Source organism: Archocentrus centrarchus, chromosome 11 (assembly GCF_007364275.1).
Source record: "Archocentrus centrarchus isolate MPI-CPG fArcCen1 chromosome 11, fArcCen1, whole genome shotgun sequence".
Classification (NCBI taxonomy): Eukaryota; Metazoa; Chordata; class Actinopteri; order Cichliformes; family Cichlidae; genus Archocentrus; species Archocentrus centrarchus.
In genome coordinates this window covers 31,812,249-31,956,427 of record NC_044356.1, presented here as the reverse complement: position 1 = coordinate 31,956,427, position 144,179 = coordinate 31,812,249, and the positions used below count along the sequence as shown (strand labels likewise).

Sequence of the window (144,179 nt, the reverse complement as noted above, 5' to 3'; positions counted from 1 at the left end):
CAGCTGGCTGAGCTGGAAATCCCAGCTTTTTGCTATTAAATCTCAGGTGGAATTGCTGGGCTGGCTCCTCTGGGTCCACCCCTGGGCAAAGTTTCTCCATTGGAGCAGTCCTTCCTACACCTGCCTTGCATCTGGTAATCAAGTGTAGAATCAAAACTGGAGGTTGCAGCAGTTCTCTGCTGGATTATGGTGAACATTAGCCATCTCTGTTACCTTTAGCTTGTAGTCGCCTGCTTGTTCTAACTCAGTCTTGGACTCCAGCTAATTCCTTTTCTCCACTCTGACAGAGTGGAGATAAGACTCTGACAAAAATAACCTTGCCTGATGCCCATGCACCCACACCTGCTCCTTGGGCAGGGGCTGTGCCTATCCCTGCACCTGTTCTGGTTCCTAGGGTGATGATGGTCAGCACTCAAGCGCATCTATGCACCCATGCCTGTGCGCAAGGTGGGGTCAGGCCTCAGCATCAGTTCCTGGACTCAGTAATGGGTCCTGCTGAGCAGCTCTCATCACCTGAGTAGTCCAAGTCATTAAAGGAGGTGGCTGAGCAGTCTTCAGAGTAACCAGACCTGGAGATGCAGAAGCTCCTGTCACCAGAGAAGACAGTCGTTAGCTTGGCCACAGCCGCAGTCATCAGTGGGGACAGCTGCGTGCCCTGCCGAGCAGCCCCACTCGTCTGAGTCTTCAGACCAACCTGCATGTCACGAGTCTTCTGAGGTGCCGTTTACACGAAGCCGTTTTCACTGGAAACTGTGTCGTTTTGATGCGTTTCAGCCTTTCGTTTACACGATGGCGTTTCAGAAACGATCCGCGTTTACACGAGGACATGTGAAACGATGAAAACGATGTAGTTCTCATGCCAGGCCACAAGTTGGCGTTGGTTTTCTCTTTGCAAAGTTTGTTTATGCAAGACGCGCATGCGTGGAGTGACACAGTAGGTAGTGCGGCAAATTGTTCATTACTTACAAAACGGCCAATGTGAGAGGTTTTGTGTGGACCGATGATGAGGTTGGATCGCTGCTGCACACAACGCTGAATTACAAAACGGTAAAAACACAGGAAAAGCATAAGAAGCACTCGTGAATCCGCGAGTACTGTTTATCAGTTTGCGCGTGCGCGAAAAACTGTGGCCGTCGCAACCATAGTGCGCATGTGCGAGTCGAGTGTTTTCAAATCATCCCGGTTTCAAGTGTTTACACGAAAACGCAAGCCGGTGCATTTCTGAAACGCTCCACTCTGGACCCCGTTTCTGAAACACATCGTTTTCACTCTGTTGTCGTGTAAACAGAAGGGCGAAACGCATCAAAACGACACCGTTGTTGTGTAAACGCAAGGCCGAAACGCATCAAAACGACACCGTTTCAAAATGAAAACGGTCTCGTGTAAACGGCACCTGAGTCACCCAAAAACCTAGAGCTGCTAAGCAGCCCCAGCCACCTAAGCATCCTGGGCTGCCAGTGCAACCTGAGCCTGAGTATGAACCTCCAGAGGGTCCCGTCATCACTGCTGAAACCGGCCCCCAGCCAAGGCACGACGGTAACCAGTCGCCTCCTCTGACGCCTGCCTCTGGAGGGTCTCCTTCATTGCCAAACCCCAGAGGGTCTTTGCTGCCATCGTTGGCCTCCAGCCATGCACCAGAGGGTCTTCGTCAGCTATCTGCCAAGCCTCCAGAGAGTCTCTTTCTGAAAATCTTGTGAACACAATAATCAAGAAAAATCTCTCCTAGGATTTTTAAATTGTTACCATAGATGTTTCTACCAAAAGTCTAGCATGAGACTGGTTCTGAGGATGCTGAACCATGAGGAGTTTAGAGCTATTTATGACTTCTTCAGTAAAGTCAGCTCATCTATACTCCACAAAATTCAGATCCTACTAAGTGGGGCATAATTTTGGGCAATGCTGAGAGATAAGTCTTTTAAAGTACACCCAATCACCGTATATATACTAAAACATTCCTGTGACACAGTGCTATATACTCAAGGTCGCCACGTGTAGATCCAGATATCTAGGAAAGCATCTCAAAAATAGATTTTGAACATTACACATATTTGAATGTTTTGACACTGTGATAAGGGGTATGGGGCACTGACTTTAAACAAAGCTGCTGAAAGGCTGATTTGCACAGCTGGGGAAACTGTCACCTTCTTCACAAGCAAAAGAGGCTTTTAGAATGTGCAGAGGGTAATTAGAGTTGACTGGCACCATCAAAATAAAGTTGTTTGCTCTCATCAGTTTTAACTCTCAACAGAGTTTGGAAAGAAGTTTAACAATCTCTCGCAAAAGGGGTCTGCGAGCAGAGCCCTTTTAACCTAACCTGTGTTTGGTCTGTTGCTGTAAGTGTAATGAAAGAATCATGACTCCTGGCTGAATCTTTATAAAACAGTCTGGTGCTGAACTGACTTTTCAGGTTATCTTCAAAATAGTTCAATTTGATGATCACCCAATTGATGTGGGAGGCACTGGCTTGAGAGCTGATCCCAAGGTGACGTCACATTGTGAAAAATTTGCATTAAGAGAGCAATTGATAACAGCTACTGGCATCTGGGGTTAAATTAGACCCGTCACGTTGGTAATTTTTCATCTTAAATTCAAAATTAATGAATTCCATTTTGAGGAATAAAAAATTCAATAGGACCTCTCCTTGTAATCTCTGACGTGGGTAAGACCTCGGTGTAATGTTTTTCTTTTATAGTGAATTGGGACTTCGGGGCAGTGAAAAAGGTTCAATTCACTCTGGGTACAGGGGGCAGATTTTTCATGTAAAAGAGACAAAAAAAATCTAAAATATATCTCTTGACCTCTTAGCAGACTTCCTCTTTTCATGCTTGCTGATTTGAACTGATGTCCTCATTTTTGTTCTCACTGTTAGTCTTTGTCCAAGTGGAGAATGCACAGAATTACACATTTGCCCCCACTTCAGAGGGTCGGTGGATGTGGATGAGTTTGTCTTTGAGCATTTGTCTCTGTCTATTTGTGTGTGTGTGTGTGTGTGTGTGTGTGTGTGTGTGTGTGTGTGTGTGTGTGTGTGTGTGTGTGTGTGTGTGTGTGTGTGTGTGGCTGGACCTGGGTCTAGGGCTTGTTGTGCCTTGGACCCTGTGCGAGGAGGGCCAGGGTTATCCCTCCTGTGGCTTCGGAGTCCCAGAGCATGGCCTGATGTTCTGGCGTGGCCACTCCCTTGGGGGTTGTGTTTTGGGGTGGCCTCTTCAGTCTTCAGTGTGTGTGTGTGTGTGGGGGGGGGAGCATGATCAATTGTGGTTTTCTCCTTATGCTCTGTCCTCTCAGCTTTTTCTATTTTCTCCCCTTTTTCGTTTTTCTTTCTTGCTTTTTTCCCCACCTGTCAGGTCAGGCATTGCTACAATACATATTCATGTATGTGAAAAATAACACATTGCACATTGGTGCACGTTTCATGAATCCAATAGTAAATTTGTGAATACACTTATTTTATGTGCAAAGGAAGACCTTTTGTGTTCACATATTAGTGAGTCCCATTGTCTTGTTGCAAAGAACTAAGGTCCAACCAATGAAAATGGAGGCCTTGCTTTGGACACGACCAGACAGAATGTGCATGTAGGCTCCTGAATTCATTCTACTGCTGCCATCACTTCTTCCATCCTCACTGAAGAGCGACTGGAGAGGAATTTTATAGTTTCATATTTTCAAATTAGTTTTTATTTGAAAATCTAAAAAAAAATAAATAAATAAAATTATATATATATATATATATATATATATATATATATAATTTTTTTTTTTTCTTTTTAGGCCCGAGCCAACCAAAGGATTGGCGAGGAGCCTATTGGAATTGTAAGAGGCGCAGGTGCAAAAATGGGCGCGGTTGCATGGGACGCGGTCGCAAGTGACCCCGGACCTCATGGGGACATGCGTTAGGTTGAGACGTTTCCGAAAATGTATATATGAGTGTGACTGGAAAAGCGCCTAATTGGAATTCTTCATTCTTTTTTTTTTTCTTTATTCTTCTTCTTCTTTTTCTTTCTTCCGCCGTCATCGCTAATTTGACCCCTTGAACATATATGAAAACTCACCAATTTCTCCACAGAGGTCAGGTCTGGCGAAAATTTTTTTTTTTTTAATGTCGCCAAGAGCAAACTCTAAAATGGGGCTCCACGGCGCCCCAAAGAAAATTCAATTTTTCGGCTTCCTATGGGAGAGGCCATGATTAGCTTTGTCGTAGAACAACGAAATTCGCATCACCCATAGATCTTGTCAAGACAAGCAAAAATATCCTCTTGAAGGGAGCCTGGGTGGTACATATGCCGCGGTGCGGGTGGTGTGGGGTCGCGTCCCGGCCTGTCGCCAATTTGCCTGTGTGTCTTCCCCTGTATCTTTCCCTTGTTTCCTGTCTCTCTCTCCACTGCACAACAAACAGGAAGTCAGCCAACTTTGCTCTTTGGCAAGTCTGCAATTTTCCACACCTCGTACTTGAAACATCTCCTAGGGCGTTACACCTACAGACACCAAAATTGCTCAGCATAATCTACACAAGTAGGACATCAAAAGATATTTGTGGTTTTATAGAATATTAAACGGTCTTCTCACAAGGGAGCACTTAACTTGGCCTTCGTTTTGGCCTAATTTACCCTCACCTTTTCTGTCATCACTCGTGCATGCCTGGTCTGATTTGTCCCTAACTTTAATAACTTATGTAGAGTCCCAGCCTGTATCCATAAATGAAGACTCAATGGCAATTCCTGCAATAGCGCCCCCTACATAATCAAAATAAATTTACATGGAGGTCAAATCATTTAGTTACTCCTACAATTATGAAATTTGGGTTCCACATTCTGTATATCACCCTGATCAAAAAAATCAATCAGACCCATGCCTCATTTTGCACCCCGCCCCCGTAACCACGCCCCCAATTCCCCATTGGTTTTCAATGGAAAACCTAACATTTCTGCATGACACTTTATTCAGCTCTTTTGAGCTGTACATTGACCACAAACATTCCCACTAAGGCCCATGATGATGTTACACTGCAGAGGGGCGTGGCCCTGGTGCCATGGCGAGCTTCGATCCTTCAGCATGACATTTTGATTGCATCTCTTTCTCATATACTTTGTCCAATTGCCCTCAAACTTCACAAGTGTGATAAGGACCCAACCCTCAACACATCCACATGACATTATTGAATGCAGGTATAGCGTCCCTAGTGGAACAAAGAAGTTGCTCTAATTCAAACACTCATTGTCCAAACTGCACCAAACTTCACAAGTGTAATAAGGACACACCCCTGCACACATCCATATGACACTGGATGACAGTGACAGCGCCACCTAGTGGAAACAGGAGGTTTCTCAAATCCAAACACTCATTGTCCAGTCTGCACCAAACTTAACAAGTGTGATGAGGACCCACTCCTGAACACATGCACATGAGATTATTCAATGGCAGCCGCAGCGCCACCTATTGGAAACAGGATCCCAATGACACATCCAATCTGCATCAAACTTCACAATTGTGATAAGGACTCACCCCCAATACATCCATATGACATTTAATGCCGGTTGCAGCGCCACCTACTGGAAACATGTACAATAACAGCTCTAACTCGGGTTTTACATTCGGCTGAAGAAGCGGCTCGCTGGGGGTTTGCGAGGCTTGCATGCGGCTCGCTGGAGATTTGCAGGGCTCGCAGGTGGCTCGCTGGAGGTTTGTGGGGTTTGTGGGACTCGCAGGCGGCTCCATGGGGGTTCGCGGGGGCTCACAGGCGGCGTCGCTTGCGGCTTTAATTTTTTTTAGTTTTGACTTTTTGTTACTTTATATTTTAAAAAAATGTTAAATTTTAGTTTAGTTTTCATTAATTTTTGAGACAGTTTTAATTTTCTTTATTATAATATGGAGGACATTTGTCAGGGGCAAAATATAAGAAGATTAGAATAGGCGTTATAATACTATAGTACTGCAATGCTAATCAAACACAACACTTTGTGAAGGCAGTTAATCCACAGTCATGGATCCTGAGTTCAAGCAAACATGTCAGAGCCTCGTCAGGCAGGTTTCTTTTATCAAATATGACAAAACTGAACAAGCTTAAATCCAGGAAAATTTCATTCATCTTTTATTGTATTTTATTTAGCTATGTAAGTTCAAAATATTCTAAGTTAGTTTTCTTTTTTTTAATCATCTAATTATGTCAGGTAACTAAAATGTTTTTCTTGTGCCTAGTTTTAGTTTTTAGTTAAGTTTAAGATAATTACAATAAACCTGAGTTCCATAAATGGACATATATGCATAGGCCATGTTGGCTGTAATTGCTCAGGTCATGACTATTCCCTGTCTTTCTTCACAGTTTGCATCCCTGTGATTAAGGTTCATTCTTGTACTATTTTTGCTGTATTTCTGGGCAGATTTCAATCTGCCAATGTGACACTTGTGTCCTCTAGAGTAACTTTTTACTAATAAGCTCTTATTGTCATAGTCAGGTCCAAACAACTGAGAAAAGACAAACTGGGACAATGAACAGACACTCTTAAAAGTCAGTACTGTATTTATTGTTTTGTACCATAGTGATGAAACAGTAAAAACAGTTGACTGCAGAATATGCTTCTCTTATGTACAGCACAGGTCTCTAAACACTGACTAATTAACCCCAAAAAAAGCTTTTTATTCTGGCAGATCAGGAAACCTTATATCAGCTAATTATTTCTGCCAAGAAATGGCTTCCACATCTTCTCTCTGGGATATTTGACTAACAGATTATAGGGAATAGCCGGAGTGATGAGAAGCCGTTACCATCTGCTTCATCTTATGTTGAAAACAAGGGCCTCATGAGATCATGTAAAATTGTTAACTATATGTCAGCCATCTCAGACTGTCTTCTCTGGCAGGTTTTTATCAAAAGAGCTAAATGTTTTCATTAGAAATGCGACAACACAGAAAATACACTAATTAGGATGGAAATGGCTTTTTAAAAAGTGTTGATATTCATAAGGCTGCGTTCTGTTGGAACAGCACCATTGTAGTGTTTAGACAGCCTCCACAAGCTGTGAGAAATTCAGCAGACGCTTCTCACATAGCACAGATGGAATTATTTCTCAAAGCACAGTGCCACAAGCCAGGATCACCAACACATGTGCAGTGTGCTGAGCACTGTCTCTTAGTGTTTCATTAGCATTTTGCAAGCACTGCTAGCTTTCATAATGTCTCATGTAGACAAAAGTAGTATTAATAAATATCCTAAATTACATATACAAGAAGTCATCTTACATTAATTAACTTCATTATCTTAAAGATTAGTGTATCGTGTCTCAGAACTGATAAATCTAGAATATTTGGAACTTGTTACAATCATGAGAAATAATAATGAGACCTTTAGGCTTTTTTCAGACTGCAGGAAAAATAGATTTGTTTTTAAGAAGTGATCAGATTGTATTTAGTTGAGTTGGTGTACTCATGGGCCATCATCTGATGACTTCAGGATACACGGATACAATGGACAACTGATATCAGAGCTGAGACTTCCCGTTCTGTGTATGAAGACAAGTTCAAAAAGCTAACAAAAGGCATGATTGTTGTCAGAGGATAACCAGTGCTTTTCAAGCTTGCATGGTACAAGCGCTAGTTGAGAAACTTCAGTATTGTCTGCTTGATGTTGTGTCCTATTTATCTCAAAAAGGTCTGAATTATTATTGGAGGGTGAAGACAAGTGCGCAAATCCCACCGTGGATTTATGCACGATTTCTAGACACAATGTTGACATCAGAGTCTTAGCATTGTTAATACCTGCAAAGACATCCGTATCATAAAAAAGTCAGAAGCAGTTTATTACCACTGAAACTGACTCACACAATCAATATTCAGTTCAATTCAACTTTATTTATATGGCACCAAATCACAACAGGTGCTTTATATAAGGTAAGGATAACTAAATTGTCTTACCTGCTGAATAGCTACTGCGCTATTCAAACCTCTTATTAAAAAAAAGGGGCATGGAAAAAAAAATCAAAAGGTCACTTAACTCACCAGTTGTCATTCATATCACAGCTGAAACTGTCACAGAATTATAACATCACCTCAAAGGTCTGAATCAGAGGCTTCATTTTTTTTTTTTTTAACACAAACTGTGCAGCTTTTAGTTGTCACATTCTTAGAGTGTACAAAGGTGTTGAGGTCAGTAAGAGGGTCCTGTGTTCATTTATGCTTCTATTCTGCTGAGATTTGACTTGGCTCAAATTGCTCTCTTAAATTGTGGTTTAAAAAGCAAATTGACTGCATTCAGTCATTGTTATTATATGCGCATACCTGGGAAAACCAGGAGGATTTATTTTGCTAGTGAAAAACCTTTCATCCGATAATTTAATCTTAATGCTCACAAAGTAGAAAATAACAGAAAAATTTAATCTCATATTTTCTTTTTTATCTTTTATTTTCCTCCAGCCTGGCAGCTCAATCTTCAACATCCTTTGTCCAATAGCAGGTCTCACTACCATGTTCATCTTGTAAACCTTTCCTTTCATGTTTGCTATCCTTCTCCTTATCCACCCTGCCTGCATGCTCTTCTTCGCCTCTATTGTACACTGTCTGTTGCTTTGGATTGTTGACTCCATCAACCAGACAGGTATTTAAAATAATCTACCTTCACTACCTCTGCTCCTGCAGGTTCACTATCTGTCTCCCCCTCATTAACATACATGCATTCTGTCTCGCTTCTGCTGACTTTCATTCCTCTTCTCTGGAGTCCATACCTCCACTATCCAGGCTCGCTTCCACCTGCTGCCCCACTCTCACTACAGATTACATTGTCTGCAAACATCATGGCCCACGGAGACTCCTGCTTGATCTGTCGGGTTGTCCATCACCATTACAAACAAAAAGGGGCTCAGCCAATCCCTGATGCAGTCCCACCCTCACCTTGAACCCATCTGTCACTCTTACCGCTCACTTCATTGACGTCTTACTGTCCTCATACATGTCCTGTGCCACCCTTATATACACAATATTGCCAAAAGTATTTACTCGTCTGCCTTCACACGCATATAAACTTGAGTGACATCCGATTCTTAATCTACAAGGTTTAATATGATGTGGGTCCACCCTTTGCAGCTATAACAGCTTCAATTCTTCTGGGAAGGCTTTCTGCAAGGTTTAGAAGTGTTTATGGGAATTTTTGATAATTCCTCCAGAAGGATTTTGTGAGGTCAGACACCAATGTTGGACGAGAAGGCCTGGCTCACAGTCACAGTGCTTCGTGCACTGGTGCGCAGTCATGTTGGAACAGGAAGGGTCCATCCCCAAACTGTTCCCACAAAGTTGGGAGCATGAAATTGTTCAGAATGTCTTGGTATGATGAAGCATTAAGAGTTCCTTTCACTAGAACTAAGGGGCTGAGACAAACTCCTGAAAAAAACCCCACACCATAATCCCCCCTCCACCAAACTTTACACTTGGCACAATGCAATCAGACAAGTTCTCCTCGCAACCACCAAACCCAGATGTACAAGTGTGATTTGTCACTCCAGAAAACATGTCTCCACTGCTCTAGAGTTCAGCGGAAGCGTGCTTTACACCACTGCATCCAACGCATTGCATTGACTTCCTTAGTTTCCAGCCTCACATATAACTCACTATATGCATTTGCCTTTGCCTTTGCCACTATCCAGAGGACACACCAAACACCTACCTGGCAGTTTCCCTCAGCACTACAGCTGTACTTTCCCAGTCATCTGGTAACTCTTCCCTATTGTCCATAGCTTGTCTCAACTCCTCCTTGAACTCATTCTTCCTTCTTCCACCATTTAATCTTTGCCTCTGCCTTCATTTGCTTCCTCTTCTTAATGTCCAAAGTCATCCTACAGACTACCACCTGATGCTGTCTAGCTATATTCTCCCCTGCCACCACCCTGCAGTCTTCTATCTCTTTTAGCTGGCTCACAGTCTCTGCTTTCTGCTTTCTATACAAGATGTAACCCACCCGCATGCACCTTCCTCCACTCTTATACTTCACGCTCCCTCTTCTTAAAGTATGTGTTCATCACAGCCATTTCCATCCTTTTGGCAAAATCCACTACCATCTGTCCTTCTGCATTTTCACTCTTTAACACCATACCTACCCAACACCTTCTTATCACCTCTGTTCCTTCCACCTGCATGTCCACTTAAGTCTACTCCAATCACCACTCTCTCCCCCCTGGAGACACTCTCTGCCTACCACTTACTCCAGACTTCCATTTTCTCTTCTAACTGACATCCAACCTGTGGGGCATACGCACTGACAACATTCAACATCAGCCCTTCAGTTTTCAGCTTCAAACTCATGATCCTGTCTGACATTCTCTTCACCCCCACAGCACTATTCATATAATCTTCTGTCAAGATTATTCCTACGCCATTTCTCTTCCTATCTGCACCATGGTAGAACAGCTTGAATACATTCATAATGTTAAATGAGACCATGTTTTTTTTTCTTTTTTTTTAGAGATCACAATCAGCAAACTTGGATATTGAGTGATATCCTTAAAATTGGTAGCATAAGCTCACCATACATGACAAGGTATCCAAGAGATAAGAAATACTTATCTTTTTTACATAGTATTTATCCTAGAGGTTGGGAAATTACTGTTACAGCAGCTACTTAAATAGAAAATACAAAAAGGTCAGGAGCTCAATAAGTCAGAACCTAATATGATATAATAATGAGCTTAAATATAAAATGAATGCAGGCATCATGGTATGAGTTTTTGTATCTCTTCCTGTGTCAGTGGAGCTGAAACAGACATTAGAGGAGCTGTTCAGCTGCATCTCCAGTAAGTGGTACATAGAACGGTCAGGAGCCATCAATTGTTCACAGCCGTTCATCACTTTGGATAACTTATGCATCAGCAGATGGAGGAATGAGGTGGTCGTGTACTCATAAAACATATTTAAGAGGAATTTTGATCGTTCTTTTTAAAGAAGCAGCAGTGCTGTCAAGACCTTTCTGTCACTAATGGAGTCAGTGTAAAGACATACGTGTTTGGGGTAATGCTACACTTTGGTCAATGCACTGACAGTGTATGTATAGGAAACCGCAGTATTGTTGTTAGGTGACACAGTAAATGTAATGCATTTGAATGCATTAGTTTTAGCTAACTTTTGCAGCTTAGTCTTTGCTTCATAAATGTCAGTGTTAAATAGGTGCTGCTAACGGTGCTCCACTGTTAAATTACACATCTACAGCAGTGTCATATAAAGGTCCATGGATATTGGTAAATTTATTGCTTATGTACTTTGAATTCAGGGACTGGCAACAGACACAATGTTTAATTTTCAGTCATTAAACTTTCTTTTAGTGTTGATGTTAGCATTATGCTTTTGGGGGCTTATTAAAAAAATCTATAAACCCCACAAATAAATGAAGGATGGAGGCTGATAATATAGTTAATGATATGTAATATTAATCTTGTCAGTGTTGCTAATTTACAGCTTCTTCATATAAAACCAGCAGCTAAGCACCTGCCTAACTCCATATCTTGCTTTTCCTTTCAGCAGGCTGCTGGAGCTGAGGGTAAACAGGCAGCCATCATTTGACTCTGTACCTGCTTTGTTTCAGCAAAATGTGTTAATAAAACACTAGTTGGAAATTGATGTGCCATCTGTTCGCACTGAAAATGATATATAACTAGCACTAATATGAGTACTTCTTGCATGGTTAATAGTTCAGGAGCTGGTTATCAGGTCATATGTGATTTTGTCTGTCTTCTAATATGCTTTGATCCAGAAAGTAAAATATCATAAATCTGAATACAGCAGTCTTGTTCAATGGTGTGATTGTTTCTAGTAAGTTAACTTTAAGATTACTGTTGAAATGAAATCATCTCATTCTCAAAAAAAAACAGCAAGCAGGCTTTTTGTAAACTTCATTATCAGGTGAAATCAACATCATGTGATCCTGATCATTAGACTAAAAACAGATCATTTAGATGAATTTGTTTTCACTGTTGAAACTTTGGATGAAAACAAAGGTTTGCACATAATGTAGACAAAAAATTGCCTCGCTCGGTTTTCAGAGTCAATGTATTTGGTGACTCAGTGCAACCTCTGCCTTTGTTCTGCTGCATGATTTTCCAGCAACTGCCACCCGTAATGTGCAATGATTCTTTAAACACGACTGTTAAGACACTTCTAAATATAGAGCTAGCGATGAGAAAGGTGAGGAACTTCCCACAGGAATCAAAAGAGAAGATCTGAGGGTGAAATGGTTGGATAATTATGTCCTCTTCATATTTTATTAATATATGAAAAAATCCATTTTTAGCCTCTTTACTAGTATGGCAGGTTTTGCTGCAGTACAGTGATTAATATGTGTCCAGTCATTTTCCATGCAACCATAGTCTGGACTTTGTAAAATACATGTACTGTATAGGATTACCTACAGTATAGCACAGACATCCTGTTTGTACTTGTTCCAACAGTGAAGAAAGAACCATGTTAACGAGATGAGATGAATCTTGTTTTGATTGCCCACTTAATATATCAATATTTCATTCATCCAGTTTCTTATGGAGGTCAGGGTTGGGAGGCTGCACTACATCCCACTTGTCATAGGGAAAGACATGGGGTAGACCCTCGACAGGTCGTGAGTATATGCAACATGTCTCATTCGCCCTTTCAGACACACATTCATGCAAACATTTTTTTTTCTACATCTCAGTCCTTTCTATCTAACATTCACCCTCTGACGGATGCATCGAGAGCAACTCGAGGTTCAGTATCTTGCCCAAGGATACTTTGGCATGCAGACCAGAGCAGTCAGGGATTGAACCACCAACCTTCTGATTAGCAGATGACCTGCACCACTGCCTGAGCCACAGTCACCCACAACTTTGCATGTTACATGCATCCCAACTTTTTTGTTGGGGTCTTCTTAATTTAAGCTGTGTATATCATCAGCTGGAATTAAAGCCATCTTTATGGCATCCTCCAGTAACACTGTGAGGAGTCTTGGAGTCATTTACGACCATTATATGTCCGTCAATGTACATATTAAGCAAATATGCAGGACTGCTTTCTTGCGTTTGCTCAATATAGCTCTAAAATTAGAAACATTCTTTCTCAGACTGATGCTGAAAAGCTAATTTGTGCATTTATTACTTCTAGACTGGACTATTGTAATTCATTATTATCAGGCTGTCCTAAAAGCTCCCTAAAAAGCCTTCAGCTGATCCAAAATGATGCAGCTAGAGTACTGACAGGGACTAGAAAGAGAGAGCAGATTTCTCCCATATTGACTCTTTATTCTCTTTATTGACTCCCTGTTAAACCCCAAAATCCTTCTTCTCACATACAAGGCCTTGAATAAACAGGCCCCATCTTATGTTAAAGACCTCAGAGTACCACATCTGTCCAATAGAGCACTTCGCTCTGAGACTGCTGGCTTACTTGTGGTTCCATCTTGGAGAGTGAGATGATGCCTGAGGAATGGAGAAGAAGTTACTAGTTTTTGAGAACAAGGATGATGTGCAGAGCTGTAGTAACTACAGATGGATAAAGCTGATGAGCCATACCATGAAGCTAAAGAGTCGTTGAAGCTAGGTTAAGGAGAGAGGTGACTATCAGTGAGCAGCAGTATGGCTTCAAGCTGAGAAAGAGCACTACAGATGCAATGTTTGCTTTGAGAGTGTTGATGGAGAAGTATAGAGAAGGTCAGACGGCAGTGCACTGTCTTTGCAGATCTAGAGAAAGCATGTGATAGGGTGCTGAGAGAGGAACTATGGTACAGTGTGTGGAAGTCAGGAGTGGCAGAGAAGTATATGAGGGCGCATGACATGTATGAGGACAGTGAGACAGTGGTCAGGTGTACAGTTGGAGTGACAGATGGGTTTAAGGTGGAGGTGAGATAAACCCGGGGATGGCTCTGAGCCCCTTTTTGTTTACAGTGGTGATGGACAGAAGTCAGGACGGGGTCTCCGTGGACTGTGATGCTTTCAGACAACACTGCGATCTGTGGTGAGAGCAGGCAGCAGGTGGAGAGCCTGGAGGGGTGGAGGTATGACAGAATACATGTGTGCAGGTGAGTGCCAGGGGTGAGAGAAGGATAGCAGCAAGAGTGAAAGTGAAGGTCTGTAAGATGTTAGATCTGCTATAATGTGTTTTTGAAGATGATGACAGTGACAAAAAGACAGGAGGAAGAGCGAGAGGTGGCAAAGCTGAAGCTAAGATCTTCGTTGGGAGTGACCAGAATGGACTGATTAGAAATGAGTATATCACAGTGACAGTGCAGGTCAAGTGTTAAAAAACACAAGGTTAGAGAAACAAGGTTGAGATGGTTTGGACATGTGCAGAGGAGGGATGATGAATATTGGAGAAAGGATGTTGAATATGGAACTGCCAGGCAGGAGGAACAGAGGAAGACCACGGAAAGGTTTCATGGATGTAGTGAAGGAGGACATGCAGAGAGTGGGTGTGGACATTAGGGATAGGGTGAGATGATCTATTTTGATTTTGTAAATTATATCAAACACTATCTCACTGATTGCCATTAAACATGGCACAGATACCCATGGTCCCCAAAAGATAAATCTTAATGACTTTGAAAAGGCTCCTCCTTTTCATTTATTCATCTCCAAACATTTATGATTACCAGTGAATGAATCTTAAAGACTTTCATATTGCTATGACATTCTCTCAAATATTAATGGCTTTGAATAAACATTGTACCAAGTTATTTGATAAATGGGCCTGAAAACTTTTAAAGACATTCATGTTTAAAAGTGACTGCAGCAGCATGACTGACCTTGCCATCAGAGCCTCATAGACCATTGAAATGTTATTTGATGATCACAATATTTCAACAGAAATGTAAGGAAACTTTGTATCATCGTCCTTCAATATAGAAAACATTCATTAATGATTTATGAGTAGGATGCTAACATATTTTATTCACAGTTATGTATTTGTTGTGTATTTTTGACAATTGAGCAGGAAGCACTGTTCACACAAGGTGAATAGTATGATGAGTATGATGAGTATGATGAGATGCCTCATACGCATTCATTAGGCATCTACTTATTCTGGCTCTATATACAGAATGTACACAAAATCAAATCATCCAGTGAATTAAACATTTTGTCCCTGTGAACATCAGTGGAAACACTCAGAGGGAACCTTGGGAGTGCATTGGAAACGGGTGCTGGCCCTCATGATCTGGGATAATGACTCATTTTAAGCTAATGGAGCTTTTGGAGAAGCACATGTTGTAATAAATTAGAATTTGGTTCCACATGACAACAGAGATGCCAAGAAATTTAGATGTCACTCATAGAAAAGAGTGTGATATGAATATGAATTTCATAATTGTAAAAAGAACAAGAATAAGTAAGGAAGAGTGCAGTCCTAAATGCCATCTGAGATTATAACACACAACAGTAGACTCTATCAAAAGAGTGGACAGACAATACAACTGTGCCACATGTCTAAAGTTTGACTGACATTAATTTCAAATGATGGCTCCAAGACAAGGATGTCTGATTTTGTTCAGTGTCTGTTAACTCGATTTCCATCTGCTTGTGTCTTTTCTTCATCATCTCCCTTCTCATGTCAATAATAATCAATAATCAATAATCAATAATAATCCCCCCCCCCCCACCAAAAAAAAAAATCACCAAAGAAAATGTGATTTGTTTCCCCCACTGATTTTTTTTTCTAACTCTCCAGTGGGGTCCATGGGTGTAGTGCTCCACTGGAGCACTACAGAAAGGAGGTGCAACAAGATGACATGATCAATAGAATTTCCATCTAGAATTTAAAAGAATTGAGTAAAATAGACAGAAAATAGTCAGATTACCATTTTATTCTGCCATCTGACACTACCAGAGTTGAGTCCACTTGCATGTAAAACTGGCAGTGGTAAAACGATATATAAATGAATCTGATGATCTGATGATTGGACCTAACGGAGATGACCTAGAGTCCTATAAATGTGTGTATGTTGGTTGACTGTTGAATTAGAAACATCTCAGTGTGATGCTGAAAAGCTAATTCATGCATTTATTACTTCTAGGCTGGACTATTGTAATTCATTATTATCAGGCTGTCCTAAAAGCTCCCTGAAAAGCCTTCAGCTGATCCAAAATGCTGCAGCTAGAGTACTGACAGGGACTAGAAAGAGAGAGCAGATTTCTCCCATATTGGCTTCTCTTCATTGGCTCCCTGTTAAATCTAGAATAGAATTTAAAATCCTTCTCCTCACATACAAGGTCTTGAATAATCAGGCCCCATCTTATCTCAAAGACCTCAGAGTACCACATCTCTCCAACAGAGCACTTCTCTCTGAGACTGCTGGCTTCCTTGTGGTTCCTAGGATACTTAAGAGTAGAATGGGAGGCAGAGCCTTCAGCTTTCAGGCGCCTCTTCTGTGGAACCAGCTTCCAGCTTGGATTCGGGAGACAGACACCCTCTCTATTTTTAAGATTAGGCTTCAAACTTTCCTTTTTGATCAAGCTTATAGTTAGGGCTGGATCAGGTGACCCTTAGCCCTCCCTTAGTTATACTGCTATAGGCCTAGGCTGCTGGGGGGTTCCTATGATGCACTGAGTGTTTCTTTTCATTCACCTCTTTTTACTCTGTTTATACTCCACTTTGAATTTAATCATTAGTTATTATTAATCTTTTGTCCCGTCCCTCTTCCCTCAACCCCAACCAGTCGCGGCAGATGACCCCCCCCTCCCTGAGCCTGGTTCTGCTGGAGGTTTCTACCTGTTAAAAGGGAGTTTGTCCTTCCCACTGTTGCCAAGTGCTGCTCATAGGGGGTCGTTTTGATGGTTTTCTCTGTATTATTGTAGGGTCTTTACCCACAATATAAATCACCTTGAGGCGACTGTTGGTTGTGATTTGGTGCTATATAAATAAAATTGAATGTGAATTGAATTGAATTGAGTGTGACCTGCAGGACAATTTCACTCATAAACAGTACTAAATGTAATATTTCACAGCACAGTTTTACATATAGCTGCATAAACAAAGATGAGATAATATATTCCATTAATCAAAATGAAGTCTGTCCCTGGTGTTGATACAGGCTATGGTTTGACTGCATAGATGTAGAAATAGAAAAATTGTCAGTGGTCTCTGTTAACTTGTCTCATAAAAATAAATAATGTTAATAATAATTACATAATTCAGCTTTGAAAATTCATCGCCATTTAATGACACATGCAAGATCCATTACCTGTCTGCCAAATCATGACTTTCCATTCATTTCATTTGGCCTCTACGTGGTGAACATTTCAGCTGCATCAAACTGCTGTACTGAGCCACAACAATGGCAGGAAACCAGCTGATTCTGCCATCAAAATAATAGCAGATCACCAGGCGTCGAAAGTATGCGGCCAAGTGAGCCCAAACCTCCCAAGTTTAAGGAAAATATTTAATCTCTTTAAACTTGTCTTTCCCCTCATTTATTTGCAAACCTTTTGTTACATCTAGTCAAACAAGTCAAACATCCATCCATTTTCTTTCTTCCACATATCCAAGTCAGGGTTGTGTAGGGCATGAGGGATAGGGTTGTCTTACTATTGACTTCCTGACTTTCCCCATTTCCCCACTGGCTTCACCTGACAGAGCCTGTCCAAGTTTTATACACAGACTTTTGTGACTTCCTCATGGTGCTGTTGTCTCACTGCTACTGTGAAGAAGTCACAGAAAAATTATGCACAGCACCTGGGATTGCTTTACTCAGAGGATTGCTAATCTTGTGAAATATCCGGGCATTTTTCAACGCTGCTGCTCATGAGTTTGTTTTAGTGCCATTCAAGAATCAGGTAACATAAAAGTGGTACTGGAGCATAAAAAAAGCAAAGAAAAACTCAGAGGACATAAACTCTAAATGTCACACGGTCAAGATTTGAACAATTGGCAGTCCTAGGAGAAGTTAGAATGCTCAGAAAACCTCATGAAAGTCTCATTACAGTGGACCGTGTGCACGATGACTAGACAGTAGAAACATGGAATATATCAGTCTGCACTAATAAATATGAGTTTTGGAGGATAAAATAGTAAATAAAATATGCTAATGAAAAAACAAAAAATCTGTCTCATATGGTGTAAGTGCCTGGTCATCACCATTTTACACTGAAAGGTGAGACCGGTAGTGGGGTTGCCTTTGTTACCCTGTAACTTCACACAGCGAGCCCCTCCCTTTTACCCCATTCATTCCTGTGCAGTGTTTTACACTGAAAGGTAAAAGATGCGAATTCACACTGCGACTTGTACACGAGTGAGCGGATAGCACAGCAGGCAGGCTGCGCTCTCAGCCTCCGACCAGCTTCGTGCCATTAGAAGCTTTCCACTTCAGCAGTATTTAGATGACTGACTGCAGGTGAGGAGACTTGTGTCGCCTGTTGCTCCTGTGTCCATCTTTGCTGTGTTGTGTTTGGACTACCCGTCCTTAGCCAAGGCCGCTGCTTTCGGGAATGTTTGTTTGAAGAAGAAATGTTTTTGACACATTTCATTTATGATTACTGATATAATATTATTTGAAAATTGCCCGTGTACTTGTGCTTGTTATTTTGCACGTAGTCTCATCTTACAATTCGGTTATAAAAGCTTTCATTTGGTGTCGGCAGTTCAGGTAGGGTGATGCGTGATATTTTCACGGGGAACGTCGTGCCAGACGCCATTTTAAAAAATAGAATTTCAAGTTTATTATTATGATTATCGAGATGACGTAGCGCACTGGAGTTAATTCTCAGCTCATTCAGGAGCAGCGAAGCCGCTCATTAGTTCGGCTGTCAAGTTATTAGAGAGAAGGTGTTCATTTATTGCATAATTTTAACTTTATTTCTGCCAAACCCGCAATTTCGTGCGATCGTTTCTGGGAACACGCACCTCGGAAGGCGGTAGCTGGCAGTGGGAACTATGAATATTAAAGTTGAAATAATTAGTAAATAACACCTGCTCAGTGCATTTTTGTGCGTCGAATTGTAATATCTGGCATATAGGTTTATAACCCGTTTCTTGATTCGCAGTGAGCAGTTGAGGTAATGATGGAGTAAAGGCGGGTATATTAAATAAAATCGGCTTTTTCTTGACGTTCTTTCAGCACTTTGGACTCCATGCCACAGAAACGACGAGCTGTCTTTGCAAACCTGTCACACGACAGCGGAGCTTTCAGTGCATGTTGCAGTTCAGTGGTTTTTACACGCATGGCAACAGCTGGATTCTCCGGGGATTGTGTGTCTCAGACTGCAGGTGCGTCCCGGGCAGCTGGTGCTGTTTTTACTCACAGCTGCTTATTATTAGTCCTTTAAGAATATCTCATTCTCACAATGGGCGATCAGATCCCTTACAAGAGTCAACCGCACAACTGTTAATCAGTCTCTCATTAAGAGACACACAGACTCAGTCTTAATGTCTCCTGCATGCTTTAGGTATGTTACTATCATTCAGTCGCCAAATCGGGAACTTTTTAAAAAAAAATTTTTGAAATAGCGTGTTTTCTTATGACACTGATTTTTTTTCCAGTGTTGTGCCAAAAAGTGATTTCCAACGTGTGTTTTTTTTATGTATGTTTGCTTATTTTGATAAATACACTGTAGTCAACAGGATTTCCAAAGCAGTCATATAAAATAAAGAAATCACCTTTTTTTCCCCCAAGTATCTTTATGACTCTGCATTGTACCTACATCATAATCAACCCAGTGCATTTTGGCCACTAAAAATATCCTTATAGTACTATTTTATTTGTTGCAATTTCTGCTGCCCTCTCAGCCAGTTCGCTCTTGAAAAAGACATTTTAATGTCAGTAAGACTTTTTACCTGGATAAATAAAGGATGTATAAAAGGCACTTTACCAGAAACTGATTTCAGCTTCTATCTTGTGAGAGGATTTTTTATTTTTTTTTATATATAAATGACTTGATATCATTCATGAGAGATATGTTTGACAGATTATAGGCTAGTAAGTCATTTACAAAGCAGCATGGTGGTGAGGTGGTTAGCACTGCTGCCTCACAGCAGTCCTGGGCTTAAATCCACCATCTGTCCAGGGCTTTTCTATGTGGAGTTTGCACGTTCTCTCTGTGTTTGCATGGGTTCTCTCTGGGGACTCCTTCCAAAGTTCCAAAACATGCAGTTGATGGAGTTAGGTTAATTAGTGATTCTAAATTGACCATAGGTGTGAATGTGCACGTGACTGGTTGTCTGTCATTAGCCCTGCGACAGGCTGGCGACCTGCGACAGGCTGGGTGTACCCTGCCTCTTGCCCTATGGTAGCGGGAATAGGCTTCAGGCCCCCGTGATCCTGAATTGGATAAGCAGAAGAAAATGAATGGATGGAAGTCATTTACAACAGTTTAAATACTGGCAGTCGTTTTTTGGCAAATGCCAGGAATCACTTTTTGGCACAATTCTAAAAGCCTGTAAAGAGTAGTTGCTTTTGCATTGCTTATCCCAAGGACCGTACTTTAGAATTACACTACTGTATTTATCACATTCTTCTTACGTGATCATTAATTTGCACTTTAAAATGTCAGAAAATAGTTACATCTTCATCTTCAGACATCTGGCTTTTCTTTTTTGTGAGAATAATGACTTTTCTGTCTGTAGACAAAATATTTATCTGTTGTTAGAGTTGTTAAACCTATTTCTAAAGTGATTGCTTGAGAGGAGACTGATGGTCTTTTCCAGTTTAAGCTATTCATATGCAATACTTACCACATTAATATACAGTATGTGCAGTAAAGATTATTTTCCAGATTTAATTTCAAGTTTTCAGTTAACTTTCTTCGTCATATTTTCTGGTGTCAGAAGCATTGAGTATTGTTTCAATGTGCTGAGAAAGTTTATTTTTTTACTGACTTGATGGTTTCTAAAGCCACATATAGAGTGCACCTAAATGCAGTCTAAGAACAAGATGTAGTTACACTGTCACTTTATGCAAGTGTTTCCTCCTGCATGTACAGTAATGTGAAAGCATCTCAGTACTGGATGTGAACTTGATTTAATATGGGGCTTCATGCTGGTATCATGATTGGGTTAAGTTCACATTGTTAAAGAATTCCTCATAAAAATGTGAAGTAACTGTATGTAATATATCACCATTTTTTGGAAGCATATATTGGAGTGTTTATACACTAACACATGACACTAAGTTGAAATGGAGATGTTACCACCCCTGGTATGGGTGTGTTCCTCAAGTTCTGGTCCTTGAGGGTTCTGCGCAGTATCTTAGCTGTTACTATGACTGCACTTTTCTGGACAGAGACCTCTGATGATAAGTCTGGAATCTGCTGGAGCCAGTCTCCTGTATGGGGGATACAGTTCCTAACCACTGGGACCATTTTGGACTTTACCTTCCAAATCTGCTATAGTTGTTCCTTCAGCCCCTAGTACTTCCCTATTTTTCTTGTGCTCCTTCTTCCTGATGTTGCTGTTCACTGGGATTGCCACACCTATCACAACTACTGTCTTCTGCTCCTTATCAACTACCATTATGTCTGATTGGTTGGCCAGCAGATGCTTGACTATTTGGAACTCAAAAGTCCCACAAGACCTTAGCCCTGTTGTTTTCAACCACCTGTGTGGTGTCTCCCCTTGGGACTTGGGGCCTTCTAATCCATATTTGGCACAGCCACACGGCCACTTGGTTGTGCCTCTCAGTGTACTCTGTCCAAGCTTGCATCTTTCATCCTGCTACTATCTGCTGGATAGTCTGCAGGGCACCTTTGCACAGTCTTACTCCTACCTTTAAGCTGGCTCCTCAGCACCTGTCTGGCTGACCTTTGTACATCGTCATCATGGTTCCTGTTGGGCTGTGGGATACCCAGGTACTTGTAGCTGTCCAGTATGTCTGCTACTCTGCCTTCTGGCAACTCCACCCCTTCAGTCTGGATCAATCATTCACACTGATTCTGGTGAGGTGACTGATGGTCACTCCAGTCATAAATCTATATCTGTATCTGTGTTTTGGAATGAGCAGGCTTAGGGGGTTGAGGCCTATGCAGAACAGCAGTGGGGACAATGCATCACCTTGGTATACTCTGCACTTGATGGTAATTTATATGATTGCCTTGGAGTTGGCCTCTAATGTTGTCCTCCACAGTCCCATTGAGTTCCTGATGAAATTCATTAGCAAGCCATTAGCCTTGTCCAGTGTCAAACACTCCAGTATCCATGTGTTTTTGTAGTTAGTCCAGGCAGTGCTCAGGCTGGTCACCTGGTCTTAGAGGCAGGCTGTACCGTTCTATCAACCAGTAATTGGGGCTTTGAGCTTCTGCTGTTGTTTCCAGTTCCCTTCTGAGTTGTGCTCATGTATTGACTCATATGCCTACACAGTTTGGTTGCTATGCTGCCTGAGAGGAGAGGCAGGTATTTGGCTGGTAGTGTCATGGTCCTGGGCCGGTGGCCCAGTGTTTTGAGTTCCTTTGTGAAGTTCTGTATTGTTGTATTTTTTGGGTTGTGTTTCTTGGCTTTTCTCACAGTTTAGATCCTCAGTTTCTTATTAGGTGGTTTGTTATTAGTCATTTATATATTTTTCTGCTTTCCCTTTGTTCTGTTCTTCCCTGTGTTCCTGTGTATTTAGGCCCTCAGGTTTTCTCTGTTCTTTGTTGCATCGTCGTCTGTGTTTCCCCCTAGCTGTGTGTTCCCTGTCTAGTGTTTTGTCCCCCTTAGTTTCTCTCAGGCTTCCTTGTGTTCTTTGTTCTTGCCCTGGTTGAGATTTTGTTATTTGTTTTTGACTTGTGAGCCTCCAGTAAATAAATAAAGTTTAGCTCTATTGTATCACATCCTGCATTTGGGCCCTCCCTTTCCCACCACACAGCCCTAACCATGACAGGTAGTTTGATGGTGTCATTTGGGATGTTCCTCCCAAAGTGCAAGACAATATGTCTGTGTAGGTTCTCAGTCACCCAGGTCATAGTATTGTCTGGAGCTTGAAAAAGGCAACTGGACTTTTCTTGAAGATGTTTCATCTCTCATCCAAGAGGTTTCTTCAGTTCTGAGAACTTTGGAATGAGAAATAGGAAAATCTATAGGTTTATTGTCATCGCCAGCAATGAACCACACTGTGATAAAATACTGTTCCAACACTTTAGAATAGCAACTTAAGTTATACAGAGGTTATGATTTGTACTTTGTAGTGCGTTTAGATAAATTGTTTCATCTGTGCAAGATAAGTATAATAATGAGGAAACAACCTAAAAATAATAACTTCATTTGTATAGCACTTTTCAAAACACAGAGTTACAAAGTGCTTCACAGTTTGAATAAAAGCCACAAATATACATTACAAACACACAGACACTTAAACAGACACATAATCAACCTTGTGTTCAAACATTCATTCCAACACACACTTCTATACACACAAATAACTGCAAAATATGTCCCAATTTGAAGGAGAAAAGATTAAGGGAAAGCTAACATATAAAAATTTATTTTCAGCAGTTGTTTAAAACAAATACAGACTCAGCCGGCTTGATAGGCTGAGTAAAGCTGTTCCAAAGTTTGGGCGCCACCAACTCAAACGCACAAAAGATTCAAAATTCAAAAATGACACCAATGTTCTTATCAGATGATTTGTTATTGCAATGGGGCGGTGTACTGACTAATCTTCTTAGAGAAATTGTAAGGGCCAAACACAAGAACCTCTTTTTCACTAGAACTGAGATGGAGGAAATTTGAATACGTTTAATCACTAATGGCAGAGAAACATTTACTGAGGCAAGAGAAGCTGTTGAGGTTGTTGGGCCTATCAGAGAAATACAGCTGTGTATTATCTGCATAGCAATGATAGGAGATTCCATTAAAACTATTAAGCAGATGGCCAATGTGTAACATATATAAAGAAAACAGAATTGGTCCTGGAGTCCTGAGGGTGCAGATGAGGTCTGCAGATGAGGACATACACATGAATTCTGAAGTATATGTCAGATAAATATGACAAAAACCATTTTAGAGCTGTACCAGTGATGCCAACCCAGTTTTGTAATCTGCTGATAAGAGTGGTATGATCAAATCTATCAAACACAGCTGATAAGTCTACGAGGACTAAAATGGAACGTTCACCTTTGTCTGAGTGCATACAAATATCTTTAGTAATTCTAAAGCAGTTTCAGTGCTGTGGTTTTGTTGGTAACCCCACTGGACTTTATCAAAGATGTTGTTTCTTTCAATTAGCTGAAATGGCAGTATGGAAACTGGCCTGGAATTATCTAAAACAGTTGGGTCTGTGGAGGGTTTTTTAAGCAGAGGAAAGATGTTGGCCGTTTTAAAGTAATCTGGGATGCAGCCCTATGAAAAGGACTTACACAGAGAAGTCTGCCACCTATAGAAACAGCCATGTTTCTATACAAATTATATTTAAAAATCAGAATTCAAACCTTAAAGTCAGATTAACCATACAGTGTGGATTTAAAAAAACTTCATTTAGAGTTGACTCTGCAGCTAACACAGTCAGTGCTCTCATTATTTGCATGGAATTTACCTGATTTAAACACCTGAGGGGTATATTACAAACCAAGTCCAACACAGCCAGTTCTTTCTTTGCGATTGCTGGCTCAACAAAACCTAAAACCCCAGCTGTAGATAATGGTTATCACAACAGTGGTTATTAAGTTTCTCTGTTAAGCCAGGCTTTCTTCTTCGGGCTCTGTACGCACTCACATAAAAAGGGGTTTGTCTACACAAAATGATCCTGTCACAGACATTATCAGGGATTTAGTGCACAGAGCCATAAAATGAAAAGTTTTATTTCTAAGGTGACAGCTACACATTAGAGTGCTGAAAATTAAATTTGGATACATCTAAAAATTAAATGTTACTGTCCCTTTATTGTTTTGTTTTTGTTTTTTCCTCCTGTCCTGTCCAGCAGCTTTAGCAAACAGAATTATGATCCAAATGCTCTGCTATGCCAAACACATTCACTTTGGAAAGAACACCTTGAGGTGACTGTTGTGATTTGGCGCAATATAAATAAAATTGAATTGAACTGAATTCTCTACGGGCTCCTCTTGTTATTCTTTTTCTTTTATTTATTTTTTTATTATTCATATTAGTATCTGAGAAGGGATAAAGAAGAAGGAGGAGAGGAAATGAAAAAAAAGGTGGGGGGGGGGGGGGTAAAGGACAAAGCACAAAAGCACAAGACACAATGGGTCACCAACTCCTGCATCTATAAAGACACACATTATATAAAAACAAACTGCACCTGAAAGAGAGAAAAACAAAAATGGATGCACAAACAAACATACAAACAATATTGCTGTGTTGTTTGAGTGCATGTGTTTGAGCGTAAGTGTCTGTGTATGTGTGTTTTTCATGTAACACATTTGGCAATGAGGGTGAGAAGCTGCACCTGCCAGAGGCAGACAGAGAAATATTCAGGAGACCAAGGTTGTCTGAGTACTGAAGACCCGAGGCCACACATTCCAATGGCAACTGCATTCCCAGTCCTGAAGAGGGAGGCCCCAGATGTAGCCCCCACAGCCAAAGGGCAAGAGCCCCACCTCAGCACAGGCCAGGGACAGGGCCCCAGGTGCCCAGGATTCGCCTGGCACCCAGCATAGCCCACCCCCTGATAAACCCGAGCCAACCTGGTCCTCAACCCCCAAGCGAGCAGGCGACATCCAGCCATGCGCCCTGAAACCAACAATCACAATCCTGGATTTCTGTTTATGTGTTATTGTTCCCTCCATTTAGGCTTAAATCGGTTTGATGTTTGAAGGTATGCAGTGTTATGAAATAAATACTTCCCTCAAATGTCTTAAACTTAAAGTAATGAGCCTGTTTTGAACATGTCAGGAGTAGAAAGTACAGATATTTGTGCTTCATTACTTCTCTTGCTATGAGGCAGCAGTGGTTAGCACTGCTGCCTCATAGCAAGAAGGTCCTAGGTTTGATTCCACCTTGGCCCAGGTCTTTCTGTGTGGAGTTTGGATGTTCTCCCCATGTTTGCTTGGGTTTTCTTCGGGTACTCTGGTTTCCTCCCATAGTCCAAAGACATGTAGTTCCTGGGGTTAGGTTAATTGGTGATTCTAAATTGCCCATAGGTGTGAATGTGAGTGCGAATGGTTATCTGTCTCTTGTTAGCCCTGCGACAGACTGGCGGCCTGTACAGGGTGTACCCCGCCTCTTGCCCTATGACAGCTGGGATAGGCTCCAATGTCGCATACCTCCATTTTACCAAAGCTCTTTTTCTGACTACACCTACCTAGGAGGCATTAGGTACATAGCTGGACATCGTTTTTCCCATACCGTGCATGAATTTTTAGATTGCTATTAATTGTCTGTTGATAACTGGAGCCAGCAATTTGAAAACAGAAGATTCAGAAGATGGAGAGTCAGCTACAAAAGGTAAAGTGAATTTTGTGTCATGTTAAAGTGGCTGTCGGAGAAAAAGCACTCAGGGTCTTTGTTGTCTTCAAACTACTTCTCTTTAAGTTGACTGCAAGTTAACTAATGCCAGTTTAACCTTTTATAGGGCAGGTTACAATTTTTGGCAATTTCCACACACGCATGCTTATCAAGAATGTCAAGGATGTGGTAATAAAGAAATGGCATAATACTGTATAAAGTCACAATGTGTATTTTAATGTTCTAAAAAGTGATGTAATGACTCTGTTATAATGTTCTAAAATACATGTTCCTTTCACCATGTATGTATTCTTCTTGTGTTTTTTTATGTATATATTTCTTGGACTTTTTTTTAACCACTTAGGGCAAGAAACTAAATATGACCTGTGTCACTGACCTTGATTTTCTACACGAAAATGAAATATTTAGCAAAATTTCACAAAAGTAATTAAGTGTTGTTATGTCCTTCGATAACACTCTGAGATTTAAATTTTGAATTTCAAAGTATTTCAATGAATGGGGTTAAGGTAATCAATAACTGATGCCATTCTGTTAGCAAGCTATCCTCAGCTGCTAAGTGACAGTAATGGGCCGATAAAGTATTTCATACCAGTGTTCCTCAATCAGAAAAGACAAAGTAAAGTCAAAGAAATTATTTTCCAGCAAAGTCCTTCATCTGTTCAGTTTTACCATCTCTCCCTGTTAGCTAAACACTTCTTCTTCTGAGGTCATCAGAGGGAATAATATAAAGCAAAAGTCTAATATGACAGTGAAGAAAGGGTTTTACTTACAAACTTGTCAGTATTACTGTGTACAAGGATAATTTAGAGTTGCCAAATGTAAAAGCCCTTTCTTCTTTCTGAAAGCCAAGCTTGAATGAAAACGTGAAGTTCAAACAAGCTGTTAAACTCTCAACAGACCACTTCTTAGTAATACTGCTGATGATAAAGTTAACTTTGAAATAGACTTAACTAAATGCCTTTTGGAGGAAAATTCATGTAGGATCTATCTATCTAGCCAGCCTAAACAGAGAAGCCCAGAGTGCTCTCTACCCAGGCACCTCCTCCAGTTCATCCGGGGAGACACTGAGGCATTCCCAGGTCAACCGAGATATAATCTCTCCAGTGTGTTCTGGGGCTACCCTGGGGCCTCCTGCCAGTTGGACATGCCTACATCGCCTCATCCAAGAGGCTTCCAGGAGGCATCCTAGTCAAATGCCTGAACCACCTCAACTGGCTCCTTTCGATGTGGAGGAGCAGCAGCTCTACTTTGAGCCACTCCTGAATAACTCACTCTAAGGGAGAGTCTAATCTCTGCTTTTTGTGGATGATGGGGTCCTGTTGGCTTCATCAGGTGGTGGCCTCCAGCTCGCAGAGAAACAGTTCACAGCGGAGTGTGAAGGGGCTGGCATGAGAATTAGCACCTCTAAATCTGAGGCTGTGGTTCTCAGCTGGAAAACGGTGGAGTGCCCACTCCGGCTCAGGGACGAGTTCCTGCCCCAGGTGGAGGAGTTTAAGTATCTTGGGTCTTGTTGGTCTTGTTGTCTTGAGTTATGGGAGAAGGGAGCGGGAGATTGATAGATGGATTGGGGCTGCACCAGTATGTCGTGGTAAAGAGGGAGCAGAGCTTGAAAGTGAAGCTGTTGATTTATTGACTTTTCCCACAAAGATGGTATGCTGAAGCAATAAGAGTTCCTTTCATTGGAACTAAGAGTCCAAAGCCAACTCCAGAAAAACAACCCCACACCATAAACCCCCCCTCCACCAAACTTTTCACTTGGCACAGTGCAGTCAGACGAGTACTGTTCTCCTGGCAACTTCCAAACCTGGACTTCCATCAGATTGCCAGACGGAGAAGCGTGATTCATCACTCCAGAGAACACGTCTCTATTGCTTTAGAGTCCAGTGGAGGTGTGTTTCACACCACTGCATCCAGCGCTTGGAACCCATACAATGTTCTTTACATACTATTGTTGAGCTAATCTGAAGGCCATATAAAGTTTGGAGATCTGTAGCGACTGACTGCAGACAGATGGTGACGTCTGTTTACTATGTCCCTCAGCCACAAAGTGGCCTACCACTTTGTGGCTGAGTTGCTGTCTTTCCCAGTCACATCCACTTTGTTATAATAAAACTAACAGCTGACTGTGGAATATTTAGTAGCGAGGAAATTTCATGACTGGACTTGTTGCACAGGTGGCATCCTATCACAGTGCCATGCTGGAATTTACTCAGCTTCTGAGAACACGGATACACCTGAGATACACCTGTGGCCATGGAAGTGACTGGAACACTTGAATTCAATGATTTGGATGGGTGAGTACTTTCGGCAATATAGTGTCTTTTATTTTGCAAAAACACCCACCAAGAGGGTAGTGGGGCGTCTCCCAGTTAGGCTGCAGCTGTGGTAGAGTTAACATAGGTGTTACTGAGGGAAGCAGACAGTTTTCAACTGTGCTCAGATGGTTTGTATTTTGTTATTGGAAGTACTCTTGGAAAAACTGCATGCAGTCTGTAATTATAGCTATGGGCTGTACACAACAAATCAGCTTTTTTATTAGAGTCAGCACTTATTTTTGAAAATGTGTAAAGCCATCAAGCAGTGATTGTTTTGGGCTTTTGGATAATCAAATGGGTCATTATGTACCCTAAAAGTATCATTAAAGATTTGGTCCAGTTTTTCTTAATGTGTCCTGTAGCTCATTCTGTTGTAGGCACTCAGCATTACATTAACTGTATTTTTCTTATTGCTGTAACTTCAATATCCTCTGACTCTGTCTCTCTGAAGGTTCTCCAAATAATCAAGAAATGAGCTAAATGCACACAAGATGGCCAGACCCAGCTCAACAATGTTTACAAGTGCCAGCAGGTGAATTTTTGAGATAACAGAAATTTTTTTTCCCCGCAGTTTACTGTTGTGATATTAGAAGTGATGAGTATAATTTTAATAGTGCTATTGGAGTAATCTCTAACAGGGCTGAATCACAATTCTGGCTTTTAAAAATTAATTAAACAAGATATTTGTGATGAAAATTCATTTCAGTTATTCATCATTCCTTGCATTCCTTGAGCTCTAATTTCTTCTTTTTTTTGTGTGTTATGAATCAACCAATCCCCTTTCCTTTACAGTGGCCTGCTTTCACCCTTCCCTAAAAGTCCAAATTCACTCAGTTTAATATAGGTTGAGCAAGTGAGCCTGTTTACAGAGCAGTTACTTGCTGCTGCTTATCTCATTTAGTCAGTTGGTTTGGTCTGCTTCAGCTCTCATTGCTTTCATTGTTGCTGCAGTACAAGTGTCCCATTACATCCATCAGTGGAGACTGTGGGCCAGGTAAGGACCAGCAGATGCATTTGCAAGATGTGTGTGACCTTCAAAACAAACATCCTCTTCCATCTCTATCTTTCTTTTTAACATTTACTTAATTATTTAAATTATATTATATTTAAAAGTTAAGGTGGGAAAAAATGTAAGTGGCCTCCACCTGTAAAACCATTCCTGTTTTGGGGGTAGTCTCCCTGTGTATTTGAACAGTTCTGAAAGACACCCAAACATTCAGCTGCACTCAATATTAGTCCAACTGAGGATCACAATTTCATATAGTAACTTCTCTTCCCTCACTCCTCTCCACAGACACGTGCAGGGAGGTTCAACAAGGCACAGACCATGATCAGACAGATGATGAGAGACTGCAAGAAGAGTGTGACTTTTAAAGAACTTTATTCATTCACTTCAAAATATTCATTTCAAACTTTGTATTCTTGTCTGATAACAACAGCAGACTATGCTCAGCAGGTAATCTGCAGGACAGCTGACTCTTCTGAATTTTTGTTTTTTTAACGTGCTGCATTGTCCCCATCAGTCACAATCTTGCTGTGAAGCATTAATGCATAAATTAATGCGCATTTTTAAATAAAGCAAAATACAGAACTATAACAGTCTCCTTTATTAAAGTTTTAGCTTAACTGTTTTGCTATGCACATATATGGATTTTATATATACATAGGTTATACATTTGCCTAGATTATTTTTTTACTGAGCAGATGTTTGTAGTTGCCTACACATTGAATTAAAAATGTGACATTTTAGCATGCAACTGTAAAAGTATGTAGGTATTATATTTTTTTATTTGTTTACTTGTTTGTTCTTGTAAAGCGCTATAGAAATAAACTTTATTTACTTACTTAACGTTTGAAGATTATTACCATGTAAATGATACAGTATAAGATACATTCTGCATTTTAAAGTATACCATAGACCACAGTTTGGATGAGATGAGAGGAAGATCAGTGTGTGGCTAAAGCAGTGGTAAGCAACATCAATGCTGCATCTTTTTCAGTGGGAAAATTATGTCCACAGTAATTAATGCCTCCCTAGAGGGATCGTGCAGGCAGAGAAAAAGCACGGGAGAAACATATTAGCAACGTCACTCTGACGTGTTGCTGATGAACAGGATACATCAACACTACCAAATCCATCTCTGTGTGGATTGCGCGGAGAGAGGCAGAACATAGACAAAGCAGCACTAAGTACTGTTCGCCCTCATTATCAAATACGTTTCATGATAAATGAACATACATCATGGGGAGGAAGTTATTTTAATGTTCTGTGTGTTCTATTAGTTTGTTTTTATAGTTGCATGTTTTGATATTGTATCTTTTGCCTGCTTTTATTTTGTAAAGATATTACTTCCTACCACATCTTCCTAATCAAGGGAATGATCATCACCTGCTTAGTCACCCTGTGTATAAGATGGAAGGTCAGCATAGTCAAGGTCAGACACACAACAGAACAGACACACAGTGGAGCAAAGGGGAAAGCAACAAAACCAGTACCCAGTAAAAGATGATTTCCAGTGGAACACAGCTGGTGAAAAACTGTTTGCTGCAATGGTCCTAGAGCATTTGTGTGAGACTGTTGTACACATGCACATAATATACAGTTGGACTGCAAGCTTGCTGTGCTTTTAGTTTTTGTTTTGTTTTGCCTTGGGCTACTTTTTATTGTAAATAAATGGAATGTTTTTTATTTTGCTACCCCGGGTTTGATGTACTCTCTCTCTCTCTCTCTCTCTCTCTCACTCACTCACTCACTCACTCACACACACACACACACACACACACACACACACACACACTCACACACACACACATCATAACAAGATTGTTTCTTTATGAGTGTATCCACTTCTGTTTTTCTCTCTTTCAGCTGCTGTTTGTTTTTTGTGTTTTATTACAGATGCAGCAGCTGGTGATCCCCTGTGTTCATGTGTTCTGTCTTTTTTCCCCATTCACTCCCCCATTTTTACTTTTTTTTCCCCCGTTTCTCATTTCTCTGATCACGTTTTTTATATTTCACATCTGCCTTTCTTTCAAGTTGATCCCAAAATGTAAACAAAGTATTGTCAATAGAAAGAGAATGAGCTGCCTAGCTAGTTAGAAATATACTGTAGTATACTGTAGACTCTGTGCAGGCCAGTCAGGTTCTTTCACACTAATACCGTTCTCCTGGCAACCGACAAACCCAGACTCATCCATTGGATTGTCAGGCGGAGAAGCGTGATTCGTCACTCCAGAGAACACGTCTCCACTGCTCTAGAGTACAGCGGCAGCGTGCTTTACACCACTGCATCCAACGCTTTATGTTGTGCCATCAAATTCAAAATGACCCCTTTTTTTTTCTTAAAATGCTACAAACTCTCACTTCAAACACTGGATATGTTTTCTATCACTTATTGTAAATAAAATATGGGTTTATGAGATTTCCAAGTCATTACATTTGCATTTTACACAGTGTCACAACTTTTTTTGGAATTGGGATTGCTGGAGGTTCTTTGCTCCAAACAGTGTGCTTCAAGGGGTAAACGATGCAGATGGAGGTATTTTAATGATACGTGCCAGATCGTTGCCATGCCGTGCATATTCAAATGTTATTTGAGAGTGTCCTTCACATTTTCTGTCTGTTTCTGATATCCTTGTTCTGCAATTTCCCTATATGTTTTAAACAATAGGATGAATTTGATACGTTGTCTTCCATGATCATGACCCACTTAAGTCACTAACAGAGATATCGCATATTTTTGCTTATCTGTATGCTGCAGTACATGAGTCCCAGTGTTCCCAGTGGGGTGTCTGCTGTGTCCACCTGGATGGGTGGTGTCTTGTTTCATTTTTGAATTGTTTGGCCTACTAGAACACCCTGTAAACATACTGGCTTCATCGGTTCCTAAAGATGTTACGACAAATGGGCTAGCTAACAGTTGCACATCTGGCAGATAGTAAGGAATATAGCATTATTTATATGCATTTATATGCAGCCAATTATGATACCAAATAGGTTTAGAGGTTTAGTATTGACCTGTTAGCACTGTTTTCATGAGATTAATAGCTAGATATTGCTGCTGGGTAGTTAGTGAATTCTAGGTTTATTCATAGCTTTGTCACTGAACAGCTGTGAAACGATATTATGGAGAGTAATGACACTGAACCAAAACAGTAAAATAGCAAGCCCTACTCTTGGTTTGAACGGTAAGCTCAAAGATTAATAGCTTCTTGTTAAGAACTGGGGGGGGTTATTTTCAGGTTGTCATTGTAACAGCTTTCACATTGCATGGTTTATCCCTGTAACACCTGTGACCTGCCCTTACCTGCCACGAACAGCTGGTTAACACCGAGCGTATCACATCTGAGAATTATGTGACCGTTTCTCCCATTGGAAAAATTTCTAAAAGCTGAGAAATTGTTATTACGGTAATTGCCGGAAGTCTGCGAACAGTGGGGTATTTGAAGTATGTTGTCATCGGGGACAAAACATAGGGTTAATTTGATTCAGTGTTGATATGGTGTAGTGGTCAACACATTTGCTTGGCAAGTGAAATGTTGCTGGTTTGATTCCACCCAAAACCACAAATCCCCATCAGGAAGGGCTTCTGGTGTAAAACTCTGCCAAAACATGTTCAGCTACCTGCTGTGGTGACCCCTTGTGACAAGATAACAGCTGAACGTAGCTTTTATTGATATAGAACATTAATGACTGGAGTTTTAAAAGAATAAAGTAGCTTGGTGTTCTCCACAAATGAGAACCTTGTCGTTCATTAATAAACTTTAGTCTCTTTAAAAACAACAAAAGAACCATCTGTGCAATATATTTGATGTTGCGCAACATCAAATGTGTGGCACAATACATTTTATATCAAGTGTTTCTGTTTCCATAAATGCTACAAGAGCTGTCTCTGTGTACTGCCTCAGCAGAGTGAAAGATTTCTCCTAATATTAACCTAAGATATTATGTGTTAGCAAGTAGTCTCTCACCAACAGAGAAAAGGTGGTCTGACCTTTCCTGGTCTAATTTGTAACTTCAGTGAAAGAGCTTCACTGAAATGTTGTAAGTGTCAGACCTGTCTGCCTTGCTCTGTAATCCATACTGCTTATGAAAATGGGGGTAAGCAGCACTGTAGTGCTTCTCAACAGCAGGCGAATGATTTGCTGATTGCGCCCTCCCTACAAAGGAAAAGCACACATTCTGATTGCAAGCAATTTGAGGCGGGTAGTTGCAGCTTTCTTGTCATCAGATTTGCCTCCTTTAAAACTTGAGCTTTCTTAGTTAGCTATTATGCAGTGGTAGAATGAATGGGTGAATACTGTGTATGAAACTGACCTGTATACTGGTTTCAGCGTGTATCTTGGACTAAATTTATTCTTTACAATTCAATTGAATTCAATTTTTTTTAAAATATAGCACTAAATCACAACAAATTGTCAAAAGTAAAGACCCTACAATAATAACAGTCAAAATGACCCCCATGAGCAGAACTTGGCGACAGTGGGAAAGAAAAACTCCCTTTTAACAAGAAGAAACCTCCAGCAGAACCAGGCTCAGGGAGGGGCAGTCATCTGCTGTGACCTGTTGGGGCTGAAGGGAGAGAGACAGGACAAAAGACACACTGTGGAAGAGAGCCAGAGATTAATAATAACTAATGATTAAATGTGGAGTGGTGTATAAGCAGAGTGAAAAGATGTGAATGAAAAGAAACACTCAGTGCATCATGGGAACCCCCAGGAGCCTAGGCCTATAGCAGAATAACTAAACCAACCAACCAACCAACCAAGAAGGTTGTGCTTTTGGTAGCCTTTGCTTGTCATTCTGTCTTTAGTCATGTTAGTTTTACAGGCAGAGGTTTGCACTCTTGGAGCAATTCTTCTTTTGTTATTATATCAACCATATCTTCTTCTTTCAGCTGCTCCCTTTAGGAGCGGCCATATTGGGTCATCTCCATCTCATCCTGTGTCTAGCATCCTCCTCTCTCACACTAACACTCTGCATGTTCTCCTTCGTTACATCTATGAATCAAACTATATAGAATCAGATCAACTATCATATAATTAATTTGAATGTATGTGACTTTATTCAAATATGTTCACTTGACAATAAAATTTTGTTGTCTCATATCTATCTTATACTGGGCCTTGATGCAACCCCTGTTTTTATGCTCTCTAAAATTAGCTATTTTTAAGCAACTTTTTGGCTTGGTTTTGGTTTCCCTTGCAAAGTAGATTAGAGTTGACCATCAGCTGTGTGCCTGAGAAAACCAAATCAAAGACATTCACTGGCACAGAGAGAGAAGGAAGACTCACCTTCACATTAGGCTTTTTTTTTTTTTTAAACTGCAGATTCTGGGATTATCCGTTTAAACAATTGTACATAAGTACAAGTTTTTCTCATTTGTCACCACTTTGAAGCATGTGGTCTGGAACGAGACACAAACTGTCTCCCTGAGATGAGAGGAAATTAGTTAAGATGTTCAGGAACAACCCAGGGACCACCAGGGCTTTTTTTTGTTGTTTAAAGACTTTAAAGATGTATGCTGTACAATCATTCCACCCTGAAAAAAGAACCCTTCAAAGAAATCATTAAAGGCTCAAACTGACATGCATGCCCATAATGAGTGTATGTAAAGATTATACAACTGTATAAATAGATATAGAAAAATATTTTATCATGCCTGGCAACTTCATATTTAACATTCTTTGTCCAGTATATCCCCCATCTCTGTTCTGCACATGTCCAAACCACCTCAGCCTTGCAAATCAAAAATCAATGTCAGCACCACCACCTCCAGCAATGTCTTCTCTTGTAAATCTTCTCTTTTACTTTTGCTGCTATCCTTCTGTCACAAATCACCCCTGACACTCATCTCCACCCACCCCACTCTATTTAAACTCAAACTACCTTCACAATTCCAACAACCCTTATGGTAGAGACACCAAGGCAACAGTTAATCCTGCCCGGGATGGGGTTACCAGGGCCCCACCATAGAGCCAGGTTTTGGGAGGGTGCTCAAGGGAGAGCCCGAAGAGCCTGCTCTCCTATTGGCACACCACCTGAAGGAGTCACTGTAGGGGTAAGGTGCAGTGTCTGTCGGGTAGCAGCCAAGGGTGGAAGACTGATCCTCGGCTATCAAGCCTTACTACTGGGACATGGAATATCACCTCTCTGGTGGGGAAGGAGCCTGAGCTAGTGCATGAGGTCGAGAGATATCACGTGGATGTAATCAGACTCACCTCAAAACAAGGCCTGGAAATAGTCTCCTGGAGAGGAGCTGGACTCTGTTCCTGTCTGGAGTTGCCCTCGGTGCGAGGCAGCGGCCTGGGGTGGGTATCCTTGTATCCCCTTGGCTTTCTGCTGGTACATTGGAGTTTTCACTGGTGGATGAGAGGGTCGTGCCCCTGTGCCTTTAGACCAGTCAAAGGGTCCTAGTGTTTGTACTTATGCAACCAAATGACAGTTCAGAGTACCATGCCTTCTTGGAGTCACTGGGCTACATTATCTGTACCTGAGCAGTGTTCTGTTATTGAACTTCTGTACTAACCACAGTTTGTCCATAACGAACACCATGTTCAAACCTAAGGATGTTCATAAGTGCCATGACATTCATGCCCATAGGATGCCTCCTTGGTGCCTCTTGGGAGAGGTGCTCCAGGGATGTCCTACCAGGAGGTGGCCTCGGGGCAGTCCCAGGACACGTTGGAAAGATTATATCTCTTGGCAGGTTTGGGAACACCTCTGTGTTCCCCTGGATAAGCTTGAGGACGTGGCTGGGGAGATGGAGGTCTGGGTTTCTTTTCACTATATTACTTCATCCAGCTTACTCCAGAATTCCCCTTTATCTTCTAACTGACTTCCAGCCTGTGGGTCATGCACACTGGAAACATTCAACATCTTCCCTTTGATTTCCAGCTTCAAACTCATGATCCTGTCTGACACCCTCTTCACCTCCACAACACCATTCACACACTCTTTCTTCAAGATTACCCCTGTTCCCATCAAATGCTCCTGGCCTTGCTTATCTTCCACTTGTTCTCCTGTACACATATCAAGTCACGTGACATCAGCTAGATCTCTCCCTTTACCAGTCTCTTTATTTGAAGTCCCTGCTCTCAACTCCACACTCCTGCTTTTCCTTCTTTCTCTCACTGTCTCTTAACATGCCTTTCCCCTTTCCCATACCCTTGACTTTGGCATACAGTAGCACAGTTTTCACCAGGCAACAGCACTGGAGGCAGCTGTTAAGCTGGGCCCTGACCGATCCAATATGGAAATCTCAGTGATCTGCTAGTTTGATTTGGCAAAGAGTTTACTCTGGATACTCTTCCTGACTCTACCCTCCCCATTTATCTGGGCTTGGTACTGGCACTAGTTGTACATGGTGTGTGCCTCCCTGTGGCCAGGTTTTCAACCAGCATGAATCCAATCCACAATCCAGCTGTCTTCCTCCCCCGTTTGCTGCTATCTTTTCATAGACACCCCTGTTGGCCATGTTTTATGAAAACACCTTGGTTAATGCCAGCTTCCTTCTAAATGTAACTGTTCCTAGTTGCAGAATATTTTTTTAGTACTTAGTGATTTTTAATTTCACAGTGATCAAACAACAAGGGGCTTTGTTTAAGACCTGATTTAGTCACACACGTCGCTGAAGAGAGGCTGCTAAAACTTTAATGACATCCTCAACTCAAACACAATTAGTCCAAGAAAGCTTTCCTTTAAATGCCTCCCTTTTAATTGCTGTAAAATGTAGAGTCATCAGTTTAATCACCTCTAAATGATCCGTTCTCACTCTGTTTTGAACACAGTCTCTTAAGATCCTATGAGGTACCCCTGAATGGCAAATGAAGCCAAAAATCTCTCTCAAAAATATCATATATGCCTGTGTCTCATGAAGTCAGGAAGAAACAGCTGCTGTTGCAGTGCCATTACAGGGGCCTCCTGGCTTCCATCAGTTCTGAAAGTGTTTTTTCTTTGTTGCAGACTCAAACTGAGATGTCCATCACTATTTTTGGTCAAAATAATAAATTATCCACATGCACACCCACCTTTTTTATAGCTTTTTATACCATTTTCTCCTGCATCCTGCATCATATTATACTTACCAAATGGTATGATCAAGCTCAGGATTATTCATCATCTTTTTAGCTCTACTTGCACTAAATTTTGATTATATTCATGAGAGCAAAATAATCCTTACACAACCATTTCATCATATTAGTGTTAAACATTTAAATCATACATTTTATGAATAAACACTGATTTGGTGTAACAGAAGTGTTACTTTTAGCTTTTCAAAATTACTTTTAGATTTAACCTCCTCTTTATTTTGGTAATGCTGTTTATAAGGTTTGAATCTCTGAGTCTTCTCACATACAAGGTCTTGAATAATCATCCCCATTTTATCTTAAAGACCTCATAATACCGTATCACCCCAATAGAGCCCTTTGCGTTCAGACTGCTGGCTTACTTGTGGTTCCTTGGATACTTAAAAGTAAAATGGGAGCAGAGCCTTCAGCTTTCTGGCCCCTCTTCTGTGGAACCAGCTCCCAGTTTGGATTCGGGAGACAGATACCCTCTCTATTTTTAAGATTAGGCTTAAAACTTTCCTTTATGATCAAGCTTATAGTTAGGGCTGGATCAGGTGACCCTCAACTCTCCCCAGGCTGGTGGGCGCTTTCTATGATACGCTGAGTGTTTCTTCTTCATTCATCTCTTTCGTGTTTACACACCACTCTGCATTTAATCAATAGTTATTATTAATCTCTGGTTTCTTCCACAGCATGTCTTTTGTCCCATCTCCCTCCCCTCACCCACAACTGGTTGTGGCAGATGGATGCCCTTCCATGAGCCTGATTCTGCTTCAGGTTTCTTCCTGTTAAACGGGAGTTTTTTCATCCACTGTCGCCAAGTGCTTGCTCATAGAGGGTCATCTAATTGTTGGGTTTTCTCTGTATTATTATAAAGTCTTCACCTTAAAATATAAGCACCTGTTGCTGTGATTCCTATATAAATGCAGTTGAATTGAATTGAATCTAAAGAAGGATATTTATTCCATTTAGCAGCCTTCATTTGTAGCCTTTCTTTTCCCGATTGCCTTTTGGGAGATTTATTGCTTATTTATTGTTTATAAAATTACTTTGATTACAATTCATGATTTTTTATTATCACTAAATTTCAGCTACTAAATTTGTGATCAATTTAATGACGTACCCCTAACCTTTGGTAATACTATATTTTTAGCAGATATGATTACTATTGTTGAAAATAAGTAAATGAGCCACTACAATCGTTATAATACATCCTGGAATAAGTTCAGTTGAATTCTAAAAATTATTAATGTTAATGTTATTATAAGGTTAAGGTTTTGAAGCCTTAAAGGATGTTGATGAACACCTTGACTTTTTGTTGTGTGAGTACAAAGCACACTTTAAAAGTGAGCTTGAAGACTTCTAATATTTAAAGCAACTTTAAAGTGTATATCTTTGAAATTTAAAGCAAAATCTCAAAGATATATGCTGTAAAATTATAAAGAGTGACTTGTACAGGGTGAATGATGGTGTTGGAAAAGCAGAACAACAGATAAAGTGAACCTCTCTTTTATCTCATTCCAGGCCACAACGCAGTATGATGACATCTTTTCACACTCCGGTAACTTCAGTGGGTAAACTGTGAAAACCAGTTGCCACAATGCAATGTGTGTAAGGGTCCAGTGGTGGTGTTGTGGCCCGAGGCGGGATGCTGCTGGCGGTCGGTCAGTATGACTCTGCTGGACTTGTGGCTGTCACGCTCCATCCCCATGTGCCTGCTCCTTCAGAGCCTTGTCCTAATGGCCTTGTGCTTTCCCTCGGCCAGCATGTGTCCAAAAGGCTGCATATGCCAACGCGACCCCCACCTCCATGGCTTCAATGTTACCTGCAGTCAGTCCCGCCTCAAAGAGATTCCTCCCAGTCTGCCAGTGGACACTGTCCTGCTGAGGCTGGACCACAACCAGATAGGCGGTGTGCCCGATCTGGCCTTCCACGGACTTAGGCTTTTGAGGGAGCTCAACCTTTCTTACAATGCAGTGGAGACTTTAGGGGAAGGTGCCTTCAGTGGCATAGAGGCAACTTTACAGGTGCTGGACCTTTCTCACAACCGCATCACTAGCGTACACAAGGATGCCTTTGCTCGACTGAAGGCCCGGATCATTGTAGATGATAACCCTTGGCATTGTGACTGCGCCCTTCAGCAGGCCATTGGAGGAATGGCCCATAACCACGAGGCCGCTGCCCGGGTTCTCTGTAGGAGCTCGGAACTCCATGATCAGGAAGGACAACCCTTCTTGGCAGTTGACACAGACCTCTGTAACTTGGCAAAAAGGACCACAGATTATGCTATGCTTGTAACCATGTTTGGTTGGTTTGCTATGGTCATTTCTTATGTGGTGTATTATGTTCGTCAGAACCAGGAGGCCGCCCGACGACATTTGGAGTACCTCAAGTCTCTCCCCAGTAAGCCGAAGAAAGCAGACGAGACTGATGACATAAGCACTGTTGTCTGACAGCAGTGTTCCCATGACTACGTCCGCCAAAAACCCAATGAACACCAAAATGTTTATGTAACAGGACCTACGTTTCTAGTGTTTACTATACCAAACTTTTACGTAATGTGAGCATCAAAATATTTGTATTTTGGAGGTTTTGTTGTATGTCTTTATCAGGGTTTGTTCACGACTGAGATGAAAGGGGAGGCCACACCAAGATTTTTTTTCTACAGTGCAAAGAAAATACAGAATCTTGAAAATTAGAATCTCAGGTTTAAATATTTAAATGGTAATAACTTTTGTAGAGGAAAATTTGGAATATGTAGTGCTCTGTCTAATATGGACAAATAAAATTAAGAGAATTCATTTTTATGGGAAAGATTTCACTGGAAACCCCATCCAACACTGAATATAGACAGTACTGGATTCTTTGGAAGCCCCTTTCTGCCAGGAAAAGAAATAAAATAGAGAGATTTAAATATATTTTAATTATTTCTAAAGTTCTTGAAGTATATGTGGACATTTCGGCTTAGTAAATCACAGTTTTGGCATACCATGAATATTATTATGGTTTTTCTTTCCTTGGAAGTAATGGGGGTTTTTTCTTTCAGAAAATTGAATTATGAATTATGAATTATTGGTCACTGCCTATCTAATCTTTTGCTAGGCTACAGATGTTCCCATTTTGGTGTAGTAGAAACATTTATTTCTTAACCATTGTGACAACTGAAGTCACTAATTAAATATTCTAGTGGTCCAGACTTGGCTCATTTAACCTACATATTCGGTCCAATTGCCACAGCAGTTTTTAGCCACCCTTATTTATACAGTACCTAACAATTCTTAAAATGATAAATAAAACATTGTTGATTGAGTTTAAAGTCTCATTGCTGACAATCTTAAGTGGAAGTTTTCTTAAGTTATTATACAACAAGATCTTTTAAAATGTAGGGTGATTATTGGGATATTCCATTAAATGTAGCAAATTAATGTGGCTTTTTTTTTTTTTGGAAAACATAGTAACCTTTTTAACCCATCACTAATGAAACCACACCCCCTTCTGTTTAAGAAGAAAACTGAGTGTATAGTAATTTCATTAATAAGTTATTATATCATGAAAGTATCTTGTTATAATAAGCTATTTTCATTATGGTTTTAACAATGTACTGCCATACCAAGCTTCAAAATTCTGTAAGGTTAGACACCAAACATTACAGCTTCAAAATTCTGTAAGGTTATACGTGCTACCATGCAAACATGAAAAAAAAAATGCCAAAACAAAGTAATCTAAAAAATAGATATTTAAATGCCAGAAATTCTTATTAAATTATGTGAATTATATTGAAAAACTTGCACACCTATTGAATGTTTCTTGATAGTAAATTTGTCTGCATTCCAATGAGAAACTTGTTAACAGTTGAAATGAAGTTCACTGAATACCTCACAATATGTAATTATAACACGTACCCATATCGCTAATCCTGTGAAAGACGTATGCGCAGAGAGGCATAATTAAAATCTATGCCTGTGCTTCATCTTAAAAGTCAGGACTGTGACATCTAGGAAAGAGCATGCAAAAGTGTGTAGGGGAAGCAATGGCTGCTGTTAAAAATGTGAAGTCCGTTGGTTTGTTTGTGATATCTACCACAGATACTGTACATGGAAGCGCAACAGAAAATAATTTGGGATAATCATTTCTGCAAGTAGATGCACCTCAAAGTCTTTGCATAGGATGGCATATGTTATGCTATCATATCACTACAGCATTTTGAGATTCCATGTTCTGTGTATATGGTAACACCAAAAGATTTGTTGACTTATATCAAACCTCCTAAACCTCCTCAGCTGAACTGCATAAACTCTGTGCTCCATCCTGCACAGGAGCTGTCTTCGGTATGTTAAGATGAGTTTATTTTTGAAAAGAAAAAAAAAAAATCGGCTTTAGTTTTATTGATTAAAGAGTAAAACCCTTGAAAACTGTAAATATTCAAATCTGTAAATCATTGATTTATAATGATGTCACTTTTTATCTAAATATTTAGACACTTGAAAGTCAAATGCTAAAAACATTACTAATCTGCTTCATCAAGGCTATATGGATATGGTCTGATTAGATTTGAGTGATCAGACAACTCAAGAGATTAGATTGTGATATTGCTAAATCGTGGTAGATATTTTGCCATCGCCTTTTCCTAACTAACTTCTGAACTTTTTAAATCAGTGACTGATTGGGAGAATACGTTTTCAGGGGTTTTGAAAGCTGCAGAGTGCGGTTGTATCCAGCCATTTATTGTACTTCCCAAAATGGACAAGCTGACCATCACAACCACCTCATGTTATGGTTGGCATGAATATATGTTTGAATGTCTTCCTGGAGAGGCTGTCTGAAAATGTGAATACTATGTCTCACTGAGCTTTTAAGAACCTTATTTTTAAGTGTGGCTTTTGAAAACAACTGTTTTGGTCAGGCGCCACATTGCACAAACTGTCCAAGAGCTTTTTTGTCTTTTATAGAATTTGGAGGACATAATCAGTGTGCTGTAAGTCTCGTTAAGAATGTGATCCACAATATATCTGTCAGTTTGGGTTCTTCATCATGAATATATACAATCCTTTTTTTGATTGGAAACAAATGTTTCAATAACTGTTGTTTGACTTTTAATATCTTAATGCTTAGAAGTAGACCATATAAAACATTAACAAACTTGGCATAGTTGGTTGCAAGTAATAGCAGCCAATGTAACATTTTGTTTCCAACCTGAACTCTCGCTGTCTGAACTACTACAGCAGGAATCTACAGAATATGCTTGATAATGGAGTTTAATTGGAGTTTGAACCTCTTAATGGTAAGGATAATAGATATTAGAAAGATATTTTTAACAAAAAGACATTTTAACCTAGAATTGCTGAGTTCTCTATACCTTGGAAAAATTAATTGGACAAAACAAAAACTCACATTCACAATTCAGTTTATAGCTTTGGAAGCTCCACAGTTTTCCACAGTATTCCACAGTTTTCATCTGTGGGTGGAGCCTCTTTGTCTTAGATTTGGTTAAGTATGGAACACCAGCAAGTACTGGACTTTGGTCATGTGACCCTGTTTGTATTAACATACAGTGGGAGAAATAATTATTTTATCCCCTGCTGAATTTGGAAGTTTGCTCACTGCCTTCACAGATTTTCTATAGGATTGAGGTTTAGCCACTCCATGACCTTAGTGTGCTTCCTCTTTAGTCACTCCTTTGTTGCCTTGGTGGTATGTTATGGGTCATTGTCATGCTGGAAGTCCCATTCACCACCCATCTTCAGTGTTCTGACTGAGGGGAAGGAGCTTCTCGTCCACGATTTTATGGTACATGGCCCTGTCCTTTGGCCTCTCAGTGTGGTAAAGTCGTCCTGTACTCTTAGCAGAAAAACAGCCCGAAAGCATAATGTTTCCACCTCTGTGCTCGACTCTGGAGAAGGTGTTCTTTGGGTCAGACTTAGCATTTCTCTTCCTCCAAACATGGCAGGTCGAGTTGATGCCAAAGAGCTTAATTTTGGTTTCATCTGACCACAACACTTCCTCTTAAGCCTTCTATGAATCATTTAGATGTTCACTGGCAAACTAAGGCAGGCCTGTACATGTGCCTTCTTGAGCAGGGGGACCTTGCAGGTGCTGCAAGTATACTGTGCTACCAGTGGTGTTCTTGGAGACTGTGGTGCCAACTGTATTCAGATCATTAACAAGCTCCTCCTGTGTAGTTTTGCAGTGATTCACCACTTTTTGTGATCATTCTCACCCTATGAAGCAAGATCTTGCATAGAGCTCCAGACCGAGGGCAGTTTATTTCATTTGATAGTTTTCCGTTTCTTAATACTTAAAACTTAATACAGTTGTCACCTTCTCACCAAGCTTCTTGCTGATGGTCTTGTAGTGCATTCCAGCCTTGTGCGGGTCTACAGTCTTGTCCCTGACATCCTTTGACAGCTCTTTGGTCTTGCTCATGATGATGGAGAGGTTGGAATGGAAGAAACTGATTCTGTAGACAGGTGTGCTTTATACACATAAAGAATTGAAATCAGCAGTATCTATAATTTATTGATTGATTGATTGATTGATTGTGTACCACATGGGCACACAGTCAACCTGTGGGAGCCAGAATTCTGGTTGGGTTATAGGCGATCAAATACTTATTTAATCAATTACATGCAAATCGTTTTAGAACTTTTATGTAATGCCTTTTTTTCTGGATTTTTGGTTGATATTCTGTCTCTCTCAATTAAAATGAAACCACCATAAAAATTAGACGCTTTTCAATTCTTTATAAATGAGCACACTTACAAATTCAGCAGGGGATCAAATAATTATTTCCCCTACTGTAAGTGCCCATTTAAGAAGTTACAGGTAGTCAAGAAGTTAACCAAATTAACAGCTTAGGATCTTTTCTGGAACACCTTGATGAAAGGATCACCTCAGCATATTACATTCATGCAGGAAGTGTAAGGAACACTAAATCTGTCCAATAGCAAGATCTCTAAATACTAAACTGAATGAAGAAGTGGAAAACATCAGTAAGCATACAGAGTCAGCAAACAGCCAGAAAAAGATTACAGATCGGATGCAACAGACAGTCTCTGAAATAGCCCATAGTCCTAGGAAATGACATCTAAAATTTAACACAAAAAGTGCATACATGCATTGCAAGGTGTGGATATAGACTTAACACAGCATTGGCATCAGCAGAGAAGATTTGGCAGGTTTTTCATGGGTGCAACCCACATACCGAACTCTGCTGCTCAACCCGCCATTTAAGGGGAAACAAACAAGCTTTCCAGCTGTATTAGATTTATTGCCAAAAAGTATTGTTACAACAAAGAAATACTTGACCAAACACAAATTTAATACTTGTGTGCTAAGTTCACATCCACACCTTGCAATATATGTTCAGTGCTAGCATTCAGTTTGACTGTAGAAACTTATTGGGTTGGTGGGAAGGATGTCTCACTAAAGTGCAGTAAATGGACGTTTGCATCCCTAACTCTACTCTTCACTCCTATTCTGAGCCCTTTATTTATTTATTTTATTACTCTACTCATGAGCTGTAACCTCTGAGCAACAAAGAAGACTGGCACTGGCCTTTGCTGAGAATGCAGTCTCCAAGTGCTGTTCAAGTTTTTACATTTTCATGATTACAACCATGCCAATGTTGCCATGCATCAAATGATGACAACTAGACTTTCTCCATGTAAACTGGGCAAATTCCTGCTCCTGCTTTCACTAGAAGGTCAAAAATATGCTACTATTAGATCTTAGCTTTCTGGTTCTTCATGGACAGGTTGCTATATTGTACTGGGTATTTGTTCCTTCAGTTTGTGACATCTTTGTTTATTCCTACTGTTATAGCTAGCTGTTGTCAATCAGAGTAAATCTTTGTATGTCTGTACTGAGCAAAAGGAAGCACAATACTAAATGTCAGTTGCAGTCGATTCTGTTTGTTTGTGTTGTTACTCATTCCTTCAGTGTCAGTATTGTTATCATATCCCTTCATTGTATTCACTGTTAATAGACCCTTTCAAGAGATGGATAGATTCTTCAAGAAAGAAGATAGCAGTTAATATGATTATCTCACTCATTGCAAATCCCCACCACCACCACCCTCCTGAGGTCATGGTACTAATGACCTCAATCATTGTTCTTTTATAACAGTGTGTTCCCAACCATTGGCTGAGGAGAAAAATTATTGGTTTTTCCTCAAATTACTTTCTTCTCATTACAGTCACCGAAGCCCATGAGCACAGACAGTCAGTAGAAACCAGGTGGAACCAGCCTTACACTGATATATATTATATTGCCAAAAGTATTCACTCACCCATCCAAATCATTGAATTAGGTGTTCCAATCACTTCCGTGGCCACAGGTGTATAAAACCAAGCACCTAGGCACGCAGACTGCTTCTTCAAATATTTCTGAAGGAATGGGTTGTTCTCAGAAGCTCAGTGAATTCCAGGATGGTACCGTGATAGGAGGCCACCTGTGAAACAAGTCCAGTGATAAAATTTCCTCACTTTTAAATATTCCACAGTCAACTGTTAGTGGGATTATAACAAAGTGGAAGTGACTGGGAACAACAGCAACTCAACCATGAACTGTTAGGCCACGTAAAATGACAGTGGGGTCAGCAGATGCTGAGAGGTCAATAAACTTCCTTCAGAGTCAGTCACTACAGACCTCCAAACTTCATGTGGCCTTCAGATTAGCTCACGCACAGAGAGCTTCATGGAATGGGTTTCTATGGCCAAGCAGCTGCATACAACCTTACATCACCAAGTGCAATGCAAAGCATCGGATGTGTAAAGCATGCTGCCACTGGACTCTAAAGCAGTGTGTTCTCTGGAGTGACAAATCCCCCTTAACTGGCAATCCAGTGAACGACTCTGGGTTTGGTGGTTACCAGGACAACAGTACTTGTCTGACTGCATTGTGCCAAGTGTAAAGTTTGGTGGAGGGGGGATTATGGTGTGGGGTTGTTTTTCAGGAGTTGGGCTCGGCCCCTTAGTTCCAGTGAAAGGAACTCTTAATGCTTCAACATGCCAAGACATTTTGGACAATTTCATGCTCCCAACTTTGTGGGAGCAGTTTGGGGATGGCCCCTTCCTGTTCCAATATGACTGCAGTCCTGACCTCAACCCGATAGAACACCTTTGGGATGAATTAGAGTGGAGACTGTGAGCCAGGCCTTCTCATCCAACATCAGTGTCTGACCTCACAAATGTGCTTCTTGTGGAAAGCCTTCCCAGAAGGGTTGAAGCTGTTATAGCTGCAAATGGTGGGCCGACATCATATTAAACCCTATGGATTAAGAATGGGAGGTCACTCAAGCTCATATGTGTGTGAAGGCAGATGAGCAAATAGTTTTGGCAATATAGTGTATAAAAGGTAAAGGAAATTACATTTTTACCACAAAATAATAAGCTTAAGAAATCCTGGAAGTACTTGATGGACTTTGGGTATTACAAATTTTTCATTTTCAATTCATGGCTTGTTAGTGAGCGTAAATTGACTTCTGGATTATGAAGTAAGAATATGAAGATAGTGAGTGCTAGGATCACATGTAAATAGCAATGTGGATGTTTTGTGAAATATTTGAAATCCCTTTAAATAGCTGGTCTTGTCTTTAATAGGCAATGTCCTACTCCACAAGACTGGATCAGGATCGTCTGTAAAATGCATGCACAATGTCATGGAGCAAAGTGTAGCCAAGGACTTGAGAGTATTTCTAAGTGCCTGAATAGTTCTCTTGCAATTTATCTTTTTTCTTTTATGTCTTCTTTTTCCATCTCTTTGCCTGAACTTTCATAATTTAGGATTCTTACTGTTTAGTGGATTTGTCCATTTATGCTTTTGCTAGTTAGAAAAGAAAAAAGCAGAATCAACCATGTTGATGTAAAGAGTGGTTACAATATATTAATAATTATACTGTACCGTAGTGCAGATCTTGCACAAAAAGAGCAGTGTGTAATAGACTAACACATCATGTTAGCATTGATTTTCATAGATGTGGCATGAAATACAGAAAATAAAATAAAGGAGGTACTTAATGGTTCATGTTATTTTTAAAAAAAAAAAACAAATTCACTGTAAATGAGTAATGGATTACCATAATCCCAAGAGTTTCCTCAAGATTAATAGCGCTGTTGTTGAGTAAAATGTCAGTGTGTGGTAATAATTATTCATCCATCCATACATCCATTTTCTTCTGCATATCCATTTCAGGGTTGCAGGAGGGTGAGGTGGTGTGGGGGCAGGAGCCTATCCCAGCTGCCATGTCACAGGACATGGACAGACCGCCAGCCTGTCACAGGGCCAACATAGAGAGAAAGACAACCACTCACATTCACACTGATGGGCAATTTAGAAACAGCAATGATAATGATTATCAGAAAGACAGTGTTTCTCAAATCTTCTTCTATCCCAAACTGAAAGAAGCATCTCAACTCCTCCCCCCTTTCTCTCTTTCTCCCTGTGTGTCGAGACAAAGTACTTTGGCATAGTACAATGCATTTCATGATTCTGTTTACTCTTGGATGCCAGCGCTACAATTCTGAAACAACACCACCTACGTAGCTTTTACATTAGTTGAAGCTGTCATTCTGTGAGAAATAAACAAGCTTGGTGCTCATTACATGGTGGAAGAGATTCTCGTTACATCAATAATAAATGTAAAGTCAGTACAGCTGCACGTTAGAGGTTTGAAAATGTAAATTTAAGGCATTTAAACATTACAGGGTACTCTTTGCTGTCAGGGCTTCCCTTAACCTTGGGAAAGAGATGTGGAAATTGCTTTTTTTTTTTTTTTTTTTTTTTTTTTTTTTTTTGGTCAGATCAAAGTGAAATTAATTGAATATTGTTGGTGATGAAGAGCTTGTATATAAACAAATCAGTTTTCTAATCTATGTCATACTTGCGGAAGTTACAGTGTAAGTCAGACTTGACAGCAAATTAGGACCAAGTAGTTTGTGTTGCATTAACTTGAATGCTTTGCTCACATTAAGCTAAAATAATGCAATCTAGTCTTACTAAATACTCAAAAGTGCTTTAGACTACAAGCTACATTTAACCTTATACAGCACGTTATTCTATACACTTCCATGGCCACTGATGTACACCACGTCACATCCATACATGTAACCAATTTAGAATCACCAATTAATCATGTGTGTCTTTGGACTGTGAGAGGAAGATGGAGTACCCAGAGGAACCACACAGGCACAGCAAACTCAAAAAAAAAAAGAAAAATGCCCAAGCCAGCCACAAGATTCAAACAAGGAACCTTGTTATTGTGAGGTAACAGTGTTAACCACTGCACCACCATGCTGCCGCCTTAGTAATACTGCAGCAATATTACTAAGGTAGGCCAATATTTCAGCATGTTTAAAACTGCAGAGAGTCTATATTGCACTTCATGTGAAATGAATCAGTAAAAATATTGCATTTTTCGTGGCACCAATTTTAAACAGAAAGTCTGAAGATGACCTGACCAGGTGTTCAGCATGAGTTCCATTATTGATCTAGTCAAATAATAAGAAAGTCACCTTTGGGACAATTAACCTTGCTGTGTGTAAACCCCTCTGTACTGGAACCAGGCTGGATCTGTTGTTCAAATGAAGCCCAGCTTTTTACAAAAGGCTCCTGAGCACGGTACATAAATAAGAGCACCCAGTGTTTTAAAATAGACATTGTAATTCACTTCTATTGCTTGTAGTCAAATTTTAGGATGGCATGTTACGAAATCAGTGTTTACTGGCTCGTTGTTATAAGGCTGTTATTAAAATGTCTTTAAGTTCTCTCTCGCTGATGAGCCTTTGAATTGAACTTTATCTCCATTACCTTTCCTCACTGTTAATTTTCCATTTATCACTTATTGTTAAATTTGTTTACTTTTATATTTTTTTCCTGTATTTTTTTATGATTTCCCCTCTGCATTTCCCCCTTTTTATTCCCCCAGACCTATTGTTTCATCTTGCTCCATTTTTCCCTTTTCATTATGCAAACAAGTTCATGCTCATGCTACAGTCCCTAAATACAGTAAACCTAGCTTCATAAATAATAATCCTATTGTGATTATCACAATTTGAAAATGTTGTTGTGAAATGAAGCTGATACAATGCTTTTATAAGGTATTTAGGTGCATAAACACTACAGATGGGTCATTTTATCCTGTTGTTCAGTGGTTGCTAGACAACATAATGATGTTATAATATGTGATATACACTAAAGTGCCAAAAGTATTCACTCACCCATCCAAATCTTTGACTTCAGATGTTTTAATCACTTCCATGGCCACTGGTGTATAAACCAAGCACCTAAGCGTGCAGACTGCTTCTACAAACATTTCTGAAAGAATGGGTCACTCTCAAGAGCTCAGTAATTCCAGTGTGGTGCTGTGATAGGATGCCACCTATGCAACAAGTCCAGATAAATATTCCACAGTCAACTGTTAGTGGTATTATAACAAAGTGGAAGCAATTGGGAATGCCAGCAGCAGGGTCATCAGATGCTGAGGCGCATAGTGTGCAGAGATCAGGACTTTTTGTATAGTCAGTCGCTACAGACCGCCAAACTTCATGTGGCCTACAGACCAGTGAGTAGAGAGCTTCATGGAATGAGTTTCCATAGCAAAGCAGCTACATCCAAGCCTTACATCACCAAGCACAAAGCAAAACATCAGATGCAGTGATTGTAAAGCACACTGCCACTGGACTCTAGAGCAGTTCTCTGGAATGATGCATCACACTCTCCATCTGGCAATCCGATGCGTTTGGCGGTTGCCAGGGGAACGGTACTTGTCTGCCTGCACTGTGTAAAGTTTGGCGGAGGGGGGGTTATGGTGAGCAGTTGCTTTCAGGAGTTGAACTTGGCTCTTTAGTTCCAGTGAAAGGAACTTAATGCTCAACATGCCAAGACATTTTGGACATTTGATGCTCCCAACTTGTGTGGAACAGTTTGGGGATGGTCCCTTCCTGTTCCAATATGACTGCACACCAGTGCACAAAGCAGGTCCATAAAGACATGGATGAGTGAGTTTGGTGTGGAAGAGCTTGACTGGCCCGCACAGAGTCCTGACCTCAACCGACAGAACATCTTTGGGATGATGAATTAGAGTGGAGACTGTGAGCCAGGCCTTCTCATCCAACATCAGTGTCTGACCTCACAAAATCCTTCTGGAAGAATTATCAAAAATTCCCATAAACACCCCTAAACCTTTTGAAAAGTCTCCAGAAGAGTGAAGCTGTTATACAGTAGCTGTAAAGGGTGGGCCAACATCATATTAAACCCTGGATAAGAATAGGAGGTCACTCAAGCTCATATGTGGTGTGAAGGCAGATAAGCGAATATTTTGGCAGTGTACTGTAGATACAGAACATTCAGGTTTCAAATGTATATCACATGAGATGTACCTGTGTGCCAGATTTGGTTGCTCGATTCCTGACCTTGTATCCAGAGCTCATGGACGGGCAGAGGACATATAGACAGAACAGGTCAACTATGCGTACTTGCACACTGTGAACAGGGTATGAAGGAGAAATGTTCTGAAAAGGAGTGGGAAGAGGACATTTTCACTACTAAACAGCTTACTCAGCAACAACAATTCTCAAGAGGAATGCTGACAAGAAAAAGCAGCTAAAACGATTTAGAACAGTTTATGAACATCGGAGCAGGTTTTCCAAGCAGGGCTACAAGGACCTAAAGGGGGAAACTGATCCCCATTCCACTGATGCACATTCCTCCTGTCCAGGTAATCACATCTGCTTAGTTTCTTTTTGTGTCGGAGAGTATCTCCCAGCAGTCCTGGTCAGTTTGATCATTGTAGCACAATTATTGACCAAAGTTTCTGTTGTAAAAAATAAAGCAATGCAGCAAATTTATGCTAGGTTTCTTACCAAGCAGAATGAGTGGCAAATTATTTTTCATGGCTATAAGAATTGAAAGAAGCCAGTTAAGGTGGTTCAGGCATCTTGACTAGGATGTCTCCTAGGTGAGGTGTTCCATGCACATCCTATTGGAAGAAGCTCTACATCAGACCGAGGACACACTGGCGAGGTACTATATCTCTGTTGGCCTGGGAATGCTTCAGTGATACCTCAGCAGGTTGGAAATAGACCTCCTTTTGTTTGTTTGATTATAACAGCCAGGTGGTGGGATGTCTATGTTTCAGTTTTTTCTTTTCCTCTGTTTAGTAATATTGGCTAAGCACTCTTAGATAACAAAAGATCTGTGTATACTGTCATGCCAGAGTATATAAAAATGTCATTTAAAATCCCCTTGAACTGTCCCAACTTTTCTGAAATGCATTGCTGCCATCATATTCAAAATGAGGTAATATTTTTCTTAAAATGGTAATTTTCTTAATTTTCCCACCCACCCAAGTATGTGGGATGTTAAACCCTGCTCTGTGGGGGTGAGCATTGTCATCTTGGAGGATAGAGTTTGGTCACAGACTGTGGAGATTATGGGACTGCCACTGTTTGCAGAATCTCATCTTGATATCTCTGCATTGAGATCACCTCTAATGATAACAAGCCTGATTGTGAGCACCTGGAGTACCAGAAGCTCAAAACAAGAGTCAATAGCAGGATAAGCTATTTGGTATTGACAGAGAAGATTTGGAAGGTTTTTCATAGGTGCAACCCACATGCTCAACCCACAAAAACATTTTCCTTACAAATGTGACGCAATTTAAGGGAAAATAAACAGGTTTTCCAGTGGTATAAGATTTATTGCCAAAAAGCATTGGGTCCACTGTCTTCCAGTGTGCCTCACACTGTCAAGTCTATTCAGTATTTGCTGTAGAATACCAGAATTAGCAGGTCCAACACTGACCCACTGTCAGACTGTACACTGGTGCAGTGGGTCCTGGATTTCTCCTGGTGCATGACAATACCAAGCCTCACACGGCAAAACTTTGCACACAGTTCCTGGAAGATGAACTCATCTTTTGGTCCAGGCTACCAGGACACACATCAGGCTGTCCAGGAGCTCAGTGATGCCCAGACATTGTCAGGCATGCATACAAGCACGTGTGAGCAATACAAACTGCTGAGTACCATTTTGAGTTAATTGAATTAAATTTTTGGCAGAATTGACTAGCCTACTGCATAATTTTTTCACTTTGATTTTTGATGTGTCTTTGAATTTGGCCCTATTTTTAGATAGGATTTCTCCAAGTGTAGCCCCTGGGGTTCTCGTAGCACCATTGTGACAGTTCATGTTACAGTATATATAAAGAACCAAAGAAGAACAGAATTTCTCTTCAGTTTTAACACGTCTTTTCTAGCCACCTTACCAAAATACCTAAATATTCCAGTCATTTACAAATATACAGCTGGTGTCAATAAATGCCAACTCCCTAACTGTTTAAAAATGTTGAATGCTATATAATATTCAACATAAACCACCATTATCTTAGTAAAAACATTAAAACCCCTAATTAAATGTTTTATTTTAAGCATTTTTTTCCTGTGAGCACCCCATTCATATGTGGGCACGCAGTTAGACGTGTCTCCCCTCACCCCCCAACAGGTCACAGCAGATGACTGCCCCTCCCTGAGCCTGGTTCTGCCAGAGGTTTCTTCCTGCCAAAAGTTTTTCCTTCCCACTGCCACCTAGTGTTTCCTCACAGGGGGTCGTATGATTTCTCTGTATTATTGGGTCTTTACCTTACAACAAGATAAAATAAATAAAACTGAACAAATAAAACCATGTAAAGCGCTTGAGGCAACTGATGTTGTGATTTGGTGCTACATAAATAAAATGAAATAAAATTGAATTGAATTGAATGTTGTTAATGCTTTCAACCAAGACTGCCAGGTCAGAGTATGCTTTGCGACAAGTGTGTCCTCTGGTGTCTCTCACTCATATGAAAACCGCATCTACTGCCAAGCATCGATTTATTCTTTATAGTTTAGGCCAGGCTCAAAATAAAGATCTATGAATTACTCTAAAGATGTGTATCCTCCATCATTCCGGTTGTTTCCAAGGTCTCAGGACTGACCCAGAAGTGCATGGACATAAATTAAAAACTTTTGCAGGATTGCACAGCAGTCCATCATATTTTTTTCTCCAGTGTCCCTTGTTGGGCTCTGTGGTGAACCCGTAAACTCAGACTCATCTTACTCAGTGTTGGTGCTCAGAGATTCAGTGTCTAAGAAGTGTATCAAAACTTTGTCAGTCTTTTGAAAAGTGAAAAGAGTATATCTGTGTTAGTTGTGTACAATGAATAAATGCAATGAGCAATCCATTGCAGGGTCTTTGTGGGATCTTTCATACTATGTCTAATTTAACTGCAGAGGCATTTTTACTAAACTGCTTTTCAACACACTGAAAAGCTAGCATTCCACCTTTACTATTTAACCATGTTATTTATTGAAAAATCATGTTTTCAGTGTCTTTTTTTTTCCTGAGTAGGTAGTAGTATTCACCTAAGAAGCATGAAGGCAGTCTGTTTTCCAGAAAGTAACAGTTATCCTCCTGTGATGTATGTTTAAAGCCACATAAAATACTGACAGCAGAATGCTGCGGACACCATTACTCATTTATTAAAACACCAGTGCAGCAGATCTCTGCTGTAGTGTGATTTTAAAGAAAGAGATCCAGATTTGCAACAAAATGTGATGGTTTTATTCTATTGCCTGTGCTCCACTTCTCCACCAAGTTCGATTACATTCAGCCCATTTTCAAATAGTTTTGCTGACAAATAAACATCACTGAACACACACACCTCCACCAGAGAAATTTATATGCTAGAGACAAACAGATCAGTCCTCCAATGAGATTTTTTTTTTTTACTAACAAAATGGAAGCTCTACAATTATAGTTCTACATTCACAAATTAGGAAAATATATCAGTATATGGTGTTTTTCCCCAAATGTTCTAGATGTTTTTATCCAGATGTGCTTTTCATTGCATCTATACACATAAACCCCCATTAATTCCTGAGATAAGAAAATACTGAAAGCATTCATTAGGGACTGAATGCTGTATAACTTCCATCAAAATTGCAAGAAAAATATTAAAAACTTTAACAAAATGCACCATAGATACAAATGAAGCAACTTGGTGATTTCTTCTCTGCTTTGTTTAACAGAGCTTCACCACAGACTCGATACAGAAGCACAACAAAGAGCAAAGCAAGACAACATCCAGAAACATAAACAATTAACAATGGATAATTAAATCAAAAAAGGCCAATTGTACAGGAACAAATTCGGCAGATATAGTGGGACTCGGGGGGGGGGGTCGGACTCAGAGTTCAGAATCAGGTTCAGCAGGAAAAAGGCCACAAGCTGGGAGGATGGTGGAGCTTCTGAACATTTAGCTGAAAACAACACAAGCAAGAGACAGCATGTAAGTGCATGTGTATGTTAATGGAAACAGAGCATTTCATGATTTAATAATTAATTGTGCAATAAAATGTGCATTAGAAAATTCATTTACAAATAGTTTTTTTTTTAATTTATTGCATAATTTAGACATTAATAAAATGTCTAAATAATACACGTCTAAGTGTGTGACGCTCCTCCATACATCACAACTTACATCGAGGTCATGTCATTAAGGGCGTGGTCCAGTTCTTCACTGATAGCTTTGTACTTGAGTTTCTGTGCATAAAGTTCATCTGTATGTGCAAACACGGACAAAGGCAAGAGGTGTTACAAAAGAAAACAGACAAACAGGCTGAAAAGTTTTGGTGAGCATGCGCAGCGAAATGTGGCGTTAAATGTGAAATAGTGAGCTAAAGTGAGCTGTGGAATTAAGAAAGAAACAGTTCAGACTTTGACATCAGAAACACTGGAATAAAGCTCAATGTCCACAGTTTTTTCTGCCAACTTCTGCCTCACAAACTCAACATCAAATGGCTGTGCACCATCGGAAAATCCTCCTTAAAGGTGCCGCGCCTTTACCAGGGTCATGTGTTTCTAGGCGCTTATAAATAATTTCTCTAATTTATCTGAAAGTTTAGTTATCTGTGTTTGCTTGAATGCAGAGGGCAAAGATCCCTGAATAGGTCAAATAATTCTAGTCTGTATAAAAGCATTATGAACAATATTTCAAATTAGACAAATGTTGACGGGATGTTTTGAGGCCTCTCTATACCAGCTCAAAAATCCCCACATTTATGGTTCATGTAAATGTGAAAAAGGAACATTGTATAAAATGTACAATATACCAAAACTTCTGAATCTTTGCTTCTTTTTGGACAATTCCTGAATTTCATGTGTAATAAAAGAGTTCCAGAGTGTTTATAAATCACTGTTTTACCTTCCAGATCATCGATTGTCTTCTCCAGCTTGGCCACAGATCTCTCAGCAAACTCAGCTCGAGTCTCAGCCTGTTAAAAGCAGCAACCTCTGATCAGGCAATGTCAACAAGTTACAATAGAAATGTGACAGTAGGTTAACCTCTCAAAAATCTTATTGACAACATTTAAAGTGTAGCACTGATTGAAATTTTTAAAAATATTATTAATACAAACATACATAATGCTTTAAAAGGTTATTGCTCCTTCTTACTCACCTCCTTCAGTTTGTCAGTTAGGATCTTGATTTCTTCCTCATACTTGTCCTCTTTTTGAGAGTACTGTGGTGAAGAAGAACAGTATTGAGAGCGATATGTGTGCCATTCCCTTTGCACGATGGTAAAGTGTTGCAGTGGTTAGCAAGGAGACTCTTAATGTGAACCTAACCTCTTCTATGTAGTGGGCCAGCCTCTGCATTGTTATGTGTAAAAAGATAAAGATACACTTCCAAAGAATGTGCTGGGAATCTCTCTGAGCTCAGCAAAACTCCAGTTTTGAATATAAGTTCACTGTCTGTGAAAAAGTCCTAAGCAGAAGCGTGATGAACAGAAGAAAATACGCTGACAAGATTTCTCTAGTGCACATGTTCTGGGTGGCTGTGCAACATCATGATTCCCTGCCAGCACACATAGATGCTTGACTTACATGCATGGTCCTTGAATAACCCATGCATGCATGGACCATCTGGATCCCAATGAACACATACTCGGGGCCGGTTAAAATCTATCTGGGCAAACGCCTGTAGGGCTACCATGGAAACCGCGGACAAAACCTTATGGGGCCCATAATGTTTGCCCTTACTTATCCCATATGTGGCCCACCTATGTGTGCTGGCAGGGATTAAAATTAAAGTAAGCATAGGTACGATACACTGCAGCTCCTCATCACACACAATTATGATACATTCCTCCCCCAGCTGGCAAGTTTAAGCATGGAAAGAATCAAACTGGCAACTTTAAAATGAACTGATATTACATCACCACATGCATTTTACAGACACCATTATACGGTTGTGGTGAAAGTTTACACGCACAGTGTAACAACTTTCAAACCTGACAGCAGTGAACCAAGCAGGTCGTAATATCATCATGTTAGAATAATGAATAAGGAGGACTACCTCCAAATTATTCAGCTACAAACAAAAACAAAACAAACAACAGCAAACACGACCCGAAAATCAAGAGCTAGACAGTTGAAACTTGGATACAGTTGGGGGTGTTCTTACAGGACAATGGATAAAGTGGGCTAACATTAGGCTCCTGGATGGTCTTCCCAAAGCCCAGACCTCAAAGCCAGATCTGTGCCAGGAAACCTCCTACTGTAATTTAAATAAAATTTGCCAATCGTGTCAGGAAGAGTGATCAAATATTCAGGCGGAATTTTGTGAGAAGCTTGATGATGGCTACCAAAAATTTCTGATCAACGTATAACTTGCTAAGGGACACTTGACCAAATATATGAGTGGGTGTATACTTTTGATCCTGCGTGGATTCGAAAAAATCCAAAATAATTTACAATTGTTGCGCCCAGTTCTTGTTTTTTAAAGTCACTTAAGATGTATTCTGTACAATCATTCTACTCTTGAAACAGAACAGTTCAAAGAAATCATTAAAAGCCTAAACTTACCGTGACATTCATGCGTAAGAGGGGATGTAAACATTGGACCACAACTGTATCTTAAAGGTGACACAGTTTATTATCCCCATAGAACACATTCATTTCTCATGTTTCTGCACTAATTTACTCTCATTTGAATTTGTTAACCATGCATAATTAACAAAAACATGCTACACCTCACAGGTTTAAGTAAACTGGCCGCCCCTTACCTTCTCAGCCCGGGCCTCCAGGGACTTCAGGTTATTGGTGACATTCTTCAGTTCGTCCTCCAGCTCGGCACATTTGCTTTAAGAGTTTTCAGAGGAGAAAAATAGTTGGAAGGATATCCCGATGGTGTGGGGAAACTCAGCACTTCACACGTGTGCCATGACATGTAAAAATCCTGCTTTTAAAATGCTACTAAAAATAAAAATACAGAAGCATTAGAATAAGCATGGTAAACAGACGCTTACAGGTTGAATTAGTGACCTGACGTGAGATTATTTCATGATTAATAATAATCACCATACAGTGATAAAAGTTTTGGATAGTGATTGGATGCTCATCCAGTACTTTCCACATATTAATCATCAGCTAAAGCATTTTGCTGTGACACAGGGGTATACTCTGTCATAAAGCTCTCAAATATGAACGATGCCAATTCACGGGACTGCCTAACTGGAAGCAGCGCTCCTGTGAAATATTTGCATCTGTATACAAAAAAACAAACAGAAAGCAAAGCAAAACATGGGGTGGGCAGCATGGAACAGGTACTCACGCCTCTGCCAGTTCTGCCCTCTCCTCTGTACGTTCCAACTCTCCCTCTACAATCACCAGTTTACGAGCAACCTGAACAAAAAGCATCAGAGGATTCAGGTCCTGCACCTGTTTATAGCTTATTGTTAAACTGGTGCATTTCAAACACCAGTACTATGGATTTGTTGTTTTCTGTATTGTTCTAATACCAAGAACTGACAATGCAGAAGTACAAATAGCTAATAGATCCTTTCAGATCTCTTTGATTGTGAAGAACATGCATCACTACAGCGTCTCAGTCAGCAGCTGGACAGAGTACAAGACAAAAAACTCACCTCCTCATATTTGCGGGCAGCCTCCTCTGCGATGTGTTTAGCTTCCTTTAGCTGAATCTCCTGGAGCTCCATCTTCTCTTCATCCTTCAGGGCCCTGTTCTCAATGACCTTCATACCTCTGCGCACACAAAGCATTCCTTACTTTCTGCCAATACAAATATTTATTACAGTTTTGTCAATCTTTAATTGTAAAGAATAATTTTCTATTATATAAGGCATTTTATATTTGTTTATGTTATCTGCTAATTTTATAAAATATAACAAAAGATTTTTTGGTCTGTTTTTTTTTTTTTTTCAGTGGGCTGTATAAAGGAAGTGAATGCTCCATTCATTGCATAGAGACTCTAACTTTTCCAACTTTTCTTCTTCAGTGCAGCATGTTTATTTAGTAAAATCATCCTGCTTCTAGAAACGCAGAGCTACCTGCTGTGGCAACCCCTGATTTATGGAAAGAGAGCAGCTCAGAGGAGCTTTTATCCTGGCTCTAAAAATGGAGACAGTGACGGCCACAATGCCAAACCTCAGGCTACAAAATATTAGTCCACAAATCAGTGGGTCGGGTCGCTGTTTGAGGCTAAAACTGGCACTTTGTTGTGTATAGTTACTGTGGTTACAGGTTTGGTCATAGCTAAATTAAGCGTTTTCCCATTTTTTTTCAACAATATAGAGTCATTGTAAAAAAAAAAAAAAAAAGTCTTTGAATTCCAAGGTTTTGCAAAAAAAAAGACAAAAAAAAATTTTTTTTTTAAAGTCATCTGGTCCTTACCAGGTCTTAAAATTATGTAAATATAACCTCAGACGAGCAGCAGCACATGACACGTTATGCATGCGTATCATATTTATTTAACAAAAACTAAGCCAAAATGCAGAAGCAATGTGAAAACCTAAGTGCAACCTTCCTACTTCCATTAGAAACACTTGATTAATTGGTCATCAGCAACTGTCCACCTCAGTAAAAGCAGAAGCTTTGGCAGTTTGAGTTTTGGCAGCATGCTGGTTTGGAGCATTCATGTGCAAAGAAAAAAAGACATCAGCAGTGATCTTAAAGGAATGATTGCTGCTGCTGGGAAGTGTTATAAGGCCCGAGGTTTATCATTTTACAGTGAGAGAGATTTTTCACAAGTGGAAAGCATTCAAGGCAGTTGCTGATCTTCCCAGGAGTGGACACCCCAGCAAATCCAACCCAAGATCAGACTGTGCAACACTCAGAGGAACTGCAGCAAACCCAAGAGCTACCTCTCACACTCTACAGGCCTCCGTTAGCGTGTTAAATGGTAAAGTTAACGATAGCACATTTAGAAAAGAACTGAATAAATATTGCTTGTTTAGAAAGGTTGCCAGGAGAAAATTTCTTCTCTCTAAAAAGAACATAGCAGCACAGTTTAGGTTTACAAGGCTGCATCTGAACAACCCACAAGATTTCTGGAACAATGTCCTTTGGACAGATGAAGCGCAGTGATGGAGGGGTGATGATTTGATTTGCAGCCGCAGGACCTGGCAATGAGTGACCATAAACTCCTCTGTATGCCAAAGTATTCTAGAGTCAAATATAAGGCCATCTGTCCGACAGCTAAAGCTTGGCCAAATTTGAGTCATGCAACAGGAAGATGATGCTAAGCATACCAGCAAATCTACAGCAGAACCGTAACCCAACTAAAATGCTGTAGCAGGCCCTAAGAGAGCTGTGCATGAACAACTGGAAAGACGCGTGGGCTAAAACATCCCGATATGATGCATTTATATGTCTCCTAAGTCCAGTGCAATGGGGTCAAATGCCTTCGTTCAGGTTGGGCAAATTCTACATATCCTATCCAGTAACCTTGAGAGGGGAACTAGTGGATCCATGTGGCTTTTTAAGTTGAGACCAGCCAGGGTTAAGCCCGGCAGGTCACCAGCAAGCCCTTCACCCAGGCTGTGCTCCACATTGGGGCAACTGGTTGACATTCTTGCACATATGCAAAGAGGCCAGCTGCACAAATACCCCGGTCCATGCCTTTCAGTTGCAAAACTGACTCTGCAGCTCTTTAGTAAATCCTGACAGGAGGTTTTTAATACCAAAATAGGGCATTGCGCAAATTTTCCATTTACTAAATTTATTGCCAGGAATTAAACAACTTTAGCATCAAAAACACTGTAGCTGTGTTCAGACAGGTTGAATCTCAGGTTTCACCTTAGTCGTCAAAAGTATAACCAAATCTGAGGAGAAAGTCTGTAGTTGCCAAAACCCAAATGATTGCACAACCAAAAGTTGATTTAGACGTCATTCCCAATTAAAGCTTAGAGTTTTCTAGACATGTCACTGTGGCTGAATCAGTGTAATCAGACACCTGCGTGTGATTACTGAGAATCTTTATATAAGGAAAAAGACGCCATGCTGCTATGCTCTGATTAAAAGTGTTCCTTTAATTTTTTTGAGTGTATTATATTATTAATATGAATCATACTATGTTTATAGTGAGTTGATACTATCAGCCCAGTAATATTCAGTAGAGATGGATGTAGGATTTTCACATATATTATTATAAATTTTGAGTTATTAGTCTTTTTCATGTGCTGTAGCTCATTATGTTCATGAACTGTCCAAGAGGAAAAGTGTAATCACTGATATCCAAGCTGATCCGTCCTAAGGAAATAACATGTACTCTTGACTTATGGCAAAAAATAATAGGTCAGAATAAGGAGTCACCTCTCGCTCTCATCAGCAGCCTTCTCGGCCTCTTCCAGTTTCTGCAGAGCTGTTGCCAGTCTCTCTTGAGCACGGTCCACTCTTCCTCTACAAGCTGGATACGTCTGTTGAGGGAAGCCACTTCCGCTTCTGCCTGAGCACATATAAACATAGCACAGATTAATTAGACAAACAGTCCGGGTCATACAGCTGCACAGTTCTGATATGCCAAAGCAGCAGTTCCATATGGAAGTAAAATTACTCAGAACAGTGAATGAATGCAGTAATTAAACTGTCTGTGTAGTGAGGTAGGCGCTGAACAAGAGTGATAAAACAGAAGACTTAACAGCCAGACTTCTTATGGCTACAGTAGCAAGGACTGCTGTGACAAGTATACGCTTATGTGATAATGTAATCAATTATAAGTCTAATCATATATAATGAATTAGTATAAAGAACGTGAACTGTGCTAATCTCTGTGCAATGTAAAAAGCAAATGCAGATTCACTCTATCAAATAAGGCAGTAGCAAGGGCTCTTGTGACTGTTTGTGAAACAATAAAGGAAATCTCATGGAAAATTAAAAAAATTACAATTCATGGGGTCCTAACACAGACCCTGTGGACCTTTATTATCAGCCCTCATGTGTGATAAAACATTCCCCATTTAAATGAACAAATTGGAGTTCATTAGATAGATATGATTCAAACCACTGCAGTGCAGTGGTTAATACCCATGACATGCTCTAATCTCTGTAATACAATATTATGGTCAACACTATAAAGATCACTGAGGTCCAACAGGACAAGAACAGAGATGAGTCCACTGTCAGAGGCTGTAAGAAGATCATTGGTAACCTTCACTAATGCTGTTCTGTACTGTGATGAATTCTGAAACCTGACTGAAACTCTTCAGATAAACTGTTCCTCTGCAGATGATCAGTTAGCCTTTTAATCAACTAGTCTTTCAAGAATCTTTGAGAGAAAAGGAAGGTTGGTCTATAATTAGCTAAGACAGCTGGGTGAAGTGATGGCTTTTAAGTAATGGTTTAAATACTTGCCACCCTCAACAGCTTGTGGTACACAGCCCACTAATAGAGAGACATTGACAATATTCAAGATCAAAGCATTAATTAATGGTAGGACGTCTTTGAGCAGTCTTGGAGGAATGGGGTCTAGAGACACGCTGATGGTTTGGAGGGAGAAACTACTGAAGTTACCTCAGATCAATCAGAGAGAAAGAGTCAGAATAAATATCAGGGGTATTTAGAGTAGCTGTACCAATGACACGTCTGTGAGATGGTCATGTAATGCTTAAAATTTATTTGTGAGGAAATTCATGAAGTCATTACTAGTTAGGTTACTAGTTAATGATAGCTTAATTTTAAATCAGACAGAAAAAAACCCAACATTAAAGCAAAGTTATTATTATGCTGTGAGAGCCAGAATGAGTGAGCCTAAATTAAGCTACACTCAAATTAAAGGTTGCCAGTTACTGTGATCTGGGAGGCACGAGTGATGTACCTAAAATGGACTTGAACCATTGTTAATCTCACAGTCAAGGTTGAGTGGGTGACATCAGAGCCAAAAAAAAAAGGGCTCTGAATCCCCGCGACAGCTGTGAGACGTAAGTGCAGGGCACGATGAGAATGGCATGCGAGGCTGAAGCAGGGAATCAAACTGGCTTGGCTTACATCATATCCTTTAGCAGAGCCTCAGCTCAGGGCTCACACTGTAGGAGCGATACAGTGCCTCATGAGAGATGGCGCCATGTTATTCATGACAATTTCTTGTTCTTGCCAATTAAAAAAAATAAGAAAAAAGAAACTGTGCGCACGTCTCTCGCAAGAGTCAAATCCCTTCAGCGCCTTGCCTCGCTGTCTCGTGGTAGTGATGTGCATATATGCTGTAGATATGTTTTACTCACATCAGCAGCTTTCTTATCAGCAACTTCAAGCTTCTCCTGAGCATCCTTCAAGGCCTCGGAGTATTTATCAAGCTCATCCTCTGTTGCCTTCAGCTTCTTTTGCATTTGTAGAAGCTCGTCTTCATGCTGATGGATGAAGCACAAAGTTAGACTGTACTGTCATACTCAATGCATTCAGAGAAGCTTTCTGGTGATTATATAGGTTACTGTATGTCACTGGAACATGTTCAAAGTCATGTAAAGTCTTTGTGACTGTTCTTATTGGTCACATTTGAACAATACTAAAGACAGAGAGTGAAAATAACTTACATGAATGGGGCATTACAGTACAGATTTTTGGACAAACTTTCCTCAGAAGCAGCTACAAATGTCCTTGTTTGATGATCATCCACCACAACAATAGCTCTAAAATAGTTAGGCTGGTAAACATTGCATAATTTAGGCTTGTAATTTGCTCTGGAAATTGTGGGAGCTTGGTCATGTAGGTATTGAAAAGTGCTATATGATACCTCAATTTTCAGTCGGACAGAGAGAGGTCAGAGAAAATGTCGGTTTTAGGTTTAATCCTATTAGGAAATCTCTGCTAGACTCATTCATCATTCATCATAATGTCCGTTCACCTATATGCTATATGACACCTCAGTTTTAAATCAGACAGAGAGAAAACTACTAAAGTTAGTACTCTGATTATCCTGTTACAGTGCTGTGTCTGATCTATAGGAGCGCTCATATAAACCGAGCTCATGTAAACCTGATTGATAAAGACCATGTCATGTGATTTGCACCTGTGTTTACCTACCTGCTTGCTTCTGTCTTCAGCTGCTTTCCTGTCTGTTTCAGCCTGTTCAGCCTGATCCAGGGCATTTTCCTTATCCAACTTCAGCATAAGCATCTTCTTTTTGATGGCCTCCATTTTGGTTGATGTGTAACAGCTTTTTCCTGTTGTAAAAAAGTTAAACGCAAATTGGTGTAAGACCTGAAACTGGCAAACTGGAGGAGAAACCAAACTCTAACAAAGAGAGGCAGACTATTTATATGACAGACAAGGAGACACTCCCATCTCTGAACCCCCCCCCCCCCCAACTTACTCATACAACTGTAACCAACAGTTTAAATGGAAAGGGATCCCACACATTACACACAAGTACCTCAGAATATCTTTGCTGTACCGTGACTTCAGGCTTCTCTTGTCATGTAGTTTCTAAACTAAAGAATGACATGGAAAGGAACAGGACTGTAACTTTCATTTCTGTTAGGACCACTTTTGTTATTTCATCTGCTGTAATTTATATTTAGCAGTATGTCTCTGGTTTGGGAGCAAACATCTCTGTCTTTCCATGCACATGGATGGAAAGCATAAAGCATAAATAGCTGTCACAGGAAGCGGGTACTCTGTGGAGGCTGAAAATGGTGTAAGAACTGTAAGGAAGCTGCAGAAATTGTTCATTTTTCATTGAGTGCTTATAAACTGAACCTGACGTCAGAGGTCACATCCTGCATCTGATGCCATTTGTAATGATTTTGGATAGTTGGTTTTGCCACCCCACTCAGTTCATATTAGTTTTATATATAAGGATAAGTAACATTCTACTAGTAACCTTGCACCATTATGCGCCTACACCTATCATACATCAATTTAGGCTGATGTATAAAAACACAGGTGGAGCAGAGATTCAAAGCTCCCTCCACATGCATGCTGTTTTTCTTTGACCCATCACATGTGGGCCAGAATAAAGAGACACTCCCTCTTTCACCCAGCATATGCATCCACATTTTCTCCTCTTTCTTTCACACACTCTTTACAGTTGTTCTTATAACTGCTGTTACTATTTGGTTTTTGCCTTTATTAATTTAGATTTTTTTTTAATGTGTATACTGATCTGATTCATGTTGTACAAGATTGAATGCTTCTAACCTCTGCTATTCACAAATGCATATCCTTCAATTTCACTGGCTATTGATATGTAACTCAGGTTGTAGTCATTATTTAATAGTCAGAGTTCTGTGATTTTTAAACTAATAACTTTTCCAGCTTTCCCATCAATTGTCATGTACTGCTGTGGCAGGCTAGGCAGAGGACCCCAATGCAGGACTCAGACAAAAACTAATGCTTATACTTCAGCTTTATTGGCTGGAATGAAGGAGATAACAAGGTTGTTCAGGAGCCAGCTGCACAAAACACAAAACTTAGTTGAAACTAGAATACAAAGGGCGCACAACAGGGAAACTCAACAATGATGAGGATGCGACAAGGAACAAGGGAAAATATAACCACAATATAACCACAGAGACTAACAAGGGCACAGGCAGCAGGTGGGAAGCACAAAAGACAAAACCAGGAAGTAAAACTAAACACAGAGCACATTAAAATCTCGAAATTCACATCTGATCATTTGAGACCAAGTTGGCTTTCTCTAGTTTCATTCATACATTTTTTCAGATTTTTCTGATAAAACACACGAAGCATCACTGCCAAAGCAAATGGGATTTCTAATAGGGTGTGCTGGAAGGAATCAGCTGAGCATAAGCTGCTGTAGACTCAGAACAGCTGGTATTGTTTACCGTGCTTGACTCTGTGATCCACTGAAAGATAACACCATGCTCAATTTCTGTCAGGATCACTTTAGTCTAAATAGGATTGTTCTCTCATCTGCAATTATTTGGCAGCATGACTCTGTTCCCTTTCACAAACATATGTGGAAAGCAAAGGAGGAGAAAGCACACATCCCGGCCCTTTTATGTGCATGTTTGTAAATCCTAAAAATGGGAAGCGTAACACTTACACCCCAAAAGTACAGTACCAGGCAAAGTTTCCTGCCCTTCCATGTACATGGAAAATTTAAGGCAGGGAGAGCAGCACACACACAAAAAAAAAGGATGGGGAAACAAATCAGTCAAAACTGAATGCATCAGAATTCAGCTGAATCTCCCAACAGAGCTAGTGTGTTGGAAAAATATGATGTGATTTGTGTTTGAGCAGGTAGCTGAAGTGGGAGATGGCAAGGATAAAAGTACTTTGGCTGTACAACTTCTTTGGCCATCCAACAGTGAACTACTTCAAAGTAAAACTAGAAGTGACAGTTTTCTTCTTGGCTGAAAAATCAAAAATCTGAAAACCAGTGAAAGGCAGCCGGATACAAATCAGCTCAGTTCAATCTGTGACACTAAATTTCTTCAAGCACCTGCAATGTGACCTGCTCATATAAAATTTAGCACCAAAAGAGCTCCAGGCTCAGAGTACTGTAAGCTCAAGCTCATCATCACGCTCATCCCCTGCAAGCAGCTAAATTTACAGAAATTATCTTCTAGTATTTTACAAACAGCTAAAATTAGATTTCTACTTTGTTCACCAGACAGAAAAGTTATTAAAACTTACAGAATACAGAAACTTAAGACTGAACAAAAAACCTGACAGTTTTCAAGGTAGACTGAAAGTTAGTCAGAAAAATTTTGATGTTTAAATTATGTTTAAATTATATTTATTAATTGCGATTATTGAGCAAAATCATTTTTTAATCAAAAAATGATTTACTGAGACTGAACATATTCTACAACAATAATAGCCTTTTTTTCAGAATGAAGGTGCATCTTTGGGTCTTTTTCCACTCACATCTCTGCCCAGCTCTCTTTTTCTTCTCCGAGTCCATTTCACCACTTGATCTAGTCATTGTTAGAGAAAATATGGATTCATGGCACTGCATTTGCATCCATGTAGGTTTTCTGGGAAGGATTATGAGTATGCAACCAATGCATTTTTGATAGGAGTATAAATTGGTTTTAAGATACAAAGTGTACCAGGATTTAAGGCATACAGAGCATGCACAGGCTTCTCTGACCGCATCGCCATCATGCTGATTCCTCCTCGTCATCCTGTGCTTAAACACAAGCTCACACAGAAGACCATCAATGTACGGCCGAGCACAGCAGTTTCCATGCTTCAGGACTGCTTTAAGTGAACCAACTGGCAGCTCTTCAGAGAGGCTGTGACCAACAAAGACAGGGTGGACCTGGAAGACTATGTGTCATCTGTTTGTAGTTACATCAGCAAATGCATTGATGTTGTCACCAGGAAGATCACCACTACCCCCCCCAACCAGAAACCCTGATCAAGTGGGGAGGTGAAGAGTCCCTAAAGGCACAGGTGTGGCCTCAGGTCAGGAGACACACTGACACTGAGAACAACAAGGAGAAAACTGGTTGCTGGAATTAAATGAGGAGAGACAGAGGATGCTCTTAAAATACAGGGTCACTTTTCCATCAGCGATCCCTCGAGTATGTGGAGGGGTATTAAATCCATCACAGACTATAGTAAGAGAGGTGCTGAATGTCCCTCAGACCCATCTCTTCAAGATGCCTTTAACACATCTTGAATCTTCTCTTTCCTGAACATAACCCGATCAGTGGCTTCCTGCAGGGATGTGTCCTGAGGCCTCTATTGTACATGCCATTCACATGCGATTGCTCAGTTAAATATCAGGTTAGCCATATTGCGAAATTTGCATATGACACAGCAGTGGTGGAACTGATATCTCACGGTGATGAGTCACTGTACCAGCAGGAGGTGGAAGACTGTGAAACAGACTGTGCATCAGTGTGGGAAAGAAAGCGGCGCTGGTCGTGGACTTTAGGAGGAGGAGCCACGCCCCTTCTCTGTTAATCACAGAAGCACATGTGGAAATAGTCCACAGCTTCAAATACCTACACCTTAGTTAACACCTCCAGCATCATTAAGAAAGTCTACCAATGCCTCCATTTCCTCAGGAAGCTGAGGCAGTCTGGCCTCAACACATCAGTGTTGGCAGCTTTCTGCAGGTGCGTGGTGGAGAGTACACTTGTTTTCTCCATCACCACCAGGTGCAGGAACTGCTCTGCTGCTGACAGGAAGGCACTGGTGGAACATGCCTGTAAGATTACTTGCAGCAACCTTCCTTCTATTGAGGACATTTACGTCAGCAGGTGCAGGAAAAGTGGACCCCACCCACCCGGCCCAAAAACTGTTTGACCCACTCCAATCACGCAGGAGGCTACGGAGTATCAAAGCCAAAAGTGCAAGGCTCAAATGCAGCTTCTTCCCAGAGGCTGTAAGACTGGTCAACTCCATATGTCACTGATCACACTTGCACTGTTCTGCCCTGCTTTGCTGTTATTCCTTTAATATGTTGCTCTGCTTTTAACAGGTTCATATCTCTATTAATTTTTATTTCTATTCTTTAATTTGAGGACCCCAAAATTAAGAGACATTCTCAGTGTGTTGTACTCGGTTTGTTTTACAGGGTCCTGGTAACAAACAGGTTAACAAATTTATTTACCCAAGAAACTCACTCACAGTTTTTTCATCTTCTGATGAGGGAAACTGGGTTTTCTGTTCCACAAAAATAATCAACATCAACTCCGAGTTTCTGCTGTTTGTAAAAGATCCATATATAGTAAAATAAAAATAAAAATGGTATGACAAATGAATGTAAACATAGAAAGCAACAGATAAGAGGAACATACAAAGCAGATTACAGAGCAGTCTATATACACCTCCTGACTTTACCGGTTGTTGGTCCAAAACTTTAGCATATCTTGTATGACTGTAACAAGAAGCAAAGAAACTGTATTCAAATCTCTGTCTAGGAAAAACAAAACAAACAAAAAACAATGAATCTCTGTGTGTCATGTCTGTCTGTATGTTCGCCGCCTGTCTCAGCAAACATCCCTCCGCTTCAAACTTGGATCTTATACTGCTGGAGACCCAAGTAAGTACAGCGTGTCATTTGAATTCATTCTGAGCTAATTTTGGGGGTGTCGCTGGGCAATCTCACCACGGCTGGGCAATCAGCTGCAGCTGATGATCAGAGATTGCTGAAGATGTGATGTCACAGCTTTAGGCATAAATACTAAAGGAATGAATTTCTTCTACAATTAGGAATCAAAACAGACATTTAAAAAGCAAACACATTTTGACATAAAATTTCTTTAATATTTTGGGGCGACTTAACACTGGCCTATTAATCAATCAAGCATAAAAAAGGCATGTAACTCAAGGGAATGAACCGCTGTTGTGTTTACACCTGACAGACAGACAGACTGCCATGGTTCATCATGAAAAGAATCTGATCACAATGATCCCAAAACACTGCCGGTGCAATAAAAGTACTGGCAGGATAGAAAAACACACAATTGGAAGACAGAAAGAAGGTGGATTGGCCTCCCCAGACCGTAGACCTCAACATTATTGAAGCAGTATGATATCATCTTAACAAGAATGGAACAAAGGGAAGCCAGCAACCAAAAAAGAGCTTTGGGATGTTCTTTAAGAAGCCTGGAGAACCATTCCTGTAATTGCTACATTATTTAATATCTTCCACATTTCAATAAATTGCTGTACCTATTTCCCATTTTCCTAACAAAATATAAAAAGGTGCAGATTGGCTCAAGACTTTTGCACAGTACTGTACTGTATCAGTTGTATCTGTACTGTATCAGTAGACAGTTTTGCTTAATCATTTTCCAGCAAAGTCTCAGACTGTACTAAAGGACGAGAAATATTGTGATATTGTAATTTCGTAAACACAATATAAATTACATGTGTCACAGTACATTCTTTTAAGTTTTAGTAGTATTTCAAGCATTTATTTAAAATGAAATGTCCTGGTGATCAGATGGTCGATTGTCAACTAGAACAAATGCAATACAAACCGACACTGGTGAAGGAATGCCTGCCCTGTAACAGTATTCCATCACCTGGCCTTTACTGCCTATAAATGGATCTCTCCTGGGCATGAGTGGGGTACGCAGCCAGTGGGCTGAATGTGTCACTTATTCCCCCTAAGCCCCTGTTAGTTATTAATAAACATCTTTTGGCTGACATTGTCTGAAGGATTAGAGTAAGAGACTGTCTCTGCAGCAAAGCAGACATGAGTCCCAAAATTATAACATGTCTACAAACTCTAAGAACAACAAGTAAGCCTGGAGTCTGAGAGCTCTGTTGGGATTTTATGATACTATGAGGTGAGATATGATGGGTTCTGGTTATTCAAGACATTGTGAGGAGAACAATTTTAAACTCAATTCTAGATTAAACAGGAAGCCAGTGAATAGTAAACACTGGCGCCCTGTTCTTGTATGATAAAGAATCCTAGCTGCTCACCTGGGTGTCCTGAGTGTTGTATATTTCATTTTTATGATGCATCCAATGTTTTTGATTTTTAAAAGGTCTGGACTGCAGGCAGGCCAGTTCAGCGCCTGGACTCTTCTGCTATGAAGCCAGGCTGCTGGAATAGATGCAGTGTGTTGTTTAGCAAAGTCTTGATGAAATATGTATGGCCTTTCCTGGAAAAAGACATTATCTGGATGGCAGCATATGTTGTTCTACAGCCTGTATATAGCATTCATAATTGATGGTGCCTTTCCAGATGTGCAAACTGCCGATTCCACAGACACTGATGTACCTCCATACTGTCAGAGATGCAGAATTTTTAACTGAGAGCTCATAAAAAGAGCTTTTTAGTCCAGAGAAAGCAGCTTTCATGTTTCCCAAAAAAGAATTTCAAGTTTCAGTTCATCTGACCACAGTTTTCCACTTTGCCCTAGTCAATTTTAAATTAACTTTGGCCAAGAGAATGCAGCTGCATTTCTGGATCATGTGTAACAGTTAATATTGTATTGGATTCCACTTGTGATTATTTTTCATTTTGGGTTTATGCATAGCGGGTGAAACGGCGCCATCTCTTGGTGGTTAGCTGCGATAAGGGTAGTGGACACAGGAACCTCGTTGCCAGTGTATGGGAGAAGAGCACGAGGTGGGTTCGCTGATATTAGCACTGTGGAAAATGTTGTGTATTATTGCTGTATGTTCATATATGATCACTGGCTAACTGTAATATGTACTTATAGCAACCAGGACACTAATGAGTTGCATATTGTACCTTTGATGAGATTAATAACATTATAACACACAGTTAGAAAAGTTCGCTAGCCTGATGTTAATGGAAAATGCTATTCCTTGTAAGGTGCTGTACCCGATGATGAGCCCATGATTCTGACCAGTACATGTTCCGTTTCATGCAGGTATTTATTTCATGATATTGTATTTTATTTCAATATAAATGTATTAGACCTCGTTGCCAGTGTATGGGAGAAGAGCACGAGGTGCTGTACCCGATGATGAGCCCATGATTCTGACCAGTACATGTTCCGTTTCATGCAGGCAGATAAAGTCAGCATTCATCTCATCCTGTCTCCTGATTGTCATTGAACACAACGCAGACACAAACTATACGACGAATGGAAACACAGAACTGGGTTATGATTATTTGGACCGAGCTGAATTAATACACGGCCAAGTTCAGCACGGTTACACTGGTGCCGTGACCCGTTCTTCAGCTGCGTCGGCGCGGGCTGAGTCTACTTCCCGGAGCGCTCGCATCGGAGTACCGGGGCTGCGTCTACTTTCTGGAGCCGCTCGCTTCGGAAGTGCCTCAGATTCGGGACAGCTGTGTGGACTCTTTACCGCTTTGGCGGTGTGGCGGTAATTTGTTTAGTAAATGCAAAGCTATTTTTAACCCTTTGTACCGTTGTTTGGAGCTGTTTGTGGTTTTATGAGTGGCAGCACTGTCGCCATTGACCGCTACATTGAGTCCTTGCGGAAGGACATGAGAGAAGCCATGGCCGTAGCTCAGTCAGCGGCAACTAAACAGCTCCAGCGTCACGCTGATTTATACAACCGTAAGGTACGGGGGGTACCGGTGGAAGTAAACGACAGAGTGTTGCTGGCCAACAGAAAGGAACGTGGCAAACGGAAGCTTGCTGACCGCTGGGAAAGCACGGTGTATGTGGTGGTCGGAAAGGACAACGAGAGCCACACATTTAGGATTCAGAATCCTGTTACAGAGCAAGTGAAAGTGGTCCATCGCAACCTAATAATGCCAGTAAACTTCCTCCCTCTGTCCGAACATGACTCTGATGACCAGGAGGAGGTTGTATTGTCACCATCTTCAAGTGAACTTGACCTTAGTGTCGAGAGGTCAGTTGTCGGTGACACTATTTCTGACTCAGCAGAGTTTAGAACAAGAGTGTGGGTGTCTGAACTGCCTTTGGGAGAAGGCAGTGGGTCAAGTGCAGAGGATGCTGAGCAGTTGGAGTTGGATGAAGCGTTGGAACCTGCTGATGTCTTGTCCAGGGGCAGTGCGTTACCTCAAGGCCAGCCAGTTTTTGATCTGTTGCAACCCACTGACGAAGCTACGTTGATGGACAGCAGTTCACCAGACTATGGCTGCCCGGCATCCCTGGCAGTTTGCCCAGAGACTCTTACGGCTCCTAATACTGCCGCTCCTACCGATATACCCGCTACTGATGCTGTCACAGCAACAGTAATTGACGGTGCGACTCACCGTAGATCTAGAGCTGGGCGGTTGTTGAGACCAGTGACTAGACTTATTGAAATGATGCACCAGACACCAACATTGGTCTCATGAGTTCTTTGTTATAGACTTCTTTAGCTCCACTGTGTGGGAAGAGCTTTGTGCCCCTCATGGGGAGGACATCGACAGCATCACGGACTGCATCACTGAGTACATAAATTTCTGCGTGGAAAACACTGTGCCCACCAGGAGGGTACGGTGTTTTTCAAACAACAAACCCTGGATCAACTCCGAAATAAAGGCTCTCCTGAAGGAGAAGAAGAGAGCCTTTAGATCAGGAAATAAGGAGGAGCTGAGAGCCGTGCAGAAGGATCTGAGAAGGAAAATCAGGGATGGAAAAAACATCTACAGGAAGAAGATGGAGGACCAGCTACAGCAGAGCAACATCAGTGGGGTTTGGAGGAGTTTGAACTCAATTTCAGGCCACAAACCAAGCCCTAGGATTGTGGGAGACTTAGAGTGGGTTAACAACCTGAACCAGTTCTTTAACAGGTTTGACCAGCCACCCACCCCTCCCCCAGCCCAGTCCCCCCTGCTGTCAGCCCCACCATCTTTAATGACTGCCAACCTTTCTTCTTCTTGGGACCTCACACCTCTCAGCTCTCAGCCATCACCCACCCCCTTCACTTCTGAGGACTCCATCTCACAACCCCCACCCCCCACCTCCATCTTGTCCCTCTCAACTCATCATGTGAGGAAGGAGCTACGTAAGATCAAGGTGCGAAAGGCTGCTGGTCCAGACGGCATCAGCTCCAGGCTCCTGAGGTGCTGCGCAGATCAGCTGTGTGGCATCATGGGATACATGTTCAACCTGAGCTTGAAGCTGGGGAAAGTACCACAACTGTGGAAGACCTCCTGTGTGGTACCGGTACCAAAGACCAAACATCCAAAGGATCTTAGCAGCTACAGGCCGGTAGCCCTGACATCGCATCTAATGAAGACCCTCGAGAGGCTGGTCCTCAACCATCTACGCCTCATGGTGTCGTCTTCGTTGGACCCGCTGCAGTTCGCCTACCGGCCTGGCATCGGGGTGGATGACGCCATCATCTACCTCCTGCACCGAGCTCTGACCCACCTGGAGAAGCCTGGAAGCACTGTGAGGATCATGTTCTTTGATTTCTCCAGTGCTTTTAACACCATCCAGCCAGGACTTCTGAGAGACAAGCTGGAACTGTCAGGAGTGGACCACCACATCTCCGAGTGGATACTGGACTACCTCACTGACCGCCCACAGTATGTGAGGACACAGGGCTGTGTCTCTGACAGGCTGGTCTGCAGTACGGGGGCCCCACAGGGAACTGTGCTGGCACCGTTCCTCTTCACCCTCTACACTGCAGACTTCTCCATCAACTCCCCACGCTGCCATCTGCAGAAGTTCTCTGACGACTCTGCCATAGTTGGCCTCATCACAGGTGAGGATGACTCAGAGTACAGACAGTGGACTCAGGACTTTGTGGACTGGTGCCAGCGGAACCACCTCCTGATCAACGCCGCTAAAACCAAGGAGCTGGTGGTGGATTTCCGCAGGCGCAGACCCACCACACGGACACCGGTGAACATCCAGGGAGTGGACATTGAGATAGTGGACTCTTATAAGTACCTGGGTGTTCACCTAAACAATAAACTGGACTGGACTCATAACACTGATGCGCTCTACAGGAAGGGTCAGAGCAGACTCTACCTGCTGAGAAGGCTGAGGTCTTTTGGAGTGCAGGGGACACTCCTGAAGACCTTCTATGACTCTGTGGTGGCATCAGCCATCTTCTATGCAGCAGTATGTTGGAGCAGCAGCTTATCTACAGCTGAGAGGAAGAAGATAGACAAGCTCATCAGGAAAGCCAGCTCTGTCCTAGGATGTCCTCTCGACTCAGTGCAGGTGGTGGGAGACAGAAGGACTCTGACCAAAATAACATCACTGATGGACAAGGTCTCCCATCCCATGCATGAAACTGTTGCTGAGCTGGAGAGCTCCTTCAGTGACAGACTGCTGCATCCTAAATGCACAAAGGAGCGTTACCGTAGATCCTTCCTCCCAGCAGCTGTAAGACTTTATAATCATCACTGCTCCCAACAAAAACCACAATAACCTACACAATGTAGGATAATATATAATATACTGTAAATAGTCCGGCCTGTTAAGGTTCAACACACAGGCACATCATGTACATTGTATATAGTGTTATTATTAGTAGTATTAAGGTTAATATTGTTTGTTGATTTTATATATATTTATATTCTTTTCTTAGTGTGAATTATTATATTTTTACTTATATTTATAATAACTGCGGCTGCTGTTACACCCAAATTTCCCCTCTGTGGGACAATAAAGGCTGTTTCTTCTTCTTCTTCTTCTTCTTACAGTTTTGTTTGTTCTCATTTTTACTTTGACGAGGTTTTGTGACATTTTTGATCAATTGTCTGTTTGTCTTGCTATTCAAGAGGTGTGTTTTGCAGCTACATGTTCATTTAATATGTATATGGGCATATTTTTTTTCCCCTACGTGTGTAGATAGGGTCTGGCCAACCCTTTTCTCATACTGATCCTCATGGGATAGTCTTTGTGACTGGGTGATTGTACCTGTGGTTTTATTGTATTGGTCATTTTTTTGTTGTTTTGTTTGTTGCAATGGGACAAGTGGAATTCAGCAGGGGGGAGTGTAACAGTTAATATTGTATTGGATTCCACTTGTGATTATTTTTCATTTTGGGTTTATGCATAGCGGGTGAAACGGCGCCATCTCTTGGTGGTTAGCTGCGATAAGGGTAGTGGACACAGGAACCTCGTTGCCAGTGTATGGGAGAAGAGCACGAGGTGGGTTCGCTGATATTAGCACTGTGGAAAATGTTGTGTATTATTGCTGTATGTTCATATATGATCACTGGCTAACTGTAATATGTACTTATAGCAACCAGGACACTAATGAGTTGCATATTGTACCTTTGATGAGATTAATAACATTATAACACACAGTTAGAAAAGTTCGCTAGCCTGATGTTAATGGAAAATGCTATTCCTTGTAAGGTGCTGTACCCGATGATGAGCCCATGATTCTGACCAGTACATGTTCCGTTTCATGCAGGTATTTATTTCATGATATTGTATTTTATTTCAATATAAATGTATTAGACCTCGTTGCCAGTGTATGGGAGAAGAGCACGAGGTGCTGTACCCGATGATGAGCCCATGATTCTGACCAGTACATGTTCCGTTTCATGCAGGCAGATAAAGTCAGCATTCATCTCATCCTGTCTCCTGATTGTCATTGAACACAACGCAGACACAAACTATACGACGAATGGAAACACAGAACTGGGTTATGATTATTTGGACCGAGCTGAATTAATACACGGCCAAGTTCAGCACGGTTACACATGCTCACATATGGTTTCTTCTATGAGAGATAGAGCTTTAACCTGCATTTGTGGTTGGCACAGTGAACTGTGTTCACAGACAGTGATTTCTGAAAGTGCTCCTGAGTATTGTAGTCATTTTAATGACAGAATCATGTCTGTTTTAAATGCAGTGCCACCTGAGGGTCCAAAGATCTCAGGCGATGATATTATTTGCTGCAGATGATGAAATATTCAAAGTTTTCACAATTTTACATTGAGGAATAATATTAGATACAGTTTTTTGTGGATTTGTGACCCTCTGCCCATCTTTACTTCTGAGAAACTTTGCCTCTCTTTTAATACCAATCATGTTGCTGACCTGTTGCCAACCAACTTAATTAGTTGCAAAATGTTCCTCCAGTTGTTTCTTTTTAGTGCAATTTAATTTTACAGCCTTTTATTGACCCGGTTCCAACTTTTTTGAGATGTATCAAATATTACCTAAGTGAAGCATGTATAACCCAAAAACTAATGGTCCCAGCACATAACCTTGTGGATCTCCATAACTAACTTTTCTGTGAAGAAGACTCCCCACTGGCATTCACAAAGTGAAATCTGTCAGACTGACACAATTCAATGCAGGGCGTTTCCTTTATTACCAACAGTGTATTCTAGTCTCTGTATCCCATCGGTCACAGTAGTGAGTTACAAGGTTCCAAAAATGTTTCTGAATTATGGATCAATGCATTTTCAGCAAATATTAAATTAATAAAGTGTCTCCATGAAATATGCGCAGATTCATGTGTTTACTATAAATTCTCACATGACCAGAGCTGTTTATTCCCTGGCTGCATCAATCGGAAAAGGATGGCTACATCCAAGCAAACCAAACAAACAAATCATCTTGATGTCTACATTTGCAATTACAGTGTTGTGAAAAAGTATTTACCTCCTTCCTAACTTGTTAGTTATTTACATTTTCGTCACACTTAAATGTTTCATCAAATTTTAATATTAGACAAAGATAACCTGAGTAAGAACAAATTGCAGTTTTTTTCTAAACCTCCCTGACTAAAAGTAAATCTGACTGAGATGCTCTGTCATTATCTTAAACAGGCTGTTCATGCTCAGAAGCTCTCCAGTGTGACTGAATTAAAACAGTTCTGCAGAGTGGGCCAAAATTCCTCCACAGTAATGTAAAAGACTCATCGCCAGTTATCACAAATGCTTGATTGCAGTTCTTGCTGCCAACCAGTTATTAGGATTACGGATCAAGTACTTTTTCACATAGGGCCGGGTAGGTTTGGGAAGCCTTTTTCCCCTAATAAATGAAATCAGCATTTAAAACTGCATTTTGTATTTGTTTTATGTCTGACATATGCAAAACATGAAGAAATGATTAAGCATGCAAATACATTTTCATAGCACTGCATTCAGCTTTGTTCCCATGACAAAACATCTTATCAGCAACAACAGGGACTGGAGGGTTAACACGGTTCATGTAGTAGCTGTAAGTACACATACTTATACAGATCTATAGTTTATATTGTACCTAACTTTCTGCTCTGTTCTTTATTTTAGTTTGACATTGAATCAGGTTCTGCATATGTTGGATTTTGTGACCATCCAGACAAGGTATGCAATATTATAATTACCCCACAGTATGAGAAAGATGTCCTCAGTGATGTGTTGATGATAAACTGCAGGAATGTCTGCAGGAAGCCTGGATGATTCAGATAAATTCAGATAAATGTGAAGTTATTGTACTCAGCCCTACAAACTTTAGAAACATAGTGTCTAACCAGATACGTACTCTGGATGGCATTACCTTGGCCTCCATTAACACTGACTAATCTTTAACCCGGATATGTCCTTCAATGCACATATTAAACAAATATGTACACTGTAAAACCTGATGAGTTAGGTCAACTCAAATTATGTAAGGAAACCGATTGCCTTGAATCATTTAAGTTCATTAACTCAAACATTTAAAGCATGGAAAAAGTACTCATTATGTGTAAAAGTAACTCGGATATTTTGTGTTAAAGTACCTTGGATGAATAAAGTCAGAAATGGTCTGATCAAAAGGAAAACATGACTGACATTTTTTTTCTGGGGGAGGGGGGCTTTATTTGTCAGTCAGCAGTGAAGAGAGACAGGGAAGTCACCCAGGAAGGGATTCGAACCCGCGCCATTGGCACCACCACGTGGCATGCATTGTCACCTGCACTTCCTTTGAGCCACCCAGTGGCTCGTGAGTGCCTCTTTTTTAAAAATCTACAAATGTACTTATACAAACATTACTTGTTAAAATAGTGAATTTTCTGTGAATCAACTTATTTAACAGTTACTGATTTAATTAATTATTCTATCTTTTTTGATATGACCACATAAAATCTTTACAGTTTAGGGGATCGTTAACAATTATCTGCATACATATTTGGTATGTGATTATTTAAAAACTGAAATGGAAACAACAACTGAAAGATGAAAGATGAAGTGGTGTTTACATTTTTTGTAATGATATAAGGTCTCAGAGTGATGCTGAAAAGCCAATTCATGCATTTATTACTTCTTTACGTCCCAGCTCTGTGGGAGGTCATGGTTGTCAGTACTGGTGTGCAAACAGAGCAGTATGCAGCAGTTAGCACTGATGAGTTCAAGGACTGTTTTTTAGGGATTTTCTGCTATTGAAAAAGACATGTTGCTGTTTGACCCTGATGATGCTCCACCTCACCTGCAGCTACACCTGCAGCCGGAGGTGACTGAGCTTCAGAGTGTCAGCTGACAGCTGCATCTCTCGTGCGTATTTTTTACTGGTGTCGTGCCAAAAAAAAAAAAAAAAGATTTGCTGTATTACAGTAGATCAGGGATCCTCAAATCCAGGCCTCGAGGACCGGTGTCCTCCAGGCTTTAGATGTGTCCCTGATTCAACACACCTGAATCAAATGGCTGAATTACCTCCTCAGTATGCAGTCAAGTTCTCCAGAGTCCTGCTAATGACTTCTATATTTGACTCAGGTGTGTTGAAGCAGAGACACATCTAAAAGGTGCAGGACACCGGCCCTCGAGGCCTGGAGTTTGAGACCCCTGCCCTAGATATTTTATAGCTAGCTTTCAGCTGCTCCATTACAGTAGATCATCTTTCTCCATCTCACCCTGTCACATGAACCTTCTACATATCCTTCTTTACTACATCAACAAGTCTTCTCTGTGGTCTCCTTTTCCTCCTGCTGGGCAGCTCCATATTCAGCATCCTTTGTCCAATATATCCACTGCCCCCTCTGCTGTTCATGTCCAAGCTCAGCGTTCTCTCTCTAACTTTACCTGCCAGCATGTGTTACACGACAAAATAAGTCAATATGTGGACACCATCATCTGAAGGCCAACATGTAGCTATAGATGGCATCACTGATCAGATTGGCTTGAAGTCCAGAGAAAACTATAGAGTCCGACATTGTTTGGGGAAAATTACACAACAATGCAGGATTTAGTGACCTTAGATTGACACAGCAAGGTTGTCATTATTACAGAAGTGAGTTATAAGTTTTACCAAATCTACATTTATCCTGGGACAGCAGTTTAAATATATAGAGCAGGTGATTCAAGGTCACCTGCTTTATAATACATTTAACTAAAATCACCACAGTCTTTAGCTTCATGTTTCTAAAAGTCGCCAATAACCAAAGTTGCTAAGTTTGGAAAATTGATTTGACACACAAAGGCAAATGTGTAATGTCTGACAGGGTGACCGGTCTATGACCTGGTCCCTGAAGGTAGGAGGAGCATATAGCTGAATATGCTGGAACTCTTATATGTCCACTTGACCATAAAATTGTGAATATTAGCATGCAGTATCTTACCTTCATGACTCTGGGGCTTTGCCTGTCTGACGTTGCGCCTTTGCACAGATGTCACACACACAAACAAAGAGGCATTCCTTACACAGCAAAAATGAAAAGAAAGAACTGAGCAGACCAAGGTTATATTGTTTTTACTTTCCTGGGAGGATGTTAGCAAAAGGCTCAGGAAGTGGCTAGGGTTCCATACACCTACAATACTTTGTGGCTGCTACCAATTCCAAACAAATGATATGATAATAAAGAAAATAATGACACCAGAATACATTTGAGGTTATATATTTTTATGTAGTAATACAAATCGCATGATTGGAAAAGGGTGTGCAAAAGTAAGTACAGTCCTTGTTTTTGGCTTACACTGTGTTTAACCTTATATTGTAATAGGCAAATACTCTGTGCAGTGAATAGACACTTTGTCGCTAGTATCTCGTACATTCTCATACATACAGTATCTCTTTATTTTCAGTTGCCCTTGAATATAATGTGGAGTCAAAATGTTACTATTATTAGATTACAGAGAGATGCCACAAATAGACTAAATTATATCCTATATTACCCAGTGAATTGATTATGACTACTTCAAATCAATTTCTACAATATTCAGATTCACTAAAAAGTTACACTTTTATGCAAGTCAAATCAAATATGGTTGATTTTTCTAGCAAAAACAGGTATATAGTATATCCCATGCAGCAGCCACAAAAAAAAGAGCATCTTATGTGTGCAAAGGTTAAAAGTCACTATTACATCTACTATCTGTAAAGGCTCAAATTATGCATCCAACCCAAATAAAGATTTGTAAGGCCGGTCAAAAACTGTCACTGAAAAATTTGCAGGCAAAAAAGGAATAGTAAGAAAAAAAAGAAATTTTACATAAGCTAACAAAAAAGAAGTTAGTCTGGTCGTATATAGTGTTGGCCCTAATATGCTTAAATTACATGTCTGATACCTGGGAAAGGAACAGGCTTCCATTGTCTTGGCTACTAGAGTGATGAGTTCGGCCTCATATGTGGTGATGGCGGCACTTTATAACATCTGATCCTGTCTTACGTCTGTAAAGCATGACTGAATGAGCTAGCTGTTCTGGGAACACCTGTCAAAGGTAGAAGAAGTGCAAACTGAATATTTTTGTCTCACCAAAAAAGACACCAAAAAAAAAAAAAAAAGAAAGGAAAAAGAAAATACATTTTTCACACAAATGTCACATAACCAGTCAGTGAAGTGAAATTGAAAAGAGTCTGCCTTCAACATAAGGGAAACTATCCAAAGCCCTTAATCATCATAAATGAAATAAATAAATGAAAAGAAATACAAGCTAAGGGACTTCAACTGGTCCTTACAGTCTCCTGACCTGAACATCATCTTTGAGGAGATTTTAAAAATAGTGTGTGCAAAGATCATCGAAAACATCTCAGAACTTGAAAATTCCTGAATCAAACATGAAAACACTCAAAAAAGCATTTAGAGCTGTGACACCTGCTAAAAAGAGTTAAAGACTGACTGAGTTACTACAGCGTAATATGTAAGATAAGTAATTGCCCTTTGCATACAACTGTATATCTTAAACAAAACATTACACTGACTACGGAGACAACTTAGCCATTTTGCTTTTTGGTAATTGATAAAAAAATTTGTATTGCAGATGATACAGACAGACAGCTAGGTCGACAGTGAGAGGACATGAAATTCATTTGCTGCATCCTCCTCTTGCTGGTGGCCATGCCAAGGATCTTGTGCCTTCAAATTGTAGGCAAATGTGTCACATGTCCCAAAAATTTCAACGCAACATTCCAACAAACAGTGCAGTTATTCTACAATCTGAGCCCACGACTTGCCCTCACCTGATGCATGTACACAGTTTAATATGAATACAATATCAACAGCTTCATTGCGAAATACAAATCAGGTGTCATGTCACAGTATTATGTACTGTGACATGACAGGTTGTGATACTTTTACTGCAGCGCTCGTTAGTGTTGTTTTTGTTAAAAGTTTTATGAGTGGCAGCCATCTTTGAGCTCTCGCAAAATATAAGTCCGAGACCTTCTGGGTAAAGTTATTGATAAAATCTTTTTCACGAAGACATTAAGACATTATTTGTAAATTTCAAACCATGCAAAGCATAATTAAAAACTTTAAAATTCACTGCCACAAGCAACACAACGTACTCATAAACAAAGCCAATCAAAGCACAACGATTTTTTTCAATGGAGTAAATGTATGTCGTAATCAAATACACTGCTCGAAAAGATTAAAGCAACACTTTTTAATCAGAGTTTAGCATCAGGTCAGTTAAAATCCCGGGATTCTGATCTGGTCAGTTCAGTATCAGAGGGGGTTGTTAATCAGTTTCAGCTGCTTTGGTGTTAATGAAATTAACAGCAGGTGCACTAGAGGGACAACACTGAGACAACCCCCAAAACAGGAATGGTTTTACAGGTGGAGGACACTGACAGTTTTCCCTCACCATCTTTTCTGACTGTTTTTTCACTAATTTTGCATTTGGCTAAGGTCAGTGTCACATGAGGCAATACCTGGACCCTACAGAGGTTGCACAGGTCGTTCAACACCTCCAGGATGGCACATCAAAGCATGCCATTGCCAGAAGGTTTGCTGTGCCTCCCAGCACAGTCTCAAGAGCATGGAGGAGGTTCCAGGAGACAGGCAGTTACTCTGCACAGGGCTATAGAGGTCCCTAACCCATCAGTAGGATGAGTATCTGCTCCTGTGTGCCAGGAGGGTCAGAAGGAGCCCTGCCAGAGCTACAAAATGACCTCCAGTAGGCCACTGGTGTGAATGTCTCTGACCAAACAATCAGAAACAGACTTCATGAGGATGGTCTGAGTGGACCCTGTGCTCGCTGCTTGATACCATGGAGCCCATTTGACATTTGCCAGAAAATACCAGAATTAGCAGATTGACCACTGGTGCTCTGTGCTTTTTACAGATCAGTGCAGGTTCACCCTGAGCATGTGGCAGATGTGAAAGGGTCTGGACAAACTAGGGAGAACGTTGTGCTGCCTGTAACATTGTTCAGCATGACTAGTTTGGTGATGGGTCAGTGATGCTCTGGGGAGGCATAACCATGAAGATGAGATGCACAGACCTCTGCAGGCTAGGCAATGGCACCCTGGCTGCCATTAGGTATGAGGATGAAATCCTTGGACCTATTTTCAGACCCTACGTTGGTGCAGCGAGTCCTGGGTTCCTCCTGGTACACCACAATGCCCAGTCTCATGTGGCAAGAGTGTGCTGGCAGGAGCTCAGTGATGCTATGGTCCAGATCTAGGAGGAGATCCCCCAGGACACCATCCAGCGTCTCATTAGGAGCATGCCCTGACATTGTCAGGCATGCATACAAGCATGTGTGGGCCATACAAACTACTGAATACCATTCTGAGTTGCTGCAATGAAATTGCAGAAAAATGGACAAACCTGCTGCATCACTTTTTCACTTTGATTTTCAGGGTGTCTTTAAATTCAGCTCTCTGTAGGCTGATAATTTTCATTTCCATCAAATGATGTGGCAGCTTTTCATTCCTAATATTTTTCATTCCCAGTCCGTATCAGTATAGCTATCCAGCATGATTTTTTTTCTCATAGAGATCTGATGTGTTTTCAAAATGTTCTTTCAATCTTTTTGAGCAGTGTATGTTCATACGGTCATTATTAGAGTGAAACATGCCAGGGATCAGATCTCTTCTGGAATATCGTGGAGATCTGAAAAAGGGAGAACAAATGTGAATTCAGACTTACAATATTTACAAGAAGTACTGAAATACAACATTTCAGTACAGTGGTATCAAGATTTAACATGTTACAAGTTTTAATCCAGTATATTATTTTGGAACTAAGTTAAACATCATATGTTTTGCTTGAAGGATGACTATCCCATCACAAGGGCTGGGGTCACAAAGGTAGTTAAACTCTTTGGTGGCTGGACTTCACGGTCGGAGGAGAATCGCCCCAAGTTCCTCTAAGGCTCTGAATGTTGTGGGGCTGTTCTGGTTTACACAGTTTTGCAACACTACATGGAAACTGAGATAGTAGCTCTGGATTGGCAAGTTGACATGAGGGTCTTTGTATAAAAATTTGTCATTGTCGGAAAAACACTTTGTGTTCTGTATGTAACCTAACCTTTGGAGCTTTCAGAGGCGGTCCCATCATCTTCATCATCATCTGATGTCACGTATACATCTAGGTCAATGGCTTGCTGGAGGTTTGACTGGTGGACAGATTCTTGATTGGCTCGCATGTTATCGACTCCAGTAGAGACCTCTTTTTCTGGCTGCATTGACAGCTAGAAAAGAGCAAAGAAACATGGGCAATAGGTGCCAGTCCTAGGTGCTAAACCTGATAATCAGTCTTTCCCCTTAAAGATATTTCTCTAAAGAGTAGAATACAGTCAATTTATAAAAACCAACATCAGCTTTCTCCTTATGGTTGAGCAGGGTCTTGACTGGCTCTCGGGGAGTTTACCTGACAGATTTGATTACTGTGATAGTATCAGGGTTGTCTATCGTTGGGACTCAGACTACAACTTCTTCAAAAGTCTCTGCAAAAATGATGGTGCTGAGGATACATGACATGCTTATTTACTAGAAAGTGTGAATAAATAGATGCTACAGTGTTGCATGGAAGTGTGGGGTCCAGTGTTTAAAGACTGGAAACTAAAAGTAGCTTGAAACGCATTTCTGTGTGCTAAAAGTTATTAGAGCCTATTCATTTTAAATATATTGTTTAAAAACTGGGTCTTGTTGCCCCTTTAACATTATCATATTTCAGTATAATTGAACTTACCTGAGAGGCCTGCTCCCCATACTGCTGCGACGCATGTGCAACCCCACTAGTCACTTTCATTTGTCGGACCTGCCTCTCCAGCTCAGCCCGGGCCCTCTCGCTGTCTTTGAACCGATTCTCTGCATCCCTCAGTCTCAGCAGCTCTTCCTGCAGAAGGCTATGTTGTCTCTGCAAAAGCGCCAGCTCTCCTATGGTTGACAATACAGTAGCTTCTCGATGTCCTCCATCTCGCCACAGAGGGCGCCATACTTCACTTGGAGACACAGTGCCCTGTGCCTGCAGCAACAGCTCCAAGATTGAGTCTTGCTTAATAACAGCACCCTGCCAGAGAGGACGGAGAATTCAGTGTCAGATATTTTATGGGCGGGGAGAGAATAAAATTTGAAACAGAAGTATACAGAGCCAAGTAGATCAGACTATTATATACACATATTTCAGCTGAACCCCCAATGATTATTGTGGATCATGTTTATAGTTTCTTCCATTTTGTTGGCATCTCGTTGTGTTTGATCTTCAAACAATATTTTACATAAAGCAAAGGCAAAGTTTTAGCTCATTATTTTTTAGGCCATATAAACAGCCTTGAAACAGTGTGCACTGCCTCAGAGTTTGTACAGAGAATTTTGTACAAACTCTGTACAGCTGAAGGTGTGGTAGGTGTGTTAGAGGAAGCACTATTGAATGGAACTTGCAGACACTGTCTCACTTACTCCTGAAGTGTTTATTAAATTAAAATGTTTTGGTCTATTATCAGGTCTTGTGATGTATATTTAAAAGTCAGGGTTTATGTGCATGTTTGTTGGACTGTATGCACCTGTTGTTAAGTCCTACAGTATGTGAAAGGTGCATTGCAGTTGTTTTAGGTGGTCAAGATTTAATTTACTTGCTCAAAGTTTAGTGACTGGGCACCGTCATAATGAATCTCCTCCTGCCGTGTGTCGTGTCATGAAAATCCTTCTGCAGTAGTGATGGAACTGTTTTCTTTGTATTCAGCTCACCTGATCCACAAGGCTGTGTTGTGAACCTTTAGAACATGTGGGCTGGTATAGAACTGTGCAAGTTCTGGTGGAACCAGAAAGCTCACCAAAGCTCACTGAAAAGATTCAATTTACCCTTTGAGGATGTGCAAACTTATCTCACTTCTGCTTGATAATAAAGACACCCACAAGACAAGGGTCCCCTCTTTCCCCCTTGCTTTGTGATCTTACTATTAAACTGTTAATTTCTTCACACCAGTATCAAACTTTTCAGGGGATACCTCATGGGAAGGTAACATACAAGCCAACCTTGTATGCCAATGATCTTCTTTTATTTGTTAGTAATCCTGAGTCCTCAATACCACCCAGAACAGCTGAATCTGTTATAGCTGCAAAGGGTGGACTGACATTACATTAAAACATGTGGATTAAGAGTGGGATGTCAAGTTCATGTGCACGTGAAGGCAGACGTGTAAATATTTTTGGCAATATCGTGATATCGATTGCATATTTGCATCCTTTGATCAGCTGACAGTGAAATTTAAACTGCTGTGCACCCACTTTTTTTTTATATCTCCAGGTGAGAAATTTTGTAAAGAAATAATACTGCTCTTTTCCTAACATACTCTTGGCTAGCACAGTAGATAATTTAGTGTCTCTTGGTGTTAAACATAAGAGCACTGTTTTCCAGATTTATGGAATGATTGATGAGATAGGTGCTTAATCATTTGGAATAGGACTTAGATGTTCCACTTTCAGATGCATCTTGGAATGTGGTTCACAAGGAAGTACACACTTCTTCTCCTTGCGCTAGACACGGGCTGTTACAGTTTAAAACTGTGCATCAACTCTAATATGCTTAAGCTAAATTAGCCAAAATTTGTCCTCTCTAGTTCTTCTCTCAGTCCTTGGTACTTCTCATTCTTCTCATGTTCCTTCTGATGTTCCTATCACTCTCTATTGCTACATCCATCACTATGGTATTCTACCCACAGGATCTTAGCTTGTTCATTCTAAACCACCTTTGGGGGTGTGTCCCACTTAGACCTCAGGACTTCCAGGTCATACTCAGCACAGATGTTCCTGTATACTACTCCAGCCACTTGGTTATGGCATTCCATGTATGCCCTGCCTGCTAGCATCTTGAGCCCTGCTGTTACATGTTGAATTGTCTCAGAGGCATCGCTGCACAGCCTGCACCTGGGTCTTGCCTAGTGTCGTAGCCTCTTATGATGATGATAAGTGGGCTACTGGAACAAAGATACTGCATAGCTGGACACGAGATGAAAATTGCTGGAATTCCCACTCACACTCCAGCTGGTCTTTTGTCCTCCAAGCTCGGGTCCTCAACCAGAGGACTGGGAGCTTGAGGGTCCTGTGCAGTATCTTGGCTGTTCCTAGATGAGAATCAGGAACTGTTGGAATGCTACAACACATGTAACCCCATTGAAAGGAGTTACATGAAGAGGATTTGGGACCTCTGGATTCTTTGATACCCAACATCCAGACTGGCAAATATATGCATGTATGTGGACCATTCTACTGAACTGGTTCAAACTCAGAGTTGGAATATGATTAAAATTCGTATTCTCTTTTATCAAAACTTTTACCAGATATCAGATATTGCTCTGTATTTAAAGGACACATATTTAGTAATGGACTCACACGTCATTCTAAAGAGCTCACTGAATTTGAGTATGGTACTGTAATAGGACGCCACTGTTGTAAAAAGTCAATTCATGAAATTTTTTCCCTCCTAGATATTAGGAGGGATTAACTGTAAAGTGGAAGTGTTTAGGAACCACAGCAAGTCAGCCATGAAGTTACAGAGCAGGGATACCATAGAGTATGTCGTATACCATATGGTGAGCTATGTGCTGTTGCATGTTAATAATAGAAAAACTTACCTGGAGTGCGTGGAGATAAACACTGAGATTTACCAGCCTCTGACAGATCTCCTGTCAAACACAAGCACCATATTTATTACCAGTTTCTGTTGCAAACACACTTTAGAGATACTTAAAGAATCATACTTTTACTTACCATCAACGGTGGCTTGTCTTGCCTCTTCATGCAGTCCTTTAATGGATAAAAACATATTCCACATGCAACAGAGAAAATGAGAACGATAGAACCACAGTTATTATACACTGCTCAAAAAATGAAAGGAGCACTTGTTAATCAGAGTTTAGCATCAAGTCAGTTAAACTTCTGGAATATTGATCTGGTCAGTTAAGTAGCAGATTTTTTCAGTTTTCATTTGGCTAAGGTCAGTGTCACTACTCGTAGCATGAGGTGATAACTGGACCCTACAGAGGTTACACAGGTAGTTCAATTCCCCCAGGATGGCACATCAATACATGCCATTGTCAGAAGATTTGCTGTGTCTCTCAGCACAGTCTCAAGAGCATGGAGGAAATTCCAGGAGACAGGCAGTTACTCTAGGAGAGCTGGACAGGGCTGTAGAAGGTCTTTAACCCATTTCCTGAACTTTTATTCACTTCATTGGTGTCAAAGATGAGCATTAAACTCAAATTTTGCTGGTTAGCAAAGTGTTTTTGTAAGAAGAAAGCACAGCACAAACTTGCCAGTAGTAAATGGCCTACTCAGTTACAGTCATACTTTCAGGCATTAAACATGGACAAAATGCATTAGTGGTCCCACTTTACTTTACTGTATGCAGCACCAAACCCTGTCCTAGAGAATCACTCTGACATTGCCACAAAACCAGTCGTGTATCAAAGCTAACACAGTTTGAAAATAATGAGAAAGCATTCAGTCCCGTTGCTACACCTTCAAAACTCCTTTCCCATTACCTACACCTTGACCCCCCAGCTCACCTTTGCTGCTATGAAATGATGGGCTCCATTGACCAACAGTTCTTGGTCACCTGAGAGGAGACAAACACACTCAATTAACGTCCTAGAATAAAATGCACAATTTCAATCAATACCTGTTTTATAAAATCAGAGAAAGAGCAAAGAGGGAGTTATTGTTTTGTGTCCTTGCATTTGACTTTGAATTTATGTTCAGTGTGAAATTATTCTAACTGTACTGTTTCAGTAAATTATTTATGTGTGCGCTTAGTTGTATGGTTTGATATTATGGTAATGAAAACTCACATTGATGAATCTGGTCTTCAGTATATTAAATGCCCTGAGCTGACTCGCTGCTGGTCCTAATCACCAGGAATTTTGTTTATATAGTTTTTAAACAATGATTAAGATAGTTAATGTATCTTACCAGCCTACTGTTCCAGCCTACACATATAAAAGCAGCTTGAAAAATATAAAGAAGATATAAAAGGATTAAAGAACAAATGTTAGCAAATATTCTGACTGAGTACTGTTTTGGCTGTTCAGCTAAAATGTGTTTTTTTGTGTGTGTTTTATGTATTTGTCTATATGCTCATATGAATATAATTATTATATATAATATATATCTTATATAATATTATATATATTATATAATATAATTTTGTTACTGGATATCGATGATAAATCCAATAAAAACGTACGCTGTCCTTTATGAGAGACTGACTTACTGGATTCTACCGCCTCCATGTGGCTGTGATGGCACAAAATAGGAGTTTCCATGCTGAAGCCCAGGAGGAGTTCACTCAATCTGTCCACTGTGGAGACACACACACACACACACACACATTTCTTTTTCTATTGACTTTACAACTTCTCTCAAAAACTCATCTGTAAAAAATCCAGAGACTTCACTTCAGGATTGTTTATTTGTGCACCTCTTGCTTTGTCTGCATCCCTCCTGTTTGCAGATGTGCATTTATCATAGATCTCATCAGCTGTGCTACTGTGTCAAAGCTGAGACTATTCAACTTCTTTTCCATTGTGGGGAAGAAGAAACTGCTTGTACAAAAAGTCATTTGTACAAAAGGGACGCATGGTGAGTGAGCTTGGTACGGCCAAAATAAGCTGTTCCTCTATGGCATGTACCCAGTTCATACATTCTGGCACTCTCTAAATCACTATGTAGAGTAAAATGCAATGCTGTGATTTTTCATTAGCTTAGAGAAAGAAGAGTAGAAAATTCCTCATGAGCACGCATCCATTCATCCATCCATCCATCCATTTTCTTCTACTTATCTGGGGCCGGGTCACAGGGGAAGCAGCCTAAGCAGAGAAGCCCAGACCTCCCTCTCCCCAGCCAACCTCCACTAGTTCATCCAGGGGGACCTCAAGGCGTTCCCAGGCCTATAATCTCTCCGGTGTGTCCTGGGTCTGCCCCGGGGCCTCCTCCCGGTAGGACATGCCCAGAACAACTCACCGGGGAGGCTCCCAGGAGGTATCATAGTAAGATGCCCGCCCTCTGGAGCACCAGTTTGAAATTTTTATGGGCTTCCACTCTGTGACAGAATTGCTTGGAAAAAGCAATAGCTACTTCAGGGCCAGATTTATTTACTTTTAATAACTAATTTTAACCTTTCAACTCTATCAAAGAACCCTGAACCTGATTATAATACATCATCTGGTTCAAGCTTGTGCATTCGTCACGGTGTTACCAAGCTGAGATTCTTCAGCTTTTTTAAAGACATTACAAAGTTTTCCCACCCACTGATTTTACTTGGGCCAGCTGCCTAGGATGTATTAAGAGCCACACAGTGACATTTGGCAAATTTATGAAAACAAATACACAAATAAATCTGTGGTACACACTGGACCACACTCAAAGGCCAGTTTCCCCATTATTTATCTCATCAGTTTTTGTGCGTAACTTGCAAAACTGTGTTTACAGTTATCTTCTTCACTGTAAATCATGCACTGATTGTTTCCTTTTTTTTTTTTACTTTCTTTGTTGCTCTTCTTTTGGCTTCTCCCTGTAGGGGTCACCACAGCTGAGTACTTGTCTCCGTCTCACCCTGTCCTTAGCATCTCCTATCTGTATATCCTCCATGAATCTTCACTGTGGTCTCTTTCTCCTGCCAGGCAACTCTATATTCAGCATCCCTGGTACAATATATCCACGATCCTTCCTCCGTGTGCGTCCTAACCATCTCCAAATCATCTCCCTTGCTTCTCTAAATTTGTCTCCAAACTGCTCAACCTGAGATATCCCTCTGATTTCTATTCTTGTTCATCCTGGTCACTTACAATGAAAATCTTTGCATCATCAACTCTGCCGCCTCCACCTCCACCTCTGCCTCCTGTCTTTTTGTCGGTGTCTTTTTGTCAGTGCATTCATTCCTAAACCATACATCATGGCAGGTCTCACTACAGTCCTCCCAACCTTCCCTTTCACTCTTCCTGCTATCCTTCTATCACAAATAACTCCTGGCACTTGCCTCCACCCACTTCACCCTGCCTGCACTCTCTTCTTCACCTCTTTTGTGTACTGTTTATTGCTTTGGATGGCTGACCTCAGGTATTTAACACTGTGCAAAAGCTGCAGTCAATCTAAAATCTACCCAAATAATAAGCCATGGTTTACTAACGCAGTTAAATCCACATTTCAAAGAAAGAGAGCTGCAACAGGCAACCACCACAGAGGTGAAAGGAGAAATCTTAAAGGTCTATAAATCAGCTTTAAAGAAAATAGAAAATATAGAAGAAAAATTGTAGGCCTCTAGAATGCAAAGACTGGCAATCGTGGCACTTTGGAGGTTTTAAATTCAGACAGAGAATTTGTCAATGCTCTAAACTGCTCTTATAATTGCTTTTATATGTGATTTTAGCAAGGACATTCAGGAACTGAGCCACACATTAAGGTACAGTCAGCATTTTATGATTAACAAAATGAGGTCGTAAAGTAAATACGAGTCATGGACCAGACATTTTTAATGAAACTCTCTGAAAAACTTGTGTGGGCAGAGATGTTGCAGAACACTGAGCAGATGTTGGATGCCCTACAGTTCGCACATACACACTCTTCCTAACTTGCTCTTTAAACACTTGGAAGGAGAGGGCTGTCAGGCCAGACTCCGATTTCTCGATTCTTTCTTTCAACCACATTTTTTAATCCACAGCCTTTTAGATCACTTTGGGTTCATCAATAATCCTCCTGGCTGGATTCTGAACTTCCTGTCAGGACACAGCAAGTTAGAGTAAACTCTATCTGACCAACTCATATCATCCACTGGTTCACCAAAAGAGTGCGTCCAGTCTCCCTTACTGTTTATTCTGCACACAAACATGTGTCGGAGCATGGTAGAACCAGTTTAAAGTATGCATATGACACAGTCGCTGTCAGCCTTTTGTATGGCATCCACCTCCAGTGCCCCTGGCCTTGCTTCCCTTCCACCTCATCTCCTCCACACACAATGTGCCTTCCTTCTCCTCATTATCTCAGCCAGATTGTTTATTTTACTCACACAGAATATACTGTTATTAGCTAAATATTTTAACACTTATAAGTAAAATTAAGTGAAGTTCTGTACAGTGAAGTACCTTGTTAAGTCCAGTTCGAGTTGTAATCAAGTTGTATAGATTATCCACTTTCAAATTAGAAAATGCAAATATTAAACATGGAGATTTACCCTCAGACGTGGCATCCAGTAGAAGTTTTTCTGCACGAGGAGCTTGAGGTGTGTCTGCCCTGAACAAGTAACGAGTGACGGGAGGCTGCAGGCCCTCCTGACCGCTTGTCACCTCTGCCAGTTCACAGAATAAAGTCACTCTTTCCTGCAGGAGCTCCAGCATTTCCTGGTCCTTGTGGTGGAGGTCAGCTGTTGGTGATGGGTGACAATCAGTCATCAATCTAACACAGATGTAAAAATAAAAAAATCAAATCCTGCCTATGCAGAAGTCTCCCATGTATGCTTCCACGTGAAAAACAGAGAGATTTTTGTCTTTAAAGTGTCGATCCTCCACTCTCCACTTGACAAAAATTGATTTTTTTTATAACTGCATTATTTTAAACTCATTTAAGTTTAATATCTATTCAATTCAATTTTCAGTTCAATTCTATTAATTTAGTACAAGTTCAAAAACACAGTTAACTCAAGGCTCTTTATACTTCATGATAAAATGCTGCAATATTTTGAGGGATAACTCTGGTGATCCTGAATGAGGAAGCATGTGGTCTTTGCAGGAAGAACTCCCCTTAACAAGAAGAGACCTCTGGTACAACCAGGCTCAGGGCAGGAACATCGTGTACTGCAACTGACTTGGGATCACGTTTTGTGGAGCTGTGATTGTGGAGAAGAAATGTTCAGCGCAACAGAATTTAATTAAACTCTGGATTTAACATGAAGCCAGTGAAGAGAAATTAGTTTGGGAGAATTAGGATCTCTCTCTCTCTAATCCATAATAGTACTCTCACTGCAGCATTTTAGAGAGGAAACATGCATAATGTGGAAAGCATAGTTAGTCATAGAATTCCACGACTAACTTTGTGTGTCAGGAAAACTAAATTACATTAAGAAACTGGAATCGATCACATGGTATTTTGCTGTAAAATTCTGGGATCAAAGATTTGGAATTGTGCACTGAGGTCCTGTAGGATAAACACAAAAATGAGTCCATAGACTGAAGTCCTGAGAAAATCAGTATCCTTCACGAGTGCTGTGAGAAAATCCTGACTGAAACTCTATAAATAAACCATTCCCCACAAATGATCATGTGGCTGATTTACAATGACTCATGATACTTTCTGGAATAAGACGAAGGCTGGAACTCTGAAACACCTGGATTCAGTAGAGACTTTCTAAGTACCTGTTTATTTACAGCTATCTTACGTAGCCTGTTACTCTGACCATAATTGCTTTGTTCCCACTGATTTTACTGATTACTGGCATTCTGAATTTGTGCTCAGTTGTTTTCTTGTAGAAAAGTATTTACTGTGGGGTAATAATGCCACGCTTGATAGCACTGGTGTAGCGCTCCCCGTAAATAGAAATATTAATAGGGGTAGGGCTTTTGGGTTCTTATGCTATATTCACTATGTTTTAACCCTGATTAAGTCAGTGTCAATTTAAGCCTTGGATTTAGGTTACACAGTACCAATAAAACATTTCGAAACACACTTTTTAAAACTCACCTTTAAGGGTTTCTGTCTCTCCAAGAGTTTTAATCAAAAAACCTGTAAACACACTTTTCAGATGAAATGGTTTCTATTTATCTATAAGCTATAAACAAACTCACGGCACTCAAGTTTTAAGAAACAATATGAACAGATTTACTTAAAACTATTAGTTTTGATCAAAAGATAGAAAAAACAAATACAATTACATTAAACGGTCTTCAACATTTAACTGACTCGAACCCCTTTGTATAAAGTCACAACCAATATCATATGTGGGCCCACATACACACACACACACACCTAAAGCCGGCAAACTCAAAATTACTTAAAACCAAATAAAACGTTGCAGGCCTGGTTCGTGGCTAGTGTACGTGGAGGCCCAAAACACAATGGCCGTTTCACTCGTTAATGAGCCAAAATAAATGGGTGGTACCTTAGTATTTTGGATGCTGGTCTGTAATCCAACAGTCAGGTAATTGCTCTGAAGCAGATCCTTCTCACCTCACCGGCACAGCAGAGTCCACCGTCTCCTCGCTCACCTCGCTTCCAGAACAGGTACAGATGAGGCTCTGTCAATCCTCGAGCAGGGTATTTATTCCGTTCCCGGGCTGAAAACAGTCTTTCCCCTCTCGCACAGTTCAACTGGGTTAGTCCAACTATACGCAAACAGTCTGTACACTTGTAGTGTGCTGACTCAATGCTATCAAGCTCGTTAGCTTAGCCATAGCACACGCGCTAACGCTCGGGCTAACATTAGCATACGGGCCACAGTCATACACAGTCTTTGACAGAAGAATTGGCCATCCCTCTCGTCCTCGCAACAGGAAGAACTTGTGCTCTAACGACAGATTGTCGAGCAGACAGTCCCACAAGAAACACAAGAATCCCCGCTTCTGTGTACTTAGCCTTAAAACTCGCTTCTGTCCTGTTTCGACACACTCGTTCTTAGCTCCTCTCCTTCTCTCTCCCTCTCTTACTCTTGACACTCCCTCTGCCCTCTCTTACTCACGCATTAACCCCATAAATGCTGGTTCAAACAGTTCTTTGTTACACTTCACATTTTTAAATGATAACCAAACAAACAAATTACAGTATTAAATGTATTTAAACCTTTCATTACATAAATAACAGTTTTTAACTGAAACATTTATATATTAACTGGATTTGAACAATCGCTTTTAAACTAAACCAAACACATTTTCTAACCGGGTTACACCCTCCCCCATCTAAATGGTTTTGATGTCCTCATCAAACAAAATGTACTCAACTTTTAAAATAAGCTCGAGGTAAAGGGTGCATTAGCTACATTCAATTAGCTCTGGCCAATCTTAATGATAACACCTCTATGCACAATGGTGATCGGCTTGTCTTTTGACATACCAGGCTCATCATAAGTTAATCTGATGACTGGTTTCACTGTTCTTTTTGGACGAGCTACAGGTTTGCTAACCATTTCTGGGCTAGAAATTTGAGCTTCACTGTGGCAAGGGTTATCAGACTCTGGGTCTCTTTCTTCCTCAGGAACTGAATCTTGATCGCCATCTTCATCCATGCTGTGGGTTTCCTCCTCCCAGCTGTCATCCTGGATGGGGTCTGATGGTCTCGCAGTTTCTCTTTCCTTTTGCAGGATTTCTTTCAGGAGAGTACTGTAATGTTTCTCAGGACCATAATACTCCACATCTGAAGAGGAATCTTCACTCTCCTGCAACTTTTGAAGAATTTCCTGAGCTTCAGGCGAGGCTTTCTTTGATTTCCTGTGTGTCTTAGGTCTTGTCGTTGTTTGGACATGGGAAACGTCCTCAGTCTCTCCCATCGGCATTCTCACCCGTTGTCCAATCGGCAAGAGATGATCACGATGTAGGGTCTTGACTGGTCCTCCTCCATCTTCAGGTTTCACTTTATACACTGGTAGGTTGGGCATCTTCCCCATCACTACATATGGTATAGGACTCCATCGACTCTCCAGCTTATGTTTCCCCTTCAATCCTAAATTTCTCAGCAACACACGGTCACCGATATCCAGTGTCTGGAATCCCACTCTTTTATCACACAGCCTTTTGTTCCTTTCATGTGTCTTATAGGCAGCTTCAGAGGCAAGCTTGTAAGCACTCTGCAAGTCATCTTTCAACTTAGCCACGTAGCGTGAATGGCCACCCTCAGCTTTGCCATCGGGAGAGGTTCCAAAGCACAAGTCTACAGGAAGTCTTGCTTCTCTGCCGAACATTAAAAAATAGGGCGAGTAGCCTGTGGCATCACACTTGGTACTATTGTAAGCGTGAACCAAGTACCCAATGTGTTTGCTCCACTGCCGTTTCTTCTCAGAGCCCAGGGTTCCCAGCATGGATAGAAGAGTTCTGTTGAATCTCTCGGGCTGCGGGTCTCCCTGAGGGTGATACGGTGTGGTCCGTGATTTCCGAATTCCCATCATGTTCAAGAGCTCTTTGATTAACTGACTCTCAAAATCTCTTCCCTGATCGGAATGTATTCTTGCTGGTAGGCCATAATGTATGAAGTATTTGTCCACTAGGATCTTCGCCACTGTCTGTGCTTTTTGATTCCTACTTGGAAAAGCTTGAGCATAGCGTGTAAAGTGGTCAGTCACTACTAATACATTGCTTATGCCTGCGGAATCTGGTTCCAAGGACAGGAAGTCAATGCATACCAGGTCCATTGGTCCACTGCTCGTGATATGATGTAATGGTGCTGCTCGATGACTTGGGGTCTTTCGAGTGATGCACTCTCCGCAGTTCTTTATGTACTGTTCAACATCATGTGCTAGTTTAGGCCAGAAAAACCTGGTCCTCAGCAGGTCTGTAGTTCTGTCTATACCAAGGTGTCCAAGATCATCATGAGTGGCCTTCAGCACAACTCCTCTGAACTCCCTTGGTAAAACGAGTTGAGTGAGTTCTTCTCCAGAAGATCGTTTACTTAATCGGTGGAGTAACCCATCTTTCATCATCAGTTTCCCCATCTCTTTTTTGAAAAAAGACCGTTCTGGACTGGAGTCATTCTCCTTAGACCATTTGCCACCTTTTACTGCTTGGATGACAGATCTCATGACTTCATCCTCTTCCTGAGCTTTTATCAGCTCCTGCTTTGACATTTGTCCTAGTGATTGCAACTCCAGGTGCATTGGGAAAGCGTATATGTCTGGAACACAATCAGGAGAGGCTCCCAACTGGTCCACATATCTTGTCGGATTGCTGGTAGTCCCATGGATGCAGATTCGTTTGCAGATGGACTTCACACCAGTCTGAGGTATGGTCTCCCAATCCTCAGCACTCTCATCAGGCATGTTCCTTGAGAGCAGATCTGCATCTATGTTGTGTCTGCCTGGTCGGTACTGTACCTCAAAGTCATAGGTGGATAAGGCAGAGAGCCATCTGTGCCCTACCGCACTGAGCTTTGCTGTTGAGAGTATGTACGTGAGGGGGTTGTTGTCTGTACGTACCGTGAACTTGGCCCCATACAAATAATCATGGAATTTATCCACGACAGCCCACTTAAGGGACAGAAACTCCAACTGGTGAATGGGGTAGTTCTTCTCTGATGACGTAAGCTTCCTACTGGCGAAAGCCACAGGCCTCAGACCCTCTCTGTGCTCCTGATAGAGAACTGCTCCAAGCCCTTTTAAGCTGGCATCTACATGCAAGATGTACGGCTTGTTGGGATCTGCAAAAGCCAAGACCGGTGCATGAGTGAGGCAGAAAATAATCTTGTGGAATGCCTCTGTGCAAGACTGATCCCACCTGTCGCCAAATGGCTCAGACGTCTTAAGGTAAGTCTTGGTATGAGCTTTGTCTTGCTTCTTGCCCATCTGGGTTGGGGCATAGCCTTTGGTTAGGTCTGACAACGGCCTGACGATGGCTGCGTAGTTGGCTATGAATCGTCGGTAATAGCCACAGAACCCTAAGAAAGATTGGAGAGCTTTCAGGTGAGTAGGCTGTGGCCAGTTTGTAACTGCTTCTATTTTGGCTGGGTCAGGCGATACACCATCAGCCGATACAATGTGTCCAAGGTATTTTACCTTTGGCTGGCAGAACTGGCATTTGTCGACTGAGATCTTCAGTCCAACTTCTGCCAGACGATCCAGAACTTTCAGGAGTCTCTCCTCATGCTCTTCCAACGTTCTGCCAAATACAATCAGGTCATCAAGGTAGACGAGGACCTCAAGCAGATTCATGTCACCCACCGCCTTCTCCATCAAACGTTGGAAGGTGGCTGGGGCTCCGGTTATCCCTTGTGGCATCCGCTCAAACTGGAAGAACCCCAGTGGGCAGATGAATGCCGTCTTTTCCTTGTCTTCCTCAGCCATTGCTATTTGGTAATAGCCACTCCTTAGATCAAGTACAGAGAACCATTTGCTCCCGTTCATTGAGTCCAGCACATCATCTATGCAAGGTGTTGTGTACTGATCGGGGATGGTTCGGCTGTTCAACAACCGGTAGTCGATACACATCCGTATGGCTCCATTCTTTTTGCGAACAATCACGATCGGAGATGCATAAGGGCTACGGGACTCTTTTATGATGCCAGCACGCAGCAGTTCTCGGAGGTGCTTTCTCACATCTTCTATGTCAGCTGGAGCTAGGCGACGTGAGCGCTCCCTGAACGGCCGTGGATCTGACATCCGGATCGTGTGCTCTACTCCCTTTGCTAGTCCAACATCAAGCTCATTTAGAGAGAACACCTGGGACCTTGTCGATAACTTTTGCCGGAGTCTCTCCTTCCACTCCTCCGACACAGGTGAGTCTCCGAAGTTGATCAGATCAGCGTCAAACTCTGTGGCAGCTGACTTGGAAGGAGTGAGAGAAGTGACTTCATCTGTCAGATACATATGTCCAATGACGGTTCCCACGGGTAGGACGGTCTCAGTCAAGGACTCATTCCGAACCCAGATCCTAAAATGGTTAATGTTCACTTCCTCGCTAGGCACTACCATAGGCTGAAGTAGTACACCGCCTGGGAGTGGCGCTTCAGGAGAGGCGTCAACCATCAGGATTTCATGGTCGATGTGGTGCTTGTACTCGACTTTGCAGACTGCTCTGCAGTCTCCACCAGGGGGCAGAGTCAGTGGGCCAGGGCCTTGCCATGTCACACAGCCAACATCATCCTCCACTTCAAGGGCTGTCGCCATACCAGGAAGTATTAGCTCTGTGTCTTTACAAGATGCTTGTATGCCCAATGTCTGGGTGATGTCAATGCCATTGTCCCTGCATTGCTGCACAAGACGTCTGATGTGACTGGCATTGGTCCCCACAATAACAGGAGTCTGATCTGCAGTTCGAGGCTGGGGGCAAATAAGAGCAAGAACTGTAACAGTCTGGTCGGCTCCAGAAATTTTTGCTGGATATTCGAAATCAACCACCACATACCCACGGTAAGGATAGCTGAGTGTTGATTCACTTAGCCCCCACAGGGCTAGACCAGATACTGGGTGAATTGGGACATCAGACAGGTGAGTTTGATACCAAGACTCAAAGATGATGGTGACTTGAGAGCCACTATCTAGCAAGGCATCACAGGAATTTCCATTTACTTTTACAGGCACTATACTGGGTGGGCCAATCAGACCTTCAGGAATGTCCACCTGCTGTAGTGTGGTAACAGCACTTTTCTTTGCCCCACAGTTAACTTCACTAATGGGGATGTCGCCTTTCCCTTTTGTCACCTTTAAAGCGTGGATTAGCTTTTTGATGACCTTGGCCTGATTTTCAGGGTTTCGACACTTTGTAGCAAAATGTCCATTTTCTCCACAGCGATAGCAGAAATTATCCTCTGACCTTTTCGACTGTGTTTTCTGAGCATGTGTAGCAGGTCCAGAAATCTCCATGGCTGAAACTAAAGCAGGATGTTCTGACTTCTTGTTGTTAGCTTTCTGTTTCAATCGTCTCACTTGTTTTTTTAAGGCATTCAGCTCCGCATTGGGCCTGTTCTCTGGACCAAAAGATGTACTTACAGGTGTAGCCTCTGTGTACTCATCTCTGACGTGAACTGGTTTGGTTGCTACTGATGCAAACATTGACTTAAGTTCTTTGATTTCAGCCTTTAATTTCTGAATCTCAGTTTGCTTTGTGTCCACTTCAAGATTAGCCTGTACTTGGTGTACTGAGGTGCTGAGCTTCTTTCTGGATGCTTCGTACTCCTCTTCAGTGCGAATCTCAGTCAGAAGCTGCAGAAAGTTTGGTGGTGCTTTTTTCCTTTCTCTCAATCGCAGCTGGATCAGCATTAAGTCTGAGGCAATAGCACCCCTTAGCAGTTGCTCAAGTCGTGCTTTATCCATGTCGCTAGCAGGGAGGCCTCCTTTTTGAATCACCTTAGCTAGTAGCCGCTCTAAACGTTTGAGGAAATCTGATAATTTCTCTCCTTGTTGCTGTTGCATCAATCGGAAGGCAAAATAGAGATCATCCCCAGACTCCGCACTTCCAAACGCACTTTCAAGGGCATCCAAACACTCTTTTGGGGTGGCATCGGGGTTGGCATGCCGCACTGCTTTTATGATTTCTAGCGCGGGCCCTTTTAGGCTTCCCATCAGCCTGCGTCTTTTCTCCCTGTCAGAGCACTCGGACTCCTCCACCATAATCCATGCTTGCTCTAGCCAATGGTCAAACGGTTCCTCACCTGGCGGGGTTGGCAGAGCTCCTGAGAACATGCGTAGTCGGCAATAGCTCCCACCATCAGCTGGTTTTGTGGTCTTCTCCAACAAATCACCAACAACACGAAGGATAGATTCAGTGGAGCTTGTGGGCGGGGATGCACTAGGGCATAAGGATTTTAGGTCCTCCATTGTTTTTCCTTCAGCCTGCAGCAAGCCCTTTAGTTTACTATTAAACGTATCAGCAGCTGCCTCCACTTCTCTTATGATGATAATAGGCCATGCCTCTCCACCATCACTAGGGACCACTTCAGGAGGAACACTCCCTTCCTTAATAGTCTCTCTACTCTCGCACAAGACCATCCGACAATTTAGTCTAGCACAAAAGTTCCTCCCACGGACACGCACCCGTCCAAGTGACTTGATAGTTTGAAGGGTTTCTTCAATGACACTGATCTCCACTTCTTCTGGGACGAAGGTCATCAGCGCATGAGTCTCATCGACACCCTCACCACGGCACCAGCTCTTTAGCTCTGACACTAATTCAGTTTTATCCATTTTATAAATATCTGTAAGTGAGCTTTGCAATTTAGCTTAGACTTAGTTTAGCTGAGAAATCCAAGACTCATCCCAGCGGTGCCTCCATTTTATGTAGCGCTCCCCGTAAATAGAAATATTAATAGGGGTAGGGCTTTTGGGTTCTTATGCTATATTCACTATGTTTTAACCCTGATTAAGTCAGTGTCAATTTAAGCCTTGGATTTAGGTTACACAGTACCAATAAAACATTTCGAAACACACTTTTTAAAACTCACCTTTAAGGGTTTCTGTCTCTCCAAGAGTTTTAATCAAAAAACCTGTAAACACACTTTTCAGATGAAATGGTTTCTATTTATCTATAAGCTATAAACAAACTCACGGCACTCAAGATTTAAGAAACAATATGAACAGATTTACTTAAAACTATTAGTTTTGATCAAAAGATAGAAAAAACAAATACAATTACATTAAACGGTCTTCAACATTTAACTGACTCGAACCCCTTTGTATAAAGTCACAACCAATATCATATGTGGGCCCACATACACACACACACACACCTAAAGCCGGCAAACTCAAAATTACTTAAAACCAAATAAAACGTTGCAGGCCTGGTTCGTGGCTAGTGTACGTGGAGGCCCAAAACACAATGGCCGTTTCACTCGTTAATGAGCCAAAATAAATGGGTGGTACCTTAGTATTTTGGTTGCTGGTCTGTAATCCAACAGTCAGGTAATTGCTCTGAAGCAGATCCTTCTCACCTCACCGGCACAGCAGAGTCCACCGTCTCCTCGCTCACCTCGCTTCCAGAACAGGTACAGATGAGGCTCTGTCAATCCTCGAGCAGGGTATTTATTCCGTTCCCGGGCTGAAAACAGTCTTTCCCCTCTCGCACAGTTCAACTGGGTTAGTCCAACTATACGCAAACAGTCTGTACACTTGTAGTGTGCTGACTCACTGCTATCAAGCTCGTTAGCTTAGCCATAGCACACGCGCTAACGCTCGGGCTAACATTAGCATACGGGCCACAGTCATACACAGTCTTTGACAGAAGAATTGGCCATCCCTCTCGTCCTCGCAACAGGAAGAACTTGTGCTCTAACGACAGATTGTCGAGCAGACAGTCCCACAAGAAACACAAGAATCCCCGCTTCTGTGTACTTAGCCTTAAAACTCGCTTCTGTCCTGTTTCGACACACTCGTTCTTAGCTCCTCTCCTTCTCTCTCCCTCTCTTACTCTTGACACTCCCTCTGCCCTCTCTTACTCACGCATTAACCCCATAAATGCTGGTTCAAACAGTTCTTTGTTACACTTCACATTTTTAAAAGATAACCAAACAAACAAATTACAGTATTAAATGTATTTAAACCTTTCATTACATAAATAACAGTTTTTAACTGAAACATTTATATATTAACTGGATTTGAACAATCGCTTTTAAACTAAACCAAACACATTTTCTAACCGGGTTACACCGGGATGTCAGAAGAGGCAAATAATTCATGAAGTTACCACAGATGTGCAACCTGAGTAAACTGCACATAATACCAGTGTGGCATCATTACTGATGCTGCTGCTGCTGTTTGATAAAGTCAAAGAAAGGAATTTTAAATTCAAGTGTAAAACAGAAAAGCATATTTCAGGATTTGTATCTAAGTATGCTGTCTGAAAGCGCATGGTTTGATATCAATGTGGAATTTTGTTCTGGTGGGTTTGACCCAGTTGAACCCCTGGAAACTTTCAAATAACCATTTAAAATGTGAAAGAAGAGCTTGTTATTCATCCTTTTTGGCAGAGCACAGGTAGGCAGTTCTACCCTCAAGCTGTCCACTAAAGTAAAGAAGACTTCTAAAATGTAGGTACTTCACTTGTATTGATTTTGAGAATGTTGCCTTTTCCTGATTCCCAGCTATTTTAAATGTGGATGTAATTCAGTTAATCATTTTCTCCTGACCTTTGAGTCGCCTCAGATGAGCCTTGTGTTCAGACTCTATAATGGGGAACTCCTCTCTTGATGGACACCTGAACACACAAAATCCAGACCACACAAATCGTGTTATGTTTGGTACTTGTTAATCAATAAATTAGTAGGCAAATTTACCACAACAATGCTACAGATGGAAACTTGTGTTTTATTACAACTAGGGTCTCATTTTTGACCCAAGGTTTATAATGTTATCTATATAATTAAATTTTCTTTATATTTTCCACACTGTAGAAATGAGACCCAAGTTGCAATAAACCCCACTTTCTTCCAACATATAGATTAAAAAGTGATGGAAAGCTTTTGTATGTGTTGTATGTGCATTTACTCACTTGCTGACAGTGTGCTGGATGTGGCGTATCCAGAAGTTCTTGTCTTCCTTGGAGGCAGCGTAAAACTCATACATCTCAGGAGGGGAGGAGTCACTAATGAGAAACATGCCTCGTTCATGATTGGCTATATCCCTCACTATTAGGTTCTGAAGGGACAGTACTGGAGGCTTGTCCTAAACCATGCACAGTAGATGTATTTTGGAGAAATAATGAGAGAAAGACAAAATGGTGAGAGAAAAACTTACATGTTTTTTTTTTTTCCATTGTTCCTCTTTTATATTTTTTTAAATAAACAATTTAGCCAATCATTTCTCTCCCGTGGTTTACCCTGCACTGACATATGGTACGGAGAGTTTAATGGTTAACTAAAGCAGGGCATCTACAGCTATTTGGCTACCAGTTAGCCCCATCAGTGTGTTTTCTCTTTTTCTTGCTTCCTTCTTTGTCATCTGCTTCATCCCTGTCTTTACATTATGTAAAGTAAATGCCAGCAGAGCTAAAAAATAATAATCAAATAAATAAACATTTCCACTCATCTACTGAAAAAATAATAAATTACTGGAATTAGTTTGCTTTCATTAATGTGTGGTTGAGTACATTTTCTTACCATAGATGAAAAGATGTACCTCTGGTCTTTCTCCTGCAGAAACACTAGGATGTCAGACATCAGCAAGACCTGCATGTCTACACAAACACACACATACGGACAGAATTAATGAAAGAACATTCTGGGTTTGAATCCACCACCGTACCCGGGTGATTCTAAATTGGCTGTGGGTGTGAATGTTTGTCTGATGATCCTGGAAACCTGCCCACAGCGTACACCCTCTCACCCCCACTTTTACACCTACGCCTGAGGCCTGTTTAAAATCCATTTGGAGTGTGGGAGATAACCCGAATCTGTAGGAAAAACAAGCAAACTCCATACAGAAAGGCTTCACCACCCCAGCAGGTTCAAACCAAGAACCTCCAAACCAACAATAAGTAATTAAATTAAATGTGAAAAACACAGAACGGTAACAGGGAGTTTAGGTTGAAGCTTTAGACTCAGATAGCCTTTCTCCAAGAGACATCTGAATGATCAAGAAGAAAATGGGTTGGCCAGATTTTATTCTCATCACACTTAACAAATAAGAGAAGTGTGAGAATTCTTCAGCATAAATTCTCCCATTTTCTGCCCCTTTTAGAGACACTGTAGACAGACTTGTCCTGGATAACGGGGTGCTACATGGTGGAGATATTTTATAAGTGCAAATGACAGCAGAACCACCATTAAAGCAATGTTAGAATTTATCTGGAATGGTAGAAAACATAAGGTTAAAACAGCAATATTACAGATTCCAAAAGAGCGAGGTGGGTGATGCTTATTAAATACAGAATACAGTGCCAGTGGCGGCTCCAGAAATATTTTTCTGCAGGTGCTAAGGGGGGGGCAAAGCATTTTACTGAGGGTGCTATGAAGGATCATTTGTTCTTTCAGTTCTCAATACACACAGACACAAGCTATTTTGGGGGTGCTACAGGGGTGCTATGACTTTTCCAGGGGGAGCTATAGCACCCCCTAGGGCCCCCCCCGGCCCCGCCACTGCTGTATTCTGGGTGAATGAATGTTCAGACTCCCTTCTATGTATGTATATTTTGTATAGCCTGTTGTTTTAAATGTGCTATAGAAATAAACTGTGACTTGACTTGATGCCACCGATATGGACCAAAATCTCTGAGGAATCTTTCAAGCACCTTGTGCCCAGTTCTGAAAGGGGTTCCAACCGGGTAGTGAGTTTATGTCAACAATATTAACTTATCTCAACTTATCTTAGCCAACAGTCATCATCCGCCTATTATGTTCATTTTATTAAATATTAAATATTGTGTACCTTTAAGCCGTGATCCTGGAGTTTTCCATAAAAGAGTCCCTTCATGGACAAGTCTCCTTCGGAGCAACTCTCCAGCCTTAAATATTCCCCCATCTCTTACTATGGCCTCAGCCCGTGGGTCAAGCTTGGCATGGATTTCTTGAAGCCGCTGTATTTTCTCCAGATCTTCCATCTGCCAACAGGAATTTTATCTTACATTTTCAGGGTGTAATAATTATTCACTAATGTAGGTATTTATTATCCATGAACCAACAAACTAATTTGATTCCACTGAAATGGAATTTACCTTGACACACTGCAAACAGCTTTCTTTCTTTCTTTCTTTCTTTCTTTCTTTCTTTCTTTCTTTCTTTCTTTCTTTCTTTCTTTCTTTCTTTCTTTCTTTCTTTCTTTCTTTCTTTCTTTCTTTCTTTCTTTCTTTCTTTCTTTCTTGAATCCGATATCATGGACATTTTTGGGCTCATACACCCATGAAAATCATGAATGCTATGAAAATAATACTGAATTGGCAGCATACACAGTATAAACTACTACACTAATCCAGCATAAAATTATGACCATCTGCCCAATATTGTGTTGATCCCCCTTTTGTTCCCAAAACAGTCCTGATCCGTGGAGGCATGAACTCCACTGAAGTTGCCCTGAAGTTGTACTGTGGTATCTGCACCATGGTGTTAACAGCAGATCCTTTAAGTCTTATAAGTTGTGAGGTGGGGCCTCCATGGATCAGACATGTTTGCCCAGCACATCCCACAGATGCACAGATGATTGAGCTTTGGTGAATTTGGAGGCCAAGTCAACACCTCAAATTCTTTCTGTGCTCCTCAAAACATTCCTGAACCATTTTGTCTTTGTGGCAGAGCGCATTATCCTGCTGAAAGAGGCCACAGACATCAGGGAATACTGTTTCCATGAAAGGATGTACATGATCTGCAACAATGCTTTGGTAGGTACTATGTGTCAAAGTAACAGTCACGTAGATGGCAGGACTCAAGGGTTCCCGGCAGAACATTGCCCAAAGCATCACTGTCAGCTTGTTTTCTTCCCATAGTGGATCCTGGTGCCAGGTGTGCCCCAGTTTAGTGACACATGCACCTGGCCATCCATGTGCTGTCAAATAAAATGTGATTCATCAGACCAGGCCACCTTCTGCAATTGCTCCGTGATCCAAGTTTGAGGCCATTGTTGACGCAGTGGACAGTGGTCTGTATGGGCAGCCTGACTGGTCTGCAGCTGTGCAGCCCCATACACAATAAACTGCGATGCACTGTGTATTCTGACACCATTCTATTAGAACCAGCATCAACTTTTTTAGTAATCTGAGCTACAGTAGCTTGTCTGTCAGATCAGACCACATGGGTCAGCCTTCACTCTCCACATGCATCAGTGAGCCTTAACCACTCATGAGCCTGTCGCAGGTTCACCACTGCTCCTTCCTTGGACCATTTTTGATAGATACTGACCACTGCAGACTGGGAACACCCCACAACAGCTGCAGTTTCGGAGATGCTGTGACCCAGTCGTCTAGCCATCACAGTTCTCTGTGACTCACTTAAAACCTCACATTTGCCCATTTTTCCTGCTTCTAACACATCAACTTAAAGCACAAAATGTTCATTTTCTCTGTAATATATCCCACCCACTAAAAGGTGCCGTGATGAAGAGATAATCTCTGTTATCCACTCCACCTCTCAGTGGTCATAATGTTATGCTTCATCAGTGTATAACCATGATACAGTATGCTAATGAGCAATGGCAACAGTGGGTCACAAAAATGACAGCATTGCAAAAAACTAACTAATATCAAGATGATAAGAGAGCAACCAAACTTTTACTGACTGTGTCATTAAATTGTTTCACTGTTAACCTGCTCAACAATAAAAACATTTATTTGAATATTCAGACAGCAGCAACAGTAAACAGTGATGACAGTGATGGTAGTAAGAGAAGTAACCGAAGGTTTAAACTTGAACAGATCACAGTTTGGGGAAGAAGATAGACCACATGATCTCACTGCAGGCAGCGAGATCATGTGGTAGATGAAGAACAGAAGTAAGTTTGAGAAATCAACAAAAATGTCATTTGAAGTCATTTTTAAAAGAACTCGACACACGTGGAAGATTAGTCACCGAAAACCCAGCTGTCAGACTGAGCAGTGAAACTGTCACTTGACCTACAAATGCTAAAACTGTTCTGCTGAGTTCTGTTGAGCATAAGAGATGCAAGTTGTTCACGTTTCAGCTGCGGTAGGAGAGCTGGGAACAACTCAAATGTGCGCACCCCGGTGCACAGTTTAAACTGCGAGAAAAATTCTGAGATCCAAAGAAGTAATGAGACTGTCATGTTTCACCCTGAGAGTGTAAGAGATATAAAAAGGAATGGGTAAGTTGAAGAGAATGAATTGCACACAGTAGTATTTCAGTACCTGTTGGTCTATTGAACTAAGAAGTTCTCTGACCATCAAGAGAGCCTGGGCCAGAGAGGAGGCTTCTTCTTCATCATCTAGATAGATAGGAAAGAGTATATTTGAGGCTGTACAAGAATCTAAGCTACCAATCATAATGTAGACATTATTATTAAGCATCATTTAGGTAATTGCAGACAGACCTTTAAAGAGAACCTTTTGTATATCTTACTCTAAAAGAAACAGACAAAAAATTAGCCTCTAATTTTAGCCTATCAGTTGATCGGTATCCTTACTACACTGTGGTGCAGAAACAAAATAAAGTAAGAGCTTTTCTGTGTAGAAAAAACAAAACTGGTTTCCTTACGGTGCAAAGATGTGAAAATAAAAAAAAAGATCCTGTGAGTTTAAGGCTGCAGTCATTTTCCTGTGGTCCATATTTTCTCTAAAGGGTCTAATTTGTTGTGTGGAAGTAGAAATGTAGCTATCAGCTGAATGTGAAAAGTAGCATTTATTTTGTTTTTCGGTGAGAACGTGGATGTGTAAAAAGACGCATGACTGGGATGAGTTACCGGTTGTGTTGTCCAGGATGCGCTGAATAAGTACAGGATACTTGAACATCCGTTGAGTCACCAATAAGATGCACTCCTGAACACCATGGCAACGTAGCAAGGATCCTCGACTCACCTGCTGCTCAGAGACAGCGAGAAGTGAAGGAGGCTCTCGTTACTTCTTCATTGTTTAAAAGGGACAGGTGACAACATTACAGTTAACTGGAAAATCTGAAGAAAACAAAGTAAAATTTGTGGCTTTTCTGCAAGGAGTCGTGGCTCCTGATAGTCCTTTATGCCACTTTTATTACTTGTACTGTTAGTACTAATATGACTTATAATTGTCACAATCCTCTAATTTTACGTTTTACTTTAATGGATTACACAGCAGTGGGGAATAAGTTTTATTACAGTAGAAGTTTTTCTGAAAGTGCTGTAACTAAGTTTAAGGATCTAATTCCTTCATTATTATGCTCTTCAGTGCCAACACAGTGCAGAGCAGCTACCTAAACTCTGCTCCCAGTGAGTTAAATTATTTCGTCAATAGTTTTAGATCCTCACTGCGTATGACTTTGGATACTGTGGCTCCTCTGAAAAGGAAAGCCTCATTTCAGAAGTGCCTGACTCCGTGGTATAATTCATAAACGCGCAGCTTAAAGCAGATAACCCGTAAGCTGGAGAAGGAATGGTGTCTCACTAAATTAGAAATTGATAATTTAGCCTGGAAAAAGAGTTTGTTGCTCTATAAAAAAGCCCTCCGTAAAGCTAGGACATCTTACTATTCATCATTAATTGAAGAAAATAAGAACAACCCCAGGTTTGTTTTCAGCACTGTAGCCAGGCTGACAAAGAGTCAGAGCTCTGTAGAGCCGAGTATTCCTTTCAATTTAACTAGCAGTGACTTCATGGATTTCTTTACAAATAAAATTTTAGACATTAGAGAAAAAAAATTATTCATAACCATCTCAAAGATTATTCTTCATGTTCGGCTGCTTTCAGCACTGCTGGTATTTGTTTAGACTCTTTGGCTCCAGTTGATCTTTCAGAGTTAACTTCAATAGTTACTTCCTCCAAACCAGCAACATGTTTGTTAGATCCCATTCCTACTAGACTGTTCAAAGAAGTCTTTCCAATTATTGATGCTTCAATCTTAAAAATGATCAATCAGTCTTTATTAGTTGGCTATGTACCACAGACCTTCAAGGTAGCTGTAATTAAACCTCTACTTAAAAAGCCATCACTTGACCCAGCTGTCTTAGCTAATTATGGGCCAATCTCCAACCTTCCTTTTCTCTCAAAGATTCTTGAAAGAGTAGTTGTAAAACAGCTAACTGATCATCTGCAGAGGAACGGTTTATTTGAAGAGTTTCAGTCAGGTTTCAGAATTCATCACAGTACAGAAACAGCATTAGTGAAGGTTACAAATGATCTTCTTAGAGCCTCTGACAGTGGACTCATCTCTGTTCTTGTCCTGTTGGACCTCAGTGCAGCTTTGATACTGTTGACCATAACATTTTATTACAGAGATTAGAGCTTGCTATAGGTATTAAAGGTACTGCACTGCCGTGGTTTGAATCATATTTATCTCATAGACTCCAATTTGTTCATGTAAATGGGGAGTCTTCTTCACACACTAAGGTTAATTATGGAGTTCCACAGGGTTCTGTGCTAGGACCAATTTTATTTACATTATACATGCTTCCCTTAGGCAGTATTATTAGAAAGCATTGTATCAGTTTTCATTGTTATGCAGATGATACTCAGCTTTACCTATCAATGAAGCCAGATGACACACATCAATTAGTTAAACTGCAGGAATGTCTTAAAGATATTAAGGCCTGGATGACCTCTAATTTCCTGCTTCTAAATTCAGATAAAACTGAAATTCTTGTTCTCGGCCCCACAAATCTTAGAAACATGGTGTCTAACCAGATACTTATTCTGGATGGCATTACTTTGGCCTCCAGTAACACTGTGAGAAATTTTGGAGTCATTTTTGACCAGGATATGTCCTTCAATGCACATATTAAACAAATATGTAGGACCGCTTTTTTGCATTTGTGCAATATTTCTAAAATTAGAAACATCCTTTCTCAGAGTGATGCTGAGAAGCTAATTCATGCATTTATTACTTCTAGGGTGGACTATTGTAATTCATTATTATCAGGCTGTCCTAAAAGCTCCCTGAAAAGCCTTCAGCTGATCCAAAATGCTGCAGCTAGAGTACTGACAGGGACTAGAAAGAGAGAGCATATTTCTCCCATATTGGCTTCTCTTCATTGGCTCCCTGTTAAATACAGAATAGAATTTAAAATTCTTCTCCTCACCTACAAGGTCTTGAATAATCAGGCCCCATCTTATCTCCTTATAGACCTTATAGTCCCATATCACCCTAACAGGGCACTTCGCTGTCAGACTGCTGGCTTACTTGTGGTTCCTAGGATACTTAAGAGTAGAATGGGAGGCAGAGCCTTCAGCTTTCAGGCCCCTCTTCTGTGGAACCAGCTTCCAGCTTGGATTCGGGAGACAGACACCCTCTCTATTTTTAAGATTAGGCTTAAAACTTTCCTTTATGATAAAGCTTATAGTTAGGGCTGGATCAGGTGACCCTGAACCATCCCTTAGTTATGCTGCTATAGGCCTAGACTGCTGGGGGGTTCCCATAATGCACTGTTTCTTCTCATTTACCTTATTTACTTTGTTTATACTCCACTCTGCATTTAATCATTAATTGTTATTAATCTCTGGCTCTCTTCCACAGCATGTCTTTCTCTCCCCTCAGCCCAACCGGTCACAGCAGATGACCCCCCCTCCCTGAGCCTGGTTCTGCTGGAGGTTTCTTCCTGTTAAAGGGAGTTTTTACTTCACACTGTCACCAAGTGCTGCTCATAGGGGGTCGTTTTGACTGTTGGGTTTTCTCTGTATTATTGTAGGGTCTTTACCCACAATACAAAGCAACTTGAGGCGACTGTTGTGATTTGGCGCTATATAAATAAAATTGAACTGAATTGAATTGAATTACGTGTCCACCAGAAGTCTGCCCCTCAACTCCACATACAGTGATCATACAGTTATTATAACTGATGACTTGTGTTTCATCTGATCCATAAAGGCTGTGACCAGACTCCTGATGGCTGTCTCTGCTGTGCCCCACACTGACAGAAGGAGATACTCCAACCTGTGTAAGCTAAGGATGTTTTTTGTCTCACCATCATCTGCTTTTTTATTGAAGTTCTATTAGTAAAACTAAAGGGTTTTTATTTTTCAGATTTGTAATGCAACAGGTGTGTGCTTTTTAAATGTGTTGTGAATTTGTCTTGTGTCTCTTTTACCCGTATGAAGAACTGGAACTTCTTGTCTCGAGCCAGCAGCTCCTTGTATAACTTGACAGCCTTCAAGTGGCGGCTGCAGAACTCAGCATAGGCCTTCTGCATGTCATCTGCACACTGGCCGGAGAACTGGCAAAAGAAGGCACAAATAAGTTGTTTTTATTACCCAAATATAAAGGTTGTGTCCATGAAAAAAAAGGCAAAACCAGATAGAGGCAAAGTAGCAGAATCATCACACAAAAATGTGCACCAACCTGCTCTACTAGTATATCTCCCAGCTGATGAATGGTGTAATTGCGGTTAGATCCAGGCTGCATGCTGTCCCTGCGCCGCAGGAGAAGTTGAGCCAGAAAATGGGAATGTATTTTGATCAGCTGGTCCAGGCACGGAAACATAGTGTGCACGGTGCTGGGCTCCAGCTGAAGCTCCTCCAGCATTCCCTGTCGAAACACCCTTTCCATGATCTGCAGGGTCCGCATGTGGTGCAGCTCTGTTTGAATCAGCTCTGACACACAAACATATAACACAGGTCTGAGATGCATATGCTTTTTTTTTTCTGAATTAAAACAATCACATATGCTGACATACTGAGTTTTCTTCAGGCAATAAATTGTATAAAGAAGAAAAATATCTATAAACTAACAACTGTTAAAAAATATCATGTTTTTGTCACCATAGATGACATCCTGCCTCTTGATGACATTTTTGCGGTGTGTCTGCAGGTAACTGCTGTCCACAGCCATACTCCACGAGTCAGCCTTAAACTCCTGGCCCTCAAGCTCGAGCTCCTCCAGTACAGACGTATAGTACATGTCTCCTAAAGAGGAAAAGAAGACAGACAGATTACTGGCAAGCTACTCTTAAATCCTGGTAATATGTGTTCATTTGCCACTAAATTACAGTAAGAGAATTCACCTTATTAATAACACTGAAAGAAGTCATTTTGCATGCATGAAGTGTTTTTCCTTTTGATGCTGTTTCTTTCCCATTTTTCTTAGTCCTGCCTGCTGCACCTTTCCAACTATCCTACAAGTGTTACTTGCCTCAGTTAACACTGTGTTTCAGTTAGTCACATTATGCACCCCAAGTCACAGTTTTTAGGTTGCCTGCAGATTTGGGTGGAGACCCCTCTTTCACCCGTCCTCCCATTCAAGCCTACTTTCTCTGTGAACAGTCACGAGGAGTTAAAGCTGTCATCTTAAAGCAAATGTGACTATAAGAAACACTTTAAGTTGCATGCACACTCTCTCCAGCCACTTTGTTAGGTACACCTGTTCAACTGCTTGGTTATGCACATATCTAATTAGAAAATGGTCCAAAAAAAAAAAGAAAACATCCAGGCAGCAGTAGTTCTCTGAGTGGAAATGCCCAGAGGTCAGAGAGTGCTTCGAGCTGATAGTAAGGCAGCAGTAACTCAAATAACCACTTGGTACAACCAAGGTATGCAGAAGAGCATCTCTGAACATACAACACGTCAAACCTTGAAGCCGGTGGGATACAACAGCAGACGGTGGGGGCAAAGAACAGGAATCTGAGGCTACAATTTACAGAAGCTCACCAAAATCGGAGAAGACTGGAAAAACATTGGCTGGTTTGATCTCAGTTTCTGATGTGGCATTCAGATGGTGGGGTCAGAACTTGTAAACAACATGAAAGCATGCATCCATCCTGCCTTGTGTCAACAGTTCAGGCTGGTAGTGGTGTAATGGTGTGTAGGATATTTTCTTGGCCCACTTTGGACCTTTCAGTAGGAAATGAGCATTGTTTAAATGCCACAGTCTACTGAGTGCTGCTGCCGGTCTTGTCCGTCCCTTTATGGCCACAGTGTAGCCATATTCTGACACTGTTTTCCAGCAGGAAAAAAAGGCACAAAGCTCAAATCATCTCTGGTTTCTTCACAGTCGCCAGATCTCAATCCAAAAGAGCATCTTTGGGATTTGGTGGAGCAGGAGCTTCACAGCACGGACGTGCAGCCGACAAATCTGCAGCAACTGCGTGATGCTGTCGTGTCATATCACACACACCAAAATCACTGAGGAAATGTTTCCGGATCATATGCCGCATATAATTAAGAAGGCAAAGGGGTCCAGCCATGCACCAGCGAGGTCTACGTAACAAAGTGACAGGTGAGTGTGTATTTCAGTGCCAACATTTCCTTTTTCGGTTAAAGCTTTTTTTGTTTTGATTTGTTTTGTTTTGGTTTTTTTTTGGTGGGGGGGGGGGGGGGGGGGGGCAGATAGTATTTGCAGCACAAATATGAACTGTCTATACTCTACACTTAAAAAATGAATAAATACGTTTTTGTTTCATTTATCACCCATCACTCTTGATGGTGATTTGTCACTTTAGCCATTATTGCTGATCTTCATGAACTTTCAGTCTTTCTGGCTTGTTTTCTACTGTGGCTTCAGTGCATCATGATATTGTTGGAACAATCACCAGTTTGGTTACTTCAGTATCGGGCCTGCAGTCCTGTGAGTATAACATGCATGTATAATTATCAACTTACTTACTGACTGAGACGATATGTAGCTATCTCAGCTTTTTTTTGTTATTGTTATTATGAGGTGTTTGGATGTCTGTGATACCATCATCATTGAGTGACTCCATTGACATGGTTCTGTTTCTGAAGCTGAGGGAGTCTGTAGACTGGGAGAGAATCCTGCGCAGCCCCAGGGGAGCGTCGTCATTCAGGGACCTACAACACGCACATGCATGCAGGTATTACATATAAATATTATGCATAAAATAAATGTAATGGTGAACATTTTCTTCTTTTCAGTGTTTCAAGTTTCTTTGCAATGCAGTTATTTTTGTGTGGAAAGCAGTGTTGCTGCGAGACTGGCCGGTTAGTGCCATAACCATCTGACTCAGAGGGTCAGCTCTTTGGTTTAAATGGGACGTGGACTCAGGGATTATGGTGGATAGATTATACACAGTCCATGTAAGCAAGTGATTACATTTAAACAACCTATAATAATACATTTGCACTATATGTATTATTATATATAGTGTATTATAATAATACATTTTCAGTGAGTGCAACAAAAGTATTAACATTTTTGCTTTATCGTGCTTTGTCTGTCGGTCCCAGTCTGTCGATGCTGGTTCTGTGTCTCAGTCATCAGTGATGCTGACCTGACAGCTGAACAGTCACAGCTCTTATAACGCAGCACTAGTTAGTGAGACTAATCAGGCGGAAAGCAATATTGCAGTGTTGTGTGTACTCATGGTTGCAGTTGCAGTTTCAGAGCTTCATTACCTTTACTGTGGTTGTGAATATGCACTGTGTTTTCTAATAATAATAACTTTCTGTCCTGCCTTTTATGCATTCTTGGTTTTCACTGAGCATTCAGTGTGAGTAATCCGTACTAGTGGATGTGGCAAAGAACAACCATGCGCCCTTGACCTCAGGTAACTGTAACCGTCAGTTCAATTTTCTGTGCTGTAGTTTAACAAAGCAACTCTGATATTCTCTCTACTTTTATGCAAGAAAAGTGCGTGTTAAGTGTGCAGTTACAAAAATAATAATAATCAAAACAAGTGATTGCTGAGACTCACCCTACAATGTTGTTGGTGGAGACACTCTTGGACAGGGACAGGTGACAGCGACCGCGCCGGGATCTGAGCAGAGACTGTCGGAAGCTTTCCGATGGATAAATGGCTGAAGTTGGACGTTCCCGCATTCCTGGAGCTAAAAACACAAATTTGTTGTGTTGACAAGAAGAACGATCCTTTTGCCAGAGGAAGAGGAATAAAATTAGAACATGTTTAGCATTATTAAAAAAAAAAAGAGTTTGATGTTGACAGAGCAACATTTTGAAAAAGAGATAAAAGAAAGAGAGGAATAATTGTTCTTACTCTTTGCACGCAATGTGACATTATTCTTCATCAGGGTCGTCTTCTGTTGCTGTGTTAATAAAGGACACAAATTACAGTTAAACTCAGAGAGAGGATTTTAAATGAGTTTAGATGAATCAACTGCAGTGCTCAGGTCAGATAAAATAATTATAGTGGGTGAATTCAACATTCATGCAGATGTTGAAAACAGCAGCCTAAACCCTGCACTGAGTTCATCATTAGACTCAGTTGGATTCTCGCAAAATTATTATTATTATTTATGTAATGAAAAGACAAACCAAACAATATTCTGCTTGTGACAGGTTGTGATACTGATCAAAGACCGTAGACCACTTTAAAAAATTGGATCTGATCTCTTTGAATTCAAAAGAAATACTAAACTCATTCAGAACACCTGTCGCTTGGACTCACGAGTGCAGTGTCTGCTGCTGTGGACATACGCTACTCTTGGTCATTGTCCAAATTCTGAAATCATGCCAAAGGAGCCAAACTTTTAATTATCTGGCATCACTCGTTCATAAGTTAATGGACTGGTAATTACGTGGCACCTATCTAATCTTAGTGACCATTTGAAGCCCTTTTACACCACCAGCCACACCGACCCACTGACACAAACATTCATTCAGTGATGGATACGATGGGACATTTAGGGGTTGAGTAGCTTGCCCAAGGACACCTCAACATGCAGACCAGGCGATGAGCATTTAATGATAATGAATTTGATGACAGTACTTAGTGACAGTGGTGATAGATTCTGCTAATTGATTGCCTTTACTCAGGCAACAAGCAGAATATCCAAAAAAATAAGCTTCATCTGAACAACTCACTCTCAGCAATTTGCCAAGTTTCAAGCAGAACAGATGGATGGTTGTGGAGATATGCAAAAGACATGTTCATTCATACATACAGTCTCTGATTCTGTAGTGAGACTATGATTAGTGGTGAACTCTGTGTCTTACCCTCTGTTTCATTTTGGCACAGTTTGGCAAAGTATCTCGACATCGGTTGTGGATGGTGGCACTGCATGCTGAAATAAATGAAGACACAAGAAGCAAACTAAAAAACAAGGAAGGTAAAACATTCACTTAACTCAACCAATTCACTACCCCACAACACAGTCCAATCCCTTCACCAGGAGGTAACTGACATCCCTAGCCAAAATATTATTATTATATTCCCTTTAGTCACCCTTTTTATTGCCAAAAGCCACCTTGTACACAAATGAGTCACAACAGTAGTTTTGATAAAACAGCCCTAACTGACACCCTGGCAATGAGAATGAGAATCATCATCACACTGTAATAAACGCAAAGCAAACATTTGTATTTCAGTGATATTTGTATCATATTGTTATTTTAGGATATTTAATTCAGTGATTGAAACTTGTTCACTGCTCTTCACTTTGTGTGAAAGTGAGGAGAAGGAGCATTATTCATTTCCTTCAAATTAGCTTGTTTGGAGGGTGGAGCTCATTTCATTTGAAATGGGTCAAACAAAGCTGAGGTCATAACTTCTCATCGTGTATGGCATATAGATCAGGTGGCGGTGGAATAACTAAAATGTTACTTACTGGGGCAGCTGAGTGCCTCCTTTGCAGTGATACTCTTGTTGCATGCTGAACAGAGCGTGGTTCCTGACACTGTTAGAGATGTAAAGAGGTGACCATTGGGCTTGAGTACCACACTCTCCCTTGCAGCTTTCTCTCGCTCCCTCATGCGCTCTCGCTCTTTATTCTGAAAATGAAAAAAAAACTACATGTGAAGCAGTTGCACATTTATGGAGACACAGCAGAACTTATCCCCTGAATCTGCTCATTAACATCTGTCAGATTAGTTCTGCAAATTCGCATCAGTTGCTGCATGTGTCTGAAGAGAGATGGGACTGAAATAGGAGCAACTTGTCATGGAAGCAGAGGTGTTACTACCTGCCATGCTGTATATACTACATGTGCAGTTAGCATGGTCAACAACTATTGTAGCCCCCATCACTGTTGTAATATTTTTGATAAACTGAGGCTTGTTATTGAAATAGAGCTGAAATTCTATGAAGGTATTTTTCAAGTAAAAGGAAGTTAAAACTCCTCATATTTGTCATATTACAAAGATCAAGAACTTTGTTTTTTGTTTGTGTCGTGTTCCTGTTTGTTTGTCTTTGTATGAATGGGTGAATGAGGCATGCTGTATAAAGTGTTTTGAGTAGAAAAGCACTATAATAAAGAACCCATCCAATTACCTAGGTACTCCTGGATGCAAAGGAAAGCAGCTTGCATGTTAATAGAGCAAAATCCTTTAAAGGGAAGTTGTTGATTTGTAAATTAATGTGAAATGAGAGAGGCCGGGATGATCATTTTATCATTCAAATCAATTACATTTTCCAAAATTTTCCCATTTCATTCATTCAAAGAACTGCTAATGACGCAGGCACCTGAGCCCTTTGCAGAAGCAGCAAAACTGAATCTCATCAAAATCACTTTTATTGGCAGGTGACTAACTCGTGAAAAGTTAGCGTCTACATTTCGACACGCACGTCCTAATTTATTATGAATTTTCTACAAGCTTTACTTCAGAATGTTGTAGAAAACAATTTACACAACTAATAAATGTGCTCATCAGTTTGTCGAGCCTCACCGGGCCGTAAAGTTACGTTGCAGTTTTCCAGGTTTCTCTGATTTATTCACACAATTTCTTTTCTAAATTAAAACATTTTCAAAAAATTATAAAAAGAACCTCCCACAGTCACATGAACACAACTGCAAAAATGGAAGTGAGAGTGGACAGACAGCAACAGGATTTCCAAACGTTAACTGTGAATGACCCAAATTTGGTGTTTACAGAGAGAATAAATTTAGCTGAATGTAGCTGAATAGCTGAATTTCAATGCTTTGGTGATGGTAAGCTCAGCAGAGCGTACCATCTTTTCAGTGTTTTGGATAGTTTTTCCCCTTAAACAATGAAATTATCATTTGAGAACTATCTTTATATTAAAACTTATTTGATGTTTTCAAACACTTAAGTGTGACTAGCATACAAAAAAACTACAAAATCAAGATGGGAGCATATACTTTTTCATAGTACTGTAATTAGTATTGTAGTTACTGTAATTAGTATTGTAGTTAAGCTGAAATGCTGTGTAGAACCACACTGAACAATTATAATGGTATAACAGTATCACTTCAAATTTCCCCACGAGATCAAACAGTGACTTGTGGGTTTCAGCGAGGGTGTGGTCTTGTTTTCAGAAGTGTTACACCCAGATATGTTACTGTGAGGTGAAATACTTGGTAGGCAAAGAAATATAGTGAAGCTCAAGGTTAGAGAAATGCATTTGGAGGGACTCCTCTGGAGCTTAAATTAGCTACATGCTGAGTAGGATAACAGCTCAAGGGCCTGCTAGCTTGATAATATTAAAGCGATTTATGTGTAAGTATGTCAGGGCTGTCCCCAGTTCTTTTTGATATTCAGCAGAGAATATTAATATTTACCTTTTTAGTGACATTCAAAGGCTCATAGACTCCAAGATCAACCACTAAAACAACCGAAACACACGTTTATAATTGTAGCTTATAATTATAAAAAAGAATTAAATTAAATTATATTAATCCCTTGTTGTATTGGGAGACTTAAACGCTCACATGGGCATTGGCAGTGAGACCTTGAAGGGTGTGGGAGGAATGACCTGCAAGATCTGAACCTGAGCGGTGGTTTATTACTGGACTTCTGTGACAACCAAACGCTCATGAATAAGGATCTTCATAAGTGCACGTGGCACCAGGACACCCTAGGTCACAGGTCAATGATCAGTTTTCATCAGATCTGCAGCCACATGTCACATGTCACATGTGATCTCCTATCTCATTGTACATCCTGTATAATGACAATAAAAGGCATTCTATGTCTCACACTTGGGTGAAGAGAGGAGCTGAGCTATTAACTAATTACCACCTAGTGATGAGTGGAATATTTAGTAGTGATGAAATTTCATTACTGTTCTGGTTGCACAGGTGGCATTCCTATCACCACGCTGGAATTCACTGAGCTCCTGACAGCGACTCATTCTTTCACAAATGCTGGTAGAAGCAGTCTGCATGCCTAGATGCTGATTTTGAAGGGTGAGTGAATACTTGGCAATATAGTGTAAATATACCCTTATATGTAGTATGAATAAGAGTAAGGCTAAAAGATATACACAAAGGAGTGCAACTGCTACTACAATGTTAAAGCAGAGAAAAATAAGGCTAAAATCTATCTACAAACATCAAAGCTTCTTTACCCAATAACAAGCCAACTTCCTTCCTCTCCACAATTCCTCTCACTGTGTCATAATCCCACCAGAGATGCAAGCAGGAGGCACGAGGACAGAGGAGTCAAGGTAACGGACATTCAAAAAAATGAGACATCCTGTACTCAGAGCTATTATTGATGTCAGTATGACTTTTAAAGCAACTGCATCATAAAAACCTCTGTTACAGCCCAACTACATCTGTATTTTATGGTCTCAGGTATAACAGTGCTCATGACATATTTTATATTTAGGATTGCCCTTAGATTTGTAATATGGCCCAATGTTAAGAAATAGCATACTTTTTTCCAATTACAAGAACAGAAACAGTGAAGGGTAATTTATGAATAAAAAGAATGAGTTGTTTAAAATTTTCTCTTCATACCATGGCGTGCACATATACCTTCCAGCAAACATGCAGCTGCTGACTAAAACTAAAACTGCTGACTTCCTATTCTGAGTCAAAGAGCATGTCAGACTAACAGAAGTCTGTAAGGCACACTCAACTCAGGCACAGTGCATGCTGGTGCCAGTTTTTGCATAGGTGTAAATGCTGGCAGAGCTGGCTACCATATAAATAGGCCAGTCAGGTGTTAATTGTTCAAGTTGCTCCAGGCTCAGGTGAAAGGGACGGCTTCCTGCTGGTGAGATGCCACCAGCCGACAAACCTGAGGGTGCAGTTATCCTTGGTGAAGACCATCTAGCTGTTCACCCGGAAGGAGGAGCATATTTCTCATCTGACTCCGGTTCCTGGAAAGAAGCACTTCCCCTCATTACATCCCTAGCTTGATACTTCAAATCACCAGTCAACAAATCCCCAACTTATGGCGTATCTTTCTCCTCTCCACTTTAGGTCCTGCTACAAACGCTGCTTCTGACTCACAGCAGGCTCCTCAAATTTCGAGACAGAAATATTGAAGGTGTGGGCAACTTTGATACCTCTGCAGTTCACCTGGCCAACCAAATGATCTGGGTTGCTGGCTGTCTAATATCTTCCCCTGGTCCAGCAGGGAGGCACACGCCTCCTTGCAACCCTTTATTGAGGGCTGCACATAATTTATAATCCACCACAATTTCATCCAGTCTTTGATTGAGGTGTTGTGGGTGGAAGAAAGGTTACCAGGAAGGCTGAGCACTGCGATACAACCAACAACTGGAGCAAACCCTTCAGCCCTCCCATCATGAAAATGGAAACCCCCACCCCAGTCTGCCATATCACAGGTGGTGTCCCCAACCTCCATGCAACATTGCCAAGAACGTCCAGCAGAAACTGGTAATAGCACACACTCACAGCCATTTCTATGGCAACAGTTGCTATAGTCGAATATCCTGGGAACAAGCACACAGTGTACAAGCAAACATACTCACAACCACCTACATTCCCAACTGCATGTAGACTTATACTGCATAGCGAAATCAGAAGTGGCCGCTGCAACCAATACAGCAACATAAGGGCCCAGATCTGAGAGGCCTAGAGAGCAGGCTCTGTGTCACAACACGGAAATGACTAAATTTATGTCTGAGGGTGCAAAACGCAGTGAGGGAGTAAGGAAGTGTGGGTGGGGGGTGGAGAAAAAGAAGAAAGTGTGATATGGTAGAATCGCTTACCTACAGAACTGTATTAATGAACACACATTTTAACAATCACGGCATTTTCTAAGAGCGGGTTGTTTTGCCTGTCTTCAGTATGTGTCCATCACTTGCCACTGATGCTGTTGTCTTTATTATTAATGCAAAACACAGTGAAGAACGTATGATCAACTTACCCGCAGGTTGATCTCCCTCATCCTCTCTTGTCGCAGTTTTGACAGATTGGTAACTCGGGACATAATTCACTTTCTCAGGATTGAAAAAGCAGTCGATAAGTCAAAATAAAATATCCGGCTTTAGGGTTTCTGTAGTTTTCTCTAAACCCCTAAATTCCCTATTAAAGAGAAAAAATAATAGTCTGTCCTCACTGGCCAACTGCAGTGTGCTTCTGCTTTTAGTGAAGTGACTGTTCCTGTGAGAAATCTGACTTCTGAATCATCACCGCCCCCTCACACTCACACACATACGCATCTATGCACCGGCACACACGCTTGCTCACTTCTACACACACACACACACACAGTGTTCGTCTGTCTGTGAATTTGCTTTTTGCTATGAAACTATTTTCATATTGTTGAATTTTTCAAGCCAAGATAATAAAAAATATGTAAAGCTTTTAGAATCTAAGTTTATATTCTATTATATTCTAAGTATTTACAGCACAATGTGTTTGTGCTGTAAACTGGAAGCTGTTTGGTAAATAATGACTGTCATTGGCCCTGACAGGTGACTGGATTTCATCGATCATACAGTTAATGGTATTGAGGGTAACAAAGTTTAGGATTATTAATATTGACTACGCATCATGTCACATAAGCTGAAATAAGTACACATAATATAATTGGGGTGAAGGCCAGCAGGGACCCACCAATTAAAGTACAATTTTTACTTTTGAGCCATTTGAACCATCAGACATCAAATTCACATAAGGGCAAATTACGACAGAGTAAAAAAATAGAGATTCTGACATTTAATGTATGATTGATTCATATTCAGGGTTGATTTAAAGTCCACTGTGGTGGCATACAGAAGCAAAATTATACCAAAAAAAAAAAACATTGTGTGACTCAGCATGTTTTGCATCGAGTGTCCAAAAGTTTCCTGAGTGTTTGCTGTGAGTCACTGAGTCAGTGTGAACGGTGATGAACTGAATTCAATCTGATGATGAATGGAGAAAAATAAGGGTCAGGGAATCAGAATGGGTGATTTCAGAAATGGTTGTGAAACATTATTTAGAGTTATTCCATCAGTTCACTGTATTATTTTATGCTCAATACTCCCAATACTGCAGCAGCATGTAGCATGTGATCAATCTGAGCCAGAAAAAACAACCCTGTCATAAGGCAGAAGCTGCTAACTCTTGTGTCTCTTATGGGCTTAACTGCAGGTTTTTGCACAGTGATGCATCTACATCACTGTGATTGATAGATTATAAAATGTTACCCAAACAACAAGCCGTGGGTAACAAAGGACATTAAAGCACTTCTCAACAATAAGAAGAAGGCCTTCAGGGCTGGCAACAGGGAGGAGGTGAGAACGATCCAGAGGGAACTCAAAACAACAATTAGGGAGGCTAAAAACAATTATAGGAGGAAGCTGGAGCTGAAACTCCAGCAGAACAACATGAGGGAGGTATGGAGTGGAATAAGAACCATCACTGGCTTCAGGACCAGCAACAACAGGGGAATGGAGGGCAGTGTGGACAGGGCCAATGAGCTAAATCTGTTCTTTAACAGGTTTGACACTGCAGGCTCTGTCATCCCTCGTCCAGACAGCTCTGCTGCCGGTCTCCAGAAGTCCACTCCACCCCCACCCACCCCCACACTTCACAATAGCCTGCTTCCTACCTGTGATGGCCCTCTTGACGTCTCCACCCCTCCCCCACCCGCCACCTCTACAGTTAGTCTCACTGCTGACCAGGTGAGAAGACAACTTAAGAGACTCCACAAAAACAAGGCTGCAGGCCCTGACGGGGTCTCCCCCAGGGTGCTTAAAGCCTGTGCCAACCAGCTTTGTGGAGTACTGCACCATGTCTTCAATATGAGCCTGGATCTTCAGAGGGTCCCTGTGATGTGGAAGACATCTTGCATCGTTCCGGTCCCGAAGATGACGCGACCCAGTGATGTCAAGGATTACAGGCCAGTGGCACTGACTTCCCACATAATGAAGACCATGGAGAGGCTCGTCCTGGATCAGCTCCGGCCCATGGTCCAGTCATTTCTGGACCCCCTCCAGTTCGCCTACCAGCCCCGCCTGGGAGTTGAGGATGCCATTATCTACCTGCTAAACCGAGTCTACGCTCACCTAGATAAGCCGGCCAGCACTGTGAGGGTCATGTTCTTTGACTTCTCAAGTGCATTCAACACCATTCAGCCTGCTCTTCTGGGTGATAAGTTGACAGCGATGCAGGTAGATGTCCCCATTGTGTCCTGGATTGTTGACTACCTGACTGGCAGACCACAGTATGTACGGCTGCAGCACTGTGTGTTTGACAGAGTAGTTAGCAACACTGGAGCCCCACAAGGGACTGTCCTCTCTCCCTTCCTCTTCACCCTCTACACCACAGACTTCAGCTATTGCTCAGAGACCTGCCATCTTCAAAAGTTTTCTGATGACTCTGCAATAGTTGGATGTATCAGCAGGGGTGATGAGGATGAGTACAGGAGGACAGTGAAGGATTTTGTCACATGGTGCAAGCGGAACCATCTAGAGCTCAACGTGACAAAGACAAAGGAACTGGTGGTGGACTTGAGGAAAGACAAGGCACCGGTGGCCCCTATGTCCATCGGAGGGGTCAGTGTGGACACCGTTGAGGACTACAAATATCTGGGAGTACACATTGACAACAAACTGGACTGGGCTAAGAACACTGATGCCCTATACAGGAAGGGCCAAAGTCGCCTCTATTTTCTGAGACGCCTGAGGTCCTTCAACATCTGCCGGACTATGCTCAGGATCTTCTATGAGTCTGTGGTGGCGAATGCCATCCTCTATGCTGTTGCATGCTGGGGCAGCAGACTGAGGGCGGCAGACGCCAACAGACTCAATAAACTGATCCACAAAGCCAGTGATGTGGTGGGAGTGGAGCTGGATTCGCTTATGGCAGTGTCGGAGAGGAGGATGCTGTCTAAGCTGCAGGCCATTATGAACAATGGCTCCCACCCACTCTACAACACAGTGATGGGACACAGGAGCACATTCAGTGCAAGACTCATCCCACCAAAATGCACCACAGAGCGCCACAGGAGGTCATTTCTACCTGTGGCCATCAGACTCTATAACTCCTCCCTTAATAGGTGACATTGTGGTTCATCAGTGTCATTCACTTATCAGTATTCAATTGTACATAAAATTGTTTAAATTTCCATATACATTGTACATACACTTATACATTGTACAAAAAAGGACTGTGCATATATATATAATGACACCTATTTAAAATTTTTGCACTCACAATTTTCATATGTGTATAGATTTAGATGTGTATATAGTCAAAATATCTCTTTAGTCTTTATACTTTTATGCCTTTAGTGTATGTTATTGTGTTTTAGGTTTACTCGTTTAAATGAAACGGTTGCAGCTGTAACAGTAGTAATTTCCCTTTGGGATCAATAAAGTATTCTGACTGACTGACTGACTGACATCACCAACATATTCATGTCTCTACAATCTACATATGTATGTGAGCATATTTGTATATGCTGCAACATGCAACAACAGGCAATAATAAATAACAGTTCTTTATCCAAATATTGGATAAATACCATGTAGTTAGGAAATAACAGCATTGCTAGCATAGTTTTTTCTAACACTTGAGTGCACAGATTTTGCTCTGCATTGATCCTTGACCATAACAGCACAGTGGTAATGTGTCGGTCTGTTGAACATTACTCTAGCAGTTCAAATCCACCAACTTGTTGTTTAAACTGCAGTCTCGGACACAGTGACTCTAAGGTGGCTGTCAGCCCGTCCACCTCCACTGCTGATATTACAGGAGCCCTCACTGTTTAAAGAAAATACATCAGCATGAACCTTTAAACAATTATTTGTCATGTGATCTCACTCATGGAACATTCCTATCATAAACAGTACATAACACCAAATGTATGACATATTTCTATCACAGTTGCCATACTATAAGTATTCATGTTGGAGAGTATTAATAACGAGGTCATATATTTTGATGTTTTCAGCCAAGTAACCGTGGGTCATTATGGGCAGCATGCCAGTGCAGTGATTGACACTATTGCCTCACATGAAGAAGGTCCTGGGTTTGAATCCGTAGACTGGTGGGAAATTTATGTGGAGTTTGCATGTTTTCCACATGGGTGCTGTCTGGGTATTCTGATTTCCTCTGGCATGGGTTAAGTTAACTGGTAATTCTCAAAAGGTGTGAATGTATGTCTGTCTCACTGTGTCAGCACTGTGAGAGAGTGGTGACCTGTCCAGGGTGTACCCTAACTTTTGCCAGGATTGGATGGATGGATGGATGGAGTGTCATCACCATATTATAATGACTTCCACCTTATGTTTGAATAATTTCCTGTTGTTTCAAGGTAATAATGTGAAATCTAATGATTATCTGAGGTTTATCAGGAGTTCAGTATTAAAATTGTTTGAGCATCAGTTTGTTTGTTTTTATGATTGTTATATTAAAGTGGGCTGATAGTGACACAGGAAGGGCAGCTGCGCCACCTCTCGAGGTAGATCAGGTCATCTACTAATCAGAAGGTTGGTGGTTCAATTCCAGATTGCTCCAGTCTGTGTGCCAAAGTATCCTTGGGCAAGATACTGAACCCCAAGTTGTTCTCTGATGTGTGTGAAAGCATTCAGTTGTAGAAAAAGTATTTGTATGAATGGGTGAATGAGACGTGCTTCATAAAGCGCTTCTAGTGCTCACATAAAGTACAAAAGCGCTATATAAGAGCCAGTCAGTTTACCGTCCAAAAAGACTGGTTAGTGACGTTAAATGGAGACTCCTACAGGCGGCGGTAATGTACCATTCTAGATGCCAGCCACTATTAAGTAACTATATATATATATATATATATATATATATATAATATAATTTATAATATAATATATAACTTGACTGGTACAGAGTAAGAACGGACAGCGTTGTGATTTCCCGCAGAAACAGTGAGCCATTCTCTGATGGGGAGTTTGTCAAAGAGTATCTGGTGGACTCTGTCGTGCTAAAACGCCCTGAGAAAAAAGAAGAATTTAAGAATGGCCCCTTGATTGCGGGAAAACTGGAGCTTCAGTTGAAAAACAAAGAGGACAGGAGTCAGAGTGCTGTTAAGCCAAGCATGCCTTAACTAGTAATCTTCATGAATTTCTTCACAAATCAAATTTTAACCATTAGAGCTCTTTCCATATCACCCAAATGATACAGAGGACTTCACTCTGACTGTTGGATTACTTGTTGTTCCCAGGGTATTTAAAAGTAGAATGAGAGGCAGAGCAATCAGTTGTCAGGCCCCTCTTCTGTGGAACCAACTCCCAGTTAGGATTTGGGAAACAGACACCCTCTATTTCTAAGATTAAGCTTCAGGTGGCCCTGAACTTTCCCTTAGTTAGGTTGCAATAGGCCTAGGCTGCTGGCAGGTTCCCATGATGCACATGAGTGTTTGTTCTTTTCCCTCTGTGTTTATAAGATATCCTGCATTCTTTTATTAGTTATTATTAATTTCTAAACAATATTTTTAAATGGAAAAAAAGCAAAACAGAGCGTAAATCAAAATAGCCTGGTGGCCAATCTTCATTAATTGCACATTGCACCGGTAAGAGCAGAGTGTGAAGGTTTAATTAGCAGGGTAAGAGCAAAATATTGCAATGCACACAACATTATGGGTGACATACCAGAGTTCAAAAGAGGACAAATTGTTGGTGCATGTCTTGGTGGCGCATCTGTGACCAAGACAGCAAGTCTTTGTGATGTATCAAGAGCCACGGTATCCAGGGTAATGTCAGCATACCACCAAGAAGGACGAACCACATCCAACAGGATTAACTGTGGACGCAAGAGGAAGCTGTCTGAAAGGGATGTTCGGGTCCTAACCCGGATTGTATCCAAAAAACATAAAACCACGGCTGCCCAAATCACGGCAGAATTAAATGTGCACCTCAACTCTCCTGTTTCCACCAAAACTGTCTGTCGGGAGCTCCACAGGGTCAATATACACGGCCGGGCTGCTATAGCCAAACCTTTGGTCACTCGTGCCAATGCCAAACATCGGTTTCAATGGTGCAAGGAGTGCAAATCTTGGGCTGTGGACAATGTGAAACATGTATTGTTCTCTGATGAGTCCACCTTTACTGTTTTCCCCACATCCGGGAGAGTTACGGTGTGGAGAAGCCCCAAAGAAGTGTACTACCCAGACTGTTGCATGCCCAGAGTGAAGCATGGGGGTGGATCAGTGATGGTTTGGGCTGCCATATCATGGCATTCCCTTGGCCCAATACTTGTGCTAGATGGGCGCGTCACTGCCAAGGACTTCCGAACCATTCTGGAGGACCATGTGCATCCAATGGTTCAAACATTGTATGCTGAAGGCGGTGCCCTGTATCAGGATGACAATGCACCAATACACACAGCAAGACTGGTGAAAGATTGGTTTGATGAACATGAAAGTGAAGTTGAACATCTCCCATGGCCTGCACAGTCACCAGATCTAAATATTATTGATCCACTTTGGGGTGTTTTGGAGGAGCGAGTCAGGAAACGTTTTCCTCCACCAGCATCACGTCGTGACCTGGAAACTATCCTGCAAGAAGAATGGCTTAAAATCCCTCTGACCGCTGTGCAGGACTTGTATATGTCATTCCCAAGACGAACTGATGCTGTATTGGCCGCAAAAGGAGGCCCTACACCATACTAATAAATTATTGTGGTCTAAAACCAGGTGTTTCAGTTTCATTGTCCAACCCCTGTATCACAGTTGTAAACTTTCAGTAGATTAATAATACTTTACTTGATCTAAAATCGTGACTTGTGACACACCCTCTGCATGTTTTTAACTCCTTTTAAAATTTCCTACCAATTGCAAATAGATGTGGGACAAAATATGTATTGAGAATAAATTGCATTACTGCATTAATGCAGCCTGTTGTACTTTGGTAGAGGCCACAGGTACAGCTCTACCTAACAAAGTCACTTTGTCGTGACTGCTTTGTTCTTATTAAATGACTGAGAACAAAGTGAGCAGAAGTTAACTTTTTTAACACTATACCCTATGCCACCACTCAAGGTTCAAGGGTCAACTTGATTGGGCTGTCAGGGTGCTACCAATCCCAGTTTTTGTAGTGGTTTAGACAAACGAGTGTGCTAACTGGCCAACGAGTGGCAGATGTGAGATATTCTGTATTCATGAACTGCAGTGGGTTCTCCTGAGAAGATTGACACTGTGTTAACACACACCTGAATGATGCTTCAGACCAGCAAAACAACAACTTCTGCTTTTATAGAGGTGCTCACACTTGCTGATGATCAGTTAATCAAGTGCATTTGATTAGCAGCACCTGGCTGCTACTTATCCTCTTAATAACTCCTGTGGAATGAATAAAGGTGGACTTAATTTTTCACGAGACTATATCTATACTGTATCTAAAGAATAATAAAAGTAATAAAAATATAGACATTGTTGTTTGTTGTGCCAAGTGAGCTGTGATCAGATGTTTTCTTTCTGCTTCCTCAGTATTTCAGTTGGATTTATGAAGTTAAGGTGGAAAAACGTGTGCTAGACTAAGTCAGGTAGATACTGTTGGAGCAAAAAATGTTCACGTTTTACAGATCCAAACGTGTGGTGCACAAGTATATAAGTGTATATATACTATAAGGCAGACATAATGCATACTTACAAGGTATTCACATCATATTATACTCGTGCGTAAAGGGCTGTGACTACATAATGCACCCATATTAGATAATCTGCTGATATCAATGCCTTATTTATAGCATCACTATAATCATAAGGCAACCAATTTTTTTCCATTTGAGCAATATTGCTGTGTAGTAGGTATGGCTATAATATTGCTCAATGATGAGTTATAGTCTGTACTATTTATGGCCATGAGTCATCCCTGACCATCCCTGAAGCTGGTATCACAGGCTAATCAATAAGGCTGCAGCCTAGAACTGATGTTATAATCAGACTGGCTTTTTACCTAGAAATTTGGGATTAATCAGTTTCTCACTATCTAGCTACTGCCAGCTGTTGCTAGACATGGGGAACCCCACTTTCTCCATTTCAGTCAGTAACGTTCAGATAGGCATAGCCGATCACAGCACAACATGATCATGATTAGGCTAAGCCAATCAGGCATGAGAAGAGGCTGGAGTTCATTAGCATATATTATCATAGCATTAGCAGCCTGAAAACTTCCATGTTGTTAAACATATACAGCCAAAGGGAACTAAACATCCAGGAATATGAATGTTGTGTTGCACATCTTTGAAAGATAAAGAACACATATGCCAGATTTCATGGTTAAACTCCTTCTGGTTTTGGAGTCTGTAGACCAGAAATGTAAAACCTCACAGACGCTGGACAGATGATACGGCAATAGGATAGAAATGGTACCTTAAATAAAAAAAGAAAAAACTATATACAACCCATTGTCCCAAAAGGTTGACAGTAAAATGTGAAGGCAGACTGCAATGATTTAAAAATCTTATAAACTCATTTTAACTGAAAATAGTAATATTACATTTTACAAGTGAGAAATTTCTTTTGGGAAATCGTGGATAATGTGTACTGTAGGGGAAAGTGGAGAGGGAATCCAGCTTCCTGTCAGCAGTTCAAAATCATCCATGATGGTTTGGGGGTGCATTTGTACACATGCCATTAATAACTTCCATATCAGTGAAGGCACCATCATTGCTGAGGGATATTTAGTGGTTTTAAAGAAAACTATGCTAACAGATGTCTTTTTTTGAGTGTCTTGCTTTAGTGTCACAAAGACAATAACAAACCACATTTTGCATGTATTTCAACAGCATGAATCATGGGTGTAGCTGTTGCTTTAAATTAAACCAGCGATACAGGAGAGGATGAAGAATGAAGGAGACGTTACCAGGCAAAAACCATCTTTATGAATCCACTCAACAGTAAACAGTTTGCTTCTCTACTGTCGGTACTACAACTACCTCTGGTAATAAATCAGCTTACACTCACATCTAAAAAGGAAAAAAAAATCAACTATCTTTAAACAATAACAAAATGAAATTCAAACACTGACCTTAGAAACTTAAATAATATATAAAGTTTATTCTGAATCCTCCCTGCAGAGGGAGCCGAACCACCACTTTGATTCTTTCGAAACGCACAGGATCAGGAAAATATCTGCTGTCTTACAGGTTTATATATAAAGACAGTTCGCATCTTCAATCAAAGTGAAACTGCAAAGCAAATGGAAGTCCAATCTTTTATCGTGCTGGTTCAACTGCAGGAACAGACACATAGAAACTGTTAGTCACGGCTTACATGAACTTCAAAATAATTCAAGGAATGAATGAAGACTTACTGTAAGAGGAGATGTCTATCTCATCTGGCAGCTCGCTGATGTTCACACACTTATATGCTTCTGAGAGCCAGTTGAAGATGTCGCACCAGTACTGGTAGAGCTTAGGACATGATCAAAACAAGTGTGACAAGGAGCCATCCGCCAACTTACATTTATCACAAAGTGGGGAAACTGAAGGATATATTTTATGCAATTTCGTTTTTGAGTAATGAAGTCTGTGAAACACCTTGAACTGAATCAGTTGATGTTTCACATTAACAGAACATGATCGAATCCTCCTAAGACCCTCCTCCCAAACCTCCTTGTCAATCTGCAAACCCAGTTCATCCTCCCAAGCAACTCTCAAGGAGTTAGTAGCAAAATTCATTGGCTTGATAAAAATGTCTACAAGGTTTGAAGTTAATTTTTTAGAATTTGGAGGCTCCAGCATCAACTTACATAACCTCACTTCCTCTGGAAGAGAGACAAAATTCGGAATGTTAAGACGAACATAATTTCTAACTTGTAAATATCTAAAAAAAAATCAGCATCTGGAAGAGAAAAACGGTCCCTTAACATTGCAAATGAAGCAAACTGTTTATTGATATATAAGTTTTTCAATGAAGTTATGCCTTTTAATCTCCAACCTCTAAATTATATATCTGATAGTGAGGGAGCAAAGGCATGATTACAGTAAATTGGGGCATAGACTGACGTCTCCGGTAGCCTACAGTATACTTTAATTTGCTTCCATATTTTTAAACAATTTAAAACAATCATGCTGTTTATTCCAGTGTTTATAGAAGATGTGGGAGCTGCAAAAAGAAGAGCTGGAAGTGAACTATTCTCAACAGTGCTCTTTTCAATGGCAATCCAAGGGGGAATATTTGCAGGAATCTCCTGGGCGTAACCTTCCTGCCAGTAGACCAGGGCCCTTACATTTGCTGCCCAGTAATAATGTTGAAAGCATGGTAAACCCAGTCCACCCATCTCCCTTAGTTTATGTAAATGAACTCTTGCTATTCAATGGGCTTTAAAGCCCCAAACAAAGGGAAGGATTATTGAATCCAAAAATTTAAAGAAAGCTTTGTTAAAAAAATTGGCAAACCCTGAAAAAGATATAAAAATTTAGGCAAGGAGATCATTTTAATAGCATTTATATGGCCCATCATTGAAAGTAAGTGTCCTCCATTTCTCAATATCCTTCCTAAGATTGTCCACTTTTACTAGAAAATTCAATTTAAAAATTAATTTGGGGTCTTTTGGCAATATGACTCCAAGATATTTCAATTTGTCAGTTAATTATTATCTCACGAATGTCAGACGTTCCAAACTAAGTACAGCAGGGGCGGCATTGTACCTTTCAAGTTGTACGAGCTCAATTGAAAGCAAAAGAAGAAGAAGAAGACCAATGAAAACGGTCGTATTCCGGTCACGTGATCACGGCAACATGGCTGCGGCAACTTGAGAAATTTTGCAAGCAATCACAATTCAGTGTTTTGGACGAAATACGTATTTATTTTCAGGAACTCATCGGTTCTATTAAACACCCACCTTTACGGTAAAACACCGTTTTATACAATTGTTGTGCATACACGTTTTAGAAGTGTTTTATTCTCTGTAGTTCATTAGCTGCGTGTGGCCGTCCCGATTATATTCGTTAAACGTCTCAATGAGTCAAGCTATATATACCGATCAGGGATAACATTATGACCACTGACAGGTGGAGTGGATAACTCTGATTATCTCCTTATCATGGCACCTATCACTGGGTGGGATATATTAGGGAGCAAGTGAACATCTTGTCCTCAAAGTTTATGTGTTAGAAGCAGGAAAAGTGGGCAAACTTAAAGATTTGAGTTTTACAAAGACTAAATTGTTATGGCTAAACGAGTGGGTCAGAACATCTCAAGAACTGCAGCTCTTGTGGGGGTATTCTCGGTCTATTTAACACAATATTTGGCCAGTGGTCATAATGCAATGCCTGATCGGGATATATATAGAATATACGTGTGCAGAAATAAAGTGTTGACCTACAGAGTATATACTCTTACATCAGATTTAGTTGGATTTCTGTGTCTGTTTAAAATGGCTGAATCAACTTTACATTTCTGTTTTTAAAGGAAGTTTGGAGTAGGAAGTAGGGGGACAGAACTTTACTACATTGAATGACATTCCTCTTTCCTTCGGGAGATAATGAAGCTGCGTGTCCAGCTGCAGTGTAAGAATTTGCATGAATATTTAAGAGAGCTGAATCCGGAGATTTTGGACAGACTCTACAACCATCCAGCAACATGTCTGGCTGTCTACAGGTATGAAACCTGTGACTGGATCCAGTTTTGCTGTAGCACAGTGGTTCTCAGACTTTATCTGGCATTCTCACCTTCAGAAGCCAAAAAAAAAATATTCCATGGCTCCCACAGTTTAAGCTGCTATTGAAAAAGGAAGCAAGTTGAATTTCAGTGAAACTTTTTAAAATTATTTTTCCAATATAAAAGCATTCAATCAGTTTAGCTTCACTCCATAGTTGTCATCCAGACCTCACCTGCCCCATAGTTTGAGAACCACAGCTAGAACATATAACAATGAAATCTGTATATTTTAATCTGGACATATGAGTCCAGATTATATGGAATTTACTGTTTGATATTTTACAGGGAGCTCCCCTCTCTGGCAAAGAATTATGTGATGCGCATGCTGTTCTTGGATCAGCCTCTCCCCCAGGCAGCTGTGGCATTGTGGGTAAAGAAAGATGGTCAGAAGTAAGTCACTTACCTCATTCTGTCTACATTATGATCAGAGCAGCATCTTCAGTAGACTGTGTAACATATTACCTGCTGAGCTTGTGAAGAGAGTTCTTCCTCTGCCAGCGTGATAGCCAACACAGAGGAAAGTGTTCACTGCAAGTCTGTCTTTTTTTAAATCATTGACAAGGACAGTTTTTAATGTGGAGCGAGTGTAGTTTCTGGTTGGGGGTGCGTCAGTTAAATAAACTTGATCAGTTAGGGGCAGTAAATGACAGCGGCTGCTCTAAATGGATTCCCCTTAACAGTGAATAAATACATACTTGCTCCTTTTGCCACTTTTGATCTATTGTTGATTTATTGGTTTGTAATATTAAATATGGTAGAATTGCTGTATTAGGATATCATTGTTATTGTAAGAGAAACACAGTGTTAGAGGATTCAGCTGAATGAACACCTTTCTAGAACACTTTTAAAAAACAAAGATAATGTTACCTGTCATGAATGCTGGCTGCAAGATTGCAGTGTTATAGTTTTGTTACCATGTCAGATTATTTGGTATAATGTCATATTTTTCCCCCAAAGCTAGAGGATGTAAAATGACCTAACTCACTCCTGAAGTCTGACTTGTATTGATTGATCGTTTGGAAGAAGTTTCATGAATGGCTGAGTGTGGATTTTTAATTGTTATCCTCTTTATGATGCTCTTTGTTCCCCTTTGCGTGTTTGGTTCAGGATCAGCAACTGCATAGTGTTTAAAGTCATTTACCTGCATGACTCACTGTTTAATACTGTGTCCAGCTTATAAACTACTTCTTAACTGTCAGATCTTAAGACGTGCTCCATCCTTGGATAGGAGAGCCAGAGTTGTTTCCTTGTGTCTCTACAACAGTAAATAAGTTTTTCTTTCACCTCTTCAGAGGGAGAAAAACAGTGGACTGCACATTTCAAAGTGATAACTAGTTTTGTTTGTTGGATTTTTTTTTTGTCTTTGACTTCCTCTTGCAGGGATCACGATGAATGTGTGTCAGTGTTGTCAGGGCTCCGGCTCTGGCACAGTCAGCAGCTGCAGGGCGGTCTGCAGGGATACATTTTAAATCCGGTGTTCAAAGACAACCTGAGGACAGCTTTGCTTGGTGGGTACGTCTGCCGCCGTGAAAACAGTGATTAATCACAGGGATACGGCTCTTCTCTCTTTCTGTCTTAGGTAACTGTTCCCTGAAAAGTGGAAACGTGGCTACTGGGCCCAAAACTGAGTCAGTGGGGATTTAGTTTAGTTAACCTGTTATTTCAATGTGTGTGTATAAGGTATAATGCTTATATAATGAACAAACTCACCTGCTACCTCATTCATTCAGGACCTGCATTAACCAAATGAACCAATTCATTGTTGTTTCAACACACAGAGGGCAAGCATGGGCTGATGAGGGGAGCACCCTGGGTCCTGACCGCCACGCACGAGACATTGAGAGTCTTGACCGCTACGCTATGGAGCGCTGGGAGATCATCCTGCAGTTCATGGTGGGTTCTCCCAGTGCTGTCAGTCAGGACCTGGCACAGCTTTTGGTTCAAGCAGGCCTCATGAAAAGGTATACAGTAGCCTCTATATATCATTCACATTTCATAACTAATGCATATGATACTAAGAATGCTCTGAAAGAGTTTTAAGGAGGAATTCGTTGAACAGCTGATGTGATATAAATCAAAGTCAGCAGGGAGTAATGGGTTCCAGTGGGAAAAAAAATCCTCATTCTTGGCAGTGGATGATCATTATTGTATAGCAGGGTACAGGGTACCAGAATGATGGGAAGAGAAAAGTATGGAGAAGAAACAGCTCATGATCTGAAGAGAGGTCCACAAACAAGCAACACCTGAAGGCGGCTGCAGCAAAGGCCTGCCAGAGTGTCTCAAGGGAGGAACTGTAACATCTGGTGATGTCCACGGGTTCTAGAGTTTAGGCAGTCGCCATCTGCAAAAAAATTATTCATCTAATTTATTAAAAACAGTTCTTTATCTTTAAAATTATGTTAGCTCAATCTATCTGTAAATCTTGCACTCCACTTTACCCGCACTTGTGAAACAGACTCAGAGAGATATGGTACATAAGAGAAAAATAAAGAAGAGGTGTCCATGAGGCATCCACAGCAGATACCTGAACCACCTCAACAGGATGTGAAGAACTAGCAGCTCTACTCTGAGCCTCTGCTGAATGACAGAGCGCCTCACCCTATCATAGGCCAGTACCTATGGTGGAAGCTCATTTCTGCTGTTCGTAGCTCTAATCAAATTCTTTCACTACCCACAGCTTGTGGCCACAGAACCTAGATCAGCTAAATGACAGCTCTGCTTTGAGGCTAGGTTACTCTTCACCACAGCAGACTGATGCACTGCTCTCATCCCTGCACATAGCCCCAGTCTGTCTACCACTCCTTTCTCTTCTCAGTCACAAACAAGATGCCAAGATCCTTAAACTCCTCTACTTGGGGTAGCACTTTGCTCCCGACCCAGAGTGGGCACTCCACCTTTTTCTGACTGAGAGCCATTGCCTCAGACTTAGAGGTGCTAATTCTTATTCCTGTTGTGTCAAACTGCAAAATGCCCCAGTGCAAGCTGGAGGGCATCACCCAACAAAGCTGAAGGAACCACATCATCTTCAAAAAAACGCCTGATGGTCAAAACTTCATATAGCTGCCTCAGCGATGGGTGTCATCAGCCTGCCTCACAGAATGCTGTCAAAATTCTGCTGGAGGTCTCTGAGAGGCCTCTGCCAGACCCTCCCAGCACACCCTCACTGTGTTTCAATATACCAGGCCTGTCCAGCTTCAGCATCCCCTCTCACCATCTGATCCAACTCACTACCTCTCTTCTCCCAAGTGTCCAAGATTTTTCAGGTTTGATTTAAATTCCTTTGCGTTGGTTTGCAGAAGAAAAAATGACAAAAATTGTGTCATTGGCCAAATACTTACAAACCTAACTGTGAGATTTTTTTTTTTTTCCAAATTCTGACTTTTAATAAGGGGTGACATGAATTATGAAGACCACTCCTCTGAAAACTAGAACTGTTCCAAATTTAGATTTGGCTGCTGTTCATTTCAAGGTCATCTCATTGTGTAGTGATTATGTCACTTCCAGTCATCGTGTTATTTCTGACCACTTACAGCTGGCCGATTGCAGTTTCACTGTGGAATGAAATTTGGAAAGATTCATTTTGAATTTGGCGGCAGCAGCACATCTCAGAAGTTGGGACAGGGCCGTGTTTACTACGGTGTAACAACCCCTCTTTTAACAGCAGTCTGTAAACATGAAGGAGCTGAGGAGAGCAGTTTCTGGACTTTTTTTTCTTGAAATAGTGAAATGTCTCAGTTTAAACATTTGATATGTTCTGTTGTGACTAAAATGTGGGTTCATGAGATCTGTGAATGATTGCAGAGAGCTAGAAGTTGAGTAATGTCATGTTTCATGTTGTCCTGATGTATTCTCCAACTGTAGTGAAGCAGGAGAAGCTCCGTATATCACCTCTTCTGGTTTCCAGTTCCTCCTACTGGACACAGCCTCTCAGCTATGGTACTTCACCTTGCAGTACCTCAAAACTGCTCAGGTATGCCTTTCTGCTACTTCAGCCTGATGAGGTTTAAACAAGTGGGACCATTAAGGCTCAAGAGGTTCCAGCCTGTCATTACTCTAACACATCTTCAGGCACTGAGGGCTCTAATCAGTGACATTAGCTGCTGCAGACACTGGCTGGAATAAAAACCTGCCTTGGGTTACAGAGATGCATTCAAAGGACTTCTGCCTTATACAGTGGGCCTAGTGACCTGTATTATTAAGTACTGTGAGCTGCCTCTTAATCACAAAGGAATCATTATTCTAAATGTGTCACAACTAGCAAAGACACTGTCTAATGTTAGAGAGTGCAGCCACACCAAGTAGCTAATGTAGACTCCATGTTTGAGCCTTGCTAGATGTTGTTAGGCAGAGTTTTGCCCGTAGAGGTTCTTAGTGATCATCCTTTACTCTTTGTAAATGATCCCTCACTTTGTATTTAGGACAAATGGAATTATTATTTAATAACTCCAGGAACCAGCTTTGTACCCAATAATCTCTCTGTGACTTCCTTGAAGAGGTTTTTTTTTCCTGTGACCAACTGAACTCTCAAAACTTGGTCAACTATTAGTGTACAGCCCTAATGACAAGTAATCCCTTTATAGCTCCTCTATCACATTTCCATACCACTAATATTCCACTCATAATTAGTTTAAAAATGCTCTATATGAACACCTCATCGCAACCCACATGCATGTAGGTGCACACAGAGCTTTCAGTGGTAAGATATTATCCAAGTTCTCTCATTGCACCTGGAAACAAAGGTATGTAACAATATACAATGGTCCTTTTTCACAACTTTTTTGCATGCTGGATCACTTTAGTGGGATAGTTGATAATTATATCTGCTCTTCCTGCTGTGACATTTCAACACGTCTGCAGAAAAAACAGCTCCTCTTCTTCTTTCAGCCGCTCTCTTTACAGGTCGCCACGGTGGATCATCTGCCTCCCTCTCACCCTATCCCTAGCATCCTCTGCTGTCACATCTGTCTAAATGAATCTACAGTGTTAGTCAAGTAGAGTTAGGCAGATATCTCAGTTTGGCCAAGAAATTACTTAGACAATTATGCTATAATGCTAACAACTTGACAGTTTGCCAGGATCTTCCTGAGGCAGACCAAAAATGTTGGTCTCACCAAATTCCTGGTGGAAAAAAAATGTTCATTGAACAAAGGTTTCCAAAGGTTTTGGAATTAGTACTGTAGAAATGTAGCTGTCAGAGCACGCACAAGTGTTGTTTAGTGCTTAATAAATAAAATCAGATTAACTTTATCATTCAGATTATTAGTGTGGCAGCTTCTTTTTTTGACTAAAATGATCCAAGATGGAGTTTAGTTGTTTTTTTGCTTGCTATTATTGAAATACTTGCTTTTAATGGAGCTTATCTACTCACACATGTCTCATACTTTGTGTCTCTCAGTCCAGAGGGATGGATCTGGTGGAAATCTTGTCATTCTTATTCCAGCTCAGTTTCTCGACTCTGGGCAGAGTGAGTGCACAGGAGTTTTCTTCTCTTTGATTGATTGATTTTTGTTTGGTTTTTTTGAGTGGCATGTATATGGTGAAAAGCAACATAACATTGCCGTAATACAGTGTTCTCAGGTTTGAAAAACTCCAGTGTAATTTGTCTTTCTTTTGTTAATTAATGATGTGCTGCCTGTGTGCCTTAGGATTACTCAGTGGAGGGTATGAGCGAGTCATTACTTACTTTTCTGCAGCACCTGCGGGAGTTTGGACTGGTGTTCCAGAGAAAGGTGAGCGTATTTCTACAAAACCATTACCTTGTGTGCGACACACAACCCACTTAGTCCTTAGAATGTTTGTAAGTTTAGTGCTAGGGGTTTGATTTTTGTTACTTAATGTCTCTTAACTAATCTTTATTCTCCTTTGGATCTTTTGTGTACTGATCATTAAAAATAGTTGTAGCATTCCTACTGCTTCATATATTTTGAGCTTTAGAAGGAAATGGTTAAATTTGCATCCTTGCAATAAACACTTCAAACTGAAATACACAAACTGTGTTCTGGACTGCTGCATGAAACTGTGACAGAAGCATTGCTTGTGAGACCTTTGCTAACTGTTACCTCTGTGCAGGTTAGTGCAGCTTTGTAGTTGTTTGGATTGCTTTGATCACATTGTGATCTCAAAGAGTTGTGGAGGGAAATTTGGCCTGAACAGTTAAAGAGTAACTTACTGTGACTGCATCAGGAGTTAGAAGAATTTTTTTCCTTTTCTTTTTTCTTCTGATGCATCCGTCTTGTGCCCTTAGAGGAAGTCAAGGCGATATTACCCCACCAGGCTGGCAATCACTCTGGCTGCAGGAGTCACTACCAGCTCCTCCTCCTCTAACCTCGCTTCCAGTCCCGGTACTGGAGATGCAGGCTTCATTGTGGTGGAAACCAATTATCGTATCTACGCCTATACAAGTACGTGTGAACACCTCAAGACTTTGTTAATGTTTTTCATGTCATGTCACTATTATCAGTAACCGTTGTTTAAAGGTGGGCAGGTGTCCTGGTAGTTGAATCTTGCCAGCTTCTGTCTGTTTTGATGCGTTTCAGTAAACCTGATGAAAGTGAACTGCACCAGAATTGAATCATTTACACTGACTTCTTTTAATTACTTTTACCACACACACTACACAGCAACAGTCAGCACTACAACTTACTGGCATTGTTTCTGATAGCAGAGCGTTCAGACTGGTATATCTCTGTTAGCTGGAGCCTGGATTCAGCAAATGAAGTGAAAGCAGGGACCAGCAGCTAGCCTGGCTCTGCACCAGCAGCTCTAACACTTACTATAATTTTATCCTTTGTTTCTTGTAGCTTTTGAAAGGATGCACACGTTTCATGCAGAACCTGTCCAGACTTGTTTGCGTTTGTGTGCCCCTCACAGATTCAGAACTTCAGATTGCTCTGGTAGCTCTCTTCAGTGAAATGCTCTACCGCTTCCCCAATCTAGTTGTGGCCCAGCTGACGAGGGAGTCGGTGCAACAGGCCATCGCCAACGGGATCACTGCACAGCAGGTACTGCTGCACCGGGCTGACTCACACTGAAAATTTAGCCCTCCATGATCAACCCAGCAATCCACTGTGCTGATGGTGTTTCAATATACTAATCTAATGAAAAACAACATAACATTTTAGCTAATATCCATGTGCTTTGCCACTACTAAGCTGGAACATTTGTGATACACCCTAATGTTACAATAGAAAGTCAACACTCAGTAACTGCAGTGGTTTTTTTTTTTACTTTTATTAACGGTTTTTACTATGTAATAATTACAGGAATAATAGCCAGATGTGTAGGAGCCAACGTCAACTTAAGATTTGTAGATTTATGGTGTGTGTGTTATATGTTATTGTTGATTGTTGTCACTATTGCTTGTTCTTGTTGTGTAAGCTTTTGAATGGCATTAGACTTTGTGTTGAAAATCCATTTTCCCATTACTTTGTGTAGTAATTTAACTAGACACGGCACACGCTCACTAGGACACACAGAACTCAGGATTGAGGCCCAAGTGTGTTAGCAGCAGTGCTAAGTTTGGCGTGCAAAGTTTTTTTTGATCGCAAGCCTAATGCTATTGTTATTCAACTGCCATCTATAATGTGGAACATCCTTGGAATATTTTCATGTGGCGGATCTGAGAGAAGCTCAGATATATACGGAGAGAAATATAACCTGGATGTAGAAGAAAGTGGACAATAAACACTCCTAACTCTTCTTTGACTTCATGAGTCAAGCCCATTATTCCTGCCTTCCTCTGCTAATGATTCTGAGAGGCTTTGAAATTAAGTTTTTAGTTTGCTGCTACTAGATGTTGAACCACCTCAACTGGCTCCTTTGGGTGTGCAGTAGTGACTCTATCCTGAGCCTTTCTTGAAGGACTGCATCCTTCATTCTCTCTGTGAGCGAGGCCAGCCACCATTTAGAGAAAGCGAATTTCTGCTGCTTGATTCCGCGTTCTTTCGGTCACTACCCAAAGCTTGTGACCATAGGTGAGGGTAGGGATTGTAGAGAACCATTGAGAACCTCAGACTCAGAGGTTTTAATTCTCATACCCGCCGCTTCACACTGGGCTGCAAACTTCTCCACTGCGAGCTGGAGCTCACCACCTGATGAAGCCAACGGGACCACATCATCGTAAAAAAGAGAGATTCTGAGCCCACCAAGGCAGGCAAGGAGGCCTCGTGCCGCTTGGCTACACCTAAAAATTCTGTCCATAAGAGTTATGAACAAAATCACTGACAAAGGCGGCCCTTGTAGAGTCCAACACCCACTGGAAATGAGTCCAACTTATTGCTGGTAATGTGGACCAAACTCCCGCTCGCAGATGTACAGGGACTGAATGGCCCATAATAAAGGGCCAGACATGCCATGCTCTCAGCACCTCCCCACAGGAGACCCCTTGGGACATGGACGAATGCCTTCTCCAAGTCCACAAAACACATGTAGACTGGATGGGCAAACTCCCATACACATTCAGATATCCTCAAGGATAAAGAGCTGGTGTGTGATGATCATACTTGCTGATGATCATTTAATCAAGGAACTTGATTAGCACCACCTGGCTGCCCTCTTACTTCCTGTGGAAGCAGTAAGAGTGTGCTTATTTTTTTAGACAGTGCTTCTGCATTTTTGTTAAGAAATAATACGGTGTAATATGTTGTGTTTTGTTGTTCATCCGAGGTTGTATTTACCAAACATTAAGACCTGCTGAGGAGCAGATTATTTTCTATTATGTCCTGTTATGTAAAACCTTAGCACTGAAAGAGGGGATACTTTATCTTTCACATGACTGTAGTTCTTTTCTTGCACCTTATCATCTGACAGAGCAAGATGGCCGCGTCGGGCAAGAGGCAGGGTACACCCTGTTCAGTTTTAAAACAGTAGAAATTCCCAATGATTTACTGTTCTTCTCTACACTGACCAAGAAATGTGGGTTTTATACCATCAACACCTCAACTCAAATGAATCTATTAATGTTCAGTGTTCCAGATTTAGACTGGTTGATAAATCAGTACATGAATTTACAGAAATATCGCTAAATATTTGTGTTGTTTCTCTTCTGTTCAGATTATCCACTTTTTAAGGACCAGAGCTCACCCTGTCATGCTCACTCAGGTAAAACTACTCAATCTATTCTTCTTGCATTTCAGTCAAATAAATTTAGTATTGAGTGTGTTGCCTTTAGTGGCTCTACAGTGTCTTCATCCTGTATCGTTGTGCTACAGACCCCAGTGCTGCCTCCAACTATAACAGACCAGATCAGACTGTGGGAGCTGGAGCGAGATCGGCTGCAGTTCACAGAGGGTGAGCATGTGCAAAGAAAAAACTCTCAGCTCTTCCTCTTTGTCTTGATAAATTTGTTGTAATGTAAATGTCTACTTTGCTAATTACAGCAGCGAATCAATAGTCACACCATACTCACTAGTCTGCTGCTGCTCTCAAATATTTTTATTTAATAATTAACTGCAGACAGCTGTTAGGTTTTAATGTGACACTTGATTTAAAAAGACAAATAACAAAAGGGGAAATACCCACCTGCTCTTGTTAGATGCTCCGCATTTGATGTATCAGCGTTTTGACCACCGCCGTGTTTTGTTTTTATTCTGCAGAACAGGCTGGGTTCCACGAAGTTACCATAAATAACCTTGTTGTTCCACAAAAACTTTAACGTTGGCCATAACTCGAGAACGATGTGGCCCGGGATGTTCAAATTCACACTATAGATGCAAACTGTTCAAGCTAGCCCCCATTAAACTTCACACACATCTTCACTGACTTTACTATTACAGCACTTTACAGGCCATATTAAATCACCTTTCTCTCCCATTCTGGTGCCCAGTTTGAACTTCATCAGCTCATCTTGAGGATGTCTGCGTGCCTAAATGCACTGAGTTGCTCACTTTCACTGATCACTTTCATTATTCCTGCCTGAAACAGAGCTGAGCTGAACTCTTGTTGCCTGAATTCTCGTACCCTGTCATAGAGAGGATGAGCACTGAGATTGTGCTGCCTTTTATACTCACTCCTTGCATGCATTTGTGTTGTTGTTGTCCGTGTCTCCTTCAGGTGTGCTCTATAACCAGTTCCTCTCCCAGGCTGACTTTGAGGTGCTGCGAGACAGAGCTCAGGTTGGAGTTTGTTTCCTAACTAAATAATAATACTACAATAATGATAGTAACAGAATAATATAGTTTATATAATCATCTCAAGGATTGCATACTTTGGACATCACAGAAACAGCATAACAGTATAATATCATAATGGAACTGTTACAAAAAGAGTTGTAATAAGCCATATTTTGCATCAAACATAAAGTAATAGCTCCTTTATTGGTGTTGGATCACAAGATCCAGTGAATCAGTTTGATGTTTTCACTGTTCATATATTCATATCATGACATGAGCTCATCAGCTCCTTACAGTAGATGGATGGCCTTTGTACCTTTTTAATGAATTCCCCATTCATCAAGGTCTGAGACTGTCTTTGACTACAGTAGGCTGCTGATGTTTAATGACGTGTTTCTGGTGCAGGGTCTGGGCTGTCTGGTGTGGCAGGATGTGGCCCACAGAGTGATGGTGGTGACACCGCAGGGACACAGCGAGGTCAAGAGGTTCTGGAAGCGACAGAGATCTCACATGTAGCTGGAGGAGAAGAAACGAGGAGCACTGGAGTAAGACCTGAGGACAGTTTCTGTGACATCAGGGTTTTCTTGCTTTCCACCGTCTTCATTGTTGTCAGTACTACAAAAAAGTGAGGATGATTGTGTATGTTTTATAAAATGCTACCATCCTTGTATTAAAATGAACAGTTTCTGCTCATTCTTTCCATTTTGAGTAGTTATGTAAATCCTGTATGCAAGTTCCAATAAAGTTTTGATTACTGTATTCTGAAAGGTACGCTGTGGACTCTTTACTAAGTACTGTGGAACATCCACTATAAACACTCAGAGAACTAGTGAGTTAAAAGGGGAAAACAGCTGAAAGCAATAATAAAAGTCAGCTCAGAAAAAAAATTAGAGTCAGATTTGTTTGAACAAAGAAGGAAATTAATGAGGCATTGAGACTCTCAGCAAACTTCACCTGAATTGAAAACTAATCCAGATGTCTAGAGTATCTGCATGGCTTTAAGTCAGAAGAGAAGGCACCCAGCTGTGCTCTTGGATAATGGATTCAGAGGCATTGTACCCATATTTTTTGATTTGGAATACAAATTGTTGAGTTATATTTTCACAATGATGTCTGCTTGAAACAAAAGACACCTCTGTGTTGATATTGCCCCCCTCTCTTCAGGCTTTCTTCCTACTGGAGAGCAACTTTTCTGTTGGTAGTACAGCAGCAGTGACTGGAGTTCTAACTGGGACAGTCTTTG

General features: G+C 41.0%; 3 protein-coding genes, 1 long non-coding RNA gene and 1 pseudogene across 5 annotated transcripts; 2 read left to right on the top strand and 3 right to left on the bottom strand.

Moving 5' to 3' along the window:
- The first annotated feature begins 39,367 nt into the window (after positions 1-39,367).
- lrrc3b (leucine rich repeat containing 3B) lies at positions 39,368-40,355 on the top strand. The gene has a single exon (XM_030741760.1). It carries the CDS (start codon positions 39,368-39,370, stop codon positions 40,148-40,150), a length of 783 nt encoding a protein of 260 aa, XP_030597620.1. The 3' UTR covers positions 40,151-40,355.
- A 13,935-nt stretch (positions 40,356-54,290) lies between these two features.
- LOC115787892 (tropomyosin alpha-3 chain-like) lies at positions 54,291-64,239 on the bottom strand (annotated as a pseudogene).
- Positions 64,240-82,480: 18,241 nt separating this feature from the next.
- arhgef2a (Rho guanine nucleotide exchange factor (GEF) 2a) lies at positions 82,481-121,336 on the bottom strand. The gene is made up of 23 exons (XM_030740824.1): positions 121,128-121,336; positions 116,654-116,816; positions 116,043-116,110; positions 115,084-115,132; positions 114,784-114,916; positions 113,811-113,920; positions 111,896-112,039; positions 111,477-111,727; positions 111,226-111,351; positions 107,915-108,032; positions 107,364-107,440; positions 104,939-105,110; positions 103,672-103,748; positions 103,065-103,237; positions 102,703-102,770; positions 92,126-92,314; positions 89,171-89,257; positions 88,467-88,516; positions 87,670-87,705; positions 87,534-87,584; positions 84,650-84,970; positions 83,987-84,149; positions 82,481-83,569 (listed from the first exon to the last, which is right to left on the bottom strand). The coding sequence occupies exons 1-23, from the start codon at positions 121,188-121,190 to the stop codon at positions 83,541-83,543; spliced, it is 2,718 nt and encodes a 905-aa protein (XP_030596684.1). The 5' UTR covers positions 121,191-121,336; the 3' UTR covers positions 82,481-83,540.
- Positions 121,337-130,025: 8,689 nt separating this feature from the next.
- LOC115788616 (uncharacterized) lies at positions 130,026-130,525 on the bottom strand. The gene is made up of 2 exons (XR_004020605.1): positions 130,477-130,525; positions 130,026-130,395 (listed from the first exon to the last, which is right to left on the bottom strand). It is a non-coding gene; the product is annotated as an uncharacterized LOC115788616 (long non-coding RNA).
- A 1,365-nt stretch (positions 130,526-131,890) lies between these two features.
- Positions 131,891-143,663, top strand: LOC115787577 (general transcription factor IIH subunit 4). 2 transcript variants are annotated; one of them, XM_030740321.1, is made up of 14 exons: positions 131,891-132,016; positions 132,583-132,767; positions 133,113-133,217; positions 134,208-134,339; positions 134,606-134,788; positions 136,689-136,797; positions 138,223-138,291; positions 138,473-138,556; positions 139,072-139,228; positions 139,698-139,828; positions 141,879-141,926; positions 142,037-142,115; positions 142,878-142,939; positions 143,342-143,663. In XM_030740321.1, exons 2-14 carry the CDS (start codon positions 132,652-132,654, stop codon positions 143,450-143,452), a joined length of 1,386 nt encoding a protein of 461 aa, XP_030596181.1. In that variant the 5' UTR covers positions 131,891-132,016; positions 132,583-132,651; the 3' UTR covers positions 143,453-143,663. The 2 variants fall into 2 exon arrangements, with proteins under 2 accessions (XP_030596181.1, XP_030596180.1); XM_030740320.1 differs by having other exon boundaries at positions 132,579-132,767.
- The last annotated feature ends 516 nt before the right edge of the window (positions 143,664-144,179 follow it).

Bases quoted from the DNA above. Each gene is read 5' to 3' on its own strand.
- lrrc3b (XM_030741760.1), top strand. From the start codon at position 39,368: ATGACTCTGCTGGACTTGTGGCTGTCACGCTCCATCCCCATGTGCCTG.
- arhgef2a (XM_030740824.1), bottom strand. From the start codon at position 121,190: ATGTCCCGAGTTACCAATCTGTCAAAACTGCGACAAGAGAGGATGAGG. The intron at 115,133-116,042 runs GTAAGACACAGA...TTATTAACACAG, and splicing joins GTGCCAAAATGAAACAGAGG to CAACAGAAGACGACCCTGAT. The intron at 88,517-89,170 runs GTAAGTCAGTCT...GTCTCCTCTCAG, and splicing joins CATGGAGGCGGTAGAATCCA to GTGACCAAGAACTGTTGGTC.
- LOC115787577 (XM_030740321.1), top strand. From the start codon at position 132,652: ATGAAGCTGCGTGTCCAGCTGCAGTGTAAGAATTTGCATGAATATTTA. The intron at 139,229-139,697 runs GTACGTGTGAAC...TGCCCCTCACAG, and splicing joins TCGTATCTACGCCTATACAA to ATTCAGAACTTCAGATTGCT. The intron at 139,829-141,878 runs GTACTGCTGCAC...TCTTCTGTTCAG, and splicing joins ACGGGATCACTGCACAGCAG to ATTATCCACTTTTTAAGGAC.